The 139,073-nt window shown below is 56.5% G+C and overlaps 1 protein-coding gene across 14 annotated transcripts; it reads left to right on the top strand.

Moving 5' to 3' along the window:
- The first annotated feature begins 71,382 nt into the window (after nt 1-71,382).
- Nucleotides 71,383-138,256, top strand: TCF3 (transcription factor 3). 14 transcript variants are annotated; one of them, XM_032203644.1, is made up of 20 exons: nt 71,383-71,442; nt 73,812-73,913; nt 80,533-80,605; nt 108,411-108,484; nt 109,574-109,667; nt 116,773-116,840; nt 119,978-120,107; nt 121,536-121,585; nt 126,425-126,527; nt 126,768-126,907; nt 127,015-127,141; nt 127,950-128,008; nt 128,671-128,749; nt 129,836-129,909; nt 130,375-130,578; nt 131,398-131,521; nt 131,861-132,011; nt 135,972-136,198; nt 136,734-136,878; nt 137,612-138,256. In XM_032203644.1, the coding sequence occupies exons 2-19, from the start codon at nt 73,839-73,841 to the stop codon at nt 136,874-136,876; spliced, it is 1,995 nt and encodes a 664-aa protein (XP_032059535.1). In that variant the 5' UTR covers nt 71,383-71,442; nt 73,812-73,838; the 3' UTR covers nt 136,877-136,878; nt 137,612-138,256. The 14 variants fall into 14 exon arrangements, with proteins under 14 accessions (XP_032059535.1, XP_032059534.1, XP_032059521.1 ...); XM_032203643.1 differs by lacking the exon at nt 135,972-136,198 and adding an exon at nt 132,959-133,197; XM_032203630.1 differs by lacking the exon at nt 135,972-136,198 and adding an exon at nt 132,959-133,197 and having other exon boundaries at nt 131,861-132,026.
- Nucleotides 138,257-139,073: the final 817 nt, after the last annotated feature.

Below are 139,073 nucleotides of genomic sequence, written 5' to 3'. Positions count from 1 at the left end.
CTCCCGCGCAGCCCCGCGCATCCCGCCATGGCACTTCCCTATAGGAAATCAAGTTCCTTAAAGTTCTTTAAGGCTTCAAAATAACAGCACCATCGCCTGGCAGGTGAATTATTTAGTGCCTATAGATTCCTTGCAAACCCTTTCATTTCGGTTCCAAATCTTTCCCAGCCCAGCCTTTGCCTATGGATGTCTCGATTTTACAACAATCAAGCGGGAGGCAAAGAGCGTGGCAATTTCTGCTAATCGATTTTCCATACAATGGGCCCCAGATGATGTTTTAAAATGTGAGAAACTAAAATGTGTTGGTTTAAATAAGACTTTTGCAATCAATAGCTTTTAAAAAAAGAGACTTTGATACCGGTTCTTGAAGGGGATTCAAACGCTTTCACTTCCAAAACAAAACAATGCAGGAAAAGCCAGCGACGCCGGAACAAAAAAGTTCCACCTGGATTTGGGGTTGTTCAAGCGGGCTATGGGAAAAACCCGCTCCGGGGGGCGCAGCGCCAGGACCGAGGCCCCGTCCCGCGGGGGTCCCGCCGCGGCCCCCCCCCCCGCCCCCGCCGCGCTCCCCGGCTCCGCACAGCCCCGGCGGGGGCAGCCACGCTCCTGCCGTCCCCCAGATCCCTCCCGACCTTTTCGGGTACGATTTTTCCTTCCCCGATTTCACGGCGTCTCCCTGCGCCTTGAGCTCGGCTTTCTGGCGTTTCGGGGAGGAATTCGGCAGCGGGGCCGGCGGGGGGGCTCCAGCCCTTTTCTCCACAACAATTTTCTGGGCCCCAAACACCCGTCCCCCCGGGCCGCCCCCCATTGCCCGTTTGCACCTTCGGCGTTTTCCTTTTTCTTTTATTTTTTTTTTCTCTTTGAGAAAATTTTAGCTACGAGCTCAGGCCCTTTCCCCGCTGCTCGCGGCTTCTTTTCCTTTCCTTTTTGCGGGATGTAGAAATATTTTATCCCCCCACCCTCTGCGAATAATTTCCTCCATCTCCGTAAAAAACACACCGGGTGAATTTAGAGAGAGGGACAGGCCGGGGGGGCCGTCGGAAGGTGCCCCCTCCCGCTATTTTGCCGTTCGTCTTCCCCCGGGGTCGGTGGGGAAGGAGGAAAAACCGCAGCAAGGAGGGGAAATAAATCTGCAGGGAGGTGGGGGCCGAGCCGGCCCCTCCTGGGGCTCGCCGCCCACTTTTCTCGTTTGCCCCAAACTTTGATACCCCCCAAAACTCGGCGGCCGGCAGCGCCGGGGCCGCGGCGGCGGCGGGGAGCGGGCGGGGGGCCCCGGGCCCATCCAATTTCACGCCGGGGGGGCGGTTTGGGGACCCGCGGCCACTCTTTTCGATGTCACCCCCGGAGTTTTTCCCCGCCGAGCTCCGGCGCGGCGCGGCTTGGGGCCGGGGTCGCGCTCCCCGGGGCCGCACACCCACCGGCGGCCACTACCCGGCCTCCTTCCCTGCACCCCCCCGCCGTGCCCCCAGCGCCGGGGAAGGCAGAGGGGACCTCCGGGAGCCTCTTCCACCAGCGATTTGTTTTCAAAAGTTCACAGCGGACCAGCCCTGAACTTTACACCCTGGCAGCAGCACGGCCCCGCCGGGGCTTTTTTGGGAAAGGCAGTGAAAACCACTCGGATTTCGCCAAGACCCGAGGTGGGATATTCCCCCCCCCCCTTTTTTTTTTTTAATTTAAATTTTATTTTTTTCCCTCCCTCCTGCCCCCTCTTCCGCCTTTCCCACGCTCAGACTCGGCCGTCCCGGAGCCCGGGCAGGATTTAGAAGCTTAGAAGAGGGAAGTGCAGCGAGTTTGTGGGTGCTCTGCGGGGCGCGTGAGGCTGGGAACCCCCCTCGGGCTGTCCCCAGCTCTGCCCTCTCCTCTCCGGGTCCGGGCATCCCATTTTGCCATTTCTCTCCTTGTGCAATTTGGGATCCCCAAACACGAATGTCTGAGCATTCTTGGGAAAAAAGAAAAAAAAAAAGAAAATAAGAAAAAAAAAGTTAAAAACCACCAAACGGCGACTTTTAGGGGGGCAGGGCCGAGCATATAGGGCGATGTCCGGTAAAACCTTTCTTTTAACAACGCGCGTTAAAACGCCCGGTGCCATCGGCAGAGCCCGGTGCCTGGCACCCACGGGTGCTCCCCAAAAGCTGCAGGTGCCCCCCCCAAGCCCCGGAACATCGTGGGCGGCTTTGGGGTGCCCCATCACGGGGTCCCGGGGCTGCGGGAGGGCGCCCGGTACCGGCGCGGTGGAAAACGCCCGTGCGGAGGTGAACCGGGCGCTGTCCTCCGCTCCGCAGCACGGCTCTGCCCAGTGCTGTGCGCCGAAATCAGGCATTCAATGCACTTATTTTGTACATAATATCTATATTATACATGCTGTGTATATACAAGGTATATATTCGCATGGAGATTGTATTTATTTTATCCATATGCGAATGTATTTATCCGCGTTTCGCGGTTCTGAATATTTTCGGCATTTTTTTTTTTTTCCTGTTGCAGCACGACTCGTTTTCCCAGCTCGGGAACCATCTCTGCTTTTCCGAAAAGAGGAGATCCTATTTTTGGAGACTTTTCTCCCCAAGCCCCAGGGCAGAGGGGCGGGCACGGCCGGGCCCCTGCGGTGCCTTTTGCTCCGGCTCGGTCGCACCGGAGCGGCCCGGGGAGGGGGTGCGGGGCGGGGGGCACTGTCCCCCTCGCTGGTCCCTGGGGTTCTGTCCCCGCAACAGGTGCCTCTGTTCCCCGGGGATGTGCCCCGCCGCCGGGCATGGCCTGGGGTGGGCAGCAGTGGGGTCAGGAGACAGGCGGGGATGGGATGGGGAAGGATGAGGACATGAGGTAGGGACATGGAGACATGAGACAGGGATGGGGACACGATGCAGGGACATGAGGCTGGGATGGGGACAAGGCTCGGATGAACACGAGCAATGAGCACGATGCAGGGACAAGGGACAGACAGGGAGCAGTACGAGGTGAGGATGGGTACCAGACAGGGCTGGGGGAAGAGGAAAAATGGGAATGAGTCAGGAACAGGATGGGATGGGTGAAAGGTGGGGATGGGACAGAAGCAGGGATGGGGACAAGGGTGAGGCAGGGATGAGGACAATGGAAAAAGGGGGAATGAGGCATGGATGGGGACAAGCAGAGGTAGGATAGAGGGAAAAAAAGGAAAATGAGGCAGGGATGGGGACAGGCAGGGTTGGGGACAGGGCAAAAGAGGAAATGAGGAAGGGATGGGGACAGGGAAAAAAGGGAAATGAAGCAGGGATGGGGACAGGCAGGGTTGGGGACAGGGAAAAAGAGGAAATGAGGCAGGGTTGGGGACAGGCAGGGATGGGGATGAGGGAAAATAGGGAGTGAGGCAGGAACAAGGGACGAAGCAGGGATGTGGACAGGTAGGGACCTGCCACCCCCAGTCAGACCAGAGCTGTTTCCACTGGGCCCAGTGGGGCTGGGCACCAGGTCCCTGTTGGATGGGTGCCCAGGCCTGCTCCACACCAACCCTAGGTCACGGAGTGCTTTTCACTAAAATAACCCAAGGCAGCTCACAGCCGCATGCAGCTATCACACACGTGCACACACACATGCTTAGAGCTCCAGCTGGCCATAATCGATACCCAGCTCACAGCCTCGTCCATGGGAAACATGCATCCGCTCCCCCCAAACCCACACCCCCAAGTGCCCCCCTGCCCTGGGCACAAAGCCACCCCGATGGCAGGTGGCGCCCTGAGAGCGAGCCCGGCTGGGGCGTGGAGTGGTGGCACCCCTCTCCCCGTGCCCTCCTCTCTCCTGCAGCAGTAATTGCTGCTGTATTTATCCAAACTAGGAGGGGGTGGCAGAGAAAGACTTCGAAGAGTAATTTTCCGGGAATTCTCCTCGGTGTAATTGTCTTGATAATAAATCCAGACACTTAGCCTGTGTATGAATTGCTTTTTACCATTTTCATTTATTATTGAACACAGTGGGGAGAAGGGGAAACGCAACAGGGCTCTTTCTTGTGAGAGAGAAGGGGCGAAGGGGGCTGAGGAGACAATTTCTCTGCAGATCCGGGAAACCTGGATGTGCTCATCATCTTGCTCTCTTTCTCTCTCTTTTTTTTTTTTCTTTTCTTTTTTTTTTTTTCTTCCCTTAATACATAACCCATTTCCCCACCACCTACTTTTTTTTTTTTTTTCTTTTTTTTGGGGGGGTATTGAAAACTAATTAAATAACCCGTTAGCTAACACGTTAAATTAAGATCCACTCTTGGATTTAATGATGTCTACGGAAGAATTGACAGAAATGTGAAGACAGACTGTCAATAGATTCCTTCCCCTGGTTACACTGTATAAATGTGATTAAAACAGATCTCAGAGAAGGGCATCCCGACATGGTGCCCGCATGGGGATGGAGCTGCTGGGGCACCCGTGGGTCTCTGGGGACAAACATCTGAAATGGCTGCTGAGTGGTGAGCTGCTGGCATGGCAAGGACACGGGGCTCCTCCCCTGGGTGGCTGGGTGGGTTGGGGATGAGAAACCGCCCCGAGACATGGCTGGGGCAGGAGCAGGACCCTGGGGAGGGGCTGCCTGTCTGCGACTGAGGAAACATCCCCTGGCCAGAGCTCCCAGGCAGCTCCATGAATGTGCCGTGACAGCACTGAACAAGCCCAGCCGAGAGGGCTGCTTCGTCCCTGGCCTTGCAGCAGCCCAGGGCAGCCCCATGCAGTGCGGATGGATGTGAAGATGAGCCCTCGCTTTGTTCTCGCTCCAGCAATACAAACAGTGGCTGGCACGGTGAGCATACACCCATTGCTTTCTGCTTAAGCTCTCAGGTAAAGGTTACCTTAGCATCCAGGCTGAAAAAATCAATGGCTGATACAGCATGAGACTCAGAAAGACAACATACATCTATCACTTAGGGATTCGATGGGCTTAGAATAGTCTTGTCAACAAATGATTGTTTAAACAGAATATCTCAACTGTTTATGGCACCCTTAATCCATACATCTAACTACCACTGTAACATGTCATGAGCATGGATTGCTCTGTAGAAACCTCTGTTGTTAGGTCCAGGGCTGCAGAACGCTTAAGCACATGCTTAAGTCTCTTAGACTTCAAATTAATCATGTACTTAAGTGTTTTGCTCGACTAGGCCCAGCCTAAGAACAGGGAAATACCTGTCATTACATTAATGGATGAAGTTTTTGTTTCCTGCCCTTCATTTATGCAGGGTTAAAAGGGCTAAATGCACACGTTTGCTCCAGATACCGCATTTTCTGGCCAGTTTATCCAGCTGGTGCACAAACAGAACGGGTGTCAACTGGATGTGGCGGGGGTTTTGTAGGTCTGCTTTCTCCACCAGGTTCTGGGGTCCTTGCTGTGGCATTTCAGGAAGACTTTGGGCCAGTGGGGCCGATGTTGGTGGGTGAGGAGCCCCAGAAGTTAAATAATGCAGGGGGAAGGAGCAGGGGAGCAGAGGAGCAGGTGGAGAAAGATGAAGAAAGATGCAGAAGAGACTGAAGAGCAAAAAGAGGTTGGAAAAGCTGCAATGAACCAGAGCACCAGCCACGATGTCCATGGAGACCTGAGCAGGGAAAGCGAGGGAGGATGGGAATAGAACCGTGGGCTTTCTATTCCCCCCCTCACCCCCTCCCCCAAATAACCACAGCTTCAAAGGGAATTTGAAAGAAGGCGTTCAGGTGTTTGGTGGCTTGCAAGAATTCCTGCCTCAAACAACACCTCAGCCCAGAGGATGCCAAGCCCCTGAGGGAAGGCAGATGCACCGTGCCCCTGAAGTCATCCCACGGCACTGATCCTCCACCCTCCTTCTGCTCAACCTGCAGAAAGCAGTGAGAAGCTGCCTCCAAGGAGATTTGGTTCATAGACAAGAAATGACTGCCGAAGACAGGGGCTTCTGCAAACACAGGACCTGCAGAACACAAACTAGAGTGGTGAAGAAGAGAGAGTGAAAGAAATAAAAGAGCATTAAACCACGTATCAATATTTCTCCTCAAAATGTAGAATGCATTTTCTTTTCTGAAAAATTAATAACCTCACTTTGTCAATTGACTCTCTCCCACCTCCCCTCCCTCCTGCTCGCCTCCACCTCCTCTTTCTCCCTCTCATCGTCTGCGGAAGATGTTCAATGGAAAACAAGCGGAGAATAAAACAGCCAGATAATCCCCTGCAATTCCAGACTCGAGATTTTTAACAGTCATGAAGGGTTCATCTCCCCGACATGTGACCTCGGCGGGATCTGCAAAGAAGGGGAACCCTCCCCGCTTGCTCTTTGCATCTCAGTGCCGGCTGCATGCCGGCTCCTGGCGCCGGTTCAGTGATGCATCTTCATTCAGCCAAACACCCCGGCACATTACGCTCAAGCAAATCAAAGTGCGCGGCTTGAATTCCCCAGGACCGTGTCCCCACACAACCCCGGGGCAGTGTGAAGGAGAGATCAAGTCACTGTCAGAAGGCCAAAAGGGTTTGTGGATGCAGCCTGCATGCTGCAGCGGGACAAGCCAGGTGTCTGCCAAGCGCCCAGGTGCACAGGGTGCTGAAGCTGATGCTTGCGTCTATTCTCCACCTTAAAGCCAAGCAGATATTTAAATGAGACACGCATTTAGGGGTCTTGCTGGAGGGGAATGGGGCAAGATGCCACACCCCTTCTTTTCTCTTAAGACTATGGCCCAAGCCCAAACCAGGCAGCAGGTGCCTGAGCCCAGGCAGATCCTGATGGCCACAAGTGACAGGACAGCGGTGTGCACTCAGGGACATGAGCATGCACCCTTGCCCGTCAGTGCTTGTGTGTCTGCTTAACTTCAGGGGGAACAAAACACCCTCAGAGCCCGGCACGTGCTTAGGAGGGGAGGGTGGCCACAGTTATGCCCATCGTGGGGATACCACTGCCACCTGAGGACTGGGGACACCTGCTCCCCATCACACTGGCTCTGGAAGGCAGAGCTACTCCCAGTCCATGGCAGCTGGTGGGGGAAGGATCTGCCCCATCAGGACCGCCATGGCTCGGGATCAAAAAGGCAGGTTTCTGTGGCAGCAAAGAACAGGAATATTTTCCCGAGATGCTGCTCAGATCTCAGCAGTGGACAGGGCCAGCGGATAGCTTGTCAAATATTGAGCAGGCATGTCAATGTTGCAAGCTCTAAGTGAAAGCAAAAAATCAGTTAATGGTCTTCCTGAGCCGTCCTCTTGGCGTGGGGAGTTCTCACAGAACCTGGGGCAGACGGCTTGCAAGGGGTTGATGCACTGCTTAGTAAAGTGATCATTCAGCAGCCATTAACATGCAGATAAAACAAAATATCAGAAAAAAATCCCAGTGGGAAGAGAGCAGTACTGCCCCAATTCGAGGAAGTGTTGCTAATCATCAGAGCCCATAAGTACGTTCTTCAATCCCCCAGAAATTTGGAAGTTTTGGGAGCTGGCAGGAAATGGGTTCCTCATTCTGTGAGAAGTTGTGTGGATTTTAATTTCTTCCCCCTCCTCAATTAGGGAAAAAGTGAAAAATTGAAAAATTGAAAAAAAAGAATTAAAAAAAAAATGCAGACATTGTCAATCAAAGCAGGTGGTTTTGACAAGCTTTAAAATAGTAGCTAAATTTCAGCTTGGGCAGTTTTTCAAATCTCCTTTTAGTGTAAATTAATCATGATTTTAAAACAAAAAAAAACACACATTACACAGGGATGGAAGAGGAAATGATTCTTTTGGAAAACGTTGAAATGGGGCAATTTGATGACTCCCACTCTTTTCATATGTCCAATGAAATGCTTGAAAAGGGAGATTTAATGAAACAGCTGGCTCTTTGGGGAAAAAGATAAGTTTTGATGAAGTGGCATTTTTCAAATTTTCTAAACTTTTGGAGTAGTCATGATCTGTGCTGGATGGGGAAGGGCTTCATATGTTCCCAGAACGAAGGCAATGCAGCAGCAGGGACAGTACCAAAAGGGCTCTTGTGCTGCCGTGCCTTTCCTTGAAGGGGTCTGAGTCTACCTTCCTCTGTGCAAAAAGTGAAATATTAGTGTAGCAGGGGAAAATTTAAAAAGGTGATTGCAGAGAAGAAAATCATGGCAGCAGGCTGAGGATGGCACTTATGGCAAAGGACTGGTCTTATTTATAGGACTGAAATTCAGCCCTGTCTGGGTGCCTGGATGTAAAGCCAGAGAGAGAGCTTGTAACTGCACCTGCCTTGGGCTGAGTTGCCTCCATCTCAGCTCTTCTACTTGAGATGAAACCACTGGCATTTTTTTCTTTACAATAAGGTAATAACATACCTTTCAAATAATATAATAATATAATATTCAAATATTATGTATCTTTCAAATAAGATAATAATATGTACATTCTGTGATGATTCCTCCTTGGCTGAAGGAGGCAAGGTTAGGTGAGGTGCCCTCAGCCTGCTTGCCGTGGCTGGAAGCACGGCCGCTGGGGTCCTTGTCAATGTCATTGAACCTCCCTTGGCCCAGACAAAATGCATGGTTGTAGGGCACTGACATTTCAGTCTCAGAGTCCTGGAGCTGTGTGTTGAACCCACAAAAGAGGTAATATGGAGAGCCCTTGACCCAGTGATAACAAGGACATCCCAATGTGGGGTTCCCTGATATTAATAGGCCTTGAAGAGGCTGTGCTGAGGGCTGGGTCAGCCTCCAGCTCTGCTGAGCAAGCACCAGGCTCATGTTTTCTGCCTGGGAAGTTCCTCTGCTGGGGGTCTCTGGGGTCTGGGGCAGGTGGCTGGCTTTGCTGATGTTGGAGGAGTGCAGCTCACCCTGGCATTTGAGGGAGGCGATTGGCGCTGGAGGAAACGAGGCCACTTGACACGGGCGTCTCACAGCGGTTTTGGCACTCAGCTTTGAGTGTCCACTTCTGAGCACTCGTGTGCTGCTATTGACCCCTCTGTCCTTTTGCTGGGATGAGATAAGACAATCACAAGCCAGGGATTATAACACTCTTGTGCTAAGACGTCAGGATCTAGATAGAGCACCAGCTGGGGACCAGAGTGAAAAGCGCTGCCGGGCGGCGCGCTCATGCACAGGGAACACAGGGGCTTGCGGCAGGAGGGATTTTGACTAGGATCAGTGTCCATGCTGAGGTATGTGCAGCACCTGGGGAACAACCACCCTGCCCTGGGGATTCAGCTGGACGATCGGGAGCGAGTCCTGGGAACCGCTCTGGGGATGAGCTGCTGGAGGCTGCCGGGAGGAGGCCACTGGGGAGGCCGAGGCAGCGAGAGCTCAGAGGCTTTTGTGGCAGAGGGATTTGCCTAATGAATGGCTCTTTGGAGAGGAGGGATGGGCCTTGTCTACACACAAAATTGCAAGCCAAAATTGGTCTTGTGTAGACACTCTTAAATCATTTTAAAGCAGGTTGGTATTGGTTTGTATAATTCGATTCCTTTGCCAAAGCGAAGCGAAATCGATGTAAATGGGGTTTACATTGATTTCAGTACATCCGCACAAAGGTTTTGCCCCAGTTTAATGAAATCAGTTTAAAAACACACCTTTAGCTAAACTGGCATAACTTTGTGTCCGGCCAAGGTGAGAGAGAAGGGCCGTGGAAGGCGAGGTGGCAGAGCGATCCACCTCAGCGGGGGACGCGCTTCACTTGAACGCGCGCGGGCATCGGCGCCCTGGCTCGAGCAGGCCGCAGTGGCGCAAAGTGATAAGGAACGGGTCAATATAGTTTTCTAAAAGATTTTTTTCTTGTTTCTGTACGGAAAGGTTAAATGTGAGGTGCGATTGATTTCCCTCCCCTCGCCGCCCCGCGGCCCGCGGCCGTCCTGGAGGACGAATGGCGGCCCGAAGTGGCCAAGTGGCCACGCAGGGCCGCGGGCCGGCCGCGCCGCTGACCAATGGCCGCCCGAAGGAGCCCCCGTTGCTTGGCAACCCGGCTGCAGGGAGAGAGGGAGAGAGCGCAAAAAGATGGATTTTCAGATTGCAGCAGCCAAGCAGATCAATTCTGCAACATGGGCTACAGTGGCCAAGCGGAATCTCTCTTGCTCCCAGCAGGTATTGATCCAGCCATGCTATAGGCATTGAATGAGCTCTAATAAGTCCTGAGTAAACAGGAACAAGGACTTAAGTGATAGCCCAGCAGTCAAACATCAACTCCCTTTGTCTTCTTCTTCCTCCTCTTCCTTTTTTTTTTTTTTTTTTTTCTTTTTAATTGCTGAAGGGTTTGCAAGAAAAGGACAATAATATTTATCAATAGAAAAATAAGGAGTCAGAATATCACTTCATTTGCAGGTGGGGAGGGGAAAAGTCCATGCCTCAGAACCCAGGTTGGCTTGGCAGAGAGGTGACCTGTGGACACACACGGTAAGTGCGGCTCCTGGCATCCCTGAGCATCCCCTGGAACCACCTCTGGGCACCCAAGACCTGCCAAGAAGGTCCCTCAAGGTGAGTTCTGGGGGAAACATATTCGTGGGGGAGTGCACATGCCCAGGGCAGCCCCTCTGATGCGATGTGGAGATGGGCACATTCAGGAAACTCCAGATCCCCAGGGCTTTGAAAGTAGACCTTAAAATGCCCCGCAGGGAAAGGAAACTGAGACCATCCTTCAGAAAGGGGCTGGGAGAAGCCAAAATCCTTAAATGCTGCCCAAAGTATGAGTCTGGAGATGTGGGATGCTCTGGAAGAGGAGAGGAGCAGACTTGGGCTCAGTTGTGAGAACACATGTCTTTGCTGCAGGAAGATGGGAAATGTTGGGAGAAGAACTGGAAAGGAGGAGCCCAGACTGAGTTCAGGGATGTCAAAGAGGAGCAGAGCAGTGGCTGGGGACATACCAAAGCCTTAAGGATGTGCTTTTGTGAGAAGCTTGAGGATGAGCCCAAGGAAGAGCCTGAATATGGCCAAATGCTGGAAGATTTGGCTTGGCAGCTCCCGGACACGCAGCTGGGTCCAGGCTTATGCAAAAAACTCCAGTGCCTGGAGGCTTCATGAGGGGCTGCAGTCACCAGCTCTTTGCCAGCCAAGAGCCTTGAAAGTGAATACACCATGCCTGTATCAAAAAACACCACTCTGTCCCTGCTCCTGTCTCTGTCCCTGTCCCTGTCTTCCTCTCCCTTCTGCAAGGGGCCACTTTGCTCCCTGCTCCATCCCCACACCTTCTCCTGCAGTATCTCCATCCCCTCTTCCTTCCTTCCTTCCTTCCTTCCTTCCTTCCTTCCTTCCTTCCTTCCTTCCTTCCTTCCTTCCTTCCTTCCTTCCTTCCTTCCTTCCTTCCTTCCTTCCTTCCTTCCTTCCTTCCTTCCTTCCTTCCCCCCACACTCATCTTCCTGCAGCAATTCACTGGCTCAGGACCCTCAGAGCTTCCTAAATCTCACCATGCAGCTTGGAGCACGGTGATGCCTCCAGCAACCGCCCTTCCCCAGCTGAGCAATTGCTGTGGTCGGGGGAGTTAAATCGCTGTCAGGAAGGGAAAGGCTCCCATCCAGAGGGCTCTGAGCTGCATCGCTGGAAATTCCCAAGTGACACCAATTAAATAACTGGAGCTGCTCCAGATTTATGCCTGTGTAACCGAGATCACAGGCCAGGCCTGCCTCCAGTGATTACGGGACCAGGGAAATGAGAGCTCTTTGCTTGCACTCTGAGATCTCTCAACCCACATTTCAGCAGCCTTCGTCATAACAGGGCTGATAATTAATTGATCTGATATTAAGGTGGCTGGCTCCCGCGCTCGCCCGAGCTCCCTGCTGCAGTTTAACACCAGTTAAATCAAGTGAGTCTTTGAATCCTGAACACGATGCACAGAGGGGGGGCAGAAGGGAGGCTGGCATCTCCACACCAGTGCACACACGCATGTGTACGAGCGTGTATGGGTGCGAGTGTGTACACGTGGCCCTTGATCGCTCCAGAAATGGGAGAAGGAACTGATAGGCAAGTGCCAGCCTGTCCCCAAAGATATTTGCTGTTTTCCAAGAAGAGAGGAGATGCAGTGTCTTTTTCTGAAGATTTCTGCATTTCAAAGTAATATCAGAAGGGCTTGGAGCTTAATCTTCGTTACCCAGGGGGCTGTAGGAATCAGGCAAAAGAAGAAAAAAAATTGAATCAATACGGCAGTATGAATTTATTCCTGGGGGAGGCCAGGGCACCAATATTTTTTCTCCCCTCCATTAAAGGGAGAGCACCAGACCCTTGTTCAGAGCCCCTGGCTGGGGTGCAGCAGCCACCCCATGATTTCTTTTTTCTTGTCCTCGTGGGGGTGTCCCCCCCCCCTCTTTGCTCCTTCCCCACTGCGATACCTCTCGGCCAGGTGTTACGCTGCAGCAGTGGGTATGATTACACTGGGGACAGAAGTCACACGAGGTTAAACAGTATCACCCAGAGGGCTGGAAAAAAACTCCTGGCTGCTCTGCAATAGTGAGCGATATCTTTTAGTGTGCTCGCATCCATGGGCTCTGTGTGATGCTGGTGGATGGGGATGAGGGAGAGGGGCAGAGGCGGTGTGGGGACAAGGATACTGAGCAGGTCCCTGGGGATCAGGAAGGTCTGCTCAGCTGGAGGTGTGGGGTCTCCGTAGTGCTGGGTGCCTCTCAGCTCCCTTGGGGGGTTTCAGGTAACTGCTGAAGGGGCTGATTCCAACCACAGATCAAGGCTGAAGACAGCGTGACACTGCTCTGGGGAGGTACCTGCCAAGTTCACTGTAGACCCTTCACCCGGAGATGCCCACCTGGATGCAGGGCTCAGCACAGGCAGGCAGGGGAATCTCCAAACTTCCTAGTACCCGCTCCCTGCCCACCAGAGCTGTGCCCTTGTTCCTTTATCCCACTCTGAGACGTACCAGGAGGGGAAAGCAGAAACACAGCACTTCATCAGCAGACGCATGGAGATGCAGCCCCTCCAGGGCTTTGCAGTTCCCCTTGGTGGCTGTTCCACCATGAGCTTCTCCCTCCAGAGCTCCTGGTCCAGGTCTCCCAGGAATGAGCGTGGGACAAGCAGCATGGGAACACTCAAGAAAAGTCCTCCTGGGCAACAAAACATGCCTTCCAACCTGGGAAAATCTCCTTCTGCAGCCACAGAGGGGGCCTCATCCTTCTCTCCTCATCACCAGAACTGGGGCAGAATCTCTCAGTTCACAACAGGAGAAAAACTCCCATTTCCATTTCGCCTGAGACACCCAAATCCCAGGCTTTTCCTGCACAAGCTAAATCCCTCACCACTATTTAGAGCATCCTCGGGTGTATCCCTGTCCCGTTCAACCCACCGATGCACCAAACCCAGAGCTGCCGGCTGGTGCTGAGTGGCATTTGCTGGGTTTTGGGAAGGACAGTGGGGCATGGGGTGGCCACGGGGCTGGGACGGCGTGAGCAGCGCAGCCGGTATTTATGGCCTCTTGCCGCCTGGCTCTAACTACAGCGATCAGCATCCCACCACAATGTGCCCAATCGTTTGAAATTTAAAACAAAATGTAAAACAAGGAATAATGGTAACAAAAAAGGCTTAATTAATTGAAGTAAATTGCATCACAATAGTGATTTCTCAGTAACACGGCTAAGTGCCCCATTATTCTGATTTCACTCAGTATTCATGGATACTAAATAAATCACGGGCCCTCCACTTACAGCCTGCTGCAGAGGGGCCGGGGGATGGGGGTCCTGCCATCTCCTCGGTCTATATGTCAATAACCCCAGCACTTCCCGTGTGTCTGCCTTAAATGGCAACCAGAAAAATTACCGTCAAAATAAATTAATTCTCCTGCATGGCCTCCTCCACCCCTTTTTTTTTTCTTTTCTTTTTTTTTTTTTTTTTTTTTTTTTTCCTTTTTTAACCTTTGGAAAAAATTCCCCTGGAGATTCATGAGGAAGCTTTTCCCCTGCTTGTTTCCCCTCACTGCTGCCCTGCTCTGATTATCAATATCCTATTAATACCAGTTTATTTGAAATCGTTTGTTTTCCCACCGCTCTGGCACTGCGGCTCAGCTCGGCACCCTGGGCATCGCTCGGTGGTGTTTTGTCATGAGGGATGGGTGAGCTTGCTCCTGGTACCCAAGCCCTGCCTGTAGAAAGGGTCGAGGAGCACACGGGTGAGTTTAGCAGGTGTTTGCTCACGAATTTGCTCTTTATGCATGTCTGTGTTTTTTCCAGGGACAACACCTAGAAATGCAGACCGGACCCCAAGCCCCTTGGAGCTGATGAGCCATCGTGTCGGGCAGTTTGTTGGGATGCTGAGCTGGAAGGATGGCCCTAAAGCTGTGGTGAGGGGAGGATGTTGAAGGATAGCCCCTGGATGCCCGGAGCAGGGTTCCACATTCCCAGCACACCCAAGGGCTCGTGGACCCCACCAGGGTGCCCAGGGAAGCTTTGTTCTCTCACCCTCACTACTGGAGCAGGACTGGGAAGCGCTGCTGGATGTACCAAGTGTGTGCAGCCCCAAGGCATCTCCTTCAGGAGCCTAATGACAGAAAAATCCCTCCTAGGTCACACAGCCCCGTCCCCCCTCCCCGCCAGAGCAGGGCTTGGTACGGCCAGCATTGATTTCAATAGCAGGTCGATTGAAATCAGCAGCGGGGAGGAATGGGGGGGGCGCAGCCCCTGCGACAAAGAGGCTTCGGCAGCCCAGCTGTGTGGATGGGATCCCAATGGGATCTGCTCTCAGGGTCCCCAGTGGCCATGTCTCTGTGCCGTGGGTGGCTGCACAGAGGTGACATGATGTCCCCATGGGTGCTGGGGCACCGCAGGTGAAGGGACCTTGCTTTTCCCTCTCTCCTCTCCAGAACGCAATCCTCTTTCTCCTTCTGAGCATCCGCCATGCTCCTGTCCCCAAATCTTGCCCACGGTCAGGCCAGCCATTGCACCACTCTGCAATTCCTATGAAGGGTCTGCTGCTGCAAGGGGCCCAGGAATCAATTAATCAATCGCAATCCAGATCCCAGAGTGTAATCATAATTAATGTTCAGCCCTGATTGATCATGGCACGGTTTCGCTGTGTTCGCGGGGATGAGCTGGGATGACAGAACCGACCATTTAATGGTGCTTTTGCAGAACCCTCCCCATCCCTTCTCCTGCAGGAGGGACAGAGGCAATTGTCCACAAAAATCAAAGCAGCTGGAAGGGGGGACAGCTCGAGGGGGCTGCGGGGTGGTGCTCAGCCACACGCTGTTCCTGCATGGGGTGGGTGACAGTGGCACCAACACCGTTCCCATGGGCCCAGCCCCAGGCGGCACCCAGTGTCCAGCCAAAATTATGGCTGGAGGCTGGCTGGGAGCCCTCCGAATGTCACAAACAGTGCGTAACTAGACTCGGATCAATCCATCAATGCGCAGCGGTGGTTAAATAGTGCTGTGCTCACCTCCCTCCAATTAAACTATCATTTCTGATAGATCCCTTTGTGTCTCTGTCTCCCCGCCGGGCCGTGCTGGCCGCAGGTGATGGCAATGGTGATGGTTTGGAGGATGCAGCCTCCTCCCCCGGGACTGGATCAGCCCTGGCCTCCAGCGTGCTGCCCCAGCGGGATGCAGAGCTGCCTCCAGGACTTGTCCCTGCCGTGTGGACCCACTCTGCTGCCAGGAGCCTGGGAGAGGATGAGCCCCAGGACCATCCCAAGGTGCAGGGTGGGGTGGTGGGGAGCTGGGGCTGCACTTCTGGTGCATTCTGGTACATTTCCCTGGTGTCAATTTGCAGCCCCCAACATGCAGAAGGGCTCTTGGTGTCCCCACAGCCCCCAGCCCTGTCCCCAGTGCGGGGTGTTGCGCTGGGGACACGGGGCGCACAGCGGAGCCGCTGGCTGGCAGAGCCTGGCGGGAGCCCATGAAGCAGAGCTGGGTATTGATTTCCTATCGATCCCATGCAACCACATTCTGCAGCGGCTGCTGTCCTACATTTCAATCCCACACCTTCGCCTCTGACTTTAATGGGCTTCATCACAGCCCAAAGCTTTATTTAACCAAAAGGGAAGAGAGCTGGGAGCCGGCTGCCAGAAATCAGAGCAGCCTGGCCCCTGGGGACAGCCACGTCCTCGGGATCGCTTGCAGCAGATGGGTTCCCTGGGGTGCTTTTGTAGGATGCAGAGCCCGGTCCCAGCCCCAGCAGGAGGGTGCTGTGGGTGATGGTGACAGCACCCAGCTTTCCAGCAACTCTTCCACCTCGAGGTCTCTTTGCACGCCATGCCCTGTCCTCATGCTGCACCTGCACACCTCCATCTTCCTAACAAAGGGCTTCAGCTGCTTCCAGAAGGGCAAAACGAAGCTCCACCTTAATGGGGATCTGCATAATTGTGTGTGTGTGTGTGTGTGTGTGCGCAAGCTGAGCAGAGACACCCCCAGACATGAGGCCACAGACAGCACTCATGCACCCATGCTGGGTGGGAGATGAATTCATAGGAGCTGCGCCTGGTGAGGATGCTGGAGCCTTGCTGGGTGTCCCTCCAGCATCCTTCGTGGCATGGTCCCGATCCTGATTTATCCTCCATGCTTCCCAATGTCATTTTTAAGTCTTCCTAGAGCATGGCTCTGTTCCTCAGGTGCAAGAAGCCACAATCGTCTTTTATATTGAAAGCACAGCACCTGCACACACTGAGGCCCCTGGGATGCCCATGGAAGGTGGGGAGAATTATTCAATTGTTTCATAACAAATCAATATTCCAGCAATTCCAAATCTTGGGGTCAGATCCCGCAGACAGCCACGGGGACAGGCAGCAGGAGGACAAGGGAAATACAGAGAGAAACAGCCAAGGATGACGATGCCTGCAGCAGCAGGGATGGAGAGGATGCTAACTTCAGCATGGCCATGCTCCAGCCAAAACCCTCCAGGAGAGATGCTCTAAGGGATGGAAGAAAGAACAAATAGCGGGGAGGGATGGTTGGTGCTCAGGACCTGCTCAGAAAAGTGACACTGGTGAAGGCAGAGCAGCATTGTCACCCTTCCTTTTGCTCCCTTGCCAGGTGTGCCGGGGCTCTGAGGGTTCCAGGTGCTGATGCACCAGCTCCAGCTGGTGGCTTCTCCCAGCGTTACTCCAGCAACCCAAAAATCTCTCCCTGGGAGTTGCCTGGAACTCAGCTGGGGCAGAAGGGTTGGAGGACGTGGGTGGGAGCAGGAGGGATGGATGGAGGACCCGAGGACCTGGGCACTGGGGACACTTAAGGCTTTCCCTGCACTATGTCCCAGCCCAGCTCCACTTCAGGTCTTGTCTCAAGAAGCCTTTTAGCACCATTTTCAATGGAAAAAGCTCAAAGCCAACATGGACAACTTCCAAAGAACCCCCACTGCCATCTCTGCCTTCTCCTGCTCCAAGGAGGCTCAGAGGGGCTGGGGAGACCTCGCTGTGGAGCCTGCTCAGCATCTTCCAGCCCACATGCCTGCTCTCTCCCTGGGGCAGAATATGGATGCTGTGTTTATTTTTGATTTATGCCAAGCCGAAAAAGAAATACATTTTCTTCAATTATTAATCAGCGAGGTGTGAGAGGGGGACACAAGCTGGAAATTAACTCCGTGACCTTTGGGAGTGGGTTTTTACCTCCCTCCACTCCCAAGCCCAGTGTGCTTTAACAGTCCTCTGAGCAGAACCGTGACTGCTCCCGAGAACATGCTGCCAGCAGCAGCCCTCGGGCTGCTGAGGGTGTTCAGATGGTGGGCATGGAGCAGAACACAGGTGTCCCTGCTCCGGCCATGCACACACCTGAAGTTGTCCTGGTCCCATGCATGTGCATTCACATATTCCTATACCCAGGTCTAAAGGGTTTCTCTGGTACCCACCCACCTTCCCCTCTCCACTCCATCCCATCGCACTGTTCTGGATGCCTCTGCTACCTGACAGCTCCTACCAGGCACACGTTCAAGGGCAGGATGGGACACCCTGACCCCACGTCTGCTCCTGTGCAGTGACTCCTAGGCACAAACCCTCCAGGGAGCAGGACTGGGTGTCCCCAAGCTCTCCGTGCTCCCTTGGGTGCCCTCAGTGGGCTCCAAGCCAGGAGGGATCCCACACCTACCCCTCCCTATTTTGGCCCTTAGCTTCTGCTCTTGGCTTTGGATGAACGCCCAGTTGTAGGCATCTGAGGAGGCTTTGGCAAGAACACTGCTGGACAGGAGAAAGGAGGCTTTGGGGATTGCTCTCCTTCCCTCCTACCTCCCCCCCGCCCTGAACCAATGTGCCAGGCTGGAGCTCAGCCTGCCCTCCTTGGATGGTGACATGGCCTGGAGGCCAGCAGGCCTGGTGGCAAGAGGTGTCCCCAAAGGGAAGGAGAAGTTGGGCTTGGGAAGTTGGAGCATCTCAGCGCAGGCGTGCTTTCGCCTCCCTGCCCCCTCCTCTGCCTCCTTCCTCTGCCTCTCCCTCCCTTCCCGAAAGCAGCACTGCGGCAGCACACACCAGCAAACTGATCAAGGCGAAAGGACTGATCAATAGGCGTATTGAGCACTTTTCAAGGTACGCTGATTTTTGCGGATTCAGTGCTAACCTCACGCCAGAGCCCCAAGCTGCCTCCTCGCCCCCAGCCCCATCGCCCCCAGCCCCAGCCGTGCTGCCCCCTCCCAGCACACGTCCTGGCCACCCTCTTTGCGCTGGCAGGGGCACCCAGCCTTGTTCTACCATGGGGGTGAAAGCAGGGACCTTGCAGGCTTGAGTCGTTGGTGGCACTCCAAGCTGGAGGCAGAGGGAAGAGCTGGCAGCTCCTGGTGGCATTTCTTCACAGCGGGTTTGCCCCAGGGGTTTGGGAAGCCACTGGTTGTGCTGGGACAACGATTGGTGGGGCCCGATCAAGCTGGGAGGTCTCCAGTGATGGAGATGGAGATGGAGGAGCTGGGGTCATGGTGATGGTGGGAGAAGGATGAGGACGACCCTTCGCAGCTCACGGGGCTGAATGAGAGGTGACCATGGAAGGGAGGAATCCCCCAGCAGCCTGCTCTTCCCGGCAGTGCCCAGATGGAGAGGGCAGGATGAGCGCGCACCTCCTCCATCCATGGCATCACAGGAGACAGGGCTGGGAGGGACCTCTGAAGGTCCTCACTGCGCTGAGCACCACCAGCACCAAACCCACCCATCACAAAGCCAAGGGAAGAAGCAGGCAAGGGCTGGATCATCACCCACACTGAGGTTTTGATGGGGAAGGATCTTTGCATTCAGCATCCCTGTGATCGCTGACAAGTGACAGGGGAGGGATCGGAAGGCAGATAGCTGAGAACGGCTGATAAGGTGCTTGGAAAGATAAAGCAGAAATTAAACAGAACTTCACGTTAAGAGCTGCTGCTTTAAGTATGTCCCAGCCCCTTCGCTACCAACACATGGGTAGGGATTACACCAGGCAAGGTAAAAATAGCACATTTAATGAAGCTAGGAAAAGCGTCAATTGGATTTTGTAGGAATTACAGAGACCTCATTTCCACATTCCCTGTGAAAATGCTTTCTTGTTGGAACAAATACGAAAGCCACAAATGTTGATTTGCCAAATGTGCTTTAAGCAAGAAAACCAAACAAAAAAATGAATGTTGTTCCACACCGCCAGATCTGACCTTTATCACTGTCACAAAGTTTTCAGGTTTTGGTCATCTAGAGAAGAAAAATACAGTACTTTAACCCTGCTGAATTTTTAATAGAAATTTGCCATCTAAGCCTAATTCTGCTTCAAAATTGCAGGTGTTTGGGAATGAAGGCCAGCAGGGTGGGGAAGGACGAGACATTGGCCATGCTTCCCTGTGCCTGGGGACACACACTGCTCCTGGGGACACGTGCTGTGGCAGGAGGTGCGGGTGCATTCAGAGGGCTTGCTTCTGCCACGGGGCTGCTTGCCTCTCGGGCTGTCTTTGATGTAGGGAAAGGGAAATGTCTTTATGTGCAAAGGGAGGAAATGTCTTTGCTCATGCTAACCTGGAGGGAAAGCCATGTCCTGGCCCCTGTCCTAGTGCCACTCCAGGAGGATGGTGCTGGTATGGATTTTAAAGGGAGGAGGGCAGTGGGGAGGGAGCGGGATGCTACCTAATGCCATTTCATTTCACTTAGCAGCACTCCGCTCGCGCGCTCTCCAATACGCCCATCCGTCACGCTCCTCGTTAGGGAAAATCTATTTTAAAAATCTCTAATTTTTATTTTAAAGTCTAATAGAGCTCGGTGGTAATTTTCACTTTAAATAACGATTACGCACTTTGAAGTACAACGTGTGCCTGCTGTGCAGGCAGGGACACAGCCGTGGGACCGGGTACCCCTAGAATCCACGGCAGGAGCCAATGGCCCCGGCTGCTCCATCCTCCCTGATTGCCTGAGCATTGGTGCTCGGTGCCTCGCAAGTGCACTTGGTGTTTGTACCTGTCCCGCCAGTCCTTTTTATATTTAGAAAGACGGCTTTGGGGCAAACTTTTTATTTTGAAATGCACACACTGGGCCTGATGTGGCTGTTAGGAATGGGCAGTGATGTGGTCTCATCCCTGCTCACAGAGGGGTTTTGTAGAGAGGCTCTAGAAGCCAGGGAGCTGGGCAGAGCCCAGGGGCTCCAGGGAGCAGCAGGAGCAGTCCTGCTCTGTCAGCCCACCCCAAGCTTTCCTGGGGACGAGAGGAGAAAAAAAAAATCCCTCCTTGCTGATGCAAAAATGGGTTTTCTCATGCGAGCTGCTCCGTGGTGAGCTGTGCAGAGCATTGTCCTGGGGAATCCTTCAGCTTGAGGCATTCTCCGTCCAGTGCCAGGGGAGGCTGCAGCACCCTTGGGTGCTCCAAGCAAGCAAAGCAAGCACCCAGGAAGTCCAATCGGGGGCTTTGCAGGTTTTCATCGCAGCCCAGCAAAAGCCCTTTGCAGGAACTGGAAGTGCTTAAACAAAAGGGACTTTGCTGGGAACGGCCTCCGAAGGAGCGGAGCACCTGGGAGGCAGCAGGGATGGAGCTATCAGATACAGCACAGAGCCGAGACAGCAAGTGGGCTGTGACCCCCCCTGCCTCTTCCCTCCCCTGTTCTGCACTGCTGGTGCTGCTCTGCAGCCCCCGTGCTCCAGCTTGTGATGCAGGATCCCAGCCCACCGAGCGGGGCCGTGTCAGTGCGATCAGCCCCACGCTCACACCTCCTGCCCAGCGACATCCCCGTCCCCGACAGCCGCCATCTCCCGTACCCGGTGCGCAGGGGATGCAGACAAGGAGGGACAGGGGGGGCGCGCCGGGGCCCCGCCAACCCGAGCACAGAAAGAGATGCAAGGATGGAAAATTCCCCTTCATAATTAATAAATGAAGAATATTGTTGTTAATCGATGTAGCTGTGAAGAGAATATCGATCCCAGCCGCATGCTATTTTTTGTGCGGCTTAGATTTTTACACCTCATTTAGAGGCAGGTCTCTCCGGGGACCTCTTAACACCAAAAGATATTTGCAAGAGTCCAAAGTGAAGGGAAGAAAAGGGGGGGAAAAGATTAATTATTACCAGAGCTGGAGAATTATGTGTGTGTCCCATTGTGGCCAACTGCAGTACTGATTTGAATATTTGATTAATAACGAATTATAGCTGCAGTTGATAACTTATCTCTGCGCTGGCTATTTAGTAAACAAGTGGGAGCCATTAGAAACATTTTTAATATTAATCCCAGGAAATTATGTTTATGAAGGCAGCAGCTAACCCTGTATGTGCTAGGGCTGGGCGAGGACAATGCTCCACTTGCTTACTTAATCCTATCCAGGGGGTTACACCTCTCCGTGCCTCCGTTTTCCTCCTTCAGGAAGAACAAGTCCTGAGCTGAACATGGCATTGCAAAGAGAGGAATAACAGCACAAGATGGGCAGGCTGGAAAATGTTTTCTGGTGGTGGCTAAAAGCACTGAGCAAGGAGGGGATGGTTGGGCATGAACACGGGGAGCAGCGAGCTCAGGGGCTGCTGGGGGGCCCTGTAACACCTCGGTCCAGGCTGGGTCTGCTGCCAGGTTTTGGGGCAGGTGTTGGTGCCCGGGTCTGGGGAGCTGCGTGTGTGTGCAAGCTATGCGTGGTGGAGAGGTGGCCACATTGTTGGGGGCGCGAGGAGAGTTAAGAGCAGATCAAAGCACTGCCGAGAGTGGCCGCATTCCTGCAAAACCTGCTGCTGCCTCTGTGGCAAAAATCACATCAAAGGCAGCCAGCCATCTGGCCAAGAGAACTGCCTGTGGATGGAGGGGTGCGGAGCATGACTGGCATCCCAGTACCTGCTCCTTGGCAAATCCTCTGGGATACTGGGCCAGGCATCGGCTCGGAGGATGAGCGCTGGTGCCCGGCTCCAGCTGTAGCTGAGGGAGATGGGAAAACAGGTAAAAAAACCTCCAGCACTGCAGGCAGCAGCCCCAAGTACCGAAAGGACAGAAGAAAATGAGAAAATCCTCTGCTGGGCAGGGTGGCACAGCTTCACGGTGCTGGATCCTGCCCCACGTGGATCCACACAGGGATTGGGCCTTTGTGGGATGTTCAGAGTGGGTTTGGGGCAAATTTGCTGGGTGTGAGGCAGAAGAGGGTACCCCCAAAATGCTGGGAGCTGAGTACATGCCATTTTGGATTCCCACACTCCCTCCCTGCCCGGCTCCCTCGCTCACCTCCAGCCCCGGGAGCCCCGGGAGCAGGGATGGGGACGAGCTGAGGAGCCGGGCTGCTGGCAGCGGAGCGGCCGCGCTCCCTCCTCCTCGCCCCGGCTCGTGCATCCATCTCCTCCTTCGCCCGTGATAGGCCCTGGTGCTGCAGATCCATGCAGATCAATGCAAAATTAATTAGAGTAATCAACTCAGCTGTACCACAGAGATCATACAGGCAGGGTTTTAGGTGACTAATTGGTGGAAGCTGACAGCCAGTGTCCCCGGTGTCTTAGAGGTATTAACACTTTTTTCTCTGTAGATTAATTACCTTTTTCCACCTTTCACTTGATCGGTGCCTTCGTGCGGTGCTGTTTGGGGGAGCGGGGGCTGGAGGAGCATCCCATGGGGTGCAGGACCCAGGTCTCGGAGCCTGCAGGAGCCCAGGTTTGCTCTGTTCACCCTGGCTTTTACAAGAGCCCGATTAGCAGAGGGAAAGGTGTCCCTGTTCCCCGTGCTGTGCTTTGAGCCCTGTGCCATGGCAAAGACCCCTGTGCATGTGCAATGCGGTGTCTCCCTGCCTCTGCCTGGGGTTTGGCACCTCTGGACATCGCTTGATGAAGGTGGGTCCTGGGCAGCAGTCGTGGGCAATTCCAGGGGGCCACAAGGAGAGGTAAGGATGGGGTTGTTCCATAAACACCAACATAGAGGAGGGTTTCTGATGGCAGAGGACTGTGATAAAGACCTAATGAGACACTTGTGCTGCTTGGATTCAAGCTAGGAACAAGGCAAATGCTATTAAAAGCAGGGGTAATTAATCATCGGCAGTTATCTAGTGCTATAGAAGGATTCTCCATCACTTGGACTCTCAGTTGCCACTGGGCACCTTCCTGCTGAGTGTGCCCTGGTCAGACAGAACTGATCGCTTGGGAGAGTGGAATGTGACAGTCCTCATGGCCTTCACACCCCAAGGCTGGGGAGCAGTGAGAAATCTTCCCCGACTTCAACACATCCTGGGCCAAAACACTTGTGGGTACCTGAAGATACCCTGCCTTGGTGGAACAGGGAAGAGGTGTCTGTTCTGCATGGACATGGGCAGCAGAGCCTCCTCCTGGTGCATGGAACTGACTCGTGCCCTGCTCCGTGAAGGCTAACAACCCAAACATGTCTGTTTCTGCCCTAAAAGCTCCATGGCCTGGTGCAGTGTTGTTGCAAAGGACAGGACGGTTTGCCAGGACAGAAAACCCAGCGAGCTGAGCCCGTGCTGGGTGGGTCTGGTCCCCACGAACCTGGTACTGCCAGGTCAGGTCAGCTGCAGCTTTCCCAGCTGAGTCTTGGCCTTTGGCTGCCCCAAAGCAAGGCATTAAATCCAGCCTGGTCACCAGCAGCACATCGATGGCTGGCAGAGGAGGCTCGCCACCTCCAGAGAGCCATTTGTCCCCTCTGACGGCTGGTGTCCGATACTCAGGATGAATTGTCCTCTCGAGGAGGCTGCCTCTCCCCACCCGGCCGGCCCGGCCACCTCGCTCTCGTCCCACGCAGGTGATGGGAGATGGATCCTGCCATCATTGATCAAGGGCTCAATCTCAGAGGCAGGTTTTATTGGCAGAGAAAACTGAGAGGGAAGCAGGAGGTACAAGCCAGGGAAGCAAAAGCATCATAGCCCAGGTGGTCAATCTGGGCACAATTTGCCCAATTCCAGTAAAATTCCAGTGAAACAATGCTGCTTATTTGAAGGAGCAGATGTCTGTGGGTAAGCAGAGCCACCAGGAGCTGCTGTTTCTGTCACAGGAGCATCCCAGGGGAGTTACACCGGGGGTTACACCCTGGTAGAGCCAGTACTGGCCCATGGTTGTTTGTGAATCCATGGCAGAGCTGGCACCCAAAGCCAAAACTCAGCAGCATCAGACTTGTATTGGAACCACCCAAACCCACCTACTTTATCAAATTTTCTTAAAATAAATAGCAAACCCCCATACAATTCCTGCAAAGATAACTCTTCCAGGAAGAGAGCCTCCTGCTCTGTGCCTTCATGAGCCCCCAGATCCCCCAAATCAAACTTCCACATGCCGTGGCTTCCCTGTGGGGAGGCTTAGGGTGACTGAACAGGTTGTGCTGTGAAGGCAGCACCATGAAGCCACGTCCCGCAGCGGCACTGGGATGTGGAGGAAAACACAGTGCCAAGACAGGGTGGGCAGAAAGATGCTCATGATGAGCATACCTGCCTAAATGGTGCAATTTTGGCTGTTTTCCCTACCTTTTGGAACACTTGCTGGGTAAGCCGCACAACCACAGCGGGTTTGGTGCCTCCAGCCCCACAAGTCCTGGCTGGATGGCCGGGCTCAGAGTCCCAGTGAGTGGGGTGGGAACGGGTTGCCCAGGGAAGCAGTGGGGTCCCCTCCATCCTCCATCCCTGGAGGTATTTGAGAGACGCGTGGACGTGGCACTGAGGGACACAGGTTAGTGACAGAACTCAGTAGCTCAGGATGATGGTTGGACCTGATGGTCCAGAAGGTCTTTTCCAACCCAAACAACTCCATGGTTCCACAGTGTGGTGCCCAAACGCCTCTTCCAAAAGTGGCACCGAGAGCTCTGCCCTACGCCCAGCAGCAGCTGGGGGGGGAGCGAGGAGCCCAGGTTTGCCCCGCTCACGCCGCCGATCGCAGCGACCCTGCTGCTGCCCCCTGAGCAGGCAGGGAGCCGACGGAGGGGGCTCGTTCCTTGCTCAGCTCCCAGCACCGAAGCCAGCACTTTAGAGTGCTTTCATCCCTGAAAGCTTCGGCGTGGAAGAAAGGCGAATGGACCGATCCCCCAACAGCACGGTAAGTGCTTTCTTTTTTTAACAAAGCATCAGAGAGCTGCGAGGGCGGCGGTGGGGGCTCAGCAGCGTGACAGCCGCCCAGCAAACCCGCAGCAGTGCCGGCCGCGACCCCTCCCGCCAGGGGTTATCGGGATTTGCCGAACCTTAAAAATAAATCTTCCCCTGCTTCCTTTTATAGGGCCTTTCAAGCCGTATCCCCCAGGTTCTCCTGGAGGGTAATGAACGTGCAATGCGCGCCTTAGCGCTGCTTGAATTATTCATCAGGAATAATATTTGTTGCCCTTTTCTTCTGGTGGGGAATCAATGCCAATTTATGGCAGAGGGTCCCTGTTATTGGGGGACCATCCACAGTCTTTGTGAAAACTGGGCTAGCAGCAGCCCTCGGGGCACAGAGATGTTCAGCCCAGGCACAGCAAGGATTTTGCTCACTGTTGGCCAAGGCCAAATGTGGTCTTGGAATGGATGGCATTGGACCCAGCCTGGGAGAACACCCTGTGCCCTGCACCCTGATGTGGGGATGATTCTGCACACAAGTGCCCAGAGGTTACCTGGAGGATCCCAGTGTGCTCTGAAGTGTCTCCTCACCTCCTCACTCACCTATTTAAGAAGTTCAGGTTGATGAACTGACTTAACTCTGTCAGGAAGCTGCTCTAGAGGTGTTAGTGTTTCAGTGCAACGTCAAGCAGGAGCCCAAGCAAACTCTAGGAGAAGAGCTGGACCCTCGGCTTTGCCTTCAGCCTGACCTGCATCTGGGATGTCCCCTGCGGATGGGCCACAGAAAAGAGGTGGTGGAGAAGGCGGGAGGACATCTCGATGTGCCTCCACACTGCTCGATGCTGCAACGAGCCTGCGTGCCCCATCCCATCCCCGCCAGCCCACGACGCAGTGAATGAAGCTATTTCTTTGCATGATTCCCCAGAGCCAGATCTTAATTAGAAAATGAAGCTGTGGCACAAGCACAGACACAAGCAGCTCGATGACGTGCTCCTGACACGTGGACCTGAGCTCACTGCTCTCAGACAGAGCTGTTCCGGGGCAGGGGGTGGTTTTGCCATGCAGGGCTCATGCCCCTTGGTCCACATGGCCCTGGCTTGTGACACCCAGCCAGGGGCACAGCCAGATTTGGGCTCTGACCCTTCATCAGCCTCCACCTAAAGCGATGGCAAGGGGAGATGCTGGCTTGTCTGGGTGGCACAGTGTCATGCAAGCAATGGCCTGGGGTTGGCCTGTGGGAAGAAGAGCCCTAATGCAGTTTTAACAGTGAGACCGGCGGTTAAGTGCTCGGTGTGGATATTTTTCCCCCTCTCTATTGTTTATTATTGGAAGTTACAAGTAGCTAAAGACCTCCCCAATTATCTGGGAGCCACTTAAGAGCAATTGAGCACCTGTCACGAGCTGAATGGGCTGCATCGCCCTAATGACAGGAGCGGAGAAAAGACACAGGTCAGCAGGGATGGGGAAGCTGGCGATTTACAGCTTTGCACTGCCAGCTCCCGGCTCTGAGGCTCTGAGAGGGGCTGGAAAAACCACACCAAGAGACAGAAAGAGGAAAAGAGCCAAGAGGAGCCTCCCTGGGTGCCACAGCTGGAGGATCGCCCCTTGCTTCCCATCTCTGGTGACATGGAGCTGGTTGTGCCTTCAGCTGCTCAGCTCAGTGCATAAGGAAGAAAAAAAAATCCAAGGAATCTTTCACTGGTCACCAGACAGAATAAAAAAAAATATATGTTTATCCACCTTTTTTTTTTTTTTTTTTTCTAATTTTATTTTATTTTACTTTCACTGAATGGTGGCTTTTGGGGAAGACATCCCAGCAAGGGGGGTTTTGTGCCACTGGGGGGCTGGGAGTGTTGCAGAGCCCCAGGCACAGAGCAGGGACCTGTGGATGTGGCTGCACATCCGGACTGGGAGCCACAGGGCTGAGTTTCCCCTGCGAGGAGATTTAAGATGGCTGTGGTGAGATGTAATGATTCCTTTTGAGGCTCCATTTTGATGAGGTTCATTAGAAGTTTTATATAATATTAATGTATTGTGGCAATTATTTAGAATAGCAGGGAAAATAAATACCTATAACAGCAAAATCTGACGTGATGGACACACACCTCATGAAGTAAAAGACACGCATGTAAAACACGACAAAAATAACGTGGGAGACTGCACTCGGCTCTGTGAAACAAAGCCTGATCGGTGCCCATTCCCCAGCCACCTGAAAGCAGCCTCTGCCGGCAGCCTGTGCCTGATGGGCAATGCCAACAGGGAAGCACCCGCTTGGGAAGCACAGAGCTTTTCCTCCAGCTTGACAGAGCAGAGAAACGCACGTGCACAGACAAGCACATGGATGCACGTGCAAAGACACACATGCACGTGCACGCACACACCCATCTCCTGCAGGCAGCTCCAGCTTTGGCTGTGCCTTCTCGGACTGAAGGAGGCTGCTGGAGACCCACGCTGTCCCCTGCCTCCTCCGGCCACCCTCGTGCCGGTGCCACCAGGGAGTGGGGCTGGGAGGCACTGAGGTGGAGGTGGGGGGGAAGGTGCCAACCTGGAGAGGTTCATCAATAGAAACATAAAATTAAAATAATTTGCGTCAATTCTGCTGAGTGGCTGTTAGGCCTAATTGTTATTGACTCGGCGCTGTAATTATTAAGGCTCACACAGAGCTCGGCTGGCTGGGGAGACAGGTTTGGGACGCCCCCATAGCACCCCCTGTCCCTGTGCTGGGGACAGGCCATCATCCCCTGGACCTGCTGGGGTCCTGTGCAGGGACAGGGATGGGAAGGGGACAGCAGTGGCCCTGGTGGCATAGGGACACGTTTGCCCCTGTCTCTGGGAGATTTGGGCTGTGCCCTGGCTCCTCCCCGTCACTGCAGCTTGCACCCCCCCAGCTCCAGTGCTGCCCCCACAAATCCCTTTAGGGCCCCTTAAAAGTGTCCCCTGGGCATGTCCTGCATGTGGACACGTGGCAGTGGCACACGGTGTAACCCTGGCACATGAACGGGGACAGAGCTGAGCACAGATGAGGACACTTTTGGTGCCTGCTGGCACAGGGGCAGGAGAGGGAAGATGGAGAAGGGAAGAACAAGCAGAAGACAGAGGGTAGGTGGCAGGAGTGGGAAGGGACGAGGGGACAGCTCCACAGAGAGCCCGCCGACGCTGCCACTGCTGTTTGCTCGGAGCGGCGCTGGGTAATTTTCTCCCCTCCTTCCTCCGGCCTTTGTTTCTGCTGCCAGCGCAGACCCCGAGCAGCAAAGGAGCCTGATCAATAGGAACACGGTGTTTGCATGGATCATACATGCGAAGAGCACGTTCCCGGATCAATGCCGAGGTCTCGCAGAAGGAGAGGAAGGGAAAAAAAAAAAAAAAGAAAAAAAAAAAAACCACGCCAGGATGCGCATCGCCACAGGATGTACGGTTTCCATGGCAATGGGCTGCTCTCCCACCACCCTGGTCCTCCCAGTGCCGTGGCAGTGGGGTTGAACCCCGCTGGCTGGATGAGGCCCCAGGCATGATGTGATGCAGGGTGGCACCATGGCGCGGCTGGCAGCAGAAAAACCCCTTGTCCTGTTTCCCCTCCGTCCAACAGACTGGGGGTGAAATCTCAGCTCTGAGCAGCCCCCGTGCCTGTGAGGGATCCCAGCGCACCTGCTGCAGCCCCAGCTCCATCCTGTTACCATCTTCCTCCTAGGGGCTTGGAGGAATTAATTAAATCCTTAAATCCCATGTCCTCTATGTGCTCTGGGAATGTAAAGCATCAGAGAGCAGTGGTGAGAACCTTAACCCAGCCAAGGATGGATGTCCCCTGCCTCACTTCCATCCTGTCCTGAGTAAGAAAACACATCCCTGGCCACAGGTCCCACCAGAGCCCCCCAAATTATCTGCCAGCTCCTAGGCTCCTTCTTGCTCACACTGAGCTTCACCTGTGGCTCGCTGCGCAGAGGCAGGAGGCTGTCTTTGCAGCAAAGCCAGCCAATACTTCTCAGCCAATAAAGTTATCTAAGAGTAATTATTAAGCCCTTACGAGCAATGCAGCCTGCGTGGAGCTGGGGCAGAGCAAGCAGGAGTGAAATACTGCTACAAATGTCCTTGCAGAAAGCAGCTGACCTTGGGGAGGCAGGAGCGTGCATCAGTGCAGGTCCTGGACTTCCTCTGAATTTGGGAACAATTGGTGAAAGCTGTTTTTTTTCACCAGAGCTTGGAGGAGTAATGGTGGGAAGCACATCCAACCTGGGCTTGAGGCAGTTGTGTCCCAGCTGCAGCAAGGAAGGAGCCATGGGGTGGTGGGAAGAGGGTTTGAAGAGGGCAGCGGGATGGAAGCACATCCATATGGTCATAAATGGATGAGAGCGTTATCCCAGGTCCATCCCCAGCCAGTGATCCCCCAGGGGCAGCTCTTGAGCATCACCTCACGCCTGCCATCCCCAAAACAAGAAGTTGTCCTCTATGAGGGCACATGTGGTGCTGCCTGAGCTGCTACAAAGAGCTCGCTTCGAAGCACCTTCAACGTTAGCACCAGCTTGGCTCCTGCTATGGCTTAAAACATTTATTTTTAATCAGCAAGGAAGTAAATTAAAAAAGTTGGCTGTGCAGGAATTAGGCCTTTTGGCTGATAGTTTGGGAAGCATCTGTCTCCATTGTCTGTAAATTAGTCTTCCACAGGAGAGTAATCAGATGGTTAATGCAGCCGCAAATGAAATCACCCATCATTAACTATTCAAAACAAGAGCTCTGTAAGGGATGGGCCCAATAAATCCACCTCTGGAGCCAGGACAGGGCTGGGGTCACCTCTCTGAGGTGGCAGTGGGGATGGGGAGTGCTGAGGGTGCTCCAGATGCCAAGAGCTGCGCTTTGAGAGTGAGGTTATCGCCTGTCTGAAAAGCGCATGGAGAGGGATGGCTTCGACAAACCAAAGCCTAGCTGGTGTATTTGGAGTGGAAACAGAGATACTGGTCAAAAATAGGCTGGTTTGGGATGGACGAGGGGTTGTCGAGCCCTGTCCCAGGTCCCTGGGATAGGCATTTGGGGTGGAGGAGAAGCACAGGGCAGGGATGGGATGAATTTGTCCGCTGGAGTCTGCTGCTCCCATTAGTGGAAAACACATTGGGCTTGAAGCCTGGCTGATGTTCTGGATCCAGGAAAAGCAGGCTGAAAGGACCATGGAGCTGAGTGCTGCCTCTTCTACCCCCATGCAAAGCGCAGGGGCTTTTATACCCCAAAAATGTAGGAGCGTCCAGAGCTGCATGGTGTGAGGGCACCGGGCTGCTCCCACTCTCTCCTCTTTCCCATCTCTCCAAGCTGGGAAGAGGGAGGAGAAGAATCCCAAAGCAAACAGCATCGCCCCGCAGTCAGGTCTGGGAGGTGCAGGCGTTGCCAGCTGTGCCCTGCCTTGGTGGCTCTGGGGACACCACAACACCCATGGGTGCCTCTGGTCCCTGGCACCCATCTGCACTGGGTGCTCATCGTCTCAATCCAGAAAAAAATATATAATTTCTGTCTTGTGTTGACACTGCCATATGCCCTTATGAAACACAGAGACTGAGGAAAAATTTCCCTCTTTGAAAGAGGCCAGCACAGAGGCTCTGCAATATCTGAGCCCCGGGGACGCCGCGTGTGCGCCCAGGGCTGCCTTCAGCCGCAGGCTGCCTCGTGCCCTAAAAGAGTAATCCTGTAAAGATGACTTTACTGCCGGAGACAGGGAGGAGATGGAGGGAGTGTGAGAGCCTGCATGCTGGAGGAGTAAGTTCTTTGTTGCCTAGAGCTTGTTAAATCCATACATTGAAGAGAAGAATAAATAAAAAATCAAATCTCTACTTCTGAAAAGCGTTTCTGTGGGGAGCTGCTTCCCTGAATCTTCCAGACCCGGCCTCTGTCAATAAATCAATAGCTGATGCAGGTCGGCTGCAATCGGCTGCAGGAGAGCAAGCGCGTGATGGATGGACAGGAGAGAGGCGAATCTAAGAGATAGGGCAGAGGTGATGCTCACCTTGAGCTTTATTGTTTGCCACTGAAAGACGAGGTACTGTGGAGGCATTAACCGAAGTGCTAACAGCAAACACCCCCTCCCCAAAGTCCTCTTCTCCTGGAGAGCATGTGGTCTCTCTCCTTGGGCTTTTACCCTGTGCCCTGTGGCCTTCCCCACTACGTGGATGGGAAAAATAAGGTGAGAGGAGAAGCTAGGTGATGCTCCCAATGGCTGGAAGTGGAGGGGTTCTCCATGGCCCCTGCTCAGATGTACCTTGGGCATTAAAGTTTTCCAATTTGTGATGCACAGGGAACCTTGCTGATTTGCTCTTCCCTCCCTCAAAGTCAAGGAGGCCTCTGGGACCCCCAGCACATCCCTCTCCCCAGCAGCAGATGCCTACGGGAAGCCTGTCAGAAATAACGTGGCATCTCCCATGCTGAAATACCTCCCCTCATCTTCAGCACCAGGACAGGTAGATGAAGCTGCACTGGCCATCCCACGTAACTGCCCTTGAGGGGTTATTCTGGCCCCTCCAAACACTTTGTGTTCCCACAGCCTGGAGACATGGAGTTCCTCACACAACAAAACACCAGTTTGCTCTAAGGCTGCTAGTCAGTGGCTTAGGGCTTTGTCTCATCCTTCTGTTAGGAAAATGAGAAAACCACAGTTTCTCTTCATCTCCAGGCTGCTCATGGTCTTTAGGGCTCCTCCTATGTCCCTTAACATCCCCACAGGTGGGAATGTGTCCATCCCACCCTTAGTGCCTCTCCTTGCTCATCTCCAAGCAGAAGTGTTTGGGAAGATTGAATGGGTGCTCTATGGATTGACACAGGACTATAATGACGTGTTCTGATTTCTCCCCCATTCCTCTCTTAATCATTGCTAACATCCGATTTGCCTTTTTGACTGCGGCCGAACATTGAGCTGACATTTCCAGAGAACTACCCACATTAACTCCAAGAGCTCTTCCCTCAGCAGTAATAGCTAATTTGGAGCCCATCGCAGTGTGTAGGTAGTTAAGGTTGTTTTCCTCATGTGCATGACTTTGCATTTATCAACATTGTATTTTATCTGCCCTTTTATTGGCCAGTCTGCTCATGTCTTTAGATACTTTCCCAGTTGTTCTTTGTGTCTACCAGCCTTAAAAATTCTGCTTTACTGCTTTATTTTCCCCTTTCCCCCCCCAGATTATTTATGACTGTGTTGATCAGAGAGGGGCCCAGCACTGAGCCCTGTGGATCCTGCATGGAAGTCCTCTTTGAAAGACCCAGGCTGAAGAAATGACATATAGGCACTGCCTGCCCACTTGCTTGGTCCCAGGTTCTCCTGGAGAAGCAAATCCATTTCAGGTCAAGGATACCACAGAAGGAAGGAGATAATTTTGAATAACATGGAATTGGGGAGCAAAGGATCCCGTAAAATAATTGATGAAAGTTCTTCACAAAGACACAAGGCTTCTGCCCATGTAGAAGCTGTCTTCAGCCCCTGCTGCTGTCCTGCACAGGCACTTCTGTTGTGTTTTGTGTGTGTGTTTTTTTTTTTGTTTTTTTTTTTTTTTTAAGTTGTTGTAAATAAAGAGTGGGGGTACTGGGATACATGCCCCAGCCCATGAATGGGAGCGTCCCATTTCACCTCCACTGCTGACCAACCAAGCTGTGGAGATGCTGCATCACCTCCCCTTGCCTTTCAGCCACACCATGCTGAGGGATGCAGCAGACCCTCTGGCCATAGGTGGGCACCACAGCCGTACCATTTTACCCAGTAACCTTCTCCATAGCTGTTCCCACCTGCCCCATGATATGGGGATAAGTAGGGGAATAGAGCTCAAGGCACTTTCCTTTGTTTCTCCCTCCAACTCACTCTTGGTTTCATCTAAAACAGCCTGGAAAATAATAGCCCAAAATAAAGCAGGCTGCCAGGAGGGCTGGGGGAAGAGGATGGTGCCCACTGTTATGGTAGCTGCTGTCACTCTCTGCCCTGCTGGGGGAGGGAGAGCTGCCCGTTTGGCTTTATTTCCTAGAGAATTGGCTCAGCCCAGCCCAAGGCATGGACCCACAGAGTCTCTCCTATGGTGGGCAAGCTGGCATCGCACCCATGGGTGTCACAGCGAGACATGGGCACCGATGGCAGGGCATGGGGCAGCCAGAAGGGAGTCAGACCTAGGGCTACAAGCACTGGGGTTTGGCAGCTGGATGGAAAGGAGAAGTTTGGGGTTTGGTGCTAGGTTTCCCCCTCTGTTTGTGCAAAGGCTTTGTGTGCAGTCACAAGAAGACAGATCCTGTCGTGCCTAAAAATAAACCAGCCAAACACAGAGTGCTCTTATGGTGAAGGTAGGACTGGGCTCGGAGATGAGATGTTTAAAAGGTTTGAAAGCAAACCTAAAACCAGATCAAAAAGAAAGCATCTGCACAGAGTAAAAACACCCCCGGCTTCTGCACCTCACTGTGAGCAGTCGCTGTCCCCTTGGCAGCTTGGCTAGCCCACCTCCATCTCCTGGGGGAGCCCCGACCTTGCTCCCTCCCAGGAGTGCGTAAGGAGGTGTTTGGGTGCTGCTGGTGGGGCTGGGACTTCGTGCTGTGGGTGCCTTGCTGTGACCTTTACCCAAACTCCTTCCTTCAGCAGTGATCTGAGACACCTCTGCAAGGAGTGCCTGCGCTTGCAGGCTCTACTGGCTTCCTCCAACCCATTAAAACAGAATCTAATAGGTTTTAAGAGCTGTCCTAGGGTCTGCAGAGTAGTCATGGTTTTGGGACACAGGTTCCACCAGGATCCTTTGAAGCAGACAAGCCAGATTTAAGCCTTCTGCTGAGGGGCAGGATCACCTGCCTGGCACCAGCAGGAGCAGAAAATCTTTGCAGGTTTGTCCCAGAGAAGCAAAAAGTAAAACCTTCAACCCTTGGCTTTTTTCCTAAACTAGAGGTCTTCAAAACCTCCTATGAAATAAAACTAGGGAATATAGAATTAGACTAAAATCTAGTAACTTATTAACTTACTCTGAAGCATTATAGGCATCTTAACCTGGGAAATTAAGTATCATTTGAAACATCCTGTGCTGGCAGGTCAAAGTATTTAATTTCAGCTTTTAAATGGCATTTCCTTCCGCAGCTTTTCCCCGCACGCTTCATTCAAAGTCAACATCGCTCCTGGTATTTGCCTGATGGAGGAGTGGTCACTGCACAGGTTTCTGAGCCCTTTCTGCACATCATTTCTTTGATTTTCACATCAGCTTTCCCCAAAGCAAGCAGCCAGACTCCTTCCTTGCTGGCTATTTCAAGCCCAAGGTCTTGAGTCCCTGGCACTCTCACCCAGCTGGATTTGTCCCCAGCTCCTCACTCTGGGCACTATTTCCCAAGCACCCAGGCTCCAATTAAGAACTAAGCAGAATGCCACATGCCCCAGTTTAAGGAGCAGAGACTAATTTAGAAGCAAGAACCCCATTCAGAGGCAGCAGGCTGATTCACCCTGAAGTTCTGAGGAAGAGAGGGCAGTACTGCAGAGCCAAGGCTCAAGTCTCCTTGATCTCCAGAACTGGCAGGTATAGCCCCAATATTCAGGCAGGGCTCTAGGGTCAGGGTGATTTTGCTCAGCACCAGGCTTCACCCATGCCCTGTAGTGCTTCAGACCTCCTGTGCTGGATGAAAACCTTCCCTTCCTGGGCATGGATCGGGGCAAGGGCAGGTTACAGGTGTCTCAGAAGGAAGGGGAAGGGCTAGAAATAGATATTTATATATATATTTTTTAACAGTCCCAAATAGATGCTGCTGGCTCATGGCTCCTAGAGGAACAAACATTCTTTGTTACTTACCCCCAAAATAAACCTAGCAGAGCCCTGCAGAACCTTTATCATCTTCCACCCTGGGGAGCCAAAGCTACCCCAAGCAGAGCTGCATGGTGCTCGTGCTGGCCCTGTGTAACTCACTGGGGTGAGCCTGGCTGGGTCTGGGCTGCTGGGGAGCTGAGATAGGGAGTTGTGTCCTGGTGTCCCTCCATGGTCCTGCCTGGTCTCCCCAGACACGTTCAACCTTCCCATGATTTCCAGCCACCACCCCAGCGCTCAGCCATAGGTATTAACCCTGGTTGCCCCCTTCTATATGGGGCAGAGCCCATCCCCAGCATCTTTTGTGCTGACCTCAGGTTAGTTGCACCCCGGTGTCCTGGAGCAGGATGGGGCTGGTGGCACCTGAAGACCTGGTGGTGCCTGGGGACCACAGTGGCTGGTTTCCCAGAGGAAAGGGATATTTTGAGACAATGCAGCAAGTCTGGCCTGCATGGCTGGAGATGAGGAGAGGTGTCTACCACTGATAAACTCGGACCTGCGGCACGAGGGTCACTGCAGGATTACTGCTCACGTGGACGTCTTCGCAGGGACATCCATGCATGGGCATTGCAGGACAAGGACAACCCAGGGGGACTGGTGGCTTCCTCTCTCTCACTGTGGTGTCCCATGCCATGTCTCACCTTGGTCAGCACCGCAGGTTTGGGCAAGGACGTGTGGGACATCATGTTATGGGGTGGGAGGGCTGCTGGGTCACCTGGGGGAGTCTGCACCATCACAGTGTCCCAGAGGACCTCTGACCTTCTGGGTGCAGGCTTCCTAGGATGTCCCTTGGATCCCAGCAAGGAGGAGCAAACCCAACAACAAAGCACTACTTGGGGGAAAAAAGGGCTTTTTTGTCCCTTCTTAGTCCTTGCACCATCATCAACAGTAGCTCTTCCACCCACCCAAAGCTGCCCCAGCCCTCTGGAGCCGTGCCTGGACCCAAACAACGTTCCCACTGCCACCACCTCCTCCCAGCTGCCACCAGCCGCAGCGGCGAATCCCCGGTGTCCCTGCCTTGGCCAGGCTCTGCCGCCTTCCCCAGCTCTTGGTACAGTATCTGCTGGCCCCCTCCCTGTTCCTCGGGCTTTGTCAAAGCACATTTCCCAATTAGAGGATAAAAATATTCCATTCCTGACTCCACGCGCTATTGATTTTGCCTGTAGCTGTGGAGGGGGTGAGGGCGGGCGCACGCGGGGTAGGGAGAGGTGAAGGGCTGTAGGCACGAAGTGCAGCTGCCTCCCCCCTGCCCCTTTATTATTATTGTTATTATTCATCACTGTGAAAAGCACCTAGCAGGACTGGTTAGCTCAGCTGACCACCGATAGAGAACAGGGGATCGATACTTAATTGACACAGGCTGGGCAACTGGAGCAGGGATTGGAGATGGGGGGAGGCTCCTGCGAGGAGGGAGGGGAAGAGGAGAGAAGGAACAAAAGGCAGGGGAAGGGAGGAGAGGCAGAGAGAGGGTGGGAGGAGCGGAGATATAATGAAGGATGAGGCAGAGAGGAGAGGAGGGAAGGGGAGGCAGGCGGACAAAGCCCAGCTCGTCCCAGGGGGCTCCACGGGTGGGTGCCGTGCCAGCTGTAAGGTCTGAAGGATGGGAAGAGGGACCCAGTCCCTACCTGAATCTCTACCCCTTGTTTTAATGCAAGGTGTGGGCTCCATAACTGCTGCGGGTGCATGCGTGCCCTTGGCATCACAGCCACAGCACAGTGCCCAGGACCAGCCAGGCTGAATGCCACCCCCTCCTTGCCCGCTGTGGCCAGAAGCACGAGGACTGTTGAACATTGCTCTGCTGGCAGAAGTACCCCAAATGGCACACGGGAAATAATCCCTGGCCTCTGATCTCCTCTTGCACCATGTTGTGGTGTAACTCCACCTCCTTGTGCTGGCAGGAAGCATCCCTCCCTTAGCACAGCCTGGTGTTTTATGAACGCCCAAGCAGTAGGTATGCCCTGAACTCCCCAAACCCCAATGTCCCTACCTCTGGAAAATGTTGGGAAAATGAATGAGTTTGAGCAAGGCTAACTTTATCAGGAGAGCTTTCTGTTTCATCTTGGTCTTCTGGGCCCTCTTTCTTCCCAGCAAAGCTCTGCCATGGAGCTGATGTGCCTGGGAAGCTGAGGGAGGGAAGTTTGAATATAGATGGTGGCAATGATGGGGACAGGACAGCGGAAAACCCCAGTGCCACCTGGCATAAGTCTCGCCAAGGATGTGGAGGGGGCTGGGGGGGGAAGCCCTGAGCATGTCGGGGAGCGCACAGGGACCAGATGCGGTGCCAGGCCTGGCAGCCGTCCTCTTTGCTTGACTCAGCTCTGCTGGAGCAGTTCGCTGGGCTGGGTGCCAGATTTAGAGGGAAAATATAGACAAAGTGGAGAGCCTGGGATGGAAGGGACACAAGTAAGATGTTTGGAAGATGTGACCTTTGAGGAAGAGCAGAAGGCAGTGAGTTCATGTACTGCAGGAGGGAGAAGACATTGGCAGTAAGGCTGGTGACCAGTTTCTCCTCTGTCTCTTTGGAGAGCAGGACAGGAGAAACCATCTCAGGTTGAAGATGGGATCCCAGCCAGGAGCCAATTTCTCTCTGAGGATTTTGGTTGCCAACAGTGGCACCAAACACGATGATTATAGGGGTCTAGTGACTATGAGGGGGATATTCCTGCAGGACTTCCAGAGACACTGCCTGTGGAGGTCTAGAAAAGGGAACTTTGACCAGAAGGGCAGAAAATTTCTGAACTTCTCCAGGACCTGGCTGTCCCAAAGGACTGGGCAAAACACACCTGGAGCTTGGGGCCCCTTGCTGGGTCAGGAAGGGAAGAGCCCAGCATGCCTCGACCTTCAAAGCCCCTTAGCAGCCAGCAGCATGGGCTGCTCTTCACTTTGAGCTCAACTGGGCTCCCAGCACTAGAGAAGGAGCCAGCAGGACTCCTTTCTTGAGCAGAGGGCTCTCACCCCAATTTGTAGAATAAGAGGGATGGCCTTTCCCAAGCTAGAAGTTTACTTTGCTCTTGCACTTCACTCCAGACCTTCCAGCTCTCCAGCCCATCACCTCTGAGAGAGCACCAGCACACAGAAAGTCTTCAAGACTCTTCCTTCCACCAACCTTCTCCAGCAGCTCACCCAAGAAACCCAACAAGCCCAGGAGAGGACAGATGGCCCTGGGCAGAGCCCAGTGGAGCCGCTGGCTGCTTCCCAGCAACTAGAAAAAAGCAGCACCTTCCAGACACCTCGTCCTGCTTCAGAAGGGTTCCAACCTACAAAGAGCTTACCAACGCAGAGACACGCATCTGCTGCTCCGTGCTGGGAGCCGTCTGGATGGGAAACGCTGAGACCCTCTTCCCATCCACTGCCGATTGCCTGCAGACGGGAAAGGCAGATATATTTAGCTTCTCTTGGCACCAGCCAAAAAGAGCATTGAAGGGAGGGATGGGGTGGTGGGAAAACAATGCTTTGATTTTATTTGTTCTTTTTATGGACTCTTAAAGGCACACGCTGGTATTTGATCCATGTTGAGGCATGGGGCCCAACGGGCCATGGCACGGGGAACCTCAGCCCAGGACCCGGCCTGTCACTCTTGATCTACAACATGTCAGCCTTAAAAGGATCCTCTCCGTCTCCTTAAACAATATATTACCGCTGTCCAACTTTCCCATTAATGCATAAAAAATCATTAGATATTTCTATGGAGACCCATCGCCATAAACACAGGCTTCCAAATGCACTCCGGCATTAAGCGGCCAAAGTAAACTGAAGGCGATTTCTGCGGTAATACCCTCTCATCACGCATCCCCGTCCCAGCCCTCCCCCGTCCCCGCTGTCTCTCTTCCCTCGATCAATTTTATGGTGCTTGCCTGGGGTTCATTAATGTTTCCGGAATCTCTCTCTGCCCTGTTTAAAAATTCTTAATTAAGCAAGGTTTTTTTGTTTACACTTGAACTAATTACACTTTTAAACCCGACAATAAAACATCAGCTCTGGGCCATTAGGGCCCGCTGCGGCCGGGCAATTCAGGAACTGCCACGCTTTGCAAGGAGATAGGAAGGCCGGAGACACGGCGTTCTGCCTAGCTTCAGTCAAGAGGACGCCAGGATCTTCACCTGGTACGTGGAGATGGGGGCCAAGGGTTCGAGCAGCCAGATGTCCCCTTTAGCTCTTCCTTGTTTCCTCCGGATGCGCATCCCCCAGATAAGGGCTGGCAGAGCGGGTAGACACAGACATGTCCTGTCCCAATGCCCATCGTTGTTTGCCACTCATCGGTTCTCCATGCAACCGCCCCTGTTTCTCCAGAGACACATTGGTGTAGCAGGGCCTGAGGGTTGTGAAAGGTGGAGGCAATGGAGGCCTGGAGACTGGGCCCAATGGAGGATGTAGGCCTGGGACGCCTGTGGTTGGGTCTTCTCCAAGAGGCCAGGCCTGAGTGCGTGTCCGTAGTGGGGGAGATGCTCTCCCAGGTGGCCAAGGAGCACAAGGGAAGGAGCAGAACCCCATGGGACAAGTCCATCTCCATCCCCAAGGGAACGCACATTGGTGGGAGTGCAACATTGCAGGAGCTTGGACTCAGCTCCTGCCAGAAGCTCTTTCTTCCTGGTTTTTGTCTGCCTTGGGCATTTTGTGTCCATCCCTAGGGAAAGGAGGTGCTGCTGTGGTGCTGAGCCCCTGGGGTGCCAGTACCAGGCTGCTGAGGGTGAAGACCTTTTGAGCAAGAGGCGGTGGGGCTGGTGGTGGATGCAGTGCCCCTGGTGGCAGGGAGCTGGCCACCGCCACCAGGTGAGAGCTCACAAGTCCACGTGAGCACAGCAATGAGGGACACCCAGCCACCATCCTGCTCCATCCCCACTGGAAGATGCTGGTCATTGGCTCACCATAGTGGTGGCTCTCCAGAAACCACCTCCAGACTGGCATTTCCTGCTTTCTTTCCATCCTGTCTAGAAATAAGCTGCGTTACACCAGGAAAGCACATGAGACATGATGGGGAAGGGACCAGGCTTGGGGCTGCTGAGAGTTTTGGGTTGTGCCTGCGGTGAGATGGAGGGGAGGCGAGCAGGACAAGGCAGGATGATGGCACCTGCACCTCGGCAGCTCCGGGGGACTCAGGTTCCCATGTGAGGCTCTGAAGCCTGGTGGCAGAGGGGTGGCTGAGCTGCCACCCACCCAGCCAGGCAGTCACTCAGCCCCTCAAGGAACTACTGAGAGGAAATGGAGAAAATCAAGATCTTATGGCCCATTCTTTGATCTCCTCAAATCCTCATCAGGGGGCAAACCAGAAACCCAGGGCTCTGTCTGCAGAGGGGAGTGCAGTGTTTGAGTCCCATGGGACATTTTCTTTTTCTGCATCTGTCTCTCAACAAGGACTGGAGAAGGTTTTTGCAAGGCAATAACCACCAACACCTTGCACCTCTCCTTTCCCTATCATTTCTTCTTTGTAGCCATCCCATACAACCACAGCAGCACCCAAACCACCTCTGAAACCCTCCTTCACCCCTTGCTCTTGCATGGTAGTGACAATGTTATGAGCCACCCTACCTGGCCCCACAGCAGTGGGGGCTTTGCATGCAGAAATAAATCCTTGATGCACTCAGGCTCCCACACCTCCCCTGGACAGTGCTGGCACTGGGGCAAAGGCATGCCACTCACGTGGTGAAAAAGGGGCTGTTGAAGCTAACTGTTCCATGAAGATTTTTTTTTTTTTTTTTTAAAGAAATCTATATACAAAGCTTTTGGGGGAGAATGTTGCTAATTTTATCTATAAAAAGATTCTCAAGTGTTTCTGGGAACCAGTGGATTCGTTAGGAAGGGACGGAAGAAACAGGACTGAAACTGCTTAAACACACCTATCTTTCTTTCCTCCTCTCCCATTTGAAGGGGGAATTTTCCCACTTTGGGAGAAAACCTGTGCAAACAGCTGATTTATCCCAGCCCTCCCTTGGGGCAGGAGCAGGGAGGCAGCAGCAGCAAGGCAACCTCCATCCTGCCCGTAAATCCCTCTGAGGTTGGTGTTATTTCATCCATTCTGGGCTTGAGCTGCCTGGTGTTGGCTCCCGGCATGGGTCAAACCAGTGATGCCCCTGGCTCCTTCTGGGTGCAAACTGGCTGCAGGCAGTGCTGAGACCTGGCAGACTCATTTCATACAAGAGCAGCACATGGAGACGCTGCTCCTGCATGCAGCTCGCACCGGGGGAAGCCAACCCCAGCTGCTGCACAGCCACAGCCAGGGGGGTCAGGCTGCATCTCCCCGTGGCGTTGGGAGGAGGATGAGGAGGATGAGGAGGGAGGGGGACAGGGCACGGTTTTCCAGCCAGGTCCCTCTTGGGTTGATTGACTCAGATCGCATTGATCCCGGTGTTATCAGGACATTTTATTTGCTGTGCAGGGGATGGTGAGAAAAGCCCCTGGAGGGAAGGAAAGAGCAAGAAGAAGTGGAAAACCAGAGGTCAGCATTTTCCCACCCCTCATAATGCTCTGGAGGGGGGCAAAAAGCCAGAGCCCCCCCCCCTCTCTCCCCTCTTTCCCAGCAGCCCCAGCCCAGGGCCAGGCAGGAGCATCCCCAAAATGCTGCCCACAAAGCACGCAGAGGATGTGGGGCAAAGACCCCAGTTGAGGCACGCCAGTCCCAGCTGAGACCTGGGAAATTTGGGGTCTGGGACCCTCCTTCAGCATTGTTCCTCCTTCCCAAACCTCCAGCCACAGCCCCCTGAGAGACTCAATCTGAGAACAGGCAACTCCTCACACCCGTGGCAGGTGGCTCCGAGGAAAGGTAGCCGGTAAAGGCAGAGGGGCAGGGGAGATGCCAGCTGTGCCCCGGCGAGGTCCGGCCACCAAAAAAACATGAGTGGTGTGAACAGAGCATGGCCATGGGATGCCCTGTAGCCAGTGAGGGTGCAGGGCCATTGGTTTTGGAGCCACAGGGAGCAATATCTGGGGGAGGATTTACAGCAGGGAAAGTGCATGGAGAGGTGGAGGAGGGAAATGTGCCCCAGCACCGGATGGGGTTTAAAACGGGGGGAGGGAGGAGGAGGAGGAGGGGGATGAAGAAGAAATGAATCCATGCACAGGGACAGCACAGAGACCTTCACTCTGCTCCCTGCTGTCCCAACGGCAGCGCAGGCGGTGGCACGTTTTTGGGGCACATCACTGAGTCTCCTGCACTGTGCAGCCAAGCAGGGAAGGGGCTCAGCTTCTCACAAGCCCATCTCCCCCCCGCCCTCTTTTTTTTTTTTTTTTTTCCAATTCTTCTCATAAATGTCTTTCCACATCAAGGCCTGGAGGAAAACTGCAGCTACTGGAAACCCAGGGCAAGGTTTGCTCTTTGGGGACGTGGGGCTGAGCGAGCGGTGAGATGGGAGGGAAGGGACGGGACGGCCTTCCCGGCAAGAGCAGCCATGCTGTGGGCTGCGGGGGGTTGCCTGGGGGGGCAATAATGGGGGGAAGGCGCCTTCCCCCTGCTTCCTCCCCCCCCCCAAAATAGGTCAGGAACTGCTGCAGGGCTTGGGCTGGACCCAGCTCTCTCAGCCCCCCCCTGCAGCAGCCGTGTCACTGGGGCTGATGTGGGGCTGCAAAAGAATGGGGTGCAGAAGTTAGTAGGGATTTGCACCCCAAAATGCTATGCATGCACAGCCAGGTCCCCACACCTCATCCCTGTCCCCCAGCCGGGCTATGTGCCTGCAATGGGGACATCATTTGGTGCTGCCCGGCCCCATGGGCTGGGTCTCTTTACCCCTGAGCCCACCCCAGCACCCCTAAACACCCCCTGCACCAGGCTTCCCCCCTCCTCACCCTGCATCCCACCTTTCCCCTTCCCAATTTCCTTTCATTGGGAGGGCTGCGGCCGGGCAGCAGCCTCCTCCCCGCGCTCTGGCCTTGTTTCAATTTTATGAGCTTTTTCTTGCTATAAATATGGTTTTGAGAGCCCATTTATCAGGTCCCGCAGCTCTGGAGTCAGCCTGCCGAGCTGCCCATGACAGGTCAAAATTGACTTGTATGATATTAGAATTGCTATTGATCCCTTCGGCACCTCGCAACGCTCCCGGCTCCGTGACCCAGTGTCAGGCTGGGTGCCCCTCCTTCCCTGTTCCCCCCCCCACCCCAGCTCATCCTCCACCCGCAGCTGGGACAGGGTCCTGTGCCCCGTGACAGCCTGGCACCCTCGGGGACCCGGTCACTGTGTCCCCCCATGGCCCTGGACCCCATTACCTCAATGCCTCATCTCTCCATGCTGGGTTGGGTGATGCTGAGCAGGATGTGGCCCCTGTGCACAGCAAACCTAAAGGGAAATCCCACCCCAGGCTGGCTCTCAGCCCTGTGTCCAAGGGTTTTGGTGCCAGGATTGGTGCTGCTCCGCCCCCTGGAGAGCCCATCAGATCCCCTGTGCCTCAGTTTCCCTGCTTGCAAGCAGGCATCTTCCCGTCCTTGTTCTCACAGGTTTCTGCACAGGACAAGGCGCAGGCGGCTCGGGTGTTGTTTTTATCAAAGTGGACAAACTCCAACAACAATTCAAGCTGAATTAGCCTGGTTCCTTCCACCCCCGTTTCCTGGAGGATCCGTGCCTTCGACCCAGCTGCCTCCTGCAGACTTTATAGATCCTGGCACAAACTGCTGGGGCCGGCCCTCGCAAGGGCAGTTGGGGCTGTGGGGTGCCCGCTGTGCCGGGCTGTACCAGCACAGAACCAAACCGCAGGGCTGTCCTTAAGCAGCTTCCCGAAAGAGTGATTTTCACCCCCAAGGATGCTTTGCCCTCCTACCAAAGCAAACCAAAACTTTTTTTCCATTTTCCCCTGGAGAAGGAGACTAGGACATCTTGCTGGCTCTTCTCGTATCAGAATGATGGGCGTCAAAGGAAAAGAGCAGGCAGCAGGATCAAACCAAGCAGGAGAAGGTCCTGCTTTGCCGGCGTGTCACCCTGCAGTGACAGGGTACCGCGGGCACTGCACAGGTGGCCAGGGTCCACAACCGCATTCGTGGGAGACAAACCATCCAAGACCATGCATGGCGAGGACACCAACCCTGCAGGAGTCCCTGCAGCCCTGGGGCTGGGGGAATACCTGGAGCAAGGTGGAGGCATGGGTGGTCATGTGTGGTGGTGGCACATGGTCCTTGTGTGGTCATTTCATGGTCATATGTCGTTGTGTGTGGTCAACCATGGTTGGGCACGGTGGTGAGTGGCCATGAGTGGTCATCCATGGTTGTCCAAGGTAAATATGGTCACACAAGGTAAATGTTGTTGTGCATGATCACACACGGTCATGAGCAGTGTTGAGCAGTTGGGCATGGTCAAACATAGGCATGTGTGGTCACGCACGGTTGGGCATGGTCAAACATTGCGTGGGTGTAAGTGGTCATGCGTGGCTGTACTTGTCCATGCATGGTGATCCAAAGGCACTCATGGCTGTGGTGGCACCCGAAGGCATGTCCCTGTGCCTGGAGCAGGGCTGACCACCCCACTGAGACCATGGGGATGCCCCCAGCTCACCAGCTCTGTGGGTGATACATGGCAGATCCAAAGTGAGATCTGGGTTTCAGAGGAGTTTGTTTGGAGCCAGGACTGGCAATCGATCAAGGGGAATTTCCGCATCTTCCAGAGCAGCCCGGGATTAATTTATGTTTGTCTGAAGGATGCTAATTAAGCTTGTTTAAGAGAAAGTTAACTTTAATACTGTGATCTAGCTGATATTAAGAAGCTGAGGAGGAGAGCTGAAAGCAGCAGCTGCAACATCCAGGGCCAGCACCAAAGCCCGTGTTGTGGGAGCTGCTTGGCACAGCCCCGGCACAGGACCCTGCTGCCCTGGGGATGCTCCCCTGGAGAGCACCCTGCTGGCCTTGTCATCCAAGGGCTGCAGAAGGAAGAGCAAATCCAGCCCAAGGTGGGCTATCAAATGGAATAAAAAATACATTTTTTCAGTTTCTTGTCAATTTCCCTTTCCCCCACCTCAAAAAAAATATTAAATAGAAGTAATTTGATTTGAAATGAAAACCAATTTGAAATCATTAGCAAGTCGAAAGTCAGCAGAAACCAATTGTTCCTGGTCGTGCAGCACATTTGGGTCTGACTTCAGGCATTTAAGTACGGCTAGAACATTTTAAGGTCAAACTGACGGAAATTCTTTGAAACAAAGTTGTTCCGGTCACAGCGCTCAGCTGCTTCGGGTGGCCCCATCCTAGCCAGCCCAGAGGTGCTGTGAGGGGGGGTCCCTACAGCCCTACAGCAGCACCTCGGGATGCTCTGGGGGCTGCCACCAGGTTGGGGACACTGCTGGCAGCGAGGGGCCAGGCTTTGAGGGCAGGGACGCCGCTCATCACCCAGGGCAGAGCGACATCCATCGAGTCAACAAAAAATCTCCTGGCAGCTCCATCTCTTTTTTTCCCCCTTAAAGCAAACATCTTCATTACAGCTCGGAGTTGTTTAAATAAATGAATTAATATTGACAAACCATCAACGAGGCTAATAAATGATTAGTTAAAGGCATACATACATCACATTACGGTTAGCATTAGCCGAGGCTTAATTACTTGTGGAGAGGATCCCATTAGAGTAGGTGCTACGTTGCCGTCACCCTCCGCAGCACTCCTCCCCTGCGGGGCTCCTGCTTCGCCCTCGGCCCCGTGCCTGGGACCTGCTGGTGTAGGGACGTGGGATGCTGCGGGATACGGAGACGCTCAGGGATGCAGGATGCTCAGGGACATGGGGATGCTCAGAGGATGTCTCAGTTCGCCCAGGCAGCAGCAGAGGAAACCCTCCCGGGACGCCTGCTCCCAGAGCAGCCCATCGGTGTGATGAGCGGAACGGGCTCAGGGGGCAGTGGTGACGCAGGGCAGGGGTGGCTGCAGCCCAAGTAATTCGGCCGCTCGCTTTGCGCAAGTTGGTGAAACACCCAGCTCCACACGGCCTGTGAAAAGAGACACCGACAAATAAAATAGGCAATAAATAATAATAACAATATCATAAAATTTTCAAATTTATTGAAAACCGGTCCACTCTCAGAATATTGGATTTTTCTATTATTTACACAGCTGCTGATTTTCTGTAAATATTTAATGCCCCATGGATTTTTTTCAAAGTACAAATCTGAACAATTTCTAAATTTAAAATCTATTGCACAGCACAACCCAGCATGAGCCAGATCCTGCCACCTGCCTCCACGGGAGCAGTCCCGAGGGCTGGGCAGGGACCGATGCTGCACCCAGAGGTGTCTGTGGAGGCTCCTAATGGATGGTGACATTTTGGGTCATCCTCTGGGTCCTTGGAGAGGACAGGTGGACAAAAATATCTTCCTCCCCATGTATCTGCAGTTTGCCCAGCACCCCGCCCTGGGTGCCACCCAAGGCCACCACACTTGTCACCCACATGACACCACTGGGACAAGGAGCCCAAAAAGAGAAAATTAAGATGAAAGGCAGCTGGCGCGAGGTGCACGTCCATCTGCATCTCGGCTTCGAGAGGTTTGTTAGGACTAAAGAGGCGCTTTCATCCCTCTCCAAGGTGTGTAATGCATCCTCAGCTGGCTTTCATCTCCGCCTGCCTGATTGATACTCAGGGCTCTAATGAGCATGACGGGAAAAGTGGCAGAGGCCGGAGGGGGGGGGGGGGGGACCCCTCTGCAAAGGTTTCAAAACACTTTTCTGTGTTGCAGCTAATGAGGGGACCGGGCGAGGGGAGATGGAGTGGGGGGTGAGGAGCTTAACGGGGGCCAGGGGCTCCCTGAAGGCTGATGGGTGCAGCTGCACACCCCAGAGACTTTGCAACCCCCCCGGCTGCAGGTGACCCCCCAGGACCCACCTGCCCTGGAGCCAAAGTTTACTGCCAAACAACGACTTTGCTGATTTTTTGCATGTCTCCATACCAGGGAGCTCCGCGGGTGGCTGATCCTCCTCCCGGCACCATCTCCCCTGTGCCAACCCCCTCCTTGTTCCCATACTGGTGGCAGGCACCCTGTTATGCCACCAAAGCCACCTTGATGGCAGCCCACGGCCCAGCAGCTGCCACCACCCGACCTGCTGCTGCTGGGAGCTGGGCACCGTGGGGACTGTCACATCCTGCCCGTCCCAGAAGCAGAGCAAGGACCTGGCTGTCACTTGCCATGGGGTCCCCAGCTGCGTCCCTGTGCCATCACCCCCATGCTGGGGTCTGCAGAGGAGTGCTGTTTCCCTGGGCTGGGGCCACATCCTTCACCCCACCGCTGCAGAAAGGCAACAGCACCTGCCTCTGTGGGGGACAGATCCTGCCCTCCCCACCCCTACACCTCCTTTCCACCACCACCAGCACCCTGTCTGAGCTCCCCTGCCATTTCCAGGTATAACGGGCTGCTGAGCGATGGCCACATGCCGATACGGAGCCTGACAAATGCGGCCGTATCCGGGCTTCTCCCTCTCGGCTCCGGCCCATTTGTTTTCCTTAATGCCCCGCTCTGTCTGCAGCTGCTGGCTCCTCTCAGCAAGGAAAAATAAATAAATAAATAAAACAAGCAGCAGCTTCTGCAGAAATCCCGGGAGCTGGACGGTTTCAGAGCCTCGCTGCTCCCTGTGCTGCGCAGCCACGGCCAGATCCAGCCCCCGTGCACCCACCTGGGTGCTGCGCCCAGGGGTGGCCTGGGACTGTCTCCTGGTCACCGCTGGGGTGGGTGGCACAGCCCGAACCTCATGGGATCAAAGCAGTACTGGGGGGGGGGATATTTGGCACAATGGTCCTGGGGGGCAGGATTCGACCCCGCACTCTGACCACCCAGCGCAGCCTCCCCTGCTCCCTGAGCCGTGACCGTGCCGGGTGCTGGGCTGAGCCTCCAGCCCCCACCTCAGCAGCAATTCCCCAGCACCCGGGCTGCGGCCGAGGGACACCTGCACCATGCCCACGCCGTGTCCCCTGCCCCGCGTCTGAGCTGGGATGCTCTAACTTCAGGGACCGGAGCTGAGGGACGAGGTGGCACCGGGGGTGTCCCCATGGCAGAGGGTCGGGAAGCCCCTCGGGACACCTCGGAGAGGCGCAGCGGTGACCGGGGGGGTTTATTCCCAGCTTCTCCCCCTCGGGGCCAGGCAGCCAGGCTCTTTAAATAGATCTGAAGCAGTCCGTGCACCTTGGCTTGATCGATCGCGGAGGGCTCCAAGCTGCTATCAGAGACGTGCTGATGAGCCAAGCGCTGCTGTCATCACCACCGCCCCCTCCTGTCCGTCCCCCACTACCTGCACAGGGACAGGCAGCACCCGGCATCCTGCCCTGCAGCAGCTCACGCCAGTTGGACAGTTAAAAAACAAACAAACAAAAAAAAAGAAAACACGTCATTTATTTTCCTGGCCAGGACAAAATTTGGGGCAGGCTGTTTGTGCAGGGAGCAGCCACTTTGCATGGACAGTGGGAGTTTTGGGCTCAGCCAGAGCCTCAGGAGCCAACAGCTCCGAGGGAAGCAGGGGCTTAACACCACCCCAACACCGATGCATTTGTGGTACCCAGGACCCATCCCTTCTCCCTGAGCTCCTGAAATGCACAGTGGGGTTTGCCCAGGGTTTTCAGCCTTTGGTAATTCCTTGTGCATGGAAAAAAAAGCAGGAAATTCACTTTAAATCCTCCAAAAATTGCTTTAAATTCTCCTGAGATTTCCCAGAACCCAAAGCTTTACAAACCAAAGCCCAGCCTGGCCGTAAGCAATCTCCTTCTAAGCAACCTCAGCCCCAGAGCAGCCCAAGGTACCCTACAACCTCAGTGCCAGCCAGGGTCCCCAGCCTGCTGATGGGGACAAGTGGCTCCCATGATGGCCGGGCCACCCCTGCAGCTGGGGACAGCACCTGAGCACCTGCAGGCTCCTGGGGCAGAGAGGAATTGCTGAAAAGCAACGATGTCCTTTCTACCTCCTGCTATCCCAGCCTGGTGAGTGGATGCTCCAGGATATTTGGGAGATGGAGGTTAGCCCCAGGCTTCAGAAAAGCTGTTGAAGTTCATTTTTCTTGGCCAGCAGCAAACACGGGTGTGTGGGAGGGCAGGGAGGCACGTCCTCAGCTTGCTGTGATGCTCTGAGCATCACTGCTCATGGCTGGGACGTGCACCCAGGTGCCCACACCTTCTCCTCCCTGCTTGAGGCAAGGAGAAATGCTTCGGAGAGGGGAAAAGTGCACAGCCCTGCCCAAAACAGGGACCTGGGCTTGATGGTCCCACACAAGCCCAAGTCAGTGTTCCTGCCACCTTCACCCAGCAGGGTCTCAGGGATGCCAGCATGGTGCAGAGAGCTGGGAGATGATGGCACCAGGGACAGGGGTGCTGCGGGCACTGCAGCTGCTGGAATTTCGGGCAGCCCCAATGGCCCCAGCCTTCTGCCTCCCCATCACACGCATGCTCGGAGCGCCTGGCTGAGCGATCAATATGTTTTTATGTTACACTGGGAGACAAAAAAAAAAAAAAAAATGGGAAGGAAAGGGAGGAGAAGACGACGTATTTAGCACCGGAACAGTCGCTGATAATTGCCTCCAAGAGATATGTCTCAATACCTGGTGGTTGCTGGACCCAGAGATATTTGCTGTAGCGCTGAATCGCCAGCTGCAAACACCAGTGCCAGACAAAAGCAGCCATGCATGATACAAGAGACATCCTCATTTTTCCCCAAAAAATCCCTTGTCACACTTCCAGCAAGCCTCCTGCAGCCCCAGAACCACATGTGCCCACAGACATCACCTCCTCCCAGGGTCTTGTCCCCTTCCCTCTATCCCTGCCCCTCTGCATCTCAGGACCTGCCTGGGTTTGCAGGAGCAGTCAGCATCCCCACGCCACTGTGGTCCCCCTCGGGACAGCTGCTCCCTGCTCTCAGCCGACAGCACGGGGAGCCCGGGGCCCTTCCCCTCCCTCCTTGCTTTTAAAGGATTTCAAAGCCTCTCATTTTCCAAGCCCAATTACTCCAGCACAATACCCCCGACCGGGCTCGGTGCACGCTCCACTGCCTCCCCACTGCCCCGTGCCCAGCGCCGAAAGGTGACGGCGCGAGGCCAGTGCCGGCAGGATCGATACGGCGCCTTTAGCCCCTGCACCACCCTGCAAACCTCGGGCTCCTTTTGGAAAGGACTTTGCAGCATAAGCAGGATGAGTTGGGAACTGGTACTCGGCGGTTTGGGGCATTTGGAGGTGCTTTGTGTGCTGTGGATTTCCAGCAGCATTAGTGAGGTGGGGCCGGCACACGTGCACAGATGGATGCTTCGCTGAGCTCCCAGGCACCCCAACTCTCTGCTGCAGGATTTCCAGGCACCATCACACAGCTGCAGCCCAGGCAGCTTTCCCTGAGCAGCCCAGAGCCTCCCTGCTGCCATGGAAGAAGCCGTCCCTGCCCCGTCAAGCCAAAAGCGCATCCGAGCTGTGGAGCTGGTGGGGTTTGGACTCAACACGGTACCCACACTGTGGGAAGCCACCAGCTGGTGAAGTTCTTACACCTGCCTGGTCAACCCGCCTCCCTTGCAGCCTGCTTGCCCTGCTTCTGCCAGGGCAATTAAACCAAAATTGGGCTTTTCCAGCTCTCTCCACAACAGCCAAGCCAAAGCCCTGGCAGGCTGTCTGGAGAGGCTGGGACTTGTCTTTATCCAGGTGTCGTGAATGCTGAAAGGCCCTTCTTGAGTCTGGGATGCAGCTGGGCACTCCCATCCACCTGGTAATGCCCTTTTGAACAAAAATCTCCTCTGCCTCCACCACTTTGCCCCAAGGATGCCCCCAGCCACACATGCCTTGAGCTGTACCTGGTCTCAGCCCCGCAGAGCCAGCACGCCGCAGACCCTTCACACCCCAGCCCCTCAGCGGGGAGCTGGTTTACAAGAAGAAGAGTGCTGGCTTCCCAAACAAGCCTCCCAGTCCACAACACATTTCCAGCCATACATAATCTAATATACGTTACCATAGCGCCAATCAATAACTCAGTAGGCCAGCTCCGAAATTATTCCCTTAAAGGGCCAGCAAACCTCGTGCTCCCCATACCCCGGTCCCTCTGCCTCGCGGTGCCTGGAGGTCCCACGTGCTGGGCAGGCGGGGGGGGTGGCACCTTCTGCACCCATCATGTGCCCGACACATGGGTGCCCACCTGCCTTCGCCACTCGGCAGCATCTTCCTGCTCTGCATCCCCCGATTTCCTCTCCAGCACCACCGCAGCACCCCAGGAGCAGCACCCTCGTGTGCATGCACACAGCAGCCACAGGCAAAGCGCGTGCAAAAATCAGACCTTGCTCTGCCAACCCGCCTGCTATGTGTGATTTCCCCTTGCTCCAATTCCCAGTAGCTCACATCAAAGCTCTGATGCGAGCACAGGACTAGGCAGCATCTGAATCTCCTGCTCCGTGGCCCCCAGCTCCTTGCATCCATCATCAGGGATTTGGGGATGGGCACGCATCCCCTCGAGGACCCCAGCACCCTGCCAGCCCTTTCCTTTCAGCACAGCCTCGTGGGGTGCTGCCCCTGCTGCCTCCCCGGGCATGTTGCTGGAGCTCACATATCCCCAGGCAACACGGGCTCCACAGCCTCCGAGAGAGGAGAGTGTTTGGGATCAGTTCCAGCATTTTGGGTTTTCCAGGCGCTACCTGTCCCTGTGTGCTTCTAGCCTTGCTCACAGAGCAAGAAGGAGCACATGCACAGGGGCACTGCCTAACAAACCCCCACACATCCCAAACATCCAGACTTGATGCTGCCTTCAAGGCACCATCCTCTTCCTCAAGTGCCTGCAATCCTCTGCAGACTGAGGCTGGCAAACGGGCCTCACTGGTACTTCACCAAACCCATCTGAGCTGCTTCCCCCCATTACAAAGGGGAAAATGGAAATGGAAAATAGAAATTGCAAACCAGAACCCACCAGCAAAGAGCCAACCACCAGTGACCTCTCAGTGACCACAGTAGCTCCCCAAGCCCATCTCTCTACATTACAAGCAAGCTCATCAAGTCACGTTAACTCTGAAACCTACTGATGCAAGCTACGCTCACCTTCTTTATCTCTCATTCTCAGCAAAGATATGAGAGGAAGAGTAATTACATGGGATCATAACGAGCCTCAGCAACCAGCGATGGTCGTAAATTGTCTCATCTCGGGTGGAGTTTGGGAGGTTTCTGCACAGACCACGTGCTCGGCAGGTGGTTCTGTTTAACTTGCATTAGCAGTAATGGGAATCGCCCACCTGCACCGAGGGCAGGGTGGCAAGCGGCCAAGAGACTTGAAAGGGAAATGCCTCTGCTCCTGGCCCCTCAGTGCTGTGGGGAGCAGGCAGCAGTGCAGTGCTTTTGGTGTGTGTTTTTGAGGCTTCTCTGTTTTTCCTTTTTTTCCGTATTTATTTATTTATTTATTTATTATTATTTTTTATTTTTTTTTATTCCAAGCTCGCCACCCAATGCTCTGCAAAGGCAAACGAGATGTCGGAAATGTTTGTACTTGCTCAAAGCTGGTTGTAGGCAGGGTCCTGTTTACATCCAGCTTTCTCTGGGCATGGAAAGAGAATACAATAGCATGAAAGAAAAGATGACAAAAGGAAGGATTTTTCTCTCCATCTTTTATTTTCACCTGCACCCTAAAAAAAAAAAAAAAAAAAAATCCTGATCAGAAACCATCTATGAGACTTTTTTGTTCGCTGCAAGGAAAAAAGATAAATGTATACAAATATTTTAGAGCCAAGGTGCCTGGCTTTTGGGAAAGTGGCTGCAGCTGCTCCTGCGGAGCCAGGCATCCTCCGGGCATGGAGGACGCTGCCCCAGTGGCCTCCGACCGGGAGCCTCCGTCCAAGCCGGGGCCATCCCAGAGACCCGAGGTCCCCGATCTCTCCTGGGGGGGCTCAGCAGCCACCGTGCGCCCGTGCCCGACCGCGCCGGCGTCCCCCAGCCCCGCTCCCCCCCATCGCAGGCACGGAGCCATCGCCGGGCCCCCGGCGGCATCGCCAGCTGCCTCCCCGCGGTCCCCGAAGGGCAGCCCGGCCTCGGCAGCGCTGTCAGCCAGCCTCTACGTCTTCCATTAATTCACTTCACACTGTCCATATTGATCGGCTCTGCTCTCTCCCGGCTCCCCCCTTCCTCGGCCGCCCTCCCCCCCGCCGGCTGCTGCACCGATGGGCAGCCCGGGCTGCATGCTGCATGATCCATACAAACTCACTTACTCAGGGAAATCAATGGGCTCGAAAGAGCACACGCAGCAAGGCGAGGAGCCTGTCTGGGGATCGACCGCCCAGCAAGGAGACACAGAGAGCAGCATCCTGCAGCCCGCCTGCGCCCGGCGGCCCCCGCCGCCACCCTCGCGGTCCCCCCGCGGTGGCACCCTCCGGGCGGTGGCGATCGGGGAGTGCAGGGGTGCAGCGGACAGGGGCTGCTCTCAGGGATTTTTCTCCCTTGCCCAATAAAATGGGGGGGTCTGGGAGGTGGCGGGGGGATGCTCGTCGCCGGGACGCCTGCATCCCGCTCCCAAATGTGAGAGGGAGCACGGCCCCTCCTGCCCTTCGTGCCCTCCCTTCGGCTCTCTCTGCCTGCGGGCAAAGTCGCGCTGCACCCGTGCCTCAGTTTCCCCGTGTTTAACCCAGCAAATTGCAAGGCGAGGGTGAGGATTAGGGTTAAGGACAGGTTGCTCTGGTTTTCAGCCCCACAGCAAGAATAAATGTTACTGGGCTGAAATCGAAGCTTTCAGCTTGCAGAAGCCTCCAAGCAGCCGACATCGTGGCTCATAGAGGAGTGAGCTCTGCCTTGCCGTGGATCCAGCCTTGTCTGGGGGTGACCACAGCTCGGGGGTCCCTGTGCCTTCCCACCCCTCCACCCCCGAGTCCCTCCAGAACCCCCCAGGAAATGGTTGCTGCTGCACAAGCAGCACACCAGCGTGATTAATAAATCCTGCCAGAGGAGCTGCTGCTGCGCTGAGTTCCCCCATCAAGGAAGGAAATCTTTATTTCTATATATTCTATAAACTAATTTTTGTATCGTTGCAATAAATCCATCTCCCAGCCGTCAGCTGTGATCTGCCTTCATTCCCAGTCTCAGGATAGCTGGGGGGCAGGCTCAGGAGCACCCCCAGACCACCAGTACAGGGATGTGTGGGAGCGGTGTCCCCAGGTTGGAGCCCAAAATGGGAACATGAGACGATGTTATAGGGACTGAAGCTGATGCTGGCACCCAGCTCCCGTCCTGTGTGGTGCCTGGTGCCTCGGGATGGAGCCAGGAGCCCCGAATCCCTGCTGTGACCAGGCTGTCACCGCACCAAAGTGACAAAAAGGGCCCAAACCCGCTGCCCCCTGAGCACCTCCAGCACGGGGGGGGAGGACCTGAAGGAAGCGGGAAGGCCCCGAAATGGCACTGGTGGTGGTGCACGGCCCCAGCCTTACCGGTAAATCCTGGAAATGCCCCCGTCTGCGGGTGACCTGGTGGAGGGGGGGGAGCCTTTTCCCAGCAGACCCCATCTCCAAGATGAGTGTGGTTGTGCGCTGGAGACAACGTGTCTGTGCGCTGCAGGCTCCAGCCCCTGGCCGGAGCAGCGGGGAGCACGGGGGGGGGCTGTGGGCAGTGATAGCATGGGGGGGTGGGCTGGAGCCCCCCTTCCTCCCTGTCCCTAGGGTCACCCCCCATGGCTCCAGGATGTCCCTTTTGGGGTCAGTTTGTGGAATTGGGGTGGACACTCAGGACCCGTCCATGCCGAGCATCCTACGCTGGGGCTTTTGACAGGGAGCTCGTCCCACCGCGGGGCTGTGTCTCTGCACCCCGAGCATTGGGGCTTACACAAGAAGTTGGGTTCCCACCCCATCTGCCTCCTGGACACTTTCTGGGGACGTCCCCTTCTGCCCTAACCAATTGGGCTGCTCCTGAGGTCCTGCACCCTGACTTGGGGGAGATTTCAGTGCCCCATCATCCCATCCTATCCCATCCCATCCCATCCCATCCCATCCCATCCCATCCCATCCCATCCCATCCCATCCCATCCCATCCCATCCCATCCCATCCCATCCCATCCCATCCCCCTGCCCATGATGGGGCTCTGCCACCCAGACCCGTCTCAGCACAGCCCGGAGACAGCGGCCGATCGAAGCCCGCCGGGCAGGGCAGGCGGGCGTCCCAGCGGGGAGATGAGTCTGCTGGGTCTCAGCCAGCCCAGGAGGGCCCCGAGCTGTGGCTCCGGCATTCACCAAGCCCAGCTCTGCACCTGCATCACCGGCTGGTGAGGAAGACACAGAGCACTGGGGATGGAGGAAGGCTGCTGTCACCTCTTCTCTCCACCCCGAGCCCTCCTGAAGGGTGACTTCCCCCATTACTGGGGGGGAACCCCCCTGCCCTTTCCCACAACTAGTGGAGAGTCTCCTGAAACAAAATTCTCCAAGCAGCACTTTTTTCCCCCCATTTTTGTCCCTTTTTCTCTCCCTTCCCCGCGCTTTGCCAGCCCTGGCACTCGTTACCGGCGCTGGCAGCTAACGAAGGGCGCTGTGCATAGCAATGAGATTGATTGACCCCGCTGACCCCGGCCAGGGCCAGGGCTCCCTCCAGGGCTCCCAGGTCACCGGCTGCTGACCATCACCGGTTGCCACGGTGACACCAGCGGTCCCCCGGGACGGGGGGGCTGCGGGATGCAGGGGGGGGCGCCGGGGCAGGTCAGCGTGTCAAGGCTAGTGCATTAGTGGGATGCGAGTGGATTTGGGAGGGCGAGGGTTAAACTCCGGGGGCGGGGGGCACCCCGAGGGGCAGGTCCCGGTCTGGGGGTGCCCCGGGGGCGACACGAGTCACCGGGGAGGGGCGGTGGGGGGGAAACTGAGGCACGGGGGGGGTGCAGTGGGGAGGCAGGAGAGATTGGGGCTGGACCGGAGCAGGAAGGAGGCCAAAGGGGGAGGCCGGGGGGGGCGGGGGGGTGAAGGGATGGAGGTCGGAGCGGGGTGCAGGATTGGGGGGGTCAGGGTGCGGGATGGAGGATGGAGGGGTGCAGGGTGCGGGTCCCTCCCGGGGACCCCATTCCTGGGCTCCCGCTGCCCTCTAGCGGGCGGCGCTGTCCCCGCCTTGTCCCCTCTTCGGGTCCCGCTGCCACCACCGCCACGGGGGGGGGGGGGGTCCCGCTGCCACCCCCGGCCCGACCCCCGCGTGCCCGCAGCGTCCCCCGGCGGTGACATGGGGGGGGCACAGCCGGGCTGCGTGGGGCCGCTGGCGGGACACGGGGTGCCGGGGGTCGCGGCCGCAGACACCCGGGGGGGGTCGACAGAGCGGGGGGGGATTAATCAGAGGGGGGAGATGCTGGCGCTGCTCCCCCCCCCCCGCGTTTTGGGGTTACACACACCCATCAGGAGGGAGCCCGCGGGGGGTCCCAGGCGGGTGCTGAGGGCACCCACGGGGCCCTGCCCAAGGAGGGCACCCACGGGGGGGGCCCCGGCCATCCCCGCCCCCCCATCCCGACCCCTCCCCGCACTCGGGGGTCCCGCGGCGCCCCCGGCTCCGCAGCGCCGCCCCCGGCCGCCAGGTGGCGCCACCGCCCCCCGCCCGGCTGTGCTGGCGGCCACGCCCTCGGCCACGCCCCCGTCGCAGGCCACGCCCACTTCCAGAGGCCACGCCCCTGTCCCCAAGACAGCCCCGGCCCCAGCCCTGGCCCTGGCCCTGGCCCTGGCCCCAGCCATGTCCCCAACCCTGGTCCTCTCCCAGTCCCCAACCCTTGGCCCTGTCCCCAATCCCAGTCCTGTCCCTGTCCCCAGCCCTGTCACTGTCCCTGTCCCCAACCCTTGTCCTCTCCCTGTCCCCATTCCCAACCCTCTCCCTGTCCCCATCCCTCTCCCCATCCCCATCCCCTGCACTGCCCACCCCCAGCCCTCCCGGGCTCCACCTTTCCACCAGCTGGGGACAGGGACCCCGTCCTCCGTGGTCAGGTCCCACCCGACAGAGGGGCAGCTGCCAGGCGTTGGGGACAGACAGACACCCCCCAACACCCCCATTTCTCCCTGCCTGGCCCCAAAGGCTGCCCTTGCCTGGTGCCAACGCTCAGCATCCCACACCGTGTGACACCCCACACCGTGTGACACCCCACACTGTGTGACACCTGAAAGCTGTGCCCAGCCCCTGGTGGCACCCGGCGGGCTGAGTCACCATGGGCAGCCGCAGAGTGGTGGCACCTGGGCCAGCCCGTCACTGGGGACATATCGTTGGGGACATGTCACTGGGGACATGTCATCGGGCTCTGGGCTTCAGACAGGAAACCCTTGGTTCTCCTTCTGCCCCTCCACCACGGGATGGTGTTGTCACCGAGCATCCCTCCTCCTGCTGTCCCTTATTTTGGCAGGGTGACACCTCCATGCCCGACACCGTCCCTCGGCGCTTGGGGACACGGATGGCAGTGGGAGGAGGGACGCGCGGTGCTGGTGGCTATCGGGGGCGGGCAAGGCCCCCTCCTCCTCCCCAGCCTGTTGCGGTTGGAGTCGCGGAGTGGAAGTAACGCGCGGTGACACCGCGGCCCAAAAAGCCGCCACCAGAACAATGGCCGGGCACGCGGGGACGCGGGTGGCTGCGCTCGCCCCAACGCTCGCCCTGTGCCGAGAGCACCCCTGGGACAGGCAGCGTGGGCACCGTCCCGCGGCGTGGGGCAGCCCGGGCGGCTAACGAGGGCACGGCGCTAATGAGGAAGGCCTGACGTTTCTGACTGTGGCACCGGGAGCACGGAGCCACCCGCTGAGCCCGGGGCTGGGTCACCTGCGGCTGTGACGGGGGAGAAAGCGAGGGACGGAGCGAGAAAATGGCAGGCCAGGCAGTGGCGGAGCGGTGCGGCTTCGCCTTTAAAATAATGCAGCAAAATTAGCAGCTCTGCAGTCATTAATATGCAAAAATGCAAATGAGGAGGTAATTAAGCTGCAGTCCTCCGGAGGATATTTCCATCATAATGAATTCTATTGTCAGGGAAAGAGCAGCCAGGCGGATTTATGTTGCTTACATGAATATAAAATATGAGTATCCACGGGTTGTCCTTGCCGCCTGCTGCAGTCCCCTGCCCCGGACAGCGGAGGGCAGAGGGCACAACGTCCCCGTCCCTTGTCCCGGCTGGCACTGCCCATTGCCAAGCAGGGTGACAGGCTGGGGACATGGGTACCTGCAGGAAGGGGGGCAGAAACCAGCCTTTCTGTGCTCCCCGTGCCATGTACCCGCTGGCAAACCCCGACGAACCCAGTGCCATTGGTGATGTCCCCCACGGTGACACCGAGCCCCCTGTTGGGGCCGCGCCAGTTCTCCATCTCCCCAGGGGCTCAAGGCTGAAGTGGGGACAGGGACACCCCGCTGGGGTCGGGTTCCCCGATGGGTGCCCCCATGTGGGGCAGGACCCCCAGCCTGTGGCCACGTCCCCGTGGGGACACATTGCCTGAGCCCGCTACGAGCCGCCCTCCCACTCCTGGCCAAGCCCTACTAAGCAGTACTTTGTTTGTCTGTCTGTCTGTCTGTCTGTCTGTCCCTTGCCATGGGTGACCCCAGGGCCAGGAGCACAACGGGACACTCGGACACCATGGGGAGAAGCCGAGCCCCGTGGCTGGGGTCCCCAAACCACTGGGGGAGCCGACACACGGACAACACTGGGACCCCAAACTGCTCAGCCCCCATTTACCGGCACTGTCCCACCGCCATGCGGGTGCCGCGACCCCCGGCAGCCCCCACTCTCCCCTACCCTACAGCGGCTGGGGGGGCGCAGGGGGAAGGGGGGGCGGCACGCAGCCTTCCCCTTTCATTCATGCGAGCGGCCGCCGTGGAAAACAAACTGAAACCCACCCAAAATGAAATAGTTGGCCGGGTGCCACCCTGCAGCTGCCGTCTCCCGTCTCAGCCTGGCATTTTTCAAATGTCAGCCCAAGCGCGGCGGGGCTGCCGGCAGCCCGGCTCGGGGGGCTGCGGGGGGCTGCGGGGGGCGAGGAGGGGGACGGGGACGGTGGGGGGGGGTGGAAGGGGTGCGGAAGAAGGGGGAAGGGACGCCCGCAGCCCCTGCAGCTGTCATTGTCATCGCTGCGGTGGAGGTGGCAGGTTGGGGGAGGCGCAGGGAGCTGGGTAGGGGTGAGCTGGGAGGGAGCAGCTCCATCTTAGCGCCGCTGTGGTCGAGGCAAGAGAAGATTTTTTTTTTTTTTTTTTCAAAACGAAAAAAAAGCAGGAAAGAAGAAGGGCAAACAGGAGCAGCTGCTCCCCGGAGATGCCGCTCTTGCCTTTTTTCTTGCTCTCTTTCAAAGCCACAGAAGTTCTTGCAGAGCCCCAGCCCCTTCCCACGGCCACCTCCTACCCCGGGCCCCAACCGTGCGGGTGACAAAGGGGCTGGAGACCAGAGGCTGGAGCCATCCAGGGACTCAGGGACCTGGACCTGAGCTCGTCCCCACCCTGGGACACCCCCGTGGCTCTTCCCGAGGCAAGGGTCCTCCCTGCCCCTCGCTGCTGGGGACGGGGAGTGAAGGCAGAGCTGGCAGGGGACGTGGGGGGGTGGCAGGCACAACCCGGCAGCCCCCACCTACCGCGGTCCCCGGCCCCCCACCGCTGCTCTGAGCCCCCCCCCGCGCACCTGCAGGGCCGGAAACCTGCACCGCGCTGCGGCGGGGAGGGGGCGCCGGGGGGGGCTCCTCGGCTGCCCCCTTCCTGGGGAGAGGGGCACCCTGGGGTGTGTGCACCCATGGGTGCTTTGGGTGCTTCGTGAGGGGGTGTGCACATGCAGGTTCTTTGGGTTCTTTGAGGGTACGGGCACCCATGGGTGCTTCGTGGGTGCATGCACACGCGGGTGCGGTCCTCACGTGGCACCGCCACCACCGAGCAGTGTCGGCACCGTGGGGCTGTGAGCGCTGCCGTACCCGGCTGTCCCCCACCCTGCCACCACCCTCCCAAGCCCTGTTTGGGCCAGGGGCACTGGCAGGGCTCTGGGGACAGCGGGGTGCTTCCACCAGCACCCCCAGCCCCATGCCCTGCCCCAGCCCCCTGCCAGGGGTGCAGACCCCCGATGCACTCAACGCTCCGGTTCTATGGGGGGAGTCAGGAGGTTGCTCAGGGGATGTATGAGCAAAAGTGTTTGGCAAACAGGCATCAGGTGAGCTCTTGCACGGATCTGTCCCAAATTCACACCCCCTAAGCACAGACCCCCCCTCCTCACCCACACACTCTCCCCAGCCACTGCCGGAGCGGGGAGAGCTACCGAACCCATCTCACAGCGGCCATGGGGGGCAGGTCAGGGTGCCACACGGACCCCGGGGGAAGGGGACACCGTTGTGCCACTGCCCTGTCCCTGTCCCCATGGGGACACGAGAGCCACACAGCCCCTGGCAGGGCTGTGGAAGAGGACGGTTGGGAAGGAGCGCCCGTGTTTACATAGGGTGACTTGCAAATCCCCCCTCCGGCACCCCCGCCGCCCTCCCCCTCTGCGGCTGCTCCTCTTGAGGTTTGAGGTGACATCCTGCCTGCTGCGCCTCGCTGTCACCCTGGCCCGGGGGCCTCTGGAGCAGGTAGGGAAACCGCAGAGGCAGCAGCAGCTGGGCTGGGGGTGTGCAGCTCTTTGTCCAGCGCCGAAAATGAGAAGAGACAAGTCCAGCAACGTGCCCTCCTTGTACAGTTCAGGGGGAGCATATCACGGGGCAGGGCTCACAGCAGAGAGCCTGGATTCCCGGCTCCTTCCTTCAGCTCCCCATCCCCATCTCCTTCCCATATTGCAGGGAAAAAAAAGTCAATATTCGCATATAAAACCCACCAGGAGAAGGAAAGCAGCAGAAAGAAATCAGGGTAACATCCTCTCCGGTGAGCAGCAGGTTGGAGCAGGTGAATCCTTTAGCATCGGTGCTTTATTTTGGGAGCACACTTGCGGGGGCAGGATTAGACACAAGCCCCAGAGCCTGTCCCAGCCATGCCAGCCCCGGCCGCAGCACCCACAGCATGGGCACTGCCAGCAGCTCCAGCACGGGTGGCTTTGGCTTTGCTGTTCATGAAAACAGAGGCAGGATGATGCCCAGCATCCCCGCCTCCCCTTCCCTGGGGGATGGAGGAGGGATGTGGGGACAGGAGCCCTCCTCAGCATCCCGATTTAACCCAGGGAAAGCCGTGCCACCGGCCGGGAGCACGGTGCCCCAGCAGGCAGGGGCAGGAGAAGCGCCTGGCACTTGTTTGGCAGAGCACAGGGCACGATGCAGAGATAAGATAAGCTGTCTGACGGCTGCCAAGTTAAACCGAGGTCACTGCAAGCCCCAGAGTGAGCGTGCCCCCACTGTGCGAGGTTACACGCACACGCAGAGGTGTATTTTCATTTCAGGCAAATCTGTGTCCTGCAGCTTGGCGCTCCCATAAAATGGCACCGTCCTGCTCCAGCAGAGCTGTGGCAGGGCTGGGCTCTCCAGACCCCGCGTTGCCTAAAATCCCGCTCTGCTCAGCGCTCTGCAGGAGAGGGGCAGCTCCAGGGCCAGCAGCTCCTTCCTACTGCATGGGCATAGCACGGGGTTGGTGCTTCCCCTCGGGCTGCCGTAGGTTTGGGTGCCAGGGCACGGTCCTGGTGCTCCAGCATCACTGAGCCCATCCCTACGGTGATGCGGACCCCCCTATGCACCACGGGGACCCCGAGAACCACCAGGGCACGGCGAGGGGGCTCTGAGTCACCCCAAGCTTTGAAAGCTGAGCTATGCGGGGAATAAATGCAGATCCAGGGCCCTATTGCCACGTTTCAGAGCCTTTGGGACAGCCAGCATCACCTTGCTGCCTGTTTGCTCCATCTCCAAACGCACTTTTCTCCCCCCAGGCTCTGGATTTTGAACAAAAGCATCGTGTCCCCCTCCCCGGCTCCCTGACCAGGAGCTTTCCCAAAACCTCAGAAGAGGAGACAGCTCCCGGGTGCCCAAAAACTGGGGCAAGCACGGGGGAGATCCTGGGATGGGGCTGTCTGTGGAACAACGGGCACCGGGATTTAATAAGGGTAACCCCCCCCCAGGCGGCTGGGGAGGGGACGCAGGGGCTGGGGGGCGAGGGGGGAGGCACCGCAGCCGGATTCGAGCGGGAGACGCCTGACAGATGGGGCTGCCCTAGATTTCACGACTGGCTGCCGTTAAGCTGGCTTCCTGCGCCCTCCCCCCGGCCCACCCCGCTGCCGAGCAGGGGGGGCCCTGTGGGGACACGGGGAGGGGGCCCCAGCGTAGCAGTGATGTCCCCAGCCCACGGAGGGGTTGTGGGAACCCCCAGCCCGGTGCTAGAGCCCCAGCATCCAGCTGTGTCCTAAATGCCCCCAGCACCCCATCAGGACCCGAAATGTCTCCTCTTGTCACCTGCGCTGGCACAGCCCTCTGCCAGGGTGGAGGTGGGTGTGCTGCCACGTCCTTCTGCATGCCCAGGGCTCAGCATCTTCCTCCTCCTCTTCCTCCTCCTCCTCTCCAGCTGGTCTCCCTTTACCCACCCCCATATTTCTTCCCGTCTCCCCTCTGCTCCCCCCAAAAAGCTGTGGGGTGGCTTTGGGGTGCAGTCACAGCAGGGACCGGGCTGATCCATGGGGCTGTTGGGGACATCCCCTGGGGACACAGCCGGGGTCACCACTCAGTGCGCCCCCCTGCTCCCCCCATCCTGCAGACTGCCCCCCCAGGACCCCCCCCCGCCAGCCGCTCAGCCCTGCCATGAGTTTCTGCTTCTCCTTCCTCTCACCCGAAGTGACGTGAGCCCCGGGGTTGCCAGTGCCTAATTTTACCGGTGCGGTTGGGTCCCCCCCGCCCACGCGTGCACCGGCCCCGGGGAAGCGAAAGAGAAGCGGAGCCACGGGCTGGGCCGGGGGGGACGTGGTGTGGGTGCAGCTGCAGCCCCGCACGGGCATGGGGTGAGGGTGGGATGGAGCCAGCGGGACCACCACATCCCTGCACCCCAGCAGAAAGGGGGGATTTGGGGGCTGCCGTCCACCCCTGGCCCCCAGCATCCCCCGATCCAAGGAGGTTTGGCCTCGTGTTGTGCCGGGAGAGGCACATCCAAAGCTCAGCCCCATCGCTGGGGGTTTAATCTGTAAATTTGGGTTGCTCGAGGGCTGTCTCTCCAGAGCACCAGATTGAGTGGCATTTTTTGTTTTGTTTTGATTTTTTTTTTCAGTGCCCGATCATGTTTGCCTTGGGCTTTGCTCTGATGCCTGAGGGTTTTGGGGAGAGCTGTCAGCACAGGGGGAGGGATGAGGATGTGCTGCAGACCCAAGCACTGCACAGGGGGACGGTGACTGCTGCAGGTCCCCTTGGCTGGGCAGGAGGCTGGGCCCTGCTCCGGCTGCAGGAGGTTGTCAGGATGCGGCCACCCCCTCTCCGCAGCCGTGCCCAGCGGGGGGACAGAGCCCGCAATTCACTGGGGTGGTTTCTATTACTCCTCAAACGATGCTGAAACTTGACACGCTATCACGAAACCCACTAAGGGAAGAAATCTGGGTGAGGCAGGGAAATCCCCAGGTGGGTCCCAAAGAAGCCACCAGCCTTGTCCTCTCCTTGCCCTGCACCGAAGGCAGAAGGGGCCACCAATGTCCCTGGCGTCCCCATGGGGGACCCTGGCTCTTCCCAGCTCACCCGGAGCAGCTCCACTTTCACGGACATTTGCAAACAAAAACTTACTGAACCTCACTTTAGTATCATGCAGCCAGCTGCATTTCTTCCAGTCTGGTGTTGTGCTGCCCGCAGGGCCCCCTGGATGGGTGGTGTCCCCCCGTGCCTCGGTTTCCCCAGTCCTCAGCATCCCTCCAAGTGCACCGCAGAGGGGCTGTGGTCTTGGACCCCCACCCCAAGCCAGGAGGAGGAAAAAGCTGGGAGCAGCAAAGGAAGGAGGTTTCCCGTCCATCGATGTCTCCCCAAGCCCCCCAGCCGAGCTGATGCTCCAGGGCAGAGGGGGCACACGCAGAGCTGGTCCAGCCTTGTCCCAGTGGTCTCATGCTCCCCAGGGATGCACCCAGCTCCAGCTGGCACCCACAGACACAGCTCCTGACCCCGTCCCTGCTGTCCCATGATGGCTGCACTATGGCCATCCCCCCATTCCCCTTCCTCTTTCTCCTCCCTGGCCCATCCCCATTCCCCAGGTCCCTCTGACATCCCCAGAGCAGGATCTTGCCAGGAAGAGCTCCCCTTCCCCTTCTCCTACCCCCACGCGATGCCAGTCGGCTGCACCCTCCACCCAGACATCGTGGTGGGGGAACCCCCCCCTCCCCTCAGCCCTTCCGGGCACCCCCGCAGAGCTCCCCGCCCAGGCGGGGGCACCCAGACGGCCCCGGGCACGGGGGTGCCGTTTCTTTCCATTCAGAGGAGATTCCCCGGGCCCCCACGCAGGCGAAAGTGCAGAGGGTTTCCTGTTCGTAGGCGGCTGCTATCCTGGGCCGCGGGCTGCAGCGTGCGTGGGGGGGGCTCCGCCCGGGCTGGGGACGCCGTGTTTCCGTGCCGAGCCGTGCCCAGGGCTCCCTCACAGCACCCAGTTATTTAGGTTTGTATTTCGGGGGGGGGTATTTGAAGGCAGCTTTCCCATCCCCCCATGCAGGGTTGCACCCCGAGGTGCTGCGCTCTCGCTGCGGGTGCCGCATCCTGCTGTTGGGTGGGGGAAGGTCTTGGAGAGCCGTCACCCACCCAGGGCGCACGGGGAGGGTTTCCTTAGCACCGAGCCACCAAAAAGTCACATTTTGGGGACCACTTTCTGCTGAGCCCCATCAAAGACCACACACAAAAAAACTGAAAAACATCATTTTGGGTATAGTTAGGAGGAGAAGTGGCATCTTGGAGGGCAGCAACGGGGACAGCAAGCCGCAGGAACCTGCTGTCACCACCTCGGTGGCAGGAGGGCTGCAGCGTTTCTCATCGCCAACGCGGCAGGTCAGCGTTTTGATGAGGCCTTTTTGCATTTTTCACGATTTGCACGAGGCAAGGGGGTTCGCACGCACGTAAATTCCCCTCTGAATTTTCCAGCGAGCTGCCCCAAAACTCGCTGAGAAGTTTCCATCCCGGTTCTGCCCTGGCTGGGAGGCGGGCGCAGGCGGGCGCTGTGTCCGTGCTTGCGTGGGGGGCTGGATCCATCCAACCCCACCAGGTCCCTGCTCCCCAGCGGGACCCCCCTCGTCCTCCCGCATCCCCTTGGAGGGAAGAGAGGAAGATGAGGGTCGTGATGGGAGGAAGGTGATGCTCTCAGCATCGCTTTGGTCCCCCACAGCTGGAAGGAAAGGAGCAAAAGGGGATGGAGAAGGGGACCCGGTGCTGCCCCACTGCTGTCCCTGAGGTCACCCATGGGGCTGGGGCCGGTCCCCACGGGGTATGCGGGTGGCCTTGGCAGGCAGGGATGGACTTGGGTCTATCGCATGACCCCAGGCTGTCCCTGGGGAGATATTTGCTGTCATAAGTCAGTTGATAGACTTCCAATAGTCACGCGCCTCGCGAGGGCTGTCGCTAATAATAAACGACACCCAAAGGATGGCGAGCGAAGCCGATGAGGCTTTCAGAGAGCGCTCGAGCAGCGGGTGAAGCTGGTGCTGCGGGGGGTGGCCAGGAAGGAAGGGACACCCCTGGGGACAGCGTGGCCACAGGGTCCGTACCTGGGCAGAGGGAGCCCAAAGCTCCAGGGCATTCGTGTGGGCTGGGCAGGAGCTGGGGACAAAGCTGGGACGTGAGAGAGGAGTAGGTTTGTGTGTGCTAAAAAAAAAAAAAAAAAAAAAAAAAAAAAGTGTTTTGAGGCTTTTTTTTCCTCTCTCTGTTGTTGTTGTCGTCCATAAATAATAATTAAACCACCATTTCCAGCCGAGACCACTTGTTTTAAATTTCCTGGCTAAAGTGATGTAACAGCTGTGCGTGATGCAACCCCATGTGGAATGCATCATTCAGGAAACCAAGCACAGAACTGCCTTTCTCTCCAAATACTCAGCATAGCTCCTTCCCTGGCCCCCGCGCCAGGGGCTCCTGGGGTGGGGGTCCCATCCTGCACCCCCATTGCCAGCCCCCCTTGCTCCCTGTGCTCAGTCTGTTGGAAGCTGCTGCTGGTTTTGGTGTGCACCCCCGTTTGCCCCCCAGAGTTGATAAAGCCCCGTGGCTGAAGCCCTCCATGGTGGGGTGGGTTTAACCCCCCCACCACTCCCCAGTCTTAATTGTGATGGGGAGAATCGAGCCCTGGGTGCCCACATCCATACCCTGCAGCTCCCCGTGCCCCATGAGCCCTCGAGATGGGGCTGGCCAGAGACAGGGTGAGAAAGGGAAGAAAAAGAGGAGAAAGGGAAAGAGAAGGGGGAAAAAAAGAAAAAGGTTGCAGTGGGAAATACGGAGTCAGAGCTGAGGTATTTCGGCAGCCGGGGCTGGAATGTCTGACTCACACTGTGACTAAATGCAAATATGAAGCCCAACTTGCTCCTTAAAGTCACCGGGATCCAGCGCGAAGCCCCGGCTGCTCCAAGCCCCCGGCCCCGCACCCCGGGGCTCCCTGGGGCTGTCAGAGCCCCTAGGAGCACCCCGTGGGGTGGCAGCACCCAGCGATGTGGCCATCGGGGTCTGGAAGGAGTGGGCAGCCTGGGGGCAGGATGGCACCCCAGGAACTGCTCCCCGCTCCTCCCCTCTGTGCCATTGTCCCCTCTGTGCCACTGTCCCCTCTGTGCCATCATCCCCTTCATGCCATTGTCCCCCCCATGCCACCATCCCCTGCCAGCAGCTTTGCCTCCTCTGCCACCTGAGCAGCATTTCTCCCATCATCTGCCTGCGGGGATGCACGAGGCTAAAAGTCCCTTTGCAAAGATGCCCCTGGGTAAAAGCACCCCGGCACATCTCTCCATGCTTGTGGCTGCCACACGGCTCCACTGGTCACTCACGGAGGGGACAGAGGCACGGGGACAGCTCCCAGCCCCCGGCCTCCCTCGGGGACAAAGCCCACCCAAGAAACGCAGCCCCGTTTGATGGACATTTCACAGAAACGGGGATTTTTCTCAAGTCGCTGTATTTTTTTTTTTTCTAAGCCAGTTCCACTGACCTGAAGCCTCGTTTGTTTCCAGTTTGGTCTGCGGAGGCCGGGAGGCTCCGGAGGAGGAGGGGTGAGGCCGGCATCCCACAGATCCCACCGAGGCCAAGGCCTCCCCCAGGCATTGCTGCAATGCCGGGGCCGGGCCAGCATCGCGGCCAAGGACAGCAGCGAGCCTGCCCGGACCCTCCCACTCACGACACGGGGACGGCCACGGGTGGGGGCTCAGAGGCTGAGCAACCTCCCCAAAAGCCACCCCGGAGCCAGCCTCCATCCCTGCCCTGTCGGGTTCAGCCTCTGCCCCTGTGCCAGCGATGCTGATAACGCCAGGTCCTGCACCATTAAGTGACAAATTTTGCATCTCGGACGGTTTTTGGCTGTGGAAATGGGGCCACGGCTGCAGTCTGGGCAGTGAGAGCAGGGCAGGGAGTTTGGGACAGAGCTCGGAGCTGCGTCGTGGGGCAGGGACGTGTCGCTCCTGCAGCCTCGCAGAAAGCTGGGGCTTCACAGGCTGGGGAGGGCAGCACGGGGACACTGATGGGATGTGCACGGAAAGGTGTTCCCACAGCTGCCAAAACCCAAGGGCTCAGCTCAGATCTGCTGCTCCAGGAGGGGCAAGGAGGATTTTTCCTTCTCCTCCTTTGTTTTCCAGGAAGAGCGAAGCAGGTTGAGGAAAGTGTAAAGCTGCCCCTGCTCGTCCCACGGGGAGTCCTGCTGCTCTTCCTGCACCGCAGCCAGAGGAGCTGTCAGAGGTTGGCTGGTGTCAGGCAGCGGAGACCCATGGTTTTTTTTTAGCTCATGGTGGAGTCCAAGGCTGTTGGGCTTTCTGCTGGGCACCTTTGGTTTGCAGTGGATTTTTGCTGGATTGGCTTGACCCAATTGCATTCCTCTGCCTCCCGCTCCGGCTGCACCGTTACTTGTTGGTATCTCTTTGCTTTGGTTGTGCCACACTCATGGCATCACCTTCCTTTGGTGGGCGAGGAACCCGTGCCCGGCTCCAGCACGACCTGGGTGATTCCTGCAGAAATCTCACCCACCCATGAGATGGCCGAGCTTTGTGGGGCTGCCTTTGGGCACTGCAGCCACAGGTGCTGGGGACGGGAGGGTGGTGCTGGGGGCAGCAGGACAGAGCTGGGGGACGTGGGCTGCATGCCATGGAGCGACCAAGGGACACAGCCAGGGCTTTGTCTCCATCAGTTCCACACCCAGCATGGGCAGGAACCTTGCTGTGGGTCCGTGCTGCTCCTGTGCTGATGCCTCCAGACCGGCTGGGGTGCTCTGGACCCACAGGATGCCGGCAGGAGGCCTCCGACACGGCTGCTGCCAGCTGCCAGGGCAGCAAAACCCTTCTCTAAGGTGGCAAATGCTTTTGTAACAGGCTTGGTTCCTCCCCAGAGAGTGGTGCATGGATGGGCTCACCCTGCTCCAGCAAGGCTTGGCCAAGGGCATGTCCCCAGCGTCCTCAAAGCTTTGTGAGGAGCCTCATGGAACACCCTGCCCACGGGGGAACGCCTCCACGCCCTCCTTCAGGTCAGGTTGTGCTCTGGGGTCCCCCTTGTGCAACGATTTTTTCCCCTGCCGTGGCTCGCTCTGAGCACTGCTGGAGTCATTGTGAAACTGCTTCACTGGAGCTCCTGGCGCTGCAGGAGACGATCTCAGCTCTGCTCACTTCTTGGTAGCCCTGACAGCCGCAGAGATGAGAGCTGCTATCCCCATCCCAAAGGTCTGGGCTGTGAAAATAAGGAGAACCCGAGGTGCTGCCCACGCCGTGTCACAGCGCCGTGCAGCTCTGCGTGGGGTCTGCCCGTGGCGCACACCGCGGGGCACCTGGGGGGGCCAAGGCTGCTCCGAAGCCTGCGGGCTCCTCACCCCTCCAGGGTCAGGGGTGGAGAAAGTGGAGGTGGAGAGGATGAAGGTGGAGGAGGTGTCTGCCCGGCACACGTCTGTTCAGCGGGCGACCCGTCTCTGTGTTGTACCCCTTTCTGTATTGCCCCCATCCCTGCTGGTTCTGCCCTAAAATAGCCCCCAGATGGGAAGCTGCAGGGTTGTGCCACGAGCTGGAAGGGGGAATCATTGAAAGACAGAATATCTGAGTTGGAAGGGACCCACGAGGATCATCAAGTCCAGCTCCTGGGTCCCCGGAGGACCACCCAAAATCAGACCGTGTCTGAGAGCGGTGTTCAAACACTTCTTGAACTCCAGCAGGCTCAGGGCTGTGACCACTGCCCCAGAGAACCTGTCCCCATGCCTGAGAAACTTTGGGCACTTCAGGAACTTTGCTTAGAGCGAAACGTGGTGCTGGAGGAGCCCTGAGCCTCGTGGGCAGGCCTGGGCACACACTTCTTGCCATGCCCCTGCCACCAGGAGCCTGGTGCTTGCACTCACCTAAGCACCCGCTGCCGTTACCAGCCCACCCCCAAATCCATGCGGGGTTCACCCTTTTTCTTTCCCACCTTCAGAGCCAAACTATTTTCAGCCCATGCAAAGACACCCAGCAGTGAGCAGGGCTTGGGGAAGGGAAATCTTCAAAGCTGATCACAGCGTGGGGTGTCCCAGGGAAGGGAAATCCCACAGGGTGCCTGTCGCTGCCTGCCGCATCGCGCTGCCGTGGGGCTTTGCACAGCCATCGGTGGCAGGGCACACGGGCTCTGAGCTTTAATTGCGATTGTTGACAGGGAAATTATGGCCAAAATTAGAATATAATTGCATTAGGGAAATGTTTAATCTCTTCCTTGTCATCCCAAAGAGCGGAAGGCGGAGGGGGAGTGGGCGAGGGGCGACGCTTCACAGCAAGGGAAGAGCAGCCACACTGGGGGGGGCAGGGGGGTGACAGCACCCCAAGGGGGGCCACCAGGCAGGGACAAAACACGGGAGGAAAGGCAAGGGGCGCTGCACGAGGCTGCTCCGCTGTTCCTTCAGCACGGGGAGCATGAAGCATGGGCCAGGGGCTGACATCTCTGCACTCCAGTCCCCCAGGGCTCAGCCCCGCTCCCAGCAGTGGTTTTATGTCACCACCAGCTCCTCGGTGCCCTGCATCCCACCTGGCTTCGCCCCCGGGAAGGCTCCTGGCCGGGGCACAGCAGTGCCGAGGCTGCAGGGAACCCGAGCCAGCCATAGGAGGGTGACTGGGGCTCGATGAGACGGGAAGGGATGGGGCTGAAGGCAGAGGGGTGAGGATGCTTCCAGCATTGTGTCTGGTCTCCAGGCACGGGAGGCATTTGGGGTGTCACAGGTGCTACAGAGAGGGGACGTTTCTGCTGCCACGTGCACCCTGGGGGGTGACATCCCCCATGGGGTCCTGAGTCCTCCCTCCCCATCCCTTGCTCTCTTTGCCCCCCGACGGGCACCGCTCCGCTGCTCAGCACCCGAGCAACCAGCGGGTACAACCCCAGCGAGGGCATCCAGAGCGGGGGGGGAGAACCCCAAATCCTCCACGGAATCGGGGCATCTCCCCCCCAGCCCCGTTCGGCGTCCGCTCTGGGAGTGCAGCGATCCAGTGCCACCTCTAACCCTCGGTCGGACGGCAACCGAATAATGATAAAGCAGCAACTTTATTCGACTCGAGAACCCCCTGCCCACCCAACACCAGCCCCACGCCAACCCCTGCCCCTGCCCTGCAAACCCAGCGCAGGGCGCGGGGCTGCACGGGCGGGACCCGGGGGGGCGACGTCTGGGCCCCGGCGCGGCTCTCCCGGGAGTTTTGGGGGAAGCAACGTGGGAAACGATCGCCCCTCGCTGCAGCAAGCGGCGGCCGCTGCGCTCTGCCCCCCCCACCGTGTCCGCGGGCCGCCCCCGCCCCCGCCCCCGTCCGGGCTCTTTTCTGCCCGCCCGCCCCGTCGGGGGCCCCGCGGCCGCCGGGGGAGCTGCGGGCGGCGACGCGAAACAACGCCCGCCCCCTGCCCGCGCAGCGCCCCGCCTCCCCGCTTGGTGGGCGGGCCCCGCGGCAGGGCGCGTTCCGATTGGCCACGCCTCCCGCCACTCGCGCTGCGCCCCCTTTCCATTGGGCAGCGCCGCGCGGCCTTATCAGTCCATCTCCTGGCGGTGCGCGCCGTCACTCAATCCGCCTCTATATCCCTCCGCCACAAAACATAGTCCCCCTCTCCTCACGGCGGCCCTCCCCTCCCCCACCGCTCCCCGCCGCGCTCCCCCCTTCCCCCCTTTTTCCCCCCACCGCGCCTTCAGCTCGGCGCTCTCCGCGCTGCGGCGGGGGAGACGCGAGGGGAGGCGGCGGAGGGATACAGCGAGGGGAGGTGCCTGACGAAGAGTGGGCGTGGCTTAACGGAGGCGGGGTGGGGGGGGAGGCGGTGGCGCTGGGGCCCGGCCAAACCCCGGGGGCGGGGGCGCGGGGCGCACGCGCCGCCCGGGCCGGAGCCAGGCGCTGCCGCTTCGCTGCGCCGTGCCCGCCGGCGGCGCCAGAACAATAGGGGCCGGGGCCGGGGCCGGGGCCGCCCGCCGGCACAGGGCGCCGCGGCCGCTTCCGAGGCCGGGCCGGGGCCGCCGCCACCGCCTGGGTGCCCGCGGGAGCTTCATGCGCTGCCCTCCTCCTCCTCCCCCCCCCTCCCCGCCCGCCGCCCCTCCGCGCACGCACCGGGGGCGCGGTTGTGCCCCGGAACAGGTAAAAAAAAAAAATAAAAGAAAAAAAAAACAGAGAAAAAAAAAAAGAACTAACGAGGTGGGGGTAACGGGGCCGTTATGGGGGGGGGGGGGCAGCCGTCGAGCAGCCGCGGTCGGGGCGGGACCCCCGTGGGGGGGGGGCTTGGGGGGGGTCCGTGCCCGGCGCCCCCCGGCCCGGCTCTTTTGTCCCCGGCGCTCCGCGAAGTTTGCGGGGGGGGTTGGGGGGGAGCGGGGGAGCTGCAGGCACCGGGACCCCCCCCTCCACCCCCTTTCCCCGCTGCGGGGGGGGCCCGGCTCTTTATGGGGGGGGGGCCCGGTTCCCTCGCCCCGCTCCCGGTGGCTGCGAAGTTGGGACCGGGCCCCCCCGGGGGGTTGGGGTGGGGGTGGGGGTCGCTGTTTCCCCCCCCATGGCTGTAAAAGTTTCGGGGGGGGGGCACAGGGAGGGGGCGGCCCGCTCTGAGCCCCCCCCTTAGCGTGAGGCCGGGGGGGGGGCTAAAAGGATTGGGGGGGGGGGGGGGGGGGGGGGGGGGGGGCAGCTCGGCCTCCACCCCGCCCCGGGGGGGGCTGCACGGTTTGGGGGGGGGGGGGCACGAAGGGGCCCGGGTGGCGGTGGGGCCGCTCGGGCTCATCCCGGGGCGATGCGAGGGGGTTTGGGGGGTTTGGGGGGGGCAGAGGCTGCTTCAAACCCCCCCCACACCCCCCTCCGGGCCACGCCGAGCGGCGGCTGCAGGGGCCGGGCCCGGCCGGGAGGGGGGCACGGAGCCGGCCGGGCCTTGGCAGCCTTTGTCCCGCCCGGGGGGGGCCCGGGGGGAGCGGGGAAGCGGCCTCGGACCCCCCCCCGGGGACCCCCCCCCAGTCCCACGGGGTCAGCCCGGCCCCGGCCTTTGTGCGGATGGAGGACGGGGCCCGGCGGCCCTTTTAACTTTTAAGTTAAAAACAGAGTTTTGTTTTGCTTTTTTTCTTTTTTTTTTTTTTTTTTTTTTTTATAAAAAGAGGTGAAAATATTAGTGGTTTTTTTTTTTTTTTTCAAAAAGGCCCTGGCTGAACCCTGCTCTGCGAGTTGTTAAAGTTGTCCGGGGGCGAGCATTGCCTCAGGGGGCTTCATGTGTTGGAAATGGGGGGGGGGTCCCAAGGTGCTGCCCCCCCCCCAGCACCCAAGGGACCCCCAGAAAGGGGCTCCCTGCCCCTACCCCCCCACCCCTCACCCCAGTCACGGCCGGGAGCGGGGCTGTGGGTGGGTGAAGGCGCTTTAAAAATAATGTCCAGATGCACTGGTGCCACTTAAACTCTTTTTTTAAAACAAAAAATAAAAAATCCCCGGGCTGTTTTTACGTGCTGGGCGGATTTCGGTATATTTTGTATTTTTAAACTTTATTGAAATGTGGTGGCTGAGCCGGCACAGCTTACAAACAGTTCGGATCACATGCAGTTGTCTTCTTTTTTTTAACCTTATGATTAATGAGTTAAATTTATTGGCCAGCTGCCCTTTATAACCATGAATGAGTTCCTAAAAAAAAAAAAAAAAAAAAAAGAGAGGAAAAAAAGGAATCTTTTATCTCCTCCCAGGCCTCTCTTCCTCCCTCCCAAAGAAATGTTTTTCTATCATAGTGAGTTGGCCAAAAAGATCAATCTCCCTTTTAAAAAACAAAACAAAAAAAAATCCGTAAAATTAGGAAGAATAATATTTACCTATCTTGCCAGGTTGCCTGAAGAGCTTTATTTTTGCAGCCCCCTCCAAAAACAAGGCATTTTTTTAATTTTCTTCAGGCCCTTTTGGGAAGGGGGGGGCAGTTCTCACCACTCCTCTCGCCGGCGCTGGGCATCCCCACGCTCAGCCCTGGAGCAGCAGCTGCAGGTGCTCAGCAACCTCAAGGAAAGAGGCACAAGATCAGACTTTTTTTTTTTCTTCTCTCGTTTTTTAAACAAAACTAGGCAAGGACAAGAGCGAGCCTCCTGCAGGGAGCGAGCGTGGGGGAAGGCGAAGGGGCGAGCCGAGCCAGACAAGCGCCCGAGTGATAACTTGCCTGAACCCTTTGATAAATGAGTTGACTTTTTTTTTTTTTTTTTTTTTCCCCCTTCATTCGCCGCACGCCAGGAACAGAATTGGCCCGAACTAGTGGAATTGGCAGCAAAAAACTAACATCCAAGTGTGTCTGGTCAATAGCCCGCTTGTTCCTGCCCCTGGGTGCGATGTGAGGGCTCTGCCTGTGCTCCCAGCCCGGCGGGGCACGGCACTCGGCTGGGTTTTCTTTTTCTCCTTCCCCCTTTCTCTCTCCTCTCGCTGTGTCTTTTTTAAATATTCATCAATGGGGTGGGTAGTTTGCTCTAGTCATTAAAATATCTCCTTCCCCTCCCCCTTGCTTTCTCTAGGACTGCCACTGTTGAGTCTGTGGGAGTATGAATCAGCAGCAGCAGAGAATGGCTGCAGTTGGGACAGACAAAGAGCTCAGTGACCTGCTGGACTTCAGTATGGTGAGCGAGGGCCCGGGGCTTCGGAGCTGCACGGGGGAGGAAATGGGAGCCTGGAAATTGGCCGTGATGGGTTTCAGATGTGCCGTGTTTGTGTGCATGCACATGTGCTGCAACTTGTTTATTTTCAAGTTAAAGCAAAGCTGCTGCCCCTCCTCCCCCCCCCCCCTTCCCCTCGATGTATATTGTTTCCTCGCAGGGAGTACAGAGAGGTGGGGGGGTTGGTGGGTTTCGGTGTTGTTTTTTTCTTTTTTTTTTTCTTTTTTTTTTTTTGATGGGAAATTCTGGGGAAACATAATGTACTTGTGTGTAGCCTGTTTAAATGCTGGTGGTGAAAGAGCCAGGTAACTGTTTTTGAAGCCATGGATACAAAGCTAATGCAAAGATGTAACTTCAGTAGCTGATTAATCAGGCTTCTTTCCTCTCCCCAGATCCAGACTATTAAACTTTTGCTCCCACAGGTTATTCTATCTCAGTTTGAAATTTGTCCAAGCTCTCCAGCACATTATTTTTGCAGGAGTTAGGCACTCGCGTTCCCCACGCTCTGCTCTACTGGAAACCTTTTAGCTGCCTTTAGGGGCTGTTCGTTTTCAAAGAAACAGAACCTAAGAGTTCCCCCCGAAGGATGTGCGCGGCTCAGAGGGAAGAGAAGTCCCTGGTAGCCGCATCAGGGCGCGGGTTAGTCCCCAGCACAGCTGCCTGTGCTGCCGTCTGCAGTCAGCAACGTGCCACACCGAGCACGTCGAGCCTCTGCCACACCGGGGCTGGCAGGTGACTTGAGGAGGGGAGAGCTCGTGTTCAAAAAGAAAATAACTTTGTTTGGTTCCTCTGTCGTTTGCTGCACCCTCACGGGGCTTGGAGCACACATCTTGCTTTTAAGATAAGCAAACGTACTGCGAAGATAGAGAAAACAGCTCCTCGAGGAGGAATAACCATGGGTGCCGTGGCTTTGGCTGCGGGCTGGCCCCGGGTTGATTTTCTTGCCCCGTAGGGAGGAGGGGAGAAGAGTAAAAGGGGAAAAAGGTGGCAAAACCAGGGGTGCCTGCTGCCCTTGTAGCTGTTATGCCTATGGAAAGTGCTGAAGCCTGGTAGCTTTGCACACAAGCACTGAGGTTTAGCATTGAGAAATAAACCTTTTTGTACAGCTGGGGCTGTACCTGTCCCTGCTGGGCTCCGTGCTGGGGAGTTTTGGTGGTGGTGCCTCTGTCCCACGTAAGATCAAGTCTCCTGCAGAAGGACGAGTCCAGTTCTCCTAGTGCTGGGCTTCTGTCGGGAGGCTGGCTCTGTTAAATGAACAGCAGGATGTTTTACCGTTGGTCGTGGGACTGGGTTAAAGCATACCTTTAAAAACAGGACTACCTCCAGGTTTGCTGGGGAGCGGTGTGCGGTTATTCTGCTCTCATCCTCGAGGTCCTGCTGTTCAGCAGGCGTCCCGGGGCTCGCCAGCTCGTCCACCAGGCAGTGCCAGGTTTTGGGCTGAGCCTCGGTCAGTAGCCCATAGCCTGCTTGCAGGTTGGGGCTGTGCCAGCTCCTGCTTTGCTTGGTCTCTGAGGAAAAAAAAAACACAAATCCCACTCCCCATTCAGAGCTTTAAAAAACCCAAGCCCTTATTTTCAAAACTGACAACCCATCCTCACTCAGTTGCATGCTGAGAGCTGTATTCCCTGGAGGGGTCCTGACCTGTTCCCTCTGTATATGAATATTTCTGTCCTTGGAGATTAATCTGCGGCCAAGGGTTGGATTTGGGTTCAATTCCAGCTCTCCTACGCTGATGTAAACCTGGGGAATGACCAGAATTTGTTCTGCGCTCGTCTGAGGCTTATGCATTCAGCAGCGGCACCGGGGGCGGCTGCTTGCAGGATCAGGGCCTGCAAATGTCATTTGCCAGCGAGTGATTCGAAGACATTCCCTCCAGGATAAGTTGGCCGATGGGCTCCGATGCAGGCTGGATGTGAGCCAGGTCTGTTTCACAAGCCCTCGTCTCTCCGCACATGCACACCCTTCTCCTGAGTTTGCATAAAGGGATATTAGCATCTCTCCTGGAGGATGGGAAGTGGAAATGGAAAGGTTCCTCGCTGGGAGCTGGGCACCCTGGCGTTGCAGGCTTGTGCAAAATGTGGGGGTGTCAGGGAGACTGCGCTGTGGGTTTCTGTACTTGTGTCGTTGGGATGCAGGATTTTTGGCCACAAATCTCATTCTCAAGCCTATTTATATGTTTTTTTGGAATAAGCAGGAGTGGAGCCCAATAATCCTCTCTAGAAGAGAGTGGAAGGAGGGAAGATTCAGAGAGGCTGGAGGCATTTGTTTCAGATCAGCCTTTCAGTTCCTTTTTCCTAGGGAATGTTCAGCCCCTGTAGCCCGTGGTCCAGCTTTGTGCTGTCTTTTGGGTGGATTTTAATGTCTGGCCCTGGTGGGTTTGCAGAGTCGATAAAAGGGTTGTGCGAGAGGCTGTAAATGGGGCTTAGAGCCCTGGAAAGAAAGACCTTGTGCCTTCATTAATAAACAAACACATTGGGTAGCTGCTGAGCTGCGAAGCACTCACCCGAAGCTTTCTGCCAGTGTAATTTGACAGTGAGGGTGAAAACCAAAGCAACGTGCTTCTGAGCGAGCTGGAGCCAAAGGTGCAGCCCTGTATTCGGCTTGCTGCTCTGGGGTGTGCGCGGCACAGCGCTTACCTCTACCTCGGAACAAATTGCCTTTTATAATTGCCCCAAAGTGCAGGTAATTTGTAAGCTTTCTTTCACCACCACTCCCTGGCAATAGTCCAGAACAGGCTTGCAAATCTGGAGGAGAGCTTTCGAGAAAGCATCCTGCCTATTGCTTCGCGTTGCCGGCTTCCACCTTTTTAGCAGCCCTTCGTTTTGGTGCGTGACTTTGTGCCAGGCTGGGGCTGGCGGGCACGTGCGGTGCGAGCTGTGCCCGGGTGTTGCCCAGGGAGATGCTCACTGCAGCCATCCCGGACCACATCTGTGCCCTGCTGCTGGTGCCTGCGTGTCCTGGGAAGGCAGAGGCATGTCCCGGGGTGGGTGCCCAGGCACAGGGCTCTGCCTTGCCCACGGACGGGGCTGGGGGCTCATCCATGCCGCGGTGTGCGCCTGCCAAGCCGGAGAGAGGCAGGCGGCTGCGTGCCAGCCTGGGTCTCTGGCAGAAGTGAAATACTGTTAACAGCCATGATTATTAGCAGAGTATTAACCATATGCTGCGGGGATGCCGCTTGTCAGGGCGGGCTTCTAACTCGGTGAGAAGTTGCAGGGTGGGCAGAGGCTTGAGCAGTCGCCTAGGGCTGCTCCCTCGGCAAGTGACGGCTCTCGCTGCCTGCTGGCCCTCGCCATCCAGCTGCTGGAATAAGAGTGGAAACCAAACTGTTTGCAGCCAGCAGGGCTTGAGCAGCTCCTTCTGCCCCTGCTCCTGTTGCTCCCGAGGTGCTGGATGCTGCTGAAGCGGCACCGAGTGCCCTGCTCTGGCCAAGGCGCAGTGCCTGCGTTTCCATGATAAAACTCTCGCTTTTGTTTCGAGGGAAGCGGTCGTGAAGTTTGCTTTACGCCGCAGTGGACGTTTGGGGCTGTAGTCAGGAAGGCCTGCCTTAAATGAACACGTATGAAATATCCTGCTGGCAACGTTTATTGAGTCGAATTCCCTCTTCTCCCCGAATTAACAGCTGGATGCTTTCCACTCTGCAAAATAGATTTCAGGTTTTGAGTTCAGGCCTGAGGTTGGCTCAGCCTGGAGTTCATAAGGTGGAGGAGCGGGGGAAGTGAAAACAGCTCTTTAATTTGAAAACACTGATGCACTGGTGGAAGTGCCCAATAAATGAAATGCTGCTTGATATTGTTACTTGTGTCTGGCAAATTCCCTCTCTTGCTTACAACTTTGCTGCCGGGAGCGTGGGGTCTCTCAGCTGTAATTCCCCGGCAGCGAGCGCGGGTGTTGGGAGCTCCCCGTGCTCTGGGTTTGCATCTTTTAATCTGGGAGAAGTGGAGGGGGAATAAATCCTTCGGTGGGGGGGAGTTAGAGCTGTGAGGATACACGGGCATTGTTGTCAGCTGTCAGGGAGGCCGGAGACATGACTTGAGAAACTATATACAGAGCCTTAAGATGGGGGATTTTACATAACCACTTACATCTACGTTATTCAAATCCAACAAAGGACGAGTAATGACCCAATTACAGCTCCTCCGAGGCTGCGCCTGGGTCCCTCTGGTGTGTGCCAGCCCCGGTCATCCTCCCCCCCCCCCCCTCGAAGTTTATTTTTAAAGCTGCGTTTCGAAGCAGAAAGGAAATTCGCAGTGGGTGGGTGAACTTTGGCTGTGAGTGACACACGCCAGCGAGCGCCTCGCGAATGACTTGCACCCAGCTCCTCGATGCGGCCGCGCACCAGCCTGCACCATGGTGGAAAAACAACTTGGCAGCAAAAAAAAAAAAAAAAAAAGTAAAAAAGAAAAAAAAAATAAAACCACCAAAAAACTGAAACGTTTCCTGGAGCCGGCGAGCGATAAAGGTGCTCGGAGCCTGCCTCGAGGCGCGGGGTGACCCGGGGCACCCCGCTTGGTCGCGGATCCTTGCGGGAGGGAGCGCAGGAAGGGTTGCATCAGTCTGAAACCTCGCGGCGGTGGCGCGGTGGTGAGGGCATCCCCGCGGGGGCGTGCTGGGGATTGCCGCACGTGGGGGGGACACCTCTGTGCAGGAGTTGAAGGTGCACAGTGGAACAGGGCTGCTCATTTTCTCCGCTGGTGCTTGCCGCTCCAACCGCGGGGTTTTCGGCATTGGCGCGTAGGAAGCAGAAAACCTCGCGGAAAGGAGGCAGGGGAGCTCTTGGGGTTTTGTTTTGCTGCTCAGGATGGGGGTGCCCCCTGCTCATGTGGGCAGAACTGCCTCTCACTGCCTGGAAAAGGGGTCTCGGACCCCTTGGTTGTCTTCCCTACCTCAATGGGAGGGCGTGTGAGTGGGGCCGGGCCGGGTCAGCTGTGCAAATTCCATTTTTAGTCATTTCAGGGATCTTTGCAGAAAACAGCGCTGACAAAAACAAACCAGAGCACTGAAAGGAAGGTAGGCTGCGAGCATTCGGTGTCGTCAGGGTTTGTTTTTGTTTTCTAGCCCGACTTCCTGAGGAAACAAGGCCTGTTCGATGGTGGGGCCACCGGCCCCCTGGGTGTGGGGCTGAGCCTCTGGGGGTGCAGGGGGGGCCCCAGCAGCACCCAGCAGGGGCTGAGCCCCCAGGGAGCGGGGTGCTGGCAGCAGGGTGACACCGCGGGGAGGAACGTGCCTGCGGGCTTGCTGCTGGTTGTCCACACGTGCACTTAAACGCTGCTTACACCTTTATTTAAATGCGTGTGCTTCTGTACTGCTCAAGTGTGCACCTTCATAAATATATATGATCCCAAATTTGAGTTCTTTTTTGAATGGCAGTTGGTTTCTTAACTGCTCTCTTTGCATCTCTACCACATTTAACTGTGTTTTTTTTTTTTTTTTCCTACCCAGCATTTGTAAAAACAAAGCTGGGCAGACGGTTCTGTACAAAGGAATGTTTCTGACCACAGCCAGACATCAGCTATGTCAGGGCACGAAACGCTGCGTTTCTGTAGGCTCTTGTGCCATTACATTGTTTAATCTTCAAAGCATTAAACTTTTGAGTTACTCAGACATTGCAAAGCTAAAAATAATAAAAATTCAAATGACTTGGTGGTGAAAGTATCTTGAGTAGTAAAAGGATATTAAAATGTTAATTCATGAAGCGTTTTCCCACCAGTTGTTGGCTGGAGCTCCATTTGTGTGGAGAAGAATTAGTTTTCTGCTGCACGCAGGTGCATATAGATTTTTAAATAACAGCTTCTGAAGCCCTCCCACCTTACATTAAATATATTGACCCGGGTTCGCTGATGAGGTACGCAGTACTTTTGGGGAAGCTCCCTGGCAGAAGATGACCTGTGATGCTGTGGCCACAGCAGCATAGCAAGCGAGCAGCCAACGTTACTGACTTTGCAAAATATGCAAATGTTGCTCAGCGTGAGTTAAATACCTTTGAACTTGGCACGGCTTCTGCCAGCCCATGGGCTGCGTTCGCTCGTGGTGCTTCTGGAGCCCCCGGGGACCAGGGTTGGGAGCTGGCATGGGGCTGCTGGGTGGCTTTGGGCACGGGGTGAGACCTGGACCATGCTACGGGTCGAGGGACGAAGTGAGCTCTGTCGGGTGCTGTCGCTGGCCTGGGAGCTTTTTATGAATGAAGTCAGGCATTCGGCACGGCTCCGGGGGCACCCTCCTGGCTGGGCAGTGCTGAATAAGCTGGGGCAGAAACTGTCGGTTTTGACCGCAGCAGCGATGCGTCTTGGATGGCTTTCAACTGCACCTAAGGAACCAGACACGCTGTGTACACAGGAGAAGTTTATGCACGTAGGAATGCGTGTGTATATTAGCGCACAGCTGCGCTGCTCTCCTGTCCCTCCTGCAGCTGATCTATGTAGCAGGGACGCGGGGAGAGGAAAGTTTTTTGCATCAGTAAAGTGCTTCTCTTCCCCCTTCCTCCCCCTGCCTGCCCAACACGACCCCCCTTTGCAGCAGCACAGCAAAACTAACATACTGAAATCTCTTTTCTCTTCCCTTCCCTCTCATCTCCTTGTTTTTCTAGATGTTTCCCCTGCCAGTGGCTAATGGAAAAAACAGACCCACGACCCTAGCAAGCACTCAGTTTGGAGGATCAGGTATTGTCATCTTAATTTTTTTTTCTTTAACAACATAGTCTCTTACAATAAATGTGTGTTTGCTACCAGAGACCCAACCGGAGCAGTTTCAGTAGTTTTGTGTGTTGTGTGTTTTTCCGGTGGTTGTCTGCTGCTGGTTTGTCGGATGCTCTCCTTGTTGCTCTGCGTGTCTCTGGGCAGGCAGAGCTGCTCGTGCTGGTCTGTCTCTGGTTGGGAGGCTGCTACCAGAGCTGGGGGTGGTGTACTGTACCCTGGAAGACTTTTTCTGCACATCACTGAGGAGACACTTCCTTGGTGGTGAATTCCTGGGGCTCGGCTGCCTGAAGGAAGACTCCAGTGCAATTTGGGTGTCTGCTCTATTCAGCCCCCCAGCAGCTCCCTGCCGCAGGTGGGATCTCTCTGTTCCCAAAAGTGCCTTCACAAAGCCCTCCTGGCAGCAGGGAGATGGGCAGCGAGGGCGGCTGGAGCCGTGCACGAGGTTTGGGGCTGCTGGGGGGCAGAGCAGAGCCGTGCGGCTACATCCCCGCTGGCGAGGGTACAAGGATGCCTGCATCAAAGGGGTTTGGGAGCAGGGTGTCTGCGGGAGGAGCAGCAGGCTCTGAAGGGCACGGAGCTTTTAGATGTCTGGTTTTGGAAGCACGGTGTGGATTCATCTGAGGCTGAAGCAGAGAATTCCCAGGCCAGGCGGACGGCGCGGTGCCGTGCCAGGCTTTTGATGCCCGGGGAAGGTGTGCTCTGTGCAGGGCTCACTGCGGCCCCTGGCATGCAGGAAGTTCGCTTAATTTGCCCTTCTTGCCGAAACATGCTGCTGCTTTGGGGATGGTTAAAACTTGACCTTCCTGCGCCGGCTCGAGTCGAGCTGTGTGGGGAAAGGGCAGTGCCCGTGGCCAGCCACAGGGAGCAGGGTGGGATTTCTGCATGGTGGCGGAAAAGGGGAGCTCCTGTGGAAGCAACGTGCAGTGCTCTGCTCCTGCTCTTTGGGGCCAGGGGAATGTGGAACTGTTTAGCTGCTTGTCAAGATGTTTTTGAGCAAACATTTTTACAGGGAGGTAAGCCGTTGAGTGGGTGCTGGAGAAAAGGGAGGAAATTCAAGGGCAGAAACTCTCGGGTTAACCCAGATGGAAGCTGATCTCCCCAGCGAGTGTTCCTGTGTATGAATGTGCCTGCGACTTCTGCTGTTAAAATAATCCACCAAAGACATGCTACACGCTAGTGAGAGAATAGCTCTGGAGCAAGCTCCCATTAATTCGTTTCCTGCTCAGAGGCTGGCTTGGCTGCCTGGCTTGCAGAGCCGGCCAGCGAGCTGAGGCTTCAAGCAAGGCTGTGCTGGTGCAGCCAGCGTGGTGACCGGACCCCCTCTGCCTACCTGGGCTGCAGCCAAAACGATGCAGAACCTTTTTCTTTCTTTTTATTTCTTCCCCTCTCTCTTCGTTCGGGTGAGTGAAAGGTAATGTTGACACCACCCTTCCTCTGGGCTGGTGCTTTCTGAGCCTGGCTGTGAGTAGTTCATAAAAACAGAGGACTGATATTATACAACAGCAGTTGCACAATCACTGCTGTCCTGGTTTTGGGGCTCTGGGGCAGCTCTTTTGTCCTGCAGACAGGCAGCCTGTGTTTGAAATGCAGCTTGAGGCTTGGTTTAGGGGAAACCTTTTGCTGCACCAGCAGCATTCGCTCCTCAGCCTGTTGTGCTTAGCCTCACCTTTGGAGAATGAGGGGGACACATTTCAATTCCTCTTCACATTTGTGACTTCTGGGTGTTTGAAGAAGGATTTTTGCTGGGTGAATAACTGCAATAAGATTCCAATAAGGTGTGCAGTGTACAGGGGTGCAGTGCAGCTGCTAGAAGGATCCAGGCTGTCTACAGAAGGTCCTAGATAGTGGTTTTCGTAGTCTGTGGATGGTGGTTAAGCTTAATTTACTAATTGACAGCAAGGTGCCATCAGAGGCTAGTTCATCCTCAAAGGCACAGCCAGGCAGCTAGCTCAGAACTTGACGGCGACTTGTCACCAGCACTGCTTGGTCGGAGGTGAGGAGCAGATGGCCCTTGGATTTGGGGACCTGGACTTGCTGAGGGAGCAGAGCGCCTTGCAGCCATCGGTAATCTGGACCTGGAGATTAGCTCCTTACGTCTGCTCGCCGCACAGCAAGGCCTGGGTTTCATCTTCAGTGTGCCTCGTGTTTTTCAAATGCTTGTGTTCAGCTGGATCCCATGCCCCTGCTGAAAACAGTGCTGTGTTTCCCCTCCGCTGCCATCCCTCTCCTTGGAAGGAGGAACCGAGCGCCAATTCGCTGAAGTCTTGGCTCAGCAGCGCGCCCTACAACATCAATACCTCGTTATTGCAGTAACCCCGAGATAATAAACTGATGCCTTCTGCGCCAGGAGCATTTATGTTTTGTGCTTCTGCCCACCCTTGGAAATGTGAATTTGTGGCCTCCCACTCTTCATCTCCCTCCTCCTCAGGGAGATCCTGGGGCAAGGTGGAGCTCTTCTTTTTTCCCCTCCGGAGGAGCCTTCAGCTCGAGGCTCTCTGCTGCCCAGGGGAAGCTGGAAGTGGAAGGAGCCGGGCAGGGACCCTGCTGACTCCCAGCCAAAACGCCCCATTTGCCAGGATAAGGCTCTCGCTTCCAAAATCGGGCTGGTAAATAAGGTAGTGTGGTAATTTGAAACACTGCTACAAGAAAACTGCGGTGATAAAGCTGCCCCAAATTGAAATCCTCTTCAAATCCCAATTAATGACTGCTTTGGCTGCCCCTGGCTGGGCTGCTGGTGCGTGCGTGGGTGGCCTCCTCGCGAGGGGGGACCCGGTTTGCTCTCTGAAGCCAGGAAAATTCAAAGTGTTAATGCAAGCCCTCCAGCTTTGAGATCTCTTTGCTTTTATATTTGTCTCCTGGTTTTATTTTAAGCTCTGCCACTGTTTCCCTCATTTCTGTCCTTAAATGCACCAGGGAGGAACTGGTTTAGCTATCCCGCCGCCCGGACAATTCAGCACCTCCGCTTTGCGTTTTTTTGGCAAGGCGAAACCCAACAATTGCCACTAGGACGGAGCTTACGTCATGCAGGCCGTGTCTGCAGCATTTATAGCACATATAGGTCACCGCGGGGAAGTTGGTCTTCCTGGGGCTTGGAGCTGCGACCAGCGCTTCCAGCGTGAGCCCCGCTGTTTGCTGCCGGGGCGCTCGGCACATGCCTATTGTCCTGCTCCTACAGGGCTGTGGTTTCGTCATCCCTGTGCCAAACTGTTTGTTATTTGCAGTAGCAAAACATTTCAAGCCATGTCCTCTGTCCCCCCCTCCCCATGTCATAGTTTGTAGATGACTAATCTGATCAGAAACAAGCTCCCTCCCAGCGTGCTTAATTAAACTGCGCCTCTAGCAGGAAACCGCGCGTGCTGGATTTCACATGGAAATGACCATTTTTAATTGACGCTGAGACAGTAGGAGTGGCGGGAGGTGAAGAAGTTTCATTGTCTCTTCCCGGGCCGTGGCATCGCCGTTGGGCCACGCTGGGGCTGTCACCTCGTGGCTGCTGAGTTTTTGGGGTCAGCGCGTGCCAGCTGCGCCGCTGCTGCAGCAAACACGAGCAGGGAAGGGAAACCGAGGCAAACGGTTGCACGAGGTAATACATCTCCTGGAGCAGCTCACCAGCAGTGCTTTGCATCCACAACAAATGTACGGCGCCTGTAGCCCTCTCCCCAAAGCATCAGCAAAGTGTGCGATGCCAGGGTTGTGTCCTACTGGAACAGCAGCCCAGGCTGCCTTCTGCCGACACGATTCCTGCTCACAATAAATAAAAATCTTTGCTAAAAAAAATAGCCTTAATTGTTTTCCTTTTGAGTAACTGAATTCACCGTTAAATGTCTTTTCTTTCTCGCTTTGTGCTGAAGGGAGCTCCCGTGCTTGAGGTCCCCTGGGTGGGTTTGGAGGGCAGAGTCCCCCCCCCCCCCCCGCTCCGTGCTGTGATTTCCACCCCCAAAATTTGTTCAGTGCTTTTTTGCCAGTGAGATTGTGAGATGAGGCTCATTGTTGAGGGAATTGCTTTGATCGGGGCAAGTTCATAAAATACATTTGAAGCTGGCTAACCAGGGAGTTTTTCAAAGAGTTACAAGCTGGTGCATGTAACAAATTTTAAGTTATAGTCTAGTGAACAAAGCAAATGCATTCTCCCCGGAGGTAGGTGAGTCTGTATCCCCTTTGAAAGCCTGCTTTAAACAACGTTCAAACTTGGATACCTGTGGCAACAGCACTGAGAGTAATAAATTCTATGAAAGATGAGGTTGTCTCGTTAATTGGGGCTGTGGGTTAGCTGTTTGAAGATTTAATTATTCTGCGTGTGCACGCAGCCGCGTGTCAGGAGGATCCCAGCGTGGAAGGGAGGCTTTGGGGTTCTCGGGCTGGTGGTAAAAGCAGCGAATTTGGGGATTGTGGGGAGCTGAGCACCACGTTTTGGGCGCAGTGCTGTCATGATTGAGTTTCAGGCTGCAGAATGGCGTTTGCAGCTATTTGCCATAGTGAGGAAAAGCGGAGCTTTTATTAGTAAGGATGTATCACGTTTTCCTACTAACTGCCTCGAGTTCCCACATGTTTTGCTTATGCTGGAGTGGGAGTGATGGGCTTTGCTTGCTATTTTGATATGTGATGGAAGGCAGACATGAGGTACGCAATATGGGACTTGATATTTAAAACTGGCACTTTCCATTAAAGCGTGTACTGCAGGCTGCTTGTTTATGTTGCGGTCGTGTGCGTGCCCGTGCAGCAGGCTTGCGAAACTGTCACTAAATGGAGAGCCACCACAACAAAAAGTCAGAGCAGCGAGCTTGCTTGCTTGCTTGCCTGCTGCCACGGCTTTGTCTTTCGAAGTCAAAATGACTTTTTGGCCATTTTTGAAGGAAGAAAAAAACCCTCTTGTTGTGGACAAGTCAAGTTTGCGGTGCCTTGAATGAGGCGGCCGACTTCTCTGCGTGCCCCAGGGCTGCGTTCATGTGGAGGAGGCTGCTGGAGGTGCTGGGGGGATGCCCTCAGGGCCAGCCCTGGGCTCTCCGTGCCGCAGCCCAGAGGGCTTTCAGCAGAGTTCAGCTCCCACCTGCTGCAGCCAGGTGCTTTGAAGGGCTCTCAGCTCTGTTCTCTTTTGCTGCCTTGGGGAAGCTCCTGGTGTCCTCCTCCGTGCTTTCTGCTTGGCGTTTTGTCCGTGGGGTGGGTCACGTTAAGGATACAGAAAACAGGATTTGAGAAACAAAAACAGAAAGGTTTGGAGGGCCTGAAAGCTTCTGTAGCTGGGTGAGCAGGAAATAGCAAGCGTGGGGGAACAAAAGGCAGGGGCATATCTTCACGCCTGTCTCCCTCAACCCCGCGTAACGCCCCAGTTCCATCTCCAGTTGTGTCCCTGCTCCTGGCGCTGCCCTGCCATGGCAGCTGCTTCTCCTGCACCATCGCAGTGAGGATGACATGCAGCTATTTTTTGTTGCTTTTCTTCGAATACGTTTTTTTCGCCTTAAATTTTCTGTGCAGTGGGCAAGGCTGGGAGTGAGTGCGTCCCGATGGAGCAGGTTTCCAGCAGGTGCCTGAGGAGTGAACCTGGGGAGAGCACCGAGGGGGAGCGTTGTGCTGGGGCAGCAGCGATGCTCTAGGGGCAGCTCAGCGCTCAGGAGTCCCGCCGGTGGCTGCGGGTACAGCAGAGAAATCTCCCTCATCTTTGTGTGCCTGCAACTTCAGGGGCTCGCAGGGTACGTGTTTTCAGGGGAGGGGTATTTCTGCTGATCTCCCACCCGAAGGAAGTGTCCTCCTGGCTGGATTTGAGATTTTGAACGAGGAAAGAGCACGGGGAATGTCGGAGGTGCTAGAGAGCCAAAGCTGTACTGAGATAAGCGACAGCTTTTGTTTAGAAACTGCAAATTTGACACAGACCTTGTTTAAGCACACAGCTTTAACTTTGCCAGCAGAGTTAGAGCGGTGCAGCCATCTCCTGCCGGTAGAGCTTTTTCCTTCCCGAGATGAGGCAACGCAGCCCTGGTGTAACTGTGCCTGCTCGAGGGCTTGTGGCGAGATGAGTGCATCTTATGTAAAGCATCACGTGCCTTACCTGGCGTGAAGCTGGGGTAGGAGGGAGCCTTCTGCCTTCGAGCTCAAGCACCTGCTTTCCTTTTATTAAAAGGAGGTGGTGCCCAGCGCTGTTACACTGCTTAGGCTGCTGGTGTCGTGATGGCGAGGGCCAGGACCTCGCTAAAAATGATCTCGTGGAGGGCAGCGCGCTGGGGGTTCGGTGCTGGGGCGCAGCAGCTCTGCCTCAGCCCACCTCAAACCCTGCTCACGCAGCGTTGCTTGAACGTTGTGCATTGTTGCAGGGCTGAGATTTGGACTTCTGCATTTGAGGAGGGAAAAAGCGCGTGCCTAACCTGGCTGTGCCTGGCTGTTACATCCCCAGGGAGCCCTGCCAGGGCTGGGTGCTGCTCCATCCTCTGTTCCTATTGTGTTCTCCTGGTGAGAGTAGGCAGAAAGCTCGCTTTTGGCTCAGCATCCCAGCTCAAAGCCTTCCACGCTTGTTGTGCCCTTTCCAAAGGGGAGAGATGGCTTTGGAAGGGGCCCAGCAGGTCTGGCAGGCGTTTCTGCTGGACCTCGCTGCTGCTAATTTCAAATTCTGCATGCTCGGTAGGGTGCCTGCTGCAGCACGTGTCCCGCGTGTGACCAGCCGCTGCCTACTGCATCCCCATTGTTAATGTTATGTGCACTTACACTCAGATTGGAGTTAACCTTTTTTTAAAGTTTGAGATAGCAAGTGGGTGTCTTCAGGGGACAGATGGAACGTGTGGTGCCATTTCGTTGCTCTGGAGGGCCTCATACCTCGTCAGGCACTGCGGTAACTCGGCTGAAGAATGCCGTAAATGCATCTTCTCTGCTCACTGGCATCCAAAATCCCTGTTAAAGGTGACATCTTTGTTCTAATACAAGAGCAGACTCTAATGATGCTGTTTACAACATCTTCACAAGTGGGAAGGTGATGATGATCTTACCACTTCAGCTGGAAGTAGGCAGTGTTTCCCTCTGTGGTCAAGGCCATGAGGTTGTGCGCATGTTTCCCACGTGCTTTGGGCTGTGTGCATGGCACAGGACCATGGGCTGAACTCCCCAGGCTGGTGAAGCCCTCCTGGGATGCACGGTGACCCCTGATAGATGGGGTTGATGCGGGATGATCCTCTAACCGCGGGCTGCAAACCTGCCACAGGAGCCGTGCCTGAAAAGCACACTGCACTCTCAGGGCGTGCTCGGTGCCTCTGCCCCGTGCTGCAGGCGTTGCGACGCAGGTAAGCCGTGGGTCACAGGCTGCTGGTGGCTGTTCCTCTTCTGCCTTGGTGCTCGCTCCTCGCCGCTCAGCTCAGCCCGTTCTGCTGGCCTCGGGTGCTGGAGCAGAGGGGTTCGACCTCCCGCCCGCGCCCTGGCAGCCACCCCGTCCCGGGGCGTGCAGCGGGGCGGTGGGCTGGTGCCGGCCGATGCAGCTGTCTCAGTTATGCCAAAAAGTTTGCCCACATCTGCCTCTCGGATTCCCAGCCGCGTGGGTTGGGATTAGCCTGCCCTCTCGCAGCGCCTCCAAATAGCTGAGACATCCCCGGAGCACGGCGAGGGGGTGGCAGCCTGCAGGCTCCCAGCTGCCTCCGAGGAGGACCGCTGGCTGTCCCACGTGTCCCCTGGCAGCGAGGAGGAGAGACGTGGGCAGCATCCAAGGGCTGCGGCTTCCCTGGTGCATCCCCAGGCCACCGACCCTGCTGGGTGTATGCAGATGCCCAGAGCAGACAGGTTTGGGGCGTGAGGATGGCACCGACCCTCCGGCATCGCGCTGCACAAGCAGAAGGCCAGAATGCGTGTTTGTGAGCAGTATTTTGGGGGAGAAAGGTTAAATTTTAGGGAAATGGGGCTTGTTGAATGATGGTTGTGCCCTGCCAGACCTCCAAGCAGAGCCAGTGTGGAGAGCATCTCGCTGCGGGTTTCGGAGGCCCTCCTGCCAGAAGGTTCCCAAGTATTTTGCAAGTCTTGATTAGCGCATTAGCTTAAACAAATTGAGTTATATATGCCACGGAGGGAAGAAAGGTACTGCACTCCTTCAGTGTTGACTTAAAGTTTAATTAATTTTGTTGCCAAATGAGGCATGAAATACGGTGTGAAATACATTGTGGTGCTGAATGCGTAATTGTACGGGGGACCGGGAGCGCGGCGGGCGCTGAGGGTTGGAGATCACCGGAGGCGAGCTGGGGCACGGCGCTCTCGTGGCATCAAAACGCGCAGCTGGCAGCTGCGGCACTGCCAGGCTTCCCGCGGTGCCCTTTGTCGGGGGACGTGCCCTGGGGACAACCCTGGGGGTGTGGGACTGGGTCCCTGCAGCCCCCCGCACAGCCCCGCGGCGCCCTTGGGCTCTCCGCGGCTTCAAACCCAGCGCAGCCTGGGTTTGGGGTAGGGTGGGGAGGTTTTTGTACAGGTTCTGGGTTTGTCTGCCCTGGGTGACCTCACGGGATGGAAGCACATGTGAAAAAACATCAGAAGGGGAAAAGGATGGAGGTTTCGTGAATCAGCTTTTGAGGATTTTCCTAATGGTTTTGTTGATGCCTCTCTCTTGCTGCCGTGACTAGTGTTTCTGGAGGGAGGATGGCTTTACAGGACTCATACCACCTTGCCTCACCCCTAAAGGAGGTGAATACCCAGACATCTGCCTTTTTTCCCTTGAATTTTTATATTATCTCTCCAGGTAGCTCAGCTCCAAGGCGAGTGGGGCAAAAAAAAACCCTAAAAACCTGCTGTCCATCTGCCTGTTAACCCTGAGCAGCACACCCCCGCCTCGAAGTGTCCGAAGGCACCATCTCTCTCTAAATTTAGCCAGAGATTGCGTCAGGAGCAAGAGGGAGGCGAAGTTAATGTGGCACAAGCTTTTTCTAGCAGGGGAGCCTTCCTGGTTAGACAGGGACCAAAAATAAATGGATGGCCCCGTTCCAGAGCGGCCGGGGATGGCAGGAAGGGCAGCCTCCAGCACCCCTGGGCGTGTTTGGGGGTGGGATTTTATACCAAGCAGGGCAAAGGGCTGTTGTACAAAACCCTGACCGGTCCTATGCAGGAGGAAGCCTCTTGGAAGGCACGTGCCGTGCCCTGTTTCCTCTCTGCAGGCACAGACCGTTGCCAGCCAGCAGTGGCCTCTCCTTCAGTGGTGGCACTTGGCTCTGGTGGCCCCAGGCTTGGCTGGCACCGCTCGGCACGGAGCCGTTCCTTTCCTCAAAGGGCATCTTCTGCCCATCCTCCATCCCTTGGGAGTGGGGCTTTGGTGCAGTTTTCCCCCTCCAGGAGCTGTCCTGGGCTCTGTCACGGCACTGCGTGCCTCCCAGACCTGGTGGCATCCAGCACGTCCTGGGCCTGGAGCAGGACCCAGCCACGCTCCGGCAGGACCTGCCAGGACAGGACCTGGCTCAGAGGACGCTGGCGGTGCCGGTCACCTCCTTTCCTTCCCCAGGTGGCACAGGGGGACAGTTGGCTCGTGGCACGTGACAAAAGCTGTCCTTGCCGTGGTGAACGTGTGACCGCTCCTCGGAGAGCGGGGAGGTCCTGGGCCCCTTCTGCTTTCTAAGGCATTTTTTTGAAAGTGAGGTGGTCTCTCCTCCAAAGGCTTGTTAATGCCCCGTTAACATTGTTATACAAAACAGCAGTATGCCATTTAATTAGGAAAAATACGTACTAACCTCTACCATATGTTGCTCTTCTCCTCGTATTTGCATTTGAAAGTCCAGCTGAATTTCAATGTGAAACTGGATTTTATCCAAATGATGAATGGCCTGAGAGGCTGTGGGAAGATGGATGTGCCTCCCTATCAAATGTCTTTGGGTTTTTTTCTTTTTTAGAGAAAAAAAAATTGAAAGCGAGATGCCTTTATTCCTCCTTGTGCTGTGGTTCAAACCGTTCGCACCTTTCCTCTAAAACCTTAACCAAACGTGTCTGCCCAGGCTCTCGCTCCAGCATCTTCTGAGAGCAGAGGCTGCGGCTGAGCGAGGGAGAGGGATGGGTTTTGTCCCGAGCAGTGACCTCTCGGTGGCAGGTCTGGAGAGGAGTCTGTGCCAAAGCTGCCAGTGCTCCTGGCACGGCTGTTTCAGCCTCGTAGGTTTTGCAGCCTCCTTGCTTGACCTAAAGAAGACACCAGCACCGACAGGCACCTTTTATTTAAAAATAAGCATAAGTAAAGTGCTCGGCTGCGTGGGCTCCGAGGCATCTTGGTCTCTGCAGCAGGAGCATGGCGCACAGAGCTGCTGAGTGTTTCCTCACTTTGTTTTACCAACCTGGGTGAATTTTCGTTTTCCCAGCCTGGGCCACCGTTGCCCTGTGGCCGCCATCTCTCCGGCAGCTTTGGGCAGCGCACAGCTTCGTGCTGGGGCTGATTTCTCTGCTCCTCCAAGGTATGTGTGAACCAAGCTCAGCTCCGCAGCCAGCTCAGCACGATGTCACTGAGCTGCTTGTGTTCACACGGCTCTCGGTGACCTTTACCTCGCCTACCTGGCAAAAAAAAACCCTTAAAAATCATTTCATATCCTGATTATTTCACATCCTCTGCGGATCTGCCTTCAGAGGCCTGCAGGAGTGATGGGCTGGCTGCAGGAGTGGGTGCCACAGGTCTCTGACTTTTGTTCTCCTTTCCCTTGGCCCCACAGATCAGTTCAATCTTTAAGACAGTTTTTGTTGTGTTTTTTTTTTTGTTTGTTTGTTTTGTTTTGTTTTGTTTTTTTCAGTTGTGTTAATGCAGCTGAACTAATATGATTACATTTCCAGATTTGGGTAATGGAATAACAAGTCAGGAAGCTCTTTTTGAACAGTTGCTTTTTTTTTTTTTTTTTCATAAGTGAGAATCTATGTCACTTCCAAATTATCCAAATTTCTCGTTGGGAAGATCTTTCTCTTTCTCAGTTACTCTTGGCACCAGAGCTCCCTGCTACCGTGGCCGTGCCTGCAGCGCCCTGGTCCTGGTACAAGGCTGCGGGCGCCGCGTGCTCCCTCCCAGGGTCACGCGTGGACCTGGAGCAGCTGCAGGGCTGTCCCTGGCTCCCCAAAAAGTTGGGCCTTCCCTAGTAGGAGCAAGAGATGGCAGGGGCTGTGTGTGTCCCCCAGCGGTGTGTTCAGGGCAGGGACCCTCGCGTGCCTCCCCTTCCCCAGGGTTTGTCCGGGCACGAGCCTCTCCCCGTGCCGCAGGAGCCGGTGCGCGTTGGCTCCTCTGGTCTGCGTGTTCGCTCCCGGGTGGCGGAGGAGAGGTTTGGGAAGCGGGCACCAGCAGCCCAGTGAAGTCATCTCGCAGAGGCAACTTCCTTTCTAAAAAAGAGAAGGATGTTGCGGACTTGGTGGCTTCCCATTATTTTCCCCAATTTGAGCCCTCTCTTGCCCTCGGGCCCTCGGCACCAGCCCGCGCTCTGCGCTTCAACTCGCTGAGAGCCTCGCCGCGACGAAGGGCGCCCACGGCTCGGGGCCACGTGGGTTTGGGCTCCCGAAGCACCGGGGTCCCAGCGGCAGAGCCTGCCCCAAGGCTGTGGTGTTTGCCCTTCTTTGGGTCTGCGGCACGAAGGTGGTGAGTCACTTTCCATGGAGCGATAGTTACCCCGCTCCCGTCTTGTATTTGTGTTGTGTAGCCAGCAGGATTATTTATAACTTAGCCAGCATCCCGAGTCTATTGTTTCAGCAAAGAGCAGGAATGACTAGATGACTTCCTGAGATTTTTTTTTTACCACCCCCTCATTTTTTATTTTTTTAAAAATCTGCTTTTCCTTCCAAGTATTATATTCGCCAGTTGGATGCTTTCCCCCCACATCTTCCCCTCCTGATTGTGCATTTGTGCCGCTGACAATCCCACTACCGGTGTTGCTTTAACCCTAAAAGCAGGGTTTTCCTCGGAAAAGCAGAGGAATGTGCTCCAGCAGGCCTGCAGCACATCTGGGGAGCTCGCTGGGTCTGGAGCCAACATCCCCAGTGCTGGGACCGAGGCAGGAGTCCCCAGATGTGAGGCTCTGGCTGTACTGTTAACAGGAGCACGAGCTGCTGTCTGCGTGCAGGATGAAAGGCTCGCGGTGACATTGTGCTGTGGTTGTCCTCGGGACACCGTGCCACTCGGGTGCAGAGCTGCTCCGGTCCAGGCCTCCGGTGGCAGGGGAACGTTTCAGCTCAGCTTTGTCCCAGTTCCACCAGCCCCAGGTGTTCGCTGGGGCACTGCAGGGATCTTCCCTGAGCCCACTGCACGGGGCATAAGCCACTTCCATGCAGTCAGCCCCAGGGACGTGGGAGAAGCGGGTTCTGTGCTCCTGTCCTCGCACCTGCCCGCTGGCACTGGCACGATTTGTGCAGCACAATGTGTGGCAGACACCAGGGCTGCCCCTCGTGCCGTGTCACAGCGCTGTTTCTTCTGGCTCTGAGTAACCCAGCCCATGGCCGTTGGGTGTTTATGCAGAGAGAAAGGAAAAATTGGGTGTGTGTGTGTTGGTTTTTGCCCCAAGTTTTGGAGCTCTCCTACTTCCTCTCCTCCTCCTTTTTGTTGCTCTGCCTGCAGTTTATTCACTGCCTATATTGCAAGGCTCAGCAGTCATCACGGCCCTAATTAAGCCCTTCCCTGGCAATCTGTGGGTGAAGGTGTGTGAAACAGATAGAAAAGGGCAGGGTGGGTGGTTTGGTGAACTCTGTCCATCCGACCCTTCTGGAAGGAGCCTCGGGTTGAGCTTCCCTGGGGAGCAGCACCCAGGGTCTTCTCCATGGGTACATGACACCACAGGGACCCAACGGCAGTGGATCCTCACCCAAGCAGCCAGGGGCTCTTTCGGTCTTCTTCCTTGAAGCCAGGGTGGAAGGGGATTTGTTCTAGTCCAGTTCTCCTCCTGGCTGGGCAAGATGCCCCAAGGAGCCCTGACAGTGCCGTGCCCGGCGCCTTTCCTTCGTCGCCTCCTGGGCCGTGACGCACGGAGCAGCCCCGAGGCTGGAGCGGCTGCAGCCCTGTCCTGCAGAAGTAGTCTGGGGGCGAAACAGCTGAAGAAGAAGTCCTGGCTGCCTTGTGGTCAGCAGAGATCCTGCAGAAGTCCTCTCGGTTTCTGTTAGCTCAGAACTCAAAACTGAGCCCTCGTTTATTTTTAAGCCGCTGTTTCTAGCCGAGGTGCCTACGAGCACCGTGCTTGTCTTCTCCCCACCGGCAGGAGCTGCCTCGGGGCCTTCCTGGGCAGGGCCCCAGGGGAGCAGTGGAAGGGGCTGGCCGTAGACTTGTCTCTGAATTTGGGGATGGATGGCACAGAGGTGTTCCTCTGGCTTTGGCTTTCCAGAAGCTGCTTAGAAGCACGAAGCTTGTCCAAATGGGCACGGTGCTTGGATGTGAGCAGCTTGGATTGGCAAATGGGCCTTGAATTCTGTCCCGTAGGGTTTTTGTGTGCTCTTCGTAGCCCCTTCAGCTTTTCCAGGTTTCGTTTTGTGCAGAGCACTAGGTGTGGGTCAGACCCATAGGGTCCTGGGCTCAGGGCTGGGGTGATGCTCTCTGAAGGGCTGGGAATTGAGGCATCTTGGAGAACCGCTGTCAGAGCCATGTGTTCACAGCAAACTTCTGGGGTCCTCTCCAGAGCTACATTTCTTGTAGCAGCTGAAACCAGAGGTCCTTTGGGCCAGGCACTTGCTATTTGTAGGAGCTCATCCCAAAGCCTTTACAGCCCAGGCAGGGGAATTTGGGGTTGCACCGGAGCTCGAGGAGAATCTGGGAGGAGGCTGCCGCGAGGCTGCCTCACGCTTCTCATCCTCGGTAGGCTGAGGTTTCTGAACTCTTGTTCCCCAAACCAGGGCACTCCTGCACTGGCTCTTGCCCATCCCACCTGCCCGGCTGTTTCGGTTTTGTCCCGTAGCTGGATGCTCCAGGCAGCGATCCCTTGAGTATAGCACTGGTGTGATTCCCATCCCGTCACCGCAGCGTTTCCCTGGAGCACTGGGAGAGCCGAGCCTGGATGGCCCTGAATTTGTGCTTCCTGCTGCTCCTCAGGTTCCTTTTGACTGAACCGCACGGAAAAGAAAGGGAGTGAAAAGACGGGGAGCTGGGACTGACACTCCCCGCTGTGAAACGGCTGCAGTTGGGCCCTGTGACAGCAGGACGTGTGCCACATGGCAGGAGAAGCCCGGCACGAGCATCTCACGCAACGTGCTGCCTCTGCCAGCCCTCCTGGGTCAGCTCAAAAATAGAGAACAGCGCTTCTCCCCCAGCACGCTTCGTATTTTTAAAAGCATTGTGGTTTTTTGTTCTGTTTTCTTTAAATAATTTTCTAAAAAGTTGAAACCGTACGGCTGGTGCTTTTTGACCCAAACAAGAAAACTGAAAGCTCAGTGAGACGTTGTGGTTTGGATTGCCAGTTGTAAAGATTTTTGTGTTCCAGCGTGCGAGGCTTTCAGGCCAAGGGCTTGTTCCAAGCGGTGGCTCGACAACATGTGGGTTAATAGCTGGAGATGTGTCTGTCCACACAGGTATTTAAGGGATAATCTGTGTTGCTTTATATTGTGCCAAGAGAGGCTGTGTCAGCTCTGGTCTCTGCTGCTCCATTTCCAGCTCTGCCCTAATTTTTGGGCAAGTCTCTCCATATGTACAATAGCTAGAAACAGTTTTGTTCCCTGGAGAGGCTTTGAGGTTTAACATTTATAAAACGCTTTGAGATCTGCAGATAAAGGAAAGCAAGACAATAAACAGTGACCAAGGCTGTGCCAGACAAATACCCTGTATCACCACAACAGAGCCACGCAGGATTGGGTGGAGATGGCTTTTGTTCGAGGGCAAACAACTGCTCCAGAGCTGCTCTGTGGGCTTGGACAGAGCCCTGCGAGCAGGGGTGCAGCTAAACCCAACCCTGGCCTTTAGAAGGGCTTGTGTTAAGGAGGTAACGCCTGTGGGTAAGAGCACAGGGCACTTAGGTGAGTTTTTCCCTGCCCTTCCCATTGCCCTGAGTGCTCTCAGGCTGTGCCCAGGCTCCCTGGGCGCCTGCTCCAGAGGGGATGCCGCCGAGCTGCTCCGAGCTCCCCGGGCAGCGCACCGTAAAATCCCCTGGTAAACTTAATCCACTCCATAAACCCCACTAACTTTCTTCTAACTGCTTTTGCCTGTCCTTAGAGTGAACTCCTCCACAGTCCCCTGAACAAAGGCAGGCAGGAGTGGGCAGGGACCGGGGCCGGTGGGAGGAGCGCGGGGCTGGGGCGCCCGGCACAGGGCGCTGGGCTCAGCCTGCGGCGGCTCCGTGGACATGGCAGCCCCGCGCCGGCTCTTTCGGGGTAGGTTCTTCCCAACAGATGTCTGGCAGCGCCGGGGCTTTTTTGGCAGGGGTTTGGAGGACGGAGTGGGGAGGAGTGATTTTCAGCAGTTGCGATTCTGCTCTCGAGGGATTTGGAGGCAGGTGGGCTCGAGCGGCGGGCTGGAGACCCGCAGGGGTCTCCTTCAGGTGCCGTGCCGCTCTGGGGCAGGAGCAGAGGGTGTTAACGCTGCTCGAGGACACAGGGTCCCGTTTTGGGAGCAGGATGCGTGGCACATGAGAATTGCTCATCTTTTCGTGCTGCTTCCCTGCCTTCCCCCGTAACGTGAGACCCTTAAAACCTGTTGCAGCGAGGTGCTGCCGGCGGCACGGAGAGGAGAAGGGCGGGTGGCTGGGGCTGGCTCGAGCACAAGGTCGCTGTAGGCTGGGGGTTTCTCAGCCCCACAGTTGGAGCAGGGGGCTGGCGTGGTTCGGGGCTGTGACGCAGCCTGGTTGCGGGCTTTCCTTCTGCATGGGGCTTGCGAGATGGTTTCATTTCAGCTGGTTTTAGGAACAGATCCAACCAGTGCCCAGCTGCCTGGAGATGGTTTTGCTTTAGTTTGAGTGGTTTGTGCGTATCTGGGCTTAACAGGAGAGAAACCAGTTTCTCTGAAGAGTGACTGCTCAGAAGTGAGCTGGGCTGTGTCTGGGCTCTTGCTCTGGTTTGGAGACCCTGACCTCTGAGTTTTAAACGAGTGCGGGTTTGTGTTTTATCAGGGCAGCGCGCTGCGTGCTTCGGGGCAGTCGGGATGCTGGGGAGCACCCAAGGTTTTGGGGATGCTGCTGGAGCAAGCAGAAGGAGCAGAACTCGTCTTGGCTTGCCTGAGGCTGGTCCCCAGAGAGGCAGACGCACTCCTTGCTCTTGACAGAGCAGCAAACCCGGGGGCACGTGCTATACCGTGACGCCCCAGGGCAGCGGGGAGGCTCGCAGGGGGCTGCTCCCTCATTTTGGCTCAGGGCTAAGGGGTCCCGGCTCCGCTGGGGCAGCTCCTGCAGCCGGCTGTCCCCTCCAGCCTGCAGCCTGGCGAAGCAGACGGGGCTCTCGGGAGGTGTGGAGCTGTGGTTTTGCAAACAGCTGAGCCGGCGAGGTCTTCATCTTCCTCTTCCCCTCCCTGCTGGCCTGGCCCTGTCATGGGGGCTTCTGGGGCACTTTGTGCTCCGAATGGGGAACTGGTTTTCACTGGGTTTCCTGCTGTTTTATGCGTTCAGCAACTCCTGGAAAGTCCAGTGAGCCCCAGAACTTGCTCAAGACAAAAGTGGGGCAAAGCATCCTTTCCTTTCCAAAGCAGCGAGTGCCTCGCATGCCCCGAGCCATCTCTCAAGCCTGGTGCAGTGAGGAACCGAAGGCGGCTTGGTTCTGCCTGCCAGAGATCCATGTGGTCACTCACATTTGCAGGATTTTCCTTGCAGAGGTTAGGGGTGGCTTGTTTTTTCCCTGTTTTTATATGTGTATATTATTTCCAAAGTTGCATTTGCAGGTGCAGCTGTGGGGCAGTGGCTCCTGCGCAGCCACCGGTGACCCAGCACAGCGGGAGCCCCTGGTGTCACCCCCCTTGGGCCCCAAAACTTCTGCACCGGGGCAGCTCTTGCTGTTCATGGAGGAAATAATTCCCCTGAGCTTCTTGCAGTTAAAAGGCAGCTTTAGGAAAACTACCAGAGAAATGTCTAATGGTGAATTTTGCTTGACAGTTGTATCAGCGATCCTGATAAGAAGTGTTACCGCTCGTCTAGACAAAAGCACCAGAACACAAACACGATGTAGAGGAGAGGGAGATGAGATAATCTAATGGGTTCCTTTTTGTCTCCAGCCCATTCCTCTAACAGCGGGGTGTTTGTGGGCAGCACCAAAGGGCTCAGGGGGTCGTGCAAAGCCAGGCTGGTGCTTTTGGGGCTGGGGGAGACAGCGTGCGACCCGAGCAATGGGTTGGTGCCTGTCCAGGGCAGAGCGAGAGAACGGCGCAGCTGGATGATGCGATGTTGCTCTGTGACGGTGTCAGAATAAAACCTGTCAGAATAAACCTTGAGGTCCTCACGGGGCTTTGAGGAGCTGCAGGGGGGTATTTTCGGGGTATTGCTGTTAGCGTGAGAGATCACACCGGCTCCTAGGGGCCATCGCTAAGCGATGCTCGAGTTGCACCCAGGAAATGGTGTGAAATGCACGTGCAGGAGCGGGGAGCGTTGCTCGGTTCCAGGAGCGCGAGGCGCGGTGCCACACGAGGAGTGCCACCTGCTGGCACCTCGCCCCAGCCCAGCACCGTCTGCCCAGTGAGAGGAGAGCTCGGTGGGAGCAGCAGGGCCCTGCGGAGGGGGGGCACAGTTGGGACGGCTTCCCTGGCTCCTTCGGGGACGTCCTCGTGGCACGGGCACATCCTCCACCCGCCGGGTGCAGGAGGAGCCCAGACGCACGCGTGTGCCATGGTGGGCTCGTCCTTACCCACACGGCTGGTTTAAGTGGGACACAGCTGGTGGGAGCGGTGCCACCCTCCTGTCCCATCCCTTGAGCTGGTCCCTATGTGCGTGGCCAGGTGACAGATGTAGGTTTAAAACCAGCCACCATCCCAGTGCCTCAGTCTGTCCTCAGGGGTCTGGGGTAACACCCTGCTTGGATGTGGGTGTCGTGGATGGAGGGAACCAGGGCACGAGGTGCTGGAGCAACTTTTCCGTGTCCCCTGGCTGAGGTGACTTCATGAAGTCTCTTGAGGCTGATGGGCAGCCAAAACCAACAGCTTCCCCTGAGGACAGGAGGCTGGATGAGACTTCACCTTTTGGACTCTGCTCCATAAGCTGGTGTTGCCCTTAAAACAAAACTGGTTTCTTTCTTCAGGTAAGCTCTTCCCGTGACATGTCCTCTTGGCTTTAGGGGCAGAAGTGGAATTTGGGGCATGGAGCATGGTTATGCAAAGATGTGGATTCTTAGCAAGGAAAGGGACAAGTGAACATCTTGAAGTATTTATAGTTAAAGAGGGGAAAAAAAAAGTCGTGGTTCTTGGAAACGGTGCTTCTTAGTAGCAAGTAGATCAAATACAGCCCTTTTTAATGTAATTTAAATAATCGATGGTATATTCAATTACAGAAATATTTGGCAGAGCTCTAAATAGGTCACATCTGTCCTTAAACCGTTTTTAAGGTAAATATCTCACCATGCTGTGCCGTGTTGACTAAATTTTGCAAAAACTGGTGCCTGGAAGGGACCCCTCGTGGGCTCCACGTGCTGTTAATCCCCCAGACCCAGTGCCATGTGCGCTGCTGGGGTGTGGGTGTGCTCTGGGGATCCTGCTCTGGGTGTTTGGGTGCAGAGGGTCGCGGTCCTCCACTTACAGCCCTCCAACCTGAACTTTTTTGGGTTTTGGCATCGAACGAATGCAGTGGGTGTGCGGCTGCTGCGCTGCCCAGCGCCGTGCTTTGGGGGAGGTCTGGGGGGTGAGCCCCACGGTGAGCCGTGTCCCCTCGGAAAAGGAGAAGGGGAAAAAAGACGAACCTCTGTTGTGGCAACCGCGGTCTTGAAGTTATTTGCAAACAAAAGCTGGAGCTCAGGCCTTGCCTCGGCCCCGCGGAGGAGGCAGGTGGTGTTGAGAACACTTTGTTTGGGAAAGTTTTTCTCATTGTGTCGAACAATTCTTCTTAGATGATCCTTCCTGTGGGCTGAATCATCGGCTCGGCTAACACGTTAGCTCTCCTCGCCAGCCCCGCGCCGGTATCCTGTGCGGTCCGGGGCATCCTGTGCCGGGGAGCGGGGCTGCCCAGCACCCCGCAGGATTGCAGCCCCGGCCTCTAGGGCAGAGCAAATGGCCTCAGCCGTGCCTCCCCTTTGCCTTCCTCCCGCCCACACGTGCTCGTGCTCCCTGGGCAGACGTGAGCTGTTTTTTCCTCTTGCTCCAGGGGAGTTCGCAGGGCAGGCCGCTGGGCTGGTAGCCACATGGTGTTAACCACCGGCCCTCTTCCCTCGAAGAGAAGGCTCCCAGGTAAACTACTGAGGCCACCGGGATTGTGGGTGTTTGGCCGTTCCCCCACATCATTTCCCCATTATTTGGAAACGGCCTGAAATTTGTCTAATTTTTAACCACCTCTGGCCTCCCTGCCCAGTGGGCTGGGAGCGCTCACGTACACGGTGCTGGTGCCGCTCTCGGGACGTGTCCCAGGGAAATCGCTGAGGAAAGTCTTCTCCTTTGATCTGAAATGTCTCTCTTGCAACATTTTAGTCGGTCAGGTGGAAGTAAACGGGCTTCTGGCTCCTATTTTCCTGCTCTGGGAGCAACGGAGACCCAGTGGGAAAAGATTTATATTCCCCTGCAAAAGGACAGCGCCCCCATTGCATTTCTGACACCCTCATTTTATTTTACGTTGCAAATTAAACAATACTTGGAAAGATGCAAATTGGAGCGGAAATAGAGGTAAATGCCTCTAACCAAAATAGTCCGGGTGTGCGAGCATCTGTACGTACATGCAAAACACACGATTGTCTGCGAAATCCGAAAGGTCAGTGCGTGGCGTCCCGGGGGACACGCAGCCATCGTATTTCACTCCCCGCTGGCATCGGGCTGCTGTGCACGCTCAGCAAAATGAATTCTTTCTTCGGACAACAATGCGTGCGTTAGTCTCGAGTGTCTGCATCTTTCATGAGTGTGCAACTTTGTGGTAAAACAAATGAGCTGGAAAAAAACAGGATGTGGATTTACTCTCGCTCCTCTCTCCCCAAAGCTTTCTGTTTAACGGGATATAACCCCTTGCTTCACAGATAAGCCTCTATCTGTTGGATTTAAGTTGTTTTGTGGTAGCAGACATGTTGCTGTTGTCGGATATATGTGATGCAGGACGTGAAGAGTTCTCTACGGGGCTGTCCTCGTGTTTAAGTTGCCTTGTGGGCTTGCTGCTCCCAAGAAGCCCTCGGAGGCCTCAGAGGGGCTTGGAGATGGGGATTTGGAGCGGCACGAGTCCAATGTGTAGGCCAGGGACTCCTCATAACCCCATTCCTTGGGTTTCCATATTTAATATTATTATGCTTTTTCAAGTTTGCATGCCTGGGAGCAGACTGCAGGGAAGGCGAAGGGGCAGTGAGGCCGATGGCCGGCGCCGCGCTCCTTCCCACTGGTTTTCCAAAGTCCCGCTGGGAGCACAGCTTTGGGGCATGTTCCCGGGGGTCCTCAACAAAAACGTGTGGGGAGGATGGGGGGGGGACACCTGCAATGTGCCCCTCGGGGGCTAATACTGGAAGCGGGGCCTGGAGGTTGGCCCTGCACCACCCTCAGAGCTGCCAGCAGCTGCCTGGAAGCAGTCGCCTCTTTTTGGGCCCCTCCATCCACGGGTAGCAGAGCTGTTCCTCTGAATTACGCCATAATCCAAGGTGCTAACAAAGCCAGGCTAATTCTGACACTTGTTATCAGCCCGCCTTAAATCAACATTGTTCTTGGATGTGTCCCCACGATTTGTCCCTGATTTGTCCCTGCTCGGCATCCCGCTCCTTGTGAAGTGAGAATGGGGCGGTGGGCACGGGGGGAGCGAGGGACATGAGTGGGACCGGCCCACGCGCTGCCGACCCGCTGAAGGCACTGCCTGGCCCAGCCCCGTTATCATCTGTCCCGCTTTCGTGCCGCTCCTTTGTGCTCTTGTTTGGTCATTGCTGTGCCGTTGTTTTCACAGCTGGTGGAAGTGTTTTGAGCTTTAAAGTTTATTTTCTTCCCTCTGGTTGTCGTCACAGGTTTGTTTTCTTTCTCCCCGTGGCATCTTGCTGGCCTTACCCGGGGCTGGGAGGTGTGCCTTCGTGCCTTGGCTGGGGGGGAGGCCCGCTGGCCTCGCTGCCTTGGCCTCGCCTCGTTGGCCGTCATTAACTTAACGAACCCATCCAGCTTGGCCTCTCCCCCGAGGAGAAGGGCCACAGTGCAGCGTTTTCCCACCACCTGCACATCGCGCCGTTGTTTTGCACGGCCTTGGTGGGGCTGGCCCAGGTGATTTGTTTTCTTAATTACGACTTGGAGGGGGCAAGCTCTCGTCTTCATCCCCGTTACCAACAGGGTCGGGGGCTGTGTCCCTGCTCTCGGCACCAGGCACCCCTTACCCCTGTGCTGGGTGCGGTGCCTGCTGGCTTTCTCTGCTCCTTCCTGGGACATCGCCCTAGCCCCCAGATCCTGGGCCCAGGGCTGCCGTGGAGCCTGCCCTGTCCTGCGAGAGCTCTTGCAGCCACTCCTGGGCTCAGAAATCCAGGCTAAGCACTTCCCTAACCCACAGCAGGGGCTGCAAATGCAGCTCTGTTTGGAAACACCACGTGCAACATCTCGCAGACCATCTTCCGAAAGACTGTGAGTACAAAATACCTCCTTGGCTTTTTTTCCCCTTTCTGGCTTTGTTTTATCTGCAGATTTAATTTCTCTTTCCTGCTTTGTCTCCATACTCATCCCTTGCCTGAAGCCAATGGGGGATGGATCATTTTCCCCTCTCTCTTTGGGGTACCTCTCCCATTTTTCCCCAGCCCCAAATATTTCCTCAAATTCCACTCTTGAGTGTGGACCATGCAGCAACTGCTGAACCAGAACATGACACAGGAGATGCCAGAGCAGATGCAAAGCGGAGGAATTAATGATCGCGGAAGTGGTGGCATCAGCTTTTTTTTTTTTCTTTTTTTTTTTTTTTAGTCAAAATTATGCCTGAGCATGCGTTTGGGGAGGGGGAGCCAGCAGCAGGCGTCCCCCTCAGGGCAGGGGTGCAGGCGCTTGTGCGGCATGGCTGTGTGCACCTTGGTTTTGAATTCCTCGTGCTTTCATTGGCACAAAGATAAACGGGGAAGGGCCTGCCCCATAAACCTGTAGGGTTCTGCTATGGCAGGCTCCGAGGTGACCTCGTTCAGTGCACCAGCAGGGTCCATCCCTCCACGGGGGGCGTGATCCAGAGGGCCCACCAAAGCACTCGCTTCCTTCCCTGGCAGCAGCACGGAGCCCTCCCTGCCCTTCGGCTGGCAGCACCGAGCATCCCGAGCTGCCCTCCAGGTGTTCAGCCCTGCTTGCTCTTGCTTTTTTTTCCTTTTTTTTTTTTCCCCTTTTTTTTTTTATATATGTGGGGGCTGGGGGGTGGAATTGTTTTGTCGTGCGCCGGGAAAAGGAAGTGAACAAATTGTATAGTCCCGTCCACAATCAACGTCCTGTAAACAGCCGGCGACTGCCTCCCATTCAAATCTGTTTTTTCCTATTCGGGGGCGGACGGGGCTGGTAAATAAACAGGCAGCCGCTCCGAAACACCCCGGTTTTCCCCTTGGCGAGGCCGTGCCAGTGGCCGGGGGGGCTTTCCCTGAGGATGCCTCAGTGTTGGGATGTGTTGGTGCTGTTGTTTCTCACTGGGCGGCAGCACGTGGGCCCAGGGAGCGAACCCTCGCCAGGAAAAACAACTTTGCTGGTTTGACTGGGACTAAAGCTAATTACTAGTCGACTAATTTTATTGATTTCAAATCCCTTTTAGTGGAGATTTTGCTGTGAGGCTGATCGCCAGAGCGATTAGGACACAAAGCCGCTTAATTTGGAAGTGTTTATCAAGCAGCCTTCTGTCACCTCTCTTTCAAATCAAATTACGGTGGCACCGGTGGCTGTCACCGCAGTGTCCCACCTCTGGTGGAGGCAGGCGCTGGGCGTCGCGTGGGCACCCCCTGTCCTGCTGGTGTGTTCACAAGCGTGGCCCTGGTGGGCTTTTGCTTCTGGGGTTTTTATTCCCAGCTCTGTATTCCCGTCCTGCTGCAACGAGGGCCACCAGAGCCACCTCGCTCGTGCTTGGGCATCGCCATCCTCCAGCAAAGCCAGGGCTGCGACTGCTCCCAGAGCTGGGGCTTGGCCTTAATATTTCTAATAGATTTATTAAAAAAAATAAAAATAATAAAGGGTATTTTGATGGGAATCAGATTAAGGAGGGCTCTTTGATGCTGACAGATTGTGCTGGGCAGGGTGGAGGCATCAGGGGGAGGGAAGCGCTCAGCCCGGCTCAGCTGCAGCCCAAGCCACACAGCGGCCCCCGGTGATGTCCCCACCAATGTCCCTCACTGTCCCCCAGCACGGGGCTGCCACTGCCTTCTTCTGAGGCCAAAAGTGAGTCATCTTCAAGGCATTTTGAACACGCTGGACCACAGCTTTGCAGCTTTACGTGCGCTCCTCCAGGTGTGCCTTGGTGCAGGGTTTAAGAGCAAGCCCTTGGTCTTGGTGCACCAATGGTAACTGAGCAGTCTCGGGGGCAAGATGTCCCACTTCGTGTGTCCCTGCGTGTCCCCTGGGTTCAGAGGAGCGCTGCCTGCCCCATGGGTTTTGCTTGCAAAGGGGTTACTGGGGATAGAGCTCCTGTTGAAGGACCTGCAGTGGCTGGATGGTGGAGACATCCAACACCCAGCCCTGCTCTCTGCCAGCTGCAGCCCGGAGCTGTGCTGGGATCAAGGAGTGGAGAGCTCTGAGAAGCGCCCCTCCTGAAGCCATGGGGCTCTCCGATGGCTCAAGGGACAGGACAGCTTCCCAGGTAGAATCCAGGGCTCTGGTTATTGACTGAAGCCAGAGCCAGCATCTCTGCGTGGCGTTTTCAGCTCCAGGCATCCCGGGCGCGGGGGCTGAAGCAGCCTGCAGAGAACAGGGTGGGAAGGAGCGCACGTGGCTGCTGCTGGGATGTGGGAACGGGGCAGAAAACCACACAGCCTCCTTAACCAGTTCGCTGGTTTCAGAGCTGCAGGTTCCCTCCTGTGTGGGGAGCTGCTCCCGGGGCCCGGACAGCTCATGTGGGATGGGGCAGGTGTCTGAGAGCAAACACACCAGCACCCTGCTCGCCTTCGGAAAGGGGTGCAGAGCAGGGGATGCTTCGTAGCATGCAAGGTTGGGGTAGTAAATGCACTGCTGAATTCACCATTCCTCTCACTCATAACTGAAAGCCCCCATGGTTTGAATGCGTCCTTGGAGGGTGTGCTGGGGTGGCGAGGGCATGCAGGGCCTCGTGGCGCACGGGGGGCTTTTACTCAGGCTCAGTTTGGGCAAATTATTTTTATCCGTGCTGAGAGCTTAGAGCAGTTCTTGTCTATCAGCTCTTCTTAGCTGTGGCACAGAAATCGTAAGTAAAAAAAAAAATGACTGTCTGACAGCTACATCTTATTCTATTAGTACATTTTAATTAGAACATGAGCAAGAAATGCATTATGAATATTCATGATCAGGGTTATTAAAATGCACAATTAATCTGTACGTTTTTTAATAACTGTATTAATGGAGAGAGGAGGTAGCTCCTATTTTTGTCTTTTCTGAATTGGAAAGTGTGCCTTAACTTGGTTAGTTGGAAAAGGGTTTTATTTTAAAATAAAGCTGGCCCCGACCAGCTGCGTGCACGTGTGGGTGTCTGCAGAAACTGCGTGCGTGCCCTGTGCTGGAAGAGCGTTTTCAGCGCTGCAAAGCTCAAAAGCTGGGATATGCTGGTGCAAAAGTAGTCCTGCTCCCTGCCACGCGAGCTGGATACGATCTCAGCTGGGGCCTTGGCTGTAGTTCTTGCCCAGCACCTTGTGCACGTTCGTGTGCAGGAAACCTGCTCTGGGGACGAGGCAGAGCTGGGGAGGGAGGGAGGTGCCCACAGGTCCCTGTCCCATTGCGGGGACACAGGAGGTGACAGCCTTGTCCTGCAGGCAGGTCCCTGAGCCAGGGGGGATTTTTGGGAGTTCCCCTTGAGGAGTTTGGGTGTGACTTTTGGAGGCTTGGTGCACTCGCAGAGCTGGGGGAGCCCGACAGCTCTCCCTGCAGCACGTGAGCAGTGCCCACAGGCAGGAAACTGATGGGCAGTGCCCAGAGCACTCCTGACCTCCATCGGGATGGGGACGAGGTGTGTGGCCTCGCTCCCTGGGCCTCTGTGACCAAAGGGTCCGGGTGAGAGGCTTGCACACCCTTGGGCGAGCACCTGGGGATGTGCTGGAGCTGCTGCAGCCTGCCCCAAATGCCGCCCTTGGCCCTTCTCAGCCCGGACATCTCCATTTCCTGCTCCTTCCCCTTCCTCCTCCTCTTTTTTGGGTCCAGCCCAGCTGCTCGGTGCCGTGGGGAAGGCTCTGGAGCACCGGGAGCAATGGGTGAGCATCACAGGCTGGGGGAAGCGTGGCCGTGGGTGGTGGTGGCAGCAGCCTTGCAGCCTTGCGGGGTGTGGGCTGAGCAAAACCCCACTGAGCCTCGGGTGGGCGGTTTTCCAGAAGCACCTGCTTTTGGCCAGCCTTTGGGTTTTCATGGGTTTGGCAGGGGGCATTTGCTGCCGAGTTGTAGATCCGATACAAAGGGAGGGGAGAGCAGGTCGGCACTACATTGGGATGCCAGAAACGTAAGGTGGGCAGGATGGGTTTTTTGTCCTGGCTTCATCCCAGAAACACCTGAATTCTTAGAACACCTCCAGGCTGAAAATGGGACATTCTGCAGGCACCTTTCGCCCCGGTTGCTGAAGCTTGGGAAGATGTGAGACCATTTTTTTGAGCTGTTTCGAGCTTCGGTCCGCAGGCTGGCCCCTGTCGTGGGCTTCCAGGCACCAGAGCCCCGCCAGGAGGCTGCCCCATTGAGCATCCCCCCTGGGGCAGCTCCTCGTGGTTCAGGGGGGCTGGAGAAGGGCTGGGGGGGGCCTCGCTGGCTGCAGCCACCAGGGCATGCCACCCTCCTTGTCCTGCCTGCACGAAGGGCTGAGTTTTTGCCAGGGGTGGCTGAGGCTGCGGTTACTGCTCACCTCATCACCCCGACTGCTGGGATGCTCCAAAAGTACCCGGGAAAGCAAAATGAATAGGAGCCTTTCTGCCTCCCGATCTCCACTGGTGTTTGCGGGGTATGCAGATGAATTGCTTTAGAAAAACACATTAGCAAAGCAAAAGTTTATTCTAGGAAGTAGGAGGTGGGAGAATTGGCAGTAATTCTCCCTAGTATCCAAGGTATTATTAGAGGCTTATCCCTGCTCTGCACAGTAATCACATTGGAAATTTTTGATTAGAAAACAAAATCTAAATGAGAATTATGAATATTCATTAGGTGTAGAGATTAATATGCATAATTATGCAAATTAGACAGCAATTAAACACCAATTCTCTGGGGAAATGATTAACACAAAGGCACAGAAATAGAAGGATGTAATTTGAAAGAAGTTTCTGGTTAAATGAACAGTAAGGGGAGCGGAGGAGACAAATACGTGGCGTGTTTGCCATAATAATCAGCTTTGCTAAAATGCAGGCGGAGTGCGCCCTGAAACTGCCCGGCCCTCGCTGCTCCCCCAGTTCCTCGTGTCGGGGCCGCTCTGTTTGGAGCCCAACATCCCATAAATGCTGCTGGCACCCCGACAGAGCTGGCTGGGGCAGGAGGAGCCCATGGAGCCCCCAGTTTTGGGGATGGGAACGGGGTCCGTGCACAGTTTCAAGGCAGAGGTGGCTCCATCCCTCTTGTGGGCTCAGGGCTCTCCGCAGCAGCCCCGCAGCCGACCCAGCTCTGGTACCACCAGGGTGAAAGCAGGTGGAGGAGGAACAGCCTCTGCCTCGTGCCGGTCCCTCGTGGCACCCATGGGTGCAGGATCCTGTCCTCTCTGGCCTTAGATGTGAGCCCCAGGTGCCAGCTCACATCACCAAACACCAGGTTGGAAATCCCACTGCTCAGCCGGGCCAGGGCTCAGCCTCGCCTGCCAGGAGAAGTTTCCCCCGTGCAGTCGCAGTGCCCGATTTAACTGCAGAGCTCGGCTGCTGCGGCTCCCGGGGCGATTCTGTCCCGGTGGATGTTGGCCACCTCCCTCGGGCACCTCGTGTGCTGGTCGCCCGAGAGGCACAGCCTGGGCGGACCTGGCAGGCGATGAAAGGAGACGGTTTCCTACCGCAGCCTGCGAGCAGGCACGTTGCAAAACCCCTCCCGTTGGTTCGCTGCCATCCTGGGCTGAGTCACCTTTGCGCGGGACACGCTTCGGAGGGCTAAAAATTACCCGGGTGGGAGCGGGCTCTGATCGGAGCCGCAGCATCCACACACCATCCTCTGCAGGAGCACGGGGCTTACACCAAAAATAGCCGTGAAAAAGCATGAAAAAGCGTGAAAAAGCATAGTGGTGTGCCCCAGCACGTCACATCCGAGGCTCTTTTGGTGGAGAGCAGAGTTTTTTAGCCCGTGATCCAGCAGTGGGCAAGCCTGTTGGCACGCTGCTCACAAGCAAAAATCGGGTCCCGCTGGAGCACCGGGATGGGCACGATCGGTTCTTAATTTGCAGCCCTCTTAAACATCAGGCTTCGAGGAGAGCAGGCTCCTCGGCACCGCGGGGTAACGCGGGGGTAAAATACTCGTTTCTCCTCTTCCCACTGCCCCGTGTTTTGAAGCCTTTCCAGGCTGCGGTGGGATCAGCTTTGAACTCCCAGCTGAAGTGGGAAGGTGGGGATGGAGAGGGGAGGATCGGTCACGCCAAGTGGAAGTGGTTTATTAATGAAAATATTGTTTTGTTTGTAGAAGGAAGAGTTAATTTTGCGAGAACACCTTTGAGGCTTTGCTGATAAAGCAAGAGTAACCTTTGTTCTTCCTGTTTTTCGGTAGGTTTGGATGAAAGACCGGGATCAGGTTCCTGGGGAACGGGAGATCAAAACAGCTCCACATTTGACCAAGGAAGGGTAAGGATAAAAGCACAAACACCGAGCTCAAATGAAAATAAACGGGGGCTTTGCGATGGGCTCTCAGTGCGCGCATTGTGCCCAGGCTGGCTCTAACCCTGGAACAACTTTTCTTGCCCCATTTTGAGTGTTGTTCCTGTTACCAGAGGGGGCACAGTGAGCAGAGGGGCCCTGACCTCATCCCTGCAGGCTTTGCTGCTTTGAGGTGCCCCTGGAGAAGGCTTCTCCTCCAAAAACTTCACCCAGACCTGGAGCCTGCGATCTTCCCTCTCCCCATGCTCAGGTTTGGGCATGGGGAGAAGAGGGCTCAGCACAGCGGGGTTGGGGAGGGCCCCGAATGGGGCTGAGGATGGGGAGAGCTGGGAGGATTTTGTCGGGAAGCAGCCGAGGCTGCAACAGCACAGAACTGGGGCCTGAGGAGGGGAAGAGAGAAAAGACATTAACTTAATTGAAATGGTGTTTTTTTGACAGATGCTCATGTTTTAATGGGTTTGTGTGATTCGTTTTCGCAATGACACCGTTCCCTTCCCTTAGGTCAGTGGCAGAGCAGGCGCTGTATCATTTCTCATTTTTATAGACCTTCTCTCCCCCTCAACCCCCCCCGGCTCGGGGGGGCTTTGGGGCTCTCCGCCTCTCACCTGGCGGGTGCTGAGCGAAGGCAGAAACTGTGCAGGAGCCGCAAGCATGGGGCAAAGCCTTCCTGTGTCCCTGCCTTGGTGCCACGTCCCCTCCAAACGCTGCAGCTGCGCTGCCCGCTCCCCGCCGCGAGGCTGGGATCGTTTCTGTGCCCTACTCACGAGCTGCCTTTGACTTTGACCCTTCTTGCTGCGAGAGGCACTGCACCCCGACAGCCCGGCCTCTCGGGTTTGTGCAGTGCATTGATGCGACTTGGGGGCTGACTGGGGATTTTGGTCTCTCCAGGGACTGCCCATACAGCAGCAGCTCGGGTCTTTTTCCTTCCTCCCCCCCGGCATCAGGTCGCGCCGCGTTAGGTTGGGCACGCGTGGAGGTCGATAACCCACACACGCCTCGCGTGCTTGGCTCAGCACCCCCGGGCACCCGCTGATCATGTCCGTGTTGCTTCAGCAGAGCTATGGTGAAGGCCCCCACTACGGCGAGCACAGGGACCTGCCGTCGCACAACAGCATATCTTCATCACCATTCCTGGGACCTGGACTAGTGGGTAAGTGCCTTCCGCTGCCCCGTAGGTGCGGGATTAATCCGGGGCGATCTAACAGGGAGAGGTGTGTGCTTACTGGCAGCGTTTGCACTGCCCAGCGCTCCTGCTTCCCCCATCAGACCCGCTCCAGAAGGGGCTATCGGAGCTGTGGTTGAAGGGGCTGCTGGCCAGAGGGGCTCATCAGTGCCTGATGTGCACGGCAGCCTCTGGATTTTATGTGTGTGATTATTTTTCCCTGTTCTGCTGTAGCACCCAAGGGCAATAACAGAGATTGATGCCTGCTGCGCTGGCACGGGAAGGGCTGAGTTTGCTCTCAAGGAGCTGGTAATCGGGAGTGGAAAGGCATGCAGGGGGGGAAATGGACACAGCCCATGCTCAAGGTCTTGCAACAGGCTCGTGGTGGCAGGACGCTCGGCCTTCCAGCCTTGTTGCTGTAGGCAGAGAGCCAGGGTGCTCCTTCGTTCAGGCACTGGGGTTCAGGGGGGGCCTCTTTTTGTGGGCAGAGCCCTCTGCAGGGCTCCTCCATCCCTCATCCAGCTCCTCAGTTCCTTGTGCCGGGCAGCACAAGGGGCAGCACGCCTCGCTGTGCCGGGACCGTGATCCTGCGGGACCGGGGTGCGTGCCACAAGTTACCCAGTTCCCTCTCCCAGCTTGGGGGTGGAAGGAGAGAGATTAAGAGCAGAAAATAGCCATCTTGAAGGTCTTAGAGATCTCTAATGACATTAGGCCAGGATTTGGGGTTAGTCCTCCCCACCTTTGCCCACGCAGTGGTGGGTTGAGCCTTCCAGCAAGCGCTCGTGGTTGCACGGGTGGGGTTAGCAGAGGGAATTGTGTTTGAAGCAGAAAATCCCCACCACGCTCTGAGGTTCCTCCTCCAGAGCTGGTCAGAAAGGGGAAGAGAAGAGCGGGGCAGCACTGGGAAGTGGCTGTCAGCGTGCTTCCTCCTCCTGGCCCGTGTCTGGGGCACGGGGCTCATCCTCGGCCCCGCTCCCCCGTTAAACTCCTCGCTGCTGGGGCGGGACGTTCGATTGTCCTTCGCCTTCCAAAGGTGGAAGAGCGTTTCCGAGTGGCTCCCTTTGCGAGGGCGGTTGTTCCTTCTCATTTTCTGCCCCAGGAGGATGTAAGCAAAGTAGAAGAGATGTTCCTTAATAAGGCAGGGGAGCCTTGATGTAATGCAGCAGGGTTTTGTGGGGTGTGCGCGGGGGGGAGGACCCCTCCCAGCCCATCCCATGCCGGGGGCAGAGGCAGCCTTGAGAGCTTCCAGCCGAGAAGGAGCTGCCCGGGGAGGAACACGGAGGTTTCCCCTTTGATGTGTGCAGGGAAGACACGTTTGGCTTCCTCTCAAAGCCAGGGCTCCCGGTGCTTGGCAAGCACCGCGGCACTCCCCGACGGGGCTGCGAACCCAGCCGGTCCCCAGCACGTGGAGCCGGAGCCGCCCCCGCCCCGGCGGTGACTTCCAGCAGCTGCCACCAAAGCGGTGGCACCCAGCGCCCCGCACTGCCCCCGGCCCTCCTGCTGCCCGTGCCAGGTCTTGGGCGCAGCACCCGGAGCTCCACCACCAGGACGGGAGCTGGGGGGGGGCCGGGAAAGTGCAGACAGGAGGGGCAGGGACCTCCGGACATTTCAAAGTCGCTTTTGTGCCTAAAATTGAATGCGGTTAAAGGAGAAAACACCGGCTCCTGGAGCAGGTTCCAAAATAAATAAATCGGCTTTGCTTAGCCTCTGTGCTCTTGTGCTGAGAACGACAGGCTGGAGGAAGACCACAGGTGGAGTTTTCTCTTCCTCTTTGCCAAACTGAAAACTTTTCAAGTGGTGAAATCATAAATGGAAGATGAGAGAAAGGAGAGCAGGAAAAAAAATCTTTTTGCATATGATAGCAGTAGCGAAGTGGGAGGGAAGTGTGAGCTTTGGAGATGTCACTTCACTGTGTCACTCCCTGGTTTCCCAAAAGGTTCCCCCCGGGGGGCACAAGCTGGGAAAAGTGATGCCAACGGGGCAGTCAAGTGGGACTGATGAATTTTAAAGCGTAAGGCGGTGGAAGGGGCAGATTAGCATGGACAGACACACCAGGTGGTACCGGATGGGCAAAAGGTGCATGAAATGCGCTCACGTAAACCCTTCTCCAAAATAAGAGTTTGTATCCATTTCCCACTCAACCTCTATTTCTTCAGGGAGGAGCAGAAACCGCTGGAAGAAACATTTCAGGAGGAACATTGTCCTTGTTGGAAACCACGGCCTTTTGGCCCAGGGCTCCCCTCCACGTGCAGCATGGCTGAGCAGCCGTGGGGAGAAAAATGCTTCAGCAGCCCCCATGGGGTGGTGGTGGGGCACAAAGCTCTGGAGCAAAGTGCTGGAGAGGTTTGGTCCCAGAAGGACGGAGCGCGTGTGGTTCTCTGCAGCGGGTGATGGATCCTGGGGGCAGGAGGCACGGGTGCTGCTGGCTGCAGGCACCCGGGTACACTGGGCTCGCAGGGAGGCTCTGCAGATGGCAGAGATGCCCCGTGCAGCACACGCCTCCCCCAGGACTGGTTTTGAGTTCGCAGAGCAGCCTTTGAAAGGAGAAGTGCTGCTTTCCTTTCCGTTCAGCTGGGACACCAAATGTGACGTTTGGGGCTCACCGGTGGTCTTCGGGTGAGCGCACGGCACCCGGCACAGTGGGAGCTGGGCTCTGGGAGGCGCTGAGCACAGACTGGGGGGCTGCTCCCCTAGCAGGACCCAGGAGCTCTCGGGGCTCCAAGGGCTGCCCGGGCCCCTGCTCATGCACATTGGGAAGGGGATGGTGCGAGGGCAGTCTCCAGTCAGGTGCTTTCCAAAGCACTGGGTCCCCTCTGGCACAGCTTCTAATCGGCAAAGCACTGGGGGAAAAAAAGCGAGAGGGAATGTCTGCAAGACTGGCCGGGTGGGAACCTGGCCTGCGTTGCAGTGGACTGGATGAGCTAAGTTTATAAAAAGCCCTGGAACAGAGCTGCTGTTAGTGCCGTGAACAAGAACCTGCCCTGGTGACAGGTAGGGGACGGTGACCGCGATGAGCAGGGAGCAGTAACAACACCCACATGCTCCATCCTCCAACAAGTTCCCAACCCGTGCTCCCTCGGTGCCGCTCCCCAAGGCTGGGTGACAATGTCCTGGTGAGGTCCAAGCACTGGGGGTGCGCAGTGGGACGGGGACCCCCGTGGCCCTGGGTGGCACGAGGTTTATGGGGGCCATCCCTGTCTGCCCGGGGGGGGATGCCGGGACGTGGCACGGTGACGAACAGGCTTGTCACAGAGAGCGAGGAGCATTTTTTGTTTTAATTCACCAATCTTCCAAATCAGTCACTCTTTTACCATTCATCTTCAGCAGGGGGAGATGGGGGGGGATTGCTTAAACAGCAGGGAAACTGATAAGCCATAACAGATTTCTTTCTAGTAATTATTTCTAGTAATTAGCTTCTTTTCAGAGGAGTGTTTCTAATCTTGTGTGCATTGTGAGCTGTTGTGGATTGTGTTCTTCCTGGACAATGGTTTTAATCTGCCTGCGGACGGGGGTTTGTTGCCGCTCCTGGTTTTTTTTTCTGTTTTTTTTTTTTTTTTTTTTAAAAACTATTTCCCCCCTCCCTTTTAATGGCTGGCTGTGTTTTTCCTCCCCTTTCTCCCCAGGACGTAATTCTGATGGAATTAGCGGGGCTGGGAGAGGCGCGCTGTGGGTGGGAGCCGGGGCTGGGGTGATGCGAGGGCGCCCGTGTGAACTCCCCGCGGGCTGGAAGGGGCCGCGCGGCGGCGAGGCACCTGCGTCCTCCCGGCAGGCGCTGGCAGAACCTGTAGGCGACGTGGATCGCCTTTTCTTCTGCGCATCTGCCAGCGGGGCTTGTCTCGGGGAGAGAAACGGCAAAACCACAGGTTTGCTTGAAAGCACTGCCCGGCTTGTGTTGGAGGGGAGATGCCCGCGCTCAGCCCCGGGGGCAAAAAGGGCTGCGGGATGCGGGGCAGCGAGGCCAGACCCTGCTCCTCGCGGAGCTCGCTGCTCGCCTTGAGAAAGAGGAGTTTTTATCCTGGTGTTTCACCTCGCTCTGGGAGCAAATCTGAGTTAGGGAGGGGAGAACTGAGTTAGGAGTCCTGGGTGCTGCCCTGGGGAGGGCTTCGGCTGAGCGCCGGCGCTGCGGGATCCTGCAAGAGAGGACACGCCAGGGAGAGGGGAGGGATTGGGAAAGCACTTGTTGAGCAGGGTTGAAGGCTAGGGAAGGGCTTGGCAAAGGGGGATGGATGGCAGGGCTCGCAGCGAAGCGAACCAGTGAACGCCATAAATACGAAATGCTCCCAGCCAGTTTCTGGGTGCACCTTGTTTTTAAGGTGCTCTCCGCAGTGCTTCTCCTTTGCGTGCTAAAAGCTGCAGGGGCAAATCCAGAGGACGGGATTCCCTTGGAATCCGATTCCTCACTCAAAGGCTTTTATTCTTGGTATCCTGATTTTTTTCCAGAGTTCGCTTGATGTCTGCCCGCCTCTTCACCCTGTTGGATTTCAGTCATTTGGAGGTGGTGTTTGGGGAGATTCCTGGCATTTGCTCTACCGAGAGCTGCTTCCATTGTGGTCCATGCTGCACTGCTGGGGTTTAGCCCTGTTTTTGGGGCTGTGCCTAATCTTGGAGCAGCCTGGTTTGCTGCGTGTGCTGCCGGGCATCTCCCCGGCACCAGAAACATCACCTCCTTCTGCCAGCTTCAGCTTTGTCTGCTCTTTTTAAAATAAGCTCAGTATTTGTTATGATCCAGAAAAGTTTGCCATTCTTCCAGCCTTCCTCCTCCCGCCTTGTTTTCCTAGGCAACTGAATTTAAAACTTCTGCTGCTGAGATTTTTGCTGCTTTTTTCCTTTTTCTATGTCCTTACGGAACAGAGCGCATGCAGGCACCGGGGCCGCGCTCCCTGCCCGCTCTGGGGTTGCTCCCGTCCCGCAGAGCGCTGCTGATCAAAGGTGCCGCGGGTCGCTGGGACCAGGCGTGCTTTGTTCCTGCCATGAATCACGTCAGATGAAAGTAGCAGGTTTTTGGGAAAGATTGGGCAGACTTTACACTGGGCTGCAGTCGTATTTCTGTTCGAGTGCCTTTCAGCGCGGCGTTGGAGACCGTCAGGGTGGACGAGGTGCTGTGCCCCTGGCTCACGGCTCGTGGAAGCCGCGACGTGTTTGCAGAAGAGAGGGCTCGTGGTTGCTTAACAGCTAAACCATTGTGGAATTACCCTGGTTTTCCTCTGGTTTAGGAGTGATCGCCGTCTCCCTGATGACACAACTTGTGGAGTTATTTGTGTAACGCCGCCGGCGCTGCGGCAAATATAGCCGCTAAGCGCTTTTAAAAATTAGGTCATTTAAGAGATTTGTCCTCTGACATTTTGACCTTAGTTTACTTAACATTTAAGCCTCTGAAACGAAACAGCGGCGGGGCCTGGCCATCGGGATGCCAGCACGGGGAGGAGCGATGCCGAACAGCGGGGCCGGAGCCACCCAGTCCCTCCTGGGGCTCTCGGGTTCGGCTGCCGCAGAGGAGGGACCCGCTCAGAAATTCGGGGTTGAGTTCAAGGCCCCAAACTAAGTCAGTGCCAGGGGTTGCAAAACCAAGCAGCCTCCTCTCCCGTCCCACCTCTCTGCCTGTTTCATGGGGCTGGTTTGGGGAAGTTTTCTCCCCCCCCCCATCTTTCAGCCGTTCCCCCAAAACCTCTTCACAGCACGTGTAGCTGCCTGCCCACTGCAGCCCCAGTGCGTTACCCTGCATCTCAGCAGGCTTTAGGGTAAGCAGATTGGCAAAATCCTCCCCCTGACATTTTTGCTTACTAAGCCAGCCCAGGGGCAGGATGCAATCACCCCAATTGGGGAAGGGGTTTCGCAGGGGGCTCCTGGAGCCCATCACCACCCGGCTGCGTCCCTGCACATTGCCCTGCACCGGGACAGGGACGTCCTGCCCCTGGCCAAAGCCTTTCTGGAGGTCATCTCCTGTCCCTCGCCCTGTTCCCCAGCACCGTTAATAGGCTGTAATGAACAGCAGGGGAAAACTCCTGTATTTTAAGTATTTTAAGTCCAGTTTTCTATATATTTTTTTAAAGTGAAAAAGTGGCTGCTCCCCACTACAAAAACGTCTTGTTTTGCTTCACGTGGGGGAAAACCCCCAAGCTGGCTGTCAGGGGGCAGTGTAAACCCATTGCCTTTCTCCCAGCCAGGGGTCCCTCCTCGCCCCCATCCCACCCTCCCCGGGGCTGCGGCACTGCCCTGGCACCCTTGGGTGCTGCCTGCCGGGGCCACGGCGTGCTCCGGGGAGGTGGCTGTGAGGAAAGGGGCTGCAGGGACGTTTCAGAATGGAAACGTTTCACCGTGCCTCTTGGGTTTCTTTTTTTCTTTTTTCTTTTTTTTCTTTTTTTTCCCCTCGAAAGCACTATTCTGAGCAGCGCGTGGGCAGGGTGAGGTTGAGCGCTGGCAGGAGCCGCCGCGGGGTGCTCGGGGTGCTGGGGTGCGTGGGCCTGGCTGGCAGCGGGGCTGCTCCTGATCACAGGGACTGAACCCAGGGGCTTGGAGGAGGAAGGGGACGCTTTCCTGTTCAATGCCTGCTCTGTAGAGCCGCGTGCTTTTTGGGAAAGTTGAATATCCACCAAGAAAGGGGAAGGAGATAATCCGTGAGGAGCAGGAGCTCAGTTCTGCTGAGATAGGGTTTCCTATTGTATGGGAAGTGTGCGCAGTCTGGTCAGTCACGCCTGGCTTCGGGTTTGCTCTGCCCCTGCCTCTGCCAAATTCAGATGGCTTTTTTTAATATGTCTGGAGGGTTGGGTTTTTGTTGTTTTTCTTCTTTTTTTCTTTTTTTTTTTTTTTTTTTTGCTCTGGTCTGAAACTGCCAGTTTCCATGGCCACAAGCACTTCCCTGCATCGCAGCCGGTTTGGGGTTTTGCTGTTTAGGGACCGAGCGAGCCCTGCCGCTCGTGAACTTGGAAGAGCTCCTGTGCCAGCAGCAAGCTGCTACCTGCTGCGGGTGCCCCTGCAGACGGGTGCAGGAAGCTCCTACAGGAATGGGCTTCGCGCCTCGGCGGGAGGGCACTTGTGCAGAACCCCCGCTTCCCTTGGACACCAAACATTTCTTGTGTTTTTTCTTCCCCTGTAGGGAAGGGCAGCGAAAGAGCCTCCTACTCCACGTTTGGAAGAGACACAGGGATGCCAGGACTAAACCAGGTAATGATAAAACACGTCGGGATTTTTGCTTCGATCTGCGGCTGCAGTGCGAGGCGTGAGAGCCCAGGGAAGGGGAATGCGAAGCGCCCTGGCAGCTTGCATCTCGCCTCTGGGCACAGGGTCCTGAAAAGCCTCTGCTCTGCTCAGGAGGGGCTGTTGGGTGCCTGCGGTTCGTACGTGTGCAGTTCTGCAGTTCGTACGTGTGCTGTCAGAGCCAGCAGCGTGATGGAGGTGCCACCCCCTCCGGCTGCCTGCCTGGGGGCTGAGCGCCGCTGGTGCTGCTCGCCCTCCTCTCCCTGCTCCCCTCCTGCCCCCGGCATCTCCTGTGGGGCAGCTCCAGCTCCGACACCTCCATCACACCACACCACAGCTCCCGGGCGTGCTGGAAGCAGCTCGGGCTGCAAGAAGCCCGTGCTTGAAATAAAAAGAAAGCAAAAGCCCTCGCTGGCTAACATCACCCCATGCGCCCGAGGGAGTCTGCAGGATGGTCTCTGCCTTGCCTGGGGGGCATCAGGTGGTGGCTGGGTTCCTACTGGTGCTGTCGATGCTCATCTCCTTGGTCGGGGAGGGACAGGGCTCGGGAGAGCTGCCCCTCGCAGCAGCAGCCGTGCCCCGCTGAGCTGCCCCGTGGGAAGCCCAGGGGCAGGACCAGGGCTGTGGGGTGGGGGAAATTGGCTTCCTGTGGGGAATCCCGCGGGTGTAAATCAGAGCCGGGGAGTGCAGTCAACCAGCACTGAGATAATCTCACCCGCTGCCACGGGCAGCCAGAAATAGTTTTTTGGGAAGAAGTGAGCACCTCCACTTCGATGTGCTGCTGCAAGAGCCCCTGGAGCCCTGCGCCGGTGCCCGAGCACTGCCCCAGGAAGCCGTCCCACCATTTCATCCAGTTCTTGGAACAGCTTTTGGCTGGGCAGCTTTTTATTTTATAGATGTACACACACACACATATTACGTGTTTTAATTTTACACAAATTTGTCATAATTTCCTCTTCTCTGAACTGAGGATGTTTCCTTTGCTGAAACAGCTGTGCTGGCTGTCTGTGCCAGAGTGGATTTAATTTACCACTGAAGCTGCTAAAATAAAAACGGGACAGATGCCAAGCCGTGCTTTTTAATGTTATGGTTTTGCTGGGGTTTCGTGGAGGAGGGGGAGATATAAGGTAACAGACGTGGGGTGGGCAAATGGTGCCGCGGGCTGGGAGAGGCCCTGGCGCGGGCGCGCGGGGCCGGATCGGGTGGCGGCGGGCGAGACGGAGCCCGTTTGATGTGGAGGGGAGACAAAACCCCTCTTGTCGCGGGCAGCGAGCGGGGCCGTCTGCCTGCTCGCCGTGGCCCCCAGAACAGTTGTTGCTTCTGGCTCTGCTTGTGGTGAGGGGTTCGAACCTGGTTTGCTGGAGAAGTGCCGGAAAATTGTCCGATGGCAGATGCCTGGGAGCACGGTCCTCCCCAAAATGCCCTCCCCAAAATGCCCTCCCCAAAATGCCATCATTCCTTCCCAAAACACCCCCACTGAGGCAGATTTGCAGCTCCCCACTCACTTAACCCTTAGCTGCCTCCAGAAGCGTTACCAGGGTGAGGAAGGGGAAGAAAATACCCTTTTCTCTGGGAAGTTGCCTTAAAACCTCGGAGGCTCTCCTGGAGGTACCTGCGGATGGAGCAGGGCAGCAGTGACCGGCCACCAGCACCTCCTCCAGCCCCTTGCTTTTTTTGGCCACGCTGCTCCATGGCGCATAACGTTTTCAGCGCAAAGGTAATATGACCGGTGGAACAGATTGCAGGAATTCTACCAGCTGTGAATACATGAATACTCCTTCCCTCCCCGACCCCTTTTTTGAGGAGGCTGAGCTTTACAGCAGTCCATTTTTCTTTCCGGTTTCTCAAAAGCTCGAAGTCTTCCTTCATTTCAACTTGTCCTCTGAAGATGGCTTGAAACTAAACTTGGGACTCAAAGGCCCTTCGCCAGCCCTGTTAAATTCCATGTAAATACACATAATTTTCTCCCGAGGTGCAAGGGGCAGTGCCGACAGCCGTGCTGCTCCCCTGGGGTCGGGCTCCCCCCAAGGTGAGCTCGGATAAACACAAGGGAGGAGTTTCCTCTTTTTCGAAAGAGAGATTTGACCTTTCTTTGATAAAAACACAAGAGAAAACCACCAAGAGAAAAGGCATTGCAGCTCCATTGCCTTGCTTGCGATGGGTCTGGCTGCATGCCACCATGGACTGGAGAGGAACTGGGATCGTGGGCTTGGTTTTACAGGCAGGGAGGGACTCGGAGATGTGCGGTCAGATGGGCCACAGACAGCGTAACCTCTCCCATGTCTTGCAACCGAGATAAAGCGTGTGTTTAGGGCGATGTTCAGGCACAGCTGAGAGTTGAGACAGTGCAGGGGCTCTTCCAGGAACGGGGCTCTAACACATGGGTTTGCTGGTGGGTGAGCGCTGTGTCTTTGTTCCTGTCCTGGTGTGTCCCCCCCAGCTCCCAGCTGTTCCTGAAAATGGGGAGAGAGAAAAGGGAGAAAGCTCTTACCCCAAAGTAAATGGGGTACATTACTCAGCAGAATAAGCCAGTGAAACCACATCGAGCAGAATGAGACCTCACAGCCGGGTCCCCAGCAGAACACCACCACCCACGGGCCCCTCGTGGGTGCCACATGGGCAGAGCTCGTGGCCTCAGGCAGATGCTTCCCACCTGCTGGGGTTTGCCAGCAGGATGGCGAGGGAGACACAGAGCCCGTCAGCCTAACGGTCGCCTCCTCTTGGCCATCGTAGCAGATTGTGATGCTAAAACCATCGGCGGGGTGTCATCCTGCCCTGGTGGGCAATGAGGTGGCACGGTGAGCGTGGGACTGCGATGCTCCCTGCCACGGCACCTGCTGGAGTGCACCCCTGGCTTGTAGAGAGGTTCCTCGCTGGGGTCTAGTGAGAAAACACAGCTTGAAAAACCCTTTTCTTGCTGCACACGTATTCCTCCCCACCCCTGTATTTACATTATTTCCTTCTGGCCCTTTGGCTTGTTGTTTTTTTTTCTCTTGGCTGAATTTGTGCAAGGGTGGCTCAAGGCAGCTCTGTTCTATCCGAGGGAGCGCGGTGGTTTTCCAGCGTAATCACATGGAAGGGCTTCTCTGTCTCCTTGTTTGCAGACTGGTTTCCTGCCCAGCGAAATGGGAATCGCGAGTCCGAGCACGCTTTCCCCCACCGGGGTGAAAGGGGGGTCTCAGTATTTTTCTTACCCCAACAATCCTCGCAGGAGAGGTGCTGAGAGCAACATAGGTAAGTCGCTTCTGGCACCCATGGGTGCCACTGCTTCGGTCTGTGTTGAGCCTTAGGTCTGCCTTCAGAAATCAAAGTGCTGAGGCTGCCATGTGTTCACGTAGGTGCAAATCTGGCATTTGCTTTTTTTTTTTTTTTTTTATATAAAGTATATATACAAAAACCACCTGGGAATTTGGACTCTCAGTCCTGTGGAATTTCCTTCTTTCCAGCAAATGTCAGATTGGGTGAAAGATGCAAATGGCTTGAGGTTCTTGTAAAAACACCTCCAGCCACATTGCACATCAGTAGTCGTTCTTGGAAGACCTTGGGCTGCCTTCGAGGTGTTTTTGTGGCTGATGGCCCTCGGCAGAGCCCTGGTCCTGCTGCAAGCGAGCTGCAGTGGCACGAGGTCGGGGAGTTGTGCACCCCACAGCGGTGGAGTTGGCTCCAAAAGCTCTCCCTGCCCAGCTGCCCATGTCTGGATCCACCTAGAAATTGGGCATTTTGCTCCCAGTGGAGGTTAAGGTTGGGTGTGAATTTAATTTTCGAGTGAAGATGAGGCCCAGTTCACCAGAACTTGTGTTTCTTGTCATGGTTCCACCCCTCACCCTCACCAAAAGTCTCTTTGTTGCTATTTTGGGCTTTCCCCAGCAAACGAAACCAGAAGTGACCTAGTGTAACATGTATTTTTTCCAGTACTTTTCAGAAAAAGGCATTCACTTTGATATTGCCACTTGAAAATGGTGCTGCTTTATGTTGTCAGCCTGGGAAATGACTTCTTGCACCGTTTCATTCTGTGTGATGAATTTCTCCTCCTGAGCTCTACCCAGCAGAGTCCTTGGCCCCACAAACTTTTAACCAGTGCTTCCTCTTGAGCCATTCCTCAGGATGTTTCCTCACTGTCTCCCCAAAAAAATTTGTCTCCCACCCTGCCAGCTGTTTGGGGCTGGACCTGGGAGGGACTGGCCCAGATGAGCACCAGGGCTGCCGTCCTGCAGCAGGGAAGCTTTAAGAAATATTTATCTTCTAAGGAGCAAATGAAAATACAAACCCACTGCTGCATTTGTTTTCTTTCTACATCCTCTCTTCATAAACCAACTTAAACTGTGTCCAAAAAAGCTAGCGAGGGATTATTTATGGGCTCTGTCTCATCCAAGGAGCAAGCGCAGCCTTTCTGTGCCTGCTGAGCATCCCTTACTGCAGCTGTCCTGTGGGCTCGGTTTGCAGGTGAAACCCACCCTGAGGGTGCAGATGGGACGAGGAGTCAGGGACAGGAGGAGAGGCTCATCCTCGGTTGCTCTCACTACTGACCCTTTGGCTCTGGGACATCTGAGGTCTGACCTCTATCTGCGGCTGCATTTTCTGTCTCTGGCTTAGCAGGAGCTTGTTTTCCCTCCTGCTAACCCCCTTCAAAAGTTTGATCCTCTCTTCTTCTCTTTCACACAGATGGACAGCCCAAAAAGGTTCGGAAGGTGCCTCCTGGACTCCCCTCCTCGGTGAGTCCAATAACCCAAAGATCCCTGCGGGTCTCCCATCCCCTGCTCCCTCTGCAGCCAGCGCTGCCGTCCCCGTGGCTCCAGCCACCTGGCCAGCAAAGCATCCTCATTCCTGGGGGGGGGGGCTGGCGTTTAGCAGGACGAGGAAGGGTTTCACTGCCCCTGCCTTCCTTCATAGGAGGAAAATGGGGCTGGGGTGCTATCAAGGCAAAGGGGTGGTGGTGCTCCCCGAGCGGAGCAGCCTGCAGCGTCTGTGCCCAGCCCCCTGCCCTCGCTGCTCTCCTCAGCCTGACGTTATGTCGCGAGTGCCCCAGTGAAATGCAATATTCGGGGCGATCAGGTTTCACTCCAGAAGGGAAACCAAACCAGTTGTAACACAGGCAGGCAGCTGGGGCTGCTCCAGGTGTGTGCGCTGCCTGCGCTGTTTTATAAGAAAGCCGAGCAGCCTGTAGGAATATGTTAGCCATGCTCCTGCGGCTGTTAGAAGGGAATAAACTGAACAATGTCTTTGTGGCTAGAAGTAATGGGATCTGCAGGAAAGCTAATTGGGGCGGGCTGGAGGGTTCTTGCAGGAATATGGGAGCTGTCTGGCCGTGCAGCGGCCGAGGCCGCATTCCTCGCCGGAGCGTTTGCATGCTCGCAGGGGCTCAGGCGGGCTGCGTCCTGTGGGGGGGCTGGAGCTGGGGTTTGGGGTGGCTGCAGACGTGGCTCTTGCCGGAGCACATCGTACCCCTACCCATAGCTGGTGCTGGCACAGCATGGAGCGAGGGGACGCCCACAGGTGTCCAGCCATGAGGAGCTTTTGTGCTGTCGCTGCTAATGTAAGGCATGGTCTGAAACCTCTGCCATGGGTTCTGCCTCTGGAAACGAGCCCCTGGCTGCCAGTTTGGGGAGGATGGAGGAAGGGAAGGGCGCTGAGGGCTTGCTGGCATCGCCTCTCAGAGCGGAGGCGGCAGAGGGCAGCCAGTAGAAGCCCAGCTCCAGCCAGCAGCACCGGGTTGCTGTGAGAGTCTGTGTTTTAACAGAAAACCTGCTCAAAGCAGAATTTGTGTCGCTGCGTCGTGCTTGTGTGAAATTCAGAGCTTCTAAACCGCAGCTGACATGTGGGGAAAACATTGCTCCCGACAAATGGCCGTTTATTGGCCTCGGATATCAAAGGCGGCGGGGCCCTCCGCCTGTCGCGCTGGCGGTGCCCGGAGGAGGGCCCCGGCCCTCCCGGAGGAGCTGTTGGTGTTTGCTGAAGCTCGGCCCCGTGCGTGTGTCAGCGCCGACGCCTGCACCCTGCTCTCCCACCCCAGGAAGCGCTGCCTCCCGACCCGGCGGGCCCTCGCCTGCGGAGCCCGGGCCTGGCTGCGTGGGCCGGGGCCGTGCCTTCACCTGACCTTCGCCCCCCACCACCAAAAAAAAGCCCACCTCCTTCAGGCTCGTCCCCACCGAGCCCCTTTCCCCAGCGGAGGCTGCCCTTCTGCCATGACCTCTGGCTTTTTGTTTTGTTTTTGAACTTCCATGCCAGGAGAAAGAAATCCACACCTACGTGGTGAGGAAGGCAAAAGGCCCTCGCCTGCCTCAAAGGCAGCAGATCAAAGGCTCTTTCGTGTCTGGCTTGCCTGTGAAGGAGCCCGCTCTGTGTTATCGCTGGACCCCGTGCAAAATAAATAGGTTAATAAGCCTCTTATTAAAATAAAGTGCTTTAATCTGTAATTCTGTAGCTGCTTTGGAAACTGGGAGCGGTCAGCGGCTGAAATAGTTGGTGGCTGGCTGAGGTGGGAGCGATGGTGCCGAGGGCACCAGCAGTGTGAGATGGTTAAAGAGGGAAGCGAGGGGCAGCTGTTGGCTGCAGACAGGCCCATGGTGCCCCCTGGCTCATGGGAACTGACCCCGTTTGGGGTCAGTTCTTGCGAAATAGGTCATCGGGTGCTGGGCTCACATGGCACCGCATCTTGTGTGCCTCGGAGGGCACGGAGAGCCTCTGAGTCTCCACCGCTGCATCTGTCCAACACGGAGCTGTTACGGAGCTGGATGGCAGGGTCAGGGCTCCTACCTGCACTCTCCCACATGCAGGCATCCCCAGACTCAGCACCGGGGGCTGGATGAGGCCCCTGCCCCTCAGCTGGCCTTGCTGGAGGAGGCTGGGGGGGGATTTTTTGCGAGTTGGTTCCTGCAGGGTTTTGTTGCTGCAGTGAGCATGGTGGCTGGGAGCTGCTTCAGCCTGAGAATTCACAGTCTGGTCACTGCTCTGTTTGGTTTTAGTCTGCCTGGAGTCCCACCCCAGTTTATGCATTTAAGCAAGAAAAACAGGGAAGGGGGAAAAAAATAATAACAATAAAAAAAAAAAATCCCTGCGACTCCCAGCGCTGGGGCTTTTCACGCAGCTCCCTCGCCAGCTCTCGCCGCGCTGGCAGTTTTAACCAGAGGAAATGACCTCACCTGGAGGTCCCCGAGGCCGACGCCGGAGCTGCCGGCGAGGGCTGGGGCCGCGGGGGGGAGCGGGGACCTGGCGCTGATTTACCGCTTCCTGCGGCGCTTGGCCGGCGGCCGCGGCTCGGCCGGCTCCCCCGCGCGCAGCGGGGCTGGGATGCGCCTCGCACCCTCTCTGCTGCTCTGGGGAACAGCTCAGACGGCTTTTTCAAAGCCTCTCCTTGCGCCCAAAAGTGAAATTAAAGATCTGGGGGGGCTGGGTGCACCCGTGGGGCTAGGGTGGGGAAATGGGACCCTTGGGATCAGATGGGAGGCAGAGGATCAGGGACGTCGGAGCAGGGCAGGTTCGCAGCGAGGCGAAACCCCCTTGCTTTGCAACCCTGTTCCCTTCTTCCCCGCTATTTTATTCTTCTTATTTTCGCTCTGGATTTATTAAATGGATGCTGAGGCTCACCACGGCCCCCCTGCTCCGCTGCCGCACAGCTGCCTCGCGCGCTGGCCAGGTGCCAGCCCCTGGCAGATGGCGCAGGGCTATTAGACGTGCTTCATTCGATTCCCTGTCCCAGCTCCCGCTATTTAATCAAATTATAGGAAAAGTCAATTTACTGGATTCTCATTCTTCGCAGCCTCCTCCATTCCCCCGCTCTCCCCAGCCGCCGTGCGCACGCGCTGCCCACGCGTGGGGCTCCTCCAAAGCCACGCTCGATGCAGCACAAAGGCAAAGCCCCCCCCAAATCTTCATTTGTTGAGCGAGGGATGGAGGACGGTTTCTGTCTGTCAGATTTTACCCTTTCCCTCTCTTTATTTTCGTTTTCCACTGGCTCCCCAGTGGTGCTGATGCCCACAAGTTGCTTTTAGTTCCCTGGTGCCCCATGGGGTCCAACCGCCCACTGGGGAAGCCCCACGCCAGCCCTGGGGAGGTTTTTTCAGCTCTGGTTTAGGGCAAAGCCTCCCCATTGAGGTCAGCACCCAAAGGGGAGCAGGCAGGGGACCACGGGGGGCTGCTGGCCTTGGACGGAGCTGCCCACTCCCAGGGCACAGATGAGAACTGTGTGCAGGGCAAGCGCTGCCCGCGGAGCTCAAGAGAAGTTGGTCCAAGAAGCAGGAACCTGGGGCCCAAGGGGAAAAAGAAGCAATATATTTAAATATAATCACTGGTGCATTTCAGAGATTTTTTTTAATCCATTACTCCCCCTAAAAAGAAGAAATTCTCAGTGTTTTGGGCAATTGCAGAAATAGAGAACAATTTTGCCCCCCCCTTGCTGGGTGAGGGGAAGGGGTCAGAGGGGCTGGCTGGGTGTGGGGAAATAGAAACTTGAGGCCGGTTTCCTTTCCAAAGAGAGCTGCATCTTCCAGGCAGAGTTGGCTGAGCGTGCCCAGCCAGCCCCTGCACCCGCCTCTGCTTTCGTGGGTATTAAAAAAAAAATCAAATAGCAGTTTCAGAATGAATCAAGGGGTGATGAAAATAGGCCGAAACAAAGGTTCTCACGTAATTTCGAGTGGCATTTCGGTTTCTTTGCGTGTTGAATTCCTGCTTTAAAAATGTATGGTTTTGCACAAAGCGCATGATGGTTTTCTGCGAGGGCTTTCTAGGATGCGGTTGGTTAATTTAGGGAAAAAAAAAATCCTTTTTTTCTTAATGTACTGTCAAGTACTGCATACCTGAGCGGAGCTGCAAAAATCTGGCCAAAAACCCTCCAAGAGTTGTCCTTTCCCGTGTGCCATTCCGCACGAGGGACTGCTCAGGTCACAGCTTTGTGGTCTCCCCGTTTTTGGTGGTTTGCAGCCTGACCCTGGGCACAAGTGCAAGGAGCGGGGCTGGGGCCAGGCACTCCCCCTGTGGGGTCTGGGAGGCTACGTGTGTCCCTACAGCCCTGGGACGCGCACAGGCTGGGGTTTTGGGGGCTGTCCTGCTGCTGGAATGAAGAAGGATTGTTAAAATAAATAAAGCTGTGGCACCTTGCAGCCCACAGGTTCACAGGTGAACACAGCATGGGGATGAGCCGGTCCCGAGGGCTCACTGGTCCCCGTCCCCAGCACCCCACGCCATCTCCTCCCGGCCCGGCCCATGCCCTTGGGTGCGGGTTAGGGCGCAGAAATGATCATGTTTGTGGTTACCCATAAAAAGCTATAACCACAGAAAAGGGAACTAGAGCAGCGAGTCGAAACTTGTGCTGGTGCCGGCCTCCTGGGTGCTGTTACGGGAAGGTGCAGGCTGGTCGGCTCGACCCCACGCCACTCCTAGGCTGTTTGGTACCATCCCCGTTACTTTGACCCCCACCTCTTTTGCCAAATTTTGCCTCTTTTGTTGCCTGCTGGGATGAGGGGAAGCGAAGCCGTGCTGGGGGGTGACCCCCAGGGAGCAAGCGGGGCCGGCGGGTGGCCGAGCACTGTTCCTCACCCCCTCTTCCTTCCTTGCAGGTGTATCCATCCAACTCAGGTGATGACTACAGCAGGGATCCAGCTGGATATACCCCCTCGAAACCTCCCAGCACTGTGTATCCCGGAGCCTTTTATATGGCAGGTGAGTTGTTAACCACCCCGGTGCCACAGGGGCTGCCCAGCACGTTGCAGCTGATGGAGGAATTGCACGGCGTGTGGCTGGGGCTGGAGCACAAGATCCAGCCCCAAAACAGCTCTGTGTGCCAAAACAGGGCAATGCTCAGCGTGGGCAATGGGTGAAGGGGACGGAAGCAGCCCCCAGCGCAGGCTGCAGGACACGTGCCGGCATCTCTGCCCCGCTCACCTCTCCCTTCCCTTGCAGACGGGCTCCATAACTCGCCAGACCTGTGGAGTTCACCCGGTGCCATGAGCCAGTCAAGTTACGGGGCCATGCTGGGCAGCTCCTCCTCCCCGCTCCCGCAGCCCGCCGGCTTCAACAGTTTACATCAGCACGAACGCATGGTAACGTCCCCGCCAGCCCCTGGGAGCCGCGGCACAGCCCTGCGGGCAGAGCTCCAGTGGCTGCAGCGTTTCGGGGCCCTCCCTCACCCCTCTCTCCCTCTCGCCAGAACTACCAGCTGCATTCAGGAGAGGTCAACGGCGGGCTCCCCTCCGTGTCGGGCTTTTCCTCGGCCTCCACCCCGTATGGCGTCTCCAGCCACACGCCCCCGATCAGCGGGACAGACACCATGATGGGTACGTAGGGCCCCGGGCACCCCGCGGAGCCGACACGCAGTGACGGGCTGTGACACCTGTGTGCTTTTTGTCCCTCCTGTGTGCTCTTTGTCCCTCGTGTGCCACGCAACGTGCAGGTCACCCCTGCGGGATGCCTGGGCCGGCTCTAACAGGGGTCGGGTGTGGGGTTTTGGCCTCCCGAGGCAGCAGGGGCTGGCACCCCACTGAGTGAGTCTGGGAGGTGACCAGGGTCTGCGAAATTGCCCCCTGGGGATGCCATGGCTTATGTGAGCTGTGGGGGGGGTTGGCACCAAGTTGCAGGAGGGCGCATGGGCTTTGTGTGAAGCCGTTTGTCTAAGTCCGGAGCGCTGCATTCAAGTTAAAGCCCTGAGTGCTTGAATCTCTGGCTCTGCTGAACCTGTCACAAAGCTTGTTACTGAAAAGAACTCGTGTTCCCTGTCAAATGAGGTCCCTGACTTTGATTCCTAGGGAAACTCTTCTTTCCCCTTCTCTGGACAAGCTGGGGATTGTACGGGCCTAAAGTGCCCTTCTAAAATGAGTCTTGTGGTGGGGACTCTTGGCTGCTGTCAGGGCACGATGCCTTCAGCCTCGTCTCGTCGAGACATTTCTGTGGCCCCAGGGAAGCCACTGGGGCACACACGCCCTCGTCCGGGCCGCTCTGAGCTGTGCCTCCATTTATTTTTCAAGAAAAGCAGTAAGAATGAGGGATTTCAATCTGAGAGCAGGTGAAGAGGAGGTCTGGTATGAGGTGCCTCGTCCCAGCGGGTTTCTGGCGCCCTGCAGTGATGTCTTTGTCCTCTCCTGACAGGTAACAGAGGAACCACGGCCGGGAGCTCAGGAGACGCGCTTGGGAAGGCACTAGCTTCAGTAAGAGCTGCGGCAGATCCCCAACCCACTCCCTGCCCCTATAGGCCTCCCCCTTTCCCCTCTTGGCAGTGGGGAAGATAGACACAAGAAGTTTGGGCGAGCCTGTGCACCCCAGGAACACAGCTGCCCCTTAGCAGATGGGGAAACTGAGGCACTGGGCATTACAACAGCCCCATGGGCAGACCCCTGCCCACAAGCTGACGCTGCACTGCACAGCCGTGTGCCCCACGCTGTCCCTGTGGTAGGACCTGACGGTCCTGGTGCCCTGTCCCTGTGTGCTGCTTCAAACTGGAGGGCACTGGTTCCCCTGGGGAGCAGCGTCCTTTGCTGCTGGGCTCTCAGAGCTTGAGGTCGCCCCTGTCCCGTTCAGCACAGGGACCTTTGCTTTTGCAAAAGGTGCTGCACCCCATGGTAATTTCTGGGGTCTCTTCCTTCCTTCCACAGTGGGACTCCAAGAAGGGAGGTCAGCGGCAGTTGGGGGACAAAGGGAGACCCCAGTGTTAAAGGGAGACCTGCAGGGCAAAGGCTCCCGGGGTGCTGGGGGTCGCTGGGTGGCACTGGGACGGGAGGGACACGCTGCTCCTCGCTGTGGCGGTGTTTGGGAAGGGGAGAGCGAGCACGGGGTGAGCGCTGCTGACTGTGCCCTGCTTCTCTTGCTCTAGATTTATTCCCCAGATCACTCTAGCAATAACTTCTCATCAAACCCCTCTACACCGGTCGGCTCCCCTCAGGGCCTTGCAGGTAGGTGAAAGCGTTGCTCTTCGTGTAAAGGGGTGCGTGGGGTTTGCTGTCAGGGGGTGTAAAGCAGTGTGCTTCCCAGATCAGCTCCAAACCCTCATTACAGACCCTGTGCTTTTGGCAATCTGACCAAATTCCCCTTATTTTTGAAAGCAGGAGAGTGAAGAGGGAGGAAAGGGAAGCTGGAAGGTGTATGTCCCCCTCTGTTCTGAGTGGAGCAGTGCACAGCACAGCTCCTGTCCCATGGCACAGCTCTGGGAGCGTGGCACGTGGAGCAATGGCCCCATGTGCCCCTGGGTTTGCCCCTGCAGAGGTATTTTAGTAGGTGGCTCTGCTGTAGGAGCGAGCCTGAAGCATCTCTGCCCCCTCCTCAAACTCCTCACACCATTCAGAGAGCTCCGTCCCCGAGCATCCTGTCTCAGTGGGGCCTGGGCAGCTTTCCCCTGGTTTTGTCTCCCATGGGAGGAGCCCAGTTTGAACTGGGACGCAGCCAACTAGTAAAAAGCGTTGTCAGCACCTGCTGAAGGTCCACCTCCCGGGTGTCTGGGTGCAGAGCGACGTGACCCCCCCGGCCTGCTGCTCCACCGAGATGGGAGCAGCCGTGGAGGCTCTGGGAGGGGTGCTGAGAGCAGCACAGCCCTGGTCCCTGGCCCAGCAGCGTGGGCACACTGCCTGCCTCTGCCCTGAGATAATACGGATTTTAAAACCTCTCAAGCTTCAAAGACCTGAGCTCAGGCTCCTGACAAGGCAGAGCAGCAGGGGCCATACAGAAAGTCCCCTGGGTGGCTGTGGGACCGGACCACAACCCTTGGCAGCATCTCTGTGAGATGAGGCTGCCCTGCCCAGAGCCAAAGCTCCTCGGGAGGGGTGATGGGGAGCAGGGGCAAAACCTGTGCCTGCACGTGGCGTGGTCGGACCTATATGTGCCAGCCCCTGTGCGTAGTGTGACCAGCGCCGTGGTGGCCCTGTGCATCGCAGGGCACGCCATGGTTGCCTGCGCAGCACTCTGGTGGCCCCGCGCTGGCCCAGCTTCCAGCCCCACCTAGCGGCTGCTGTGCCCGGTCCCAAACTGTCCCCGTTTGTTCTCAGGCACATCCCAGTGGTCGCGAGCGAGCGGACAGGGTGCCTTATCTCCCAGCTACGAAGGGAGCCTCCACACCTTAGTAAGTGTTGCCCAAAGTTCTCCTTTCTCCTTTTCTTCTCCATTCCACCAGGCAGCTGGTGGGAGTGGGCTGAGTAAACGCCTCCCCCAGACGTCTGGGACCCGAAGGAGGGTGGTTGGTACACGGTTGGGTGCAGCTGAGCAGATTTGGGCACCTGATTCCCCGAGCCCCCAGCCTTGCTGACATAGCCCAGCACCCTCAGCCCGTTACAGCCCACCCACATCACTGCGGGGCTGGCTCAGCCTTACAGATTCGTGCTGGTTTCTGCCTCCCTTGTCGGAGCAGAACTGCTGGTGTGACACCTCGTGTCCTTGGGGGTGGCAGTGCCGGGGTCAGGGTGTTGTTTCTCCTCACGTCCACCTCGCAGGAGGAGAGGTGTGGTTGCAGCCTTAGCAAGAGGGCTGCAAGGGGCTGCTGGCTTTGCGGGCATTAACGCAGGTTTATTTCTCCACCTGCTCCCTGAAGCAAAACAAAATGGAAGACAGGTTGGACGAAGCCATCCACGTGCTGAGGAATCACGCCGTGGGCCAGACAGCCGCCATGCCGAGCAGCCACGGGGACATGCACGGGCTCCTGGGCTCAGCACCAGCTCACAGCGCCGCTGTGGGCAGCCTGGGCCAGGCCTTCCCCGCCTCGGTCATGTCCCTGGGGAGCAGGCACCCGAGTCTGGTGAGTGGGGGAGCACACGGTGGTGTCTGGCAGGGCTGTATCGGGAAGCTATGGCCTAACATCCCCCGACAGTCAGAGGGGCATTGCTTTTGGTGTGAGAGCAGCTCGATTTGTCCTGCTTGGGTGGCAGCTTTGAACTGCCACCGGTGATCCCAGGTGCTCTGAGCACCCACGGGGTCTTGTGCTGGTTCCCCAGGGTCCCCCCTTGTCCGCAGCAGCATGTTTGTGGCAGGTCTGGTTCCCTGCTAAAGTGAACATTAATGCATTTCCAGTCTCTGGAGAACCAGATGTGCTTTGCACCCGAGCTAAGCCATGGACAACCTGTGTGTCCTGTGCCACAAACCAGTGCCAGCTGCAGAAATGAGCACTTGCGGCAGGGCTGGCCCTGTCCTGCCAACACGGTGTGGCCTTGGGGAGTTCAGGCTCAGGATGGCTGCCCAACCATTGTCCCTTGCGCCCGAGCCCTTCAGGGTGACATCCATGCTGCTGGGATGTCCGCTGTTCTGGGGGCCTTGGGGGGCTTGCAGAAATATTGGTGCTTGGTGGAGACGGGATGTGTGCGACCATGCAGGGTGTCTGCAGCATGCGAGCCGTGCAGCCCAGCAGAAAGAGGCTTTCCTGTGGGGCACAGAGCTGCTTTCTGCAGTGTCCTCACCACAGTCCCTGGAGGGGAGCCGGTGCAGGTTGGCTCTTCTCTCCTGCATGCCAGCGCTCTGTGGGAGCGTGCATGGAGGGCACGTGGCTCTGCTCGGGGTGACCCGCATCCGCTGGCCGTGACACTTCCACCCCTCAAGGCTTGCTCTGCTCGTTCTGCTGTAGGTGGGAGGAGGTCACCCCGAAGACGGGCTGTCCAGCACCCCCAGCATGCTCCACAACCATGTCACACTTCCGTCACAGCCCAGCTCGCTCCCCGACCTCAGCAGGCCGCAGGACACGTACAGCGGTAAGGCAGCCCCGCACGCGCGCACGCTGCAGTCCCATGGCAGCTCGGGGTGGGGGCTCTCACGAGGCTGGTGCTCCCTGGTGGTTCCAGTGCTGACCCTTTTCCAGAGGTCCTTGACGTGGCTTCTGGTTTGTGCTGCGTGTTCCTGTCCCTGCGGCTGTGGGTGCAAGGAGCCCCTGGGCCCTGCGCTGCTGGGGGAGGGCTGGGCTCTGACCCTGGAAGGGGTGGGATGGGGGGTAAAGGGGATGGGGTGCAATTGTGGGGCAGAGCCAGTGACCCTCCAGCTTTGCTGGCTGTGGACCCCCCCCCAGCTCACTCCAAGCCCCTCTGCTTCCTCAGCAGGCTTGTCAGGGGGGCTGGGGCGAAGCAGCGTCTCCTCGGGAACCAGCGAAATAAAGCGGGAGGAGAAGGAGGACGAGGAGAACACATCAGTGGCGGATAACTCAGAAGAGGAGAAGAAGGAGCTGAAACCCTCCCGGAACAGAACAAGGTGCTCTTTGAACAGGTCTCTCCCTTCACTTACTCTGTTACCCGTCTGAAGGCATTCGGGCTGGGGCACGGCCACGGTGACCCCCAGGCGCTGGGCTCAGCTCGGTGAGGCCGGGGGTCGTCCTGTGGTGTGGACCCGCCAGCCCCTGCCCACCACGGGAGCCCTGCCCGTCCTCACAGATGTGTGGCGTGGGCCGTGCCCTGCTGGGGAAGGCTCCTGGCCTCCCTGCCCTGCTGCCCCCATCCCCATGGCCGGAGGCTTTGTGCCTTGTCCGCGCAAGCTGCGCCCGCCTGGGTGCTCGCTGGGGGCATCGCGGCTGTGCTCAGGCAGGAAGGGGCGCTCAGCATCCCTGGCCGGAGGCTGGGGGAGTTTTCAGCCTCCTCCCTGCTTCAGTTTGGCTCTGCTGTCTGCCTCGGGGCTCCTCAACCCCTGTTGCATCCAGCCAGACACGTGGCAGCGGATCAGGTGGAGTCCTTCCAGCGTGCTGGCTTGTCCGCAGCCTCGCCATCGGCTCGGGGACCTCGGCAGGGCGATGCTGCCCAGAGGGGCAGTGCCGGCCCCGCTCCTGCCAGGCAGCAGCCACCTCCTGCCCCAGAGGCAGGTGCTGCCCGTCCCCGAAATTGTAGCTGGGGACACCAGTGTCAGCCCTGAATGCCTTCTCCGGGCCACCGCACAACCTCCCAGCGACAAACTCAGGCCTTAATTGCATTGTTGTGGTTTCTTTATTTGCTTTGTATTTAAAAAAAAAAAAATGCGGGGGGGAGGGGATGGAAGAAGAAGAGTCTTAATTGCTTCTCTCCAAAGTCACCGCATGTCCCCGTGTCCCAGCGGGGGCACGTGGGGCGCAGCGTCTCGGTGCCCGATGTGTGTTTCTTTTCTGTGAGTTGACCAGTGCTGAGAGTGCACGCGAGGAATGTCCCTGTCTCGTTCTTATTTTAAACCATTAGTCAAGATGAGGATGAGGAGGACGATCTTCTTCCCCCAGAGCAAAAAGCCGAGAGAGAGAGAGAAAGGAGGGTCGCCAATAATGCCCGTGAGCGCCTGCGGGTCCGTGACATCAACGAGGCCTTTAAAGAGCTCGGACGCATGTGCCAACTCCACCTAAACAGCGAAAAACCGCAGACCAAACTGCTAATCCTACACCAGGCCGTATCAGTCATACTGAACCTGGAGCAACAAGTTAGAGGTCAGTGAGGGTCCCGGAGTGGTGATATTTTACGTATCTGATCGGCACGGGGCTGTCTGTCTGTCTGTCTCCTGTGACATGTGCTGTGGTGCCTTGCACTCTCTCTCTGCCCTGTGGCCTTGGATTCCCAAGGCTGTTGATGTCCTTTTTTTTTTTTTTTTTCTTTTTTTTGTCCTTTTTTTTTTTAATTTTTTTTTGCAACCCTGCTGTTCTCTCTTTTGTTCCCCCCTGCCATCGCGTGTGCTGCATGCTGGTCCCCGAGGGGGAACCTGCGCCCACCAGCCCCGGCGGCTGTCCCCGCTTTCCTGCAGCCAGCCGCTTTGCTCAGCTGCTTGGCCAGCAAAAAAAACAAACACCCAAACAAACAAACAGCAAATCTTTGAGAGGACCTGAAACCTCTCCAAGGGCAGCTCCAAGCCCAGTGCCCGTCCCTCCCCATGGCTGCTCGGGAGGTGCCTCCTTCCTCCCCGGCACAGCGCTGGGGAGCACAGGCACCGTGCGAGGGGTTGGCACGGCTGAGCCCAGGACCGGGCAGCCCTCGCCGCCTCTCAGAACCGCTGTCCCTCACGAGCCGGGAGCTCTGCGTGTCCATAGCAGGGCCCGGAGCCAGCAGTGGCCATGTGCGGGCTCTCCCCCTCGCCAGGGCAGGCTCGCTCCTTCCCCACGCGTGTGCGCCCGGAGGGGAGGCGCAGGGCTCGCAGGGCTCAGCTTCTCGCTCCGGAGACTTTGCTGCTTTGTTCCCGCAACCCGCAGTGCATGCTCCTGCCTCCCAGAGCCGGGCAGGTTAACCCCCTTTCTCTCTGCAGAGGCTGTTGTAACACGAATCCGTGGTTTGTGCCTGGCTGTGCTCCTCTCTGCTGGCCTCTGCTGTTGCATTGATGTTGGAGTCCTTTGTGCCTCTCTTCAGTTTGTAATTTTTTGCCTTTCATAACGTATATTTTTTCCTGTCTCTTTTTTAATTTCCCCTTCCTTTTTATTTTTTTTTTATTTCGAGTTTTTTTTTTTTGGTTCTGTTCTTTCCGATCTCCTACAGACAGTCCCCAGCCGTGACCTCTCGGTGGTCCCACTCTCTACCTTGTACTTGCTGCTTGCGGATGGAGACAGGAGCCGAGGGGTGGCGTGGGGCCGGGTTAGACAGAGTTGGCACCGTGGTCACTTTGGTCTCCCACGCTTGTCCCTTTTTAAACCCTTCTTGGACGCAGCTGGGGAAGCAAGTCAAGCCCCGTGTGCTGCTGTCGGCAGACTTTAGAGTAGGCAGCTAGGGTCTCACTTCTCCAGCGGTTTTGGTCTCCGGGCTGCTCTGCAGGAGAGAAGCCGACCCCACATCCCCTCCTGCGGGGCTGCAGTGGGGCCATGGGGCCCCCGTGTGCCCAGCCAGGGCTGCTGGGGTCTTTGTGCCGCGATCAGCGGCTAACAGGGCAGGAAGGGGAAGGAGATCAGGGAGGTGTTACAGGAGCCAGGCAGGCAGGTGCCACAAATTGGCTGAGGAGCCGCACATCCTTACAGCCCTGAGGACACCGCACGGCCCCACAAACCAGCAGCGCTTGCTGGTGGCGGGGACAGGGCTCCATCCCGCTCGGCTGCGGCGTGCAAGGCACTGAGGAGCTGCAGCACTGCCAGGAGCCACAGCCACCAGCGTTAGCTGGGAGGAATGAGCCCTGTCACTGCCAGGCTCCACTCCCCAGCTGCAGCATCCCCAGGCGCTGAAGAGAGGCAGGGACAGTGGCAGGGACAGCGACAGCCCCCAGCCCCATGCAGGCAAGAGCTCACCCGGGGAGCCCTCGCTTCCCCTCCACGTGGTCAGGCGCAGCCCGGGGGCTCTCCAGACCCCCGAGCAGACCCAGGAAGGCTCTGCCTCTGCCACCCACCTTAGGTGGGGGCTTGTCCCCACGTGGCTCCTCTGGAGCCGAAGGCCATGGTCTGCCCTGGTGTGAGGTCTCACCCGAGGAAGGTGTCTTTCCTGCAAGAATTTTTGCTCTGGGGGAGAAGGTCGTCTGTACAGCAAATTGGGGGCTCGGAGGGGACGGGCTGCGGGCGAGGCCACGGTTGAAGATGCTGCCAGCATGGTGCTGCCTTCCCCACTCACCGGCCTGTTTGGGGCACCCCCAGGATGCCACCAGTGGTGGAAGCTCTCCTGAGCTCCCAAACCTGCCTTGAAAAGAAAATTCACCCCTTCCAGGCTGATTTTGGGGCTGGATTTTGGCCCCGTGGAAAGACCTTGGTTCAGTGTCTGCATCCAACACTGACTTCCAGCAGCAGCCGGGGGCACTCAGCTCCCACCCCGGTGCTGCCCCCACCCATAAGAGGGTGCTGGGCCCCGCTGCCCCGCGCTGCTGGGGCACAAATGCCTTCACTGGGAGGACTGCAGCTCTGGTTTCTGAAGGAAACTGCAAAGAAGAATTTGGTTTCTGCCAACAAGTCTTTGGCTTGGGGGATAAACCCAACGTTTTTGGCTGGGACACCCCCCACGCCTCCCAAACTTTGGAAAACAAGCAGAATGGTGAAATTTTGCAGGGGGGGGAAGCTGTCGGTGCTGCTGCTGCATCCGCAGCCCCCCAGCCCCGCGCTGGCAGCACCTTCCCGCGGCTCGCAGGGGTGGCCGATGGCCCGAGTGGCCTGGGCCGCCCCAGAACGCACCCGGGGCGAATTGGCACCCAGAGGGAGGCCGCTTGGGCCATTGGCAGCGGACACCAGAAGCACTACCAGCACGGCAACGTCTAGCCCCCCTCCTGGTACCACCCCCCTGACTAACCCCTGTGGTGCTATGAACCCAGCAGTACAGACGAGGCCTTGTCACTGGAGGACAAAGATCTGAGGGACCGGGAGAGGAGAATGGCCAATAACGCCAGGGAGAGGGTGCGCGTGCGGGACATTAACGAGGCCTTTAAGGAACTGGGACGCATGTGTCAGATGCACTTAAAAACGGACAAAGCACAGACCAAACTGATCATCCTACAGCAAGCGGTGCAGGTCATTCTGGGCCTGGAGCAGCAAGTACGAGGTATGGTAACAGCTGGCAGGTGCATTTCGGGGCCTCTCCCCCCACGGCTCTGCGTGCGCGTGCGGCTCTGTGCGGCTCCTGCTTCCTTCTGTGTCTGCCTCGGGTGCGCCGCGCCGCCGGCTGAGCTCTCCAAAGCCACGGCCCCGGGGTGGATTTGGAGCCTCTCTGTCCCTTTTCCTGTCGTGCTTAATGGGAATTTGGCACCTGGATCCCATTAAGCAGCTTTGGAAAACTCAGTCTTCGGCTCCGTTAGCTGGCTGGGGCACGTGGGGGTTTCTGAAAGCAAGCACACGTTTCGGTTGGCACGGTGGCTCGGCCGGGCACGGGGTTTTGCTCTAGCAGGGTCCAGCCACGTTACTGCAGCCACTGCTGGGAGCAGCAGGCAGAGAGCAGCTCTCACCGAGCTCGTTTCCTCGCATGTCCCGTGCGTCTGTCCCAGGACTCTGTCCTCTCGCTTTCGGATGCTGCTGCTGTGCACGATGCTGTTGCCCAGACTGAGGTTGCTTCCTTTCCTCCCTTGCTGTTTTTGGCATAGAGCGCAATCTGAACCCTAAAGCAGCCTGCTTGAAACGTCGGGAAGAGGAGAAAGTGTCCGGAGTGGTAGGAGATCCCCAGATGACGCTTTCAGCTTCACATCCTGGTCTAGGAGATGGTCACAACCCTGTCGGACACATGTAAAGGTATTATTCCCTGCCCCGTGATCCCAGCCAGGTCCAGACGTGTGCTGCTCCTCTTCAGCAGCTCAGCACCCCTTGTTGGGCTGCAGCCGGCATCCTCCTTAATTTACCTCTGGGGGATGAGCCACACGTGTGTGCCATTTGCTCGTCCATGCACACCCAAAGCCTCTGCCCGAGGAGAGGCACCATCCCGTAGCTGGCACAGGGGGTTTGGGCACTCTCACCACCCCGAGCAAGCTCAGCTCTGCGCTGCACTTCCCAGCCCTGCTCCAGTTGGCTACTGGAAACCAGTGACTGCTGGTGGTCCCACAGGAGGGAGAGGGCAGGTCCCAGAAACGCTGGGGAAAGCACAGAAAGTGAAAATCCCAAGCGAGGCCGTGGCAGGCGCAGGTTCTGCTGGGCTGTCCCTGGTTTTAGTCTGAGCAGTACAGGGGTGCTGATGTGGGGTTGAACACGTCCAGGAGAGATGGGGCAGGGCTAACCCAGCAGCCTGCAGTCCCCCTGTAGTGGCCCCACATCCCCTGGGGGCATGGTGCTGCTGTGCAAAACCAAAAATAATGTTTAAAAAGTCAAAAGCTGGCAGCCCAGCAAAACAGCAAGCTCATGTCTCAGCTCTGCTCAGCCACGTCAGGCCCTCGGGGCTGACTTCTGCAGAGATGAGGCTGCGGTACAGTGGCCCTGTTTTATTCTCACTCGGGTTTTTCTCATTTGTGGCTTTTACTTGTTTTGTTTGTAGATCTTTTTGTTCCTCTGGATACAGAGATCTGTAGGAAGAAAACCCTCGGTGTGACCTGCAACCTTCTCGTACCATAAACTTTAGTACTGCTAATACTGACACACGTGGACGGATCCTGGCATGACGTAAGGGGTGGAAAAACACTTTTGTCAAAAACAAAACAAAAACAAAAAAATTGCCTTAAGTATAAAGTGCGGAACAGTCAATACATATCACTCAGTTAGGAGGGGGTGGCGTGTTCTCTTGGCTTGTTCACAAGCAGCCAGCAGCAAAATTGTGCCTAAGCTTAATATTTCTTTTTTAAAAAAAAAGAACATTAGTTATGAGATTTTTTATGTAGAACAAATAGCAATGCCTTTTGTTTTTTTTAGCTTCTTTTGCATATGTTTTGTAAGCGACGAAAAGAATTTTTTTTTGTATAAAAAAATGTCTTGTACCCCATGCTTTTCTGCTGCTGTTTCTATAGTTAACGTTGCATCTTTAGGATCAACCAGAATATTAAAATTGTATTAAGAGAGACTGGATATAAAGAGGAATTCTCAGATTCGGCTCTGAAAGCCACTAAAAGCGAATGTAGCCACAGCGAGGAGATGTTCTTCCTTGCCTGGCTTGTACCTTCCATTATAAAAAAAAAAAAAAAAAAAAGAAAAAAACAAACAAACAAACTCGTGCTGAATTCACCATCTCTTTGCTTTGGTCACTTCTGATTTGGGAAAAGGAAGTTAAACAGCAAAGCAAGTTGCAGCAGCATCCTCTGCAGTGCTCCAGCTCCTCCCGGGAGGAGACCGAGGTCCATCACAGCTCCCTGCAGGGTTCGCATTCCTCCTGGAGGCTGCTGGCGGCTGCATCCCGCCCCTGGAGCACCATGGCAGGGAGGACGAGCTGCCAGGAGAGAGCAGGCACCAGGGGGTGGAAGAGAACCAAGGGACTGGTGCACTTCCAAGGTAAGCCAAGAAGCAACGCGGGTGCAAGAGGAAGACCCAGGGTGGAGGAGAACGCCCTGTGCCCGTGCATCCGAGCGAACTCCTACTGTCAGAGGCGCTTCCAGGGGCTGTGCTGAACAAAGACGACCGAACAAAGCTGGAGGGACTGGGAAGAGGCAGAGGCAGGTGGAGCAAAGGCAGCAGCGGGGACCTTGCTCTGTCAGCGTCAGGGCAGATGGACGCACGGACACAGGAGCCGGAGGTGGTGGGAAGGGGAGCAGCCACTCCAGCCCTCGGCAAGCCGTGGCTGCAGCAGGATCCCTGCCTCTGTGGCATCTCCGCGCTCTGGAGCTGTGACCACTGGAAGCGCAAGTGCTGCAGGCTCAGGAAGAGGGGTGGTTTCGCATCCCACCTTCACCCGCTGTCGTGACTCCAAAGCATCCACCGAGGTGAGCTCAGCTCAGCACGCCACCCTTCTTGCCACCGGGGACGCGTGGTGGCCGCTGTCGAGTGCTCCCGGCCTCCTGTCTCCATCTGGG

Source organism: Aythya fuligula, chromosome 26, assembly GCF_009819795.1.
Source record: "Aythya fuligula isolate bAytFul2 chromosome 26, bAytFul2.pri, whole genome shotgun sequence".
Classification (NCBI taxonomy): Eukaryota; Metazoa; Chordata; class Aves; order Anseriformes; family Anatidae; genus Aythya; species Aythya fuligula.
This window is presented reverse-complemented; position numbering and strand designations above follow the sequence as displayed.

Coding starts and splice junctions, on each gene's coding strand:
- TCF3 (XM_032203629.1), top strand. CDS start 73,839: ATGAATCAGCAGCAGCAGAGAATGGCTGCAGTTGGGACAGACAAAGAG. Junction 108,485..109,570: donor CCACATTTGACCAAGGAAGG/GTAAGGATAAAA, acceptor GTGTTGCTTCAG/CAGAGCTATGGTGAAGGCCC. Junction 120,108..121,535: donor AGGTGCTGAGAGCAACATAG/GTAAGTCGCTTC, acceptor TCTTTCACACAG/ATGGACAGCCCAAAAAGGTT.